General features: G+C 46.8%; 1 protein-coding gene across 1 annotated transcript; it reads left to right on the plus strand.

Annotated features, from left to right (window-relative positions):
* Positions 1 to 34,875: 34,875 nt before the first annotated feature.
* LOC120937454 (actin, alpha cardiac muscle 2) lies at positions 34,876 to 101,989 on the plus strand. Its single transcript, XM_040350707.1, has 7 exons — positions 34,876 to 34,979; positions 75,437 to 75,577; positions 77,039 to 77,363; positions 77,970 to 78,131; positions 84,429 to 84,620; positions 84,712 to 84,893; positions 101,623 to 101,989. Exons 2-7 carry the CDS (start codon positions 75,449 to 75,451, stop codon positions 101,764 to 101,766), a joined length of 1,134 nt encoding a protein of 377 aa, XP_040206641.1. The 5' UTR covers positions 34,876 to 34,979; positions 75,437 to 75,448; the 3' UTR covers positions 101,767 to 101,989.
* Positions 101,990 to 144,179: the final 42,190 nt, after the last annotated feature.

Below are 144,179 nucleotides of genomic sequence, written 5' to 3' on the forward strand. Positions count from 1 at the left end.
AATAAATGGAAGATCTACTAGATGACATTTTTAAACTTGAAGAAGTCAGATATAAACAACTCTCGACCTCAAATACGCCCATAAGCTAGAAACTGAGAATGAAGCTGGCACAGGCCCTTGATCAAAAGACCAAAGATAGGTATAGATATTTTGCCCATTGTGTTTATGAACAGGGGCCAGTTGTTGGCAAGACAATTAAAGAAACAGCAAGAAGCGTGCCACATACATTCCCTGATGGTAAACAAAAACAAATAGGAGATACTCAATTAATAGCGGCTGAATGCCATTGGTTTTATACTTCTTTATCCCTTTCATGACTAAGCTTATTTCTGACATTTGGTGTTTACAAGTTAAAATCAGTATTTTTTGCTAGAAAATTACTTGGAACCCCCAAACATAATGTATAATCTTTTAGCTGAGAATCTAGTGAATAAAATGGAGATGGTTGCAATATTTTATGTCACATGATATTTGTGTTGCAGTGTTTTAAATTGTTTGGGAAAAGGACACTTTCATGAATTAAAAAAACATATATAAAAATAAAAAAATAAAATGAAAAAGTAAAGTTAGCCCATTTTTTTTTGTATAATGTGAAAGATGATGTTACACAGAGTAAATAGATACCAAACATGTCATGCTTTATAATTGCACGCACTTGTGGAATAGCGACAAACTATGGTACCTAAAAATCCCCATAGGCGACACTTTAATTTTTTTTTACGGTTACCAGGTTGGAGTTACAGAGGAGGGTGCGGCATTATCTATCGGTAACATTTGGTATTTGTCCCAGTTTAGCTTGAGTCCTGAGCAGCTAGAGAAATTGGATAGAATGGCCAGCGTCTCCTGTCCACTTGTCTGAGGGCCGAGGCAAGTGGCTCCATCACCAGAGCAAAAAGAGCCGGTGACAGAGGGCAACCTTGCCTTGTACCTCTTCCAACACAAAAGGGTTCCGATAGAGCACCTTAAGTTTTATCTGTGCTGTCAGGTCTTTATATAAAATGTTGATCCGCCTGCGGAATCCTTCTCTGAAACCCATGACCTCTAGAACCGAAGACATAAAAGGCCACGCCACCGAATCAAACACCGTTTCAATGTCTAGTGTAACCATTACCCTACTGGAGGACTCAGTGATAGGAAGCTGAAGATGTGTAAACACTAAATTTATATCTGTTGATTTCCCTGCCATGAAACCAGTCTGGTCTATATTAACCAGAGATGGGAGAATTGTCCGCAGCCTTGTTGCCAATATTTTTTTCAAGATCTTTTTTTAATTCAATAGTTTTTATTTATTTCAGCAAATTGAAAAAAGACAATCAATACAACAGTGCATTAAGTCATAGGAGGAACAGTGTCCCATTGTGGAACATGTTCTCTCGATATATCAAGATACAGCAGTAGTTGGTATATTAATAAATCATGTAAGTAAGTACTGTAATGGTAGCAGATAAGGAATAATTGAACTTAACCGTCAACAGGAACAAGAGTTGGTATTCGCTAAACAGAGCATGGCGCCCTCACCAGGGGGTGACGGCTCGCTAGGGTTCGGTAGATTAGAGATCCCGTACTCCACCCGCGCCCCTCACGGGAACTAACTGCGCAGAGTGGGGCACTGGCTCTCCTCCATAGGAACAGGGATAATCAATACTGTACATACATGCTCATACCACTGGAAATTCCTTACTATTGGTGAACCAAACCGACCAGGGAGACCACAGCGCTGTAACCCTTGCTAGGCATCCTAGTGAGGATGCCAGTAGCTGTTCATGAGAGCAGTGTAAGTTGGTCAGGTCAATCACTTCAGTGATCGTCGGGGGAAGGTTGTCCTTCCATTTCCTCGTTATTGACAGGCGAGCTGCCATAAGGAGGTTGAGCACTACGTGGCGTAGTGCAGTCGGGATCAGTTCTATCCCTAGGGAAAGTATTGCCAGTGCTGGATCTGGTGCCCGTTATTGCGGAAATTACGTTGAACACATGACCCCAGTATTGTCGAAGCTTGGGACATCCCCAGAGTATGTGGAACAGGTCCCCGCTCCAGCCACAGTTTCGCCAGCAGGAGTCGGGGGTTTGGGCCTTGAATTTGGATAAAACTGCTGGTGTGTAGTACCACCGGAGTGTGATTTTTACAGATAATTCCCATAGGTTGGTGCAGTTGGAGGCCCTTTGTGTTAGTTTGCATGCCGTGTGCCATTGAAGGGGTGAGTAGGATCTATGTAGATCTTTTTCCCATTGGTCATGGGATGGAGTTTTAACAAAACTACGTTTGTCTTGAAGGATGTTGTAGAAGAGGGAGATGCCCTTTTTTGGCTGGGATTTAGCTGTGAGATAAACCCAAACACATGGGTTAATGGTGTGTGGATGTGCCTGTGTCTTCCCTAGACAGTGTTGGACTTGTAGGTATTGGAAGTAAGAGTTCTGGGGAATGTCAAACTCCCTCTGTAACTGTTGGAACGATTTGATGGTGTTGGTAGGAGAATATAGGTCTTGGAGGGATTGGATGCCCCTCTCTCGCCACGTTTTAATTGCTAGCGGGGTAATCAGCAGGGATAGAGTATCTATTGGTATTTTCAAAGTGATCGTCGGGTCCGAGTGGTCCCGTCGTGCTAGAAGCTGGAGCCACGTTCTTATGGTCACTTTCATGGGCGGTGCCAGGTGGGTCGGGGCTCTATGTTCTAGAAGGGCGGCAAATAGCCACAGGTTCGGTGGGCCCACCGAGCTGTAGACTCGCTCGATCTCGCCCCAGGTGGTCGAAGGGTCTTGCAGAAACCATTCTCTCGCCTGAGCCATGACCGAGGCCGAGAAATAGTCGCGAAAGTCGATGTAGCCGACCCCACCGGCTAGTCTGTGTTTAATCAGCTTTGTGTGGGAACATCTGGATTTTTTCCCCTGCCAGACGAAGCTTGCTAGCATCGCCTGCAGGGATCTAAAGTAGCTGGCTGGGACCGGGATCGTTACGTTTCGAAATAGATAGAGCAGTTGTGGGAGGTGAATCATCTTGAAGGCGGCAAGTCTGCCCCACCAAGATAACTCAACCTTGCCCAATCTCCCCAGGTCTTGTTGCATCTTATTTCTCAGGGGGATATAGTTATATGGGAAAAGGTCGCGTGTGTTTTTGGTGAGGTAGATTCCTAAATACGGTAGGCACGAGTCTGCCCAGGTGTAAGGGAATTGCTGCTGCAATACATTGCTCGTCACAGGATCTACTCCTAGGTTGAGGATTTGAGACTTAGTGGCATTGGCTTTGTATAATGAGACCTCCCCGTACCAATGTAGTACTTTTTGGATCTCTGACAGGGATCGGGAAGGGTCGGTGATCATCAGGATCACGTCATCCGTGAACATGCTTATCTTATGGGTGTGGGGTCCTATAGTGATTCCGGATATGGCCGGGTTGCTGCGGATGTGTTCCGCTAGAGGTTCCATCATAAGGTTGAACACTAGTGGCGACAAGGGGCACCCTTGCCTTGTGCCATTTGATATGTGGAATGGCTTGGAAAGTAGGTTAGCGGAGTAAACTCGCGCTGAGGGGTTGGTGTTGTTGCTTTTGATATAATAATTATTATTATATTGTATATTTATGATTTAATATCTCGCATATACGATATATGGTTAAAATAAGGGTTCTGTGATTAGAGTGAAAAGCTTTAACATAACACACATTTATTTAGAGAAAAGATATTAGCTATCTAACATACTGCATACATTTACAGTTTTAAAGTAAGGGAAATAAAAGTTAGTTTCAAATACAAGATAAGCACATCACACTAAAAGTATTAAGAAAACAAATTATGACAAGTAAATAAGTGCAGGGGAGAAGATAGATTCTGATGTTACCTTGACATCCCGGGCCCGGGAAGTTCTCATCATCTCTCTCCAATTCTATTGATGAGACCCCCTGACTTTATAATCCTGATGTCACTTCTGATTGGCTGAAATAGCCTTTCCTTTTATGGTCACAGCTTCCTTCCACCTTAACTTTGTCCCTGAGGCCCACTCTGATTGGACATTACTATCCTTTCCAAATATGGGCAACATCCTAGTTCTATCTATTAGCTATGTATAGGTTTGAAGTTTAAACTAATTACCTCTAGCTAGTTAGACCTCCTGTCTATTCATGGAAGAGTACAGTCGTTTCCAGGTGACACCATAAAGTGCAAACCTTTCCCACTGTGATTTCTTCCTGACTTGCTTTGTATGTCAAAAGATGTAGTAGATTGGTCGTCTCCGGCCACCTTCATACAAAGCAATCATGCATATCAAATACAGAGAGTGCTAATTAGATATATTCAATCCCTAACTGTAACTTCTTCCCCACCACACGTCTACTGTTATCGTAATATATATTTATACCTATGTACAATTACGGCGATTAGACATAAACAATTCACCCAGGGCAACAGATGACCCCTTGTGGCCAGTTGAGACAGATGAGACTAGGCCACATTTTAAGTGAGTAATTGTTTATGTCTGATATCCATTAGAATGTTAAGTTTCTCCCTCTGCCATTTTTTTTTTTTTTTTTTTTTTTAGAAGTCAGCCAAGATATATCACCATGCCCGTCATAAAAATCAATACCCCACATTGCAATATGAGAAAACCTTTTCATCCCATTTCCCTCCAGGTTCTAGTGGTGACTAAGCTAAAATCCCCATCATGTAAAAGTTCATTTAACCTTTCCTCGGTTTTCACCATATCATTACTAATTTGATTGTGGAGGTTTACTGACAAAGTATACATTTTTACATCAACATGGGGTATGTATGTGCTAGGATCTGGGACCTCAGGGGTACTCTCAATGATGTCAACACTGGTATGGGGTTTCTATAGTTTGCCCAATAGTACTGTACTCATGTGGAATGAAGCAAAAATTTGGATAGGGTATTTGGACACGACTGACCCCCATAGAGGAATGTCTGGTGATTGGTAACGACACAGTACAGTCCATCCATGTGGTAGGTGACCCTTGTGCTTGGTGTTCTCCATTTTGACCACTTCACTGGGCAGTTAGCCTCCATTTCACGTGGAATGGTTTCTTGAGGTGGTTGGTGTGGACTTTCCAGTTGGGGGTCCCTTGCTACGTTGGCTGTGGGAACCGGGTCATGGTTTAGACCACAGACTGGAGTGTCAGTTTCAAACACATCACAACGGCATACGTATCTATTGTCTTTGACAGTGCAGCAGGCAGTGTGCGGTGCTTTCCATCGCCCTTGAACTTGAATGAGCATTTCGGGGAGGTGCAGCCTTTCCTTGTACACGTCATTCTCGAGGTATCCGAGGGAGTGTATGGACGCCATTGTGTAAAAAGTAGTCCTCTTGTGGATGGAACACGGGCAGCGACATTGTGAAGGATATGTACATTAGGTCACGGTAGGTGCACAGTGACTGGCTTTTCTTGCAAGAAAATGGCCCTCTATTTGGGTGTGGTGTCACTATCCCTATGCTTCAAATTGTGGAAACTGGCAAAGGTTTGCACGTGTCTCCAAAATGTACATTCATTCCACCACTAGTATTAGTGTGAGTACAATACCATTGTGTAAGATCTGTGTCTTTTAAGATAAAATTTCCATACGCGGTGCATATTACCTCTTGGCCCATACCATCCTCTCTAGCTTTATGTTATAAACCGTAAAAAAAATATAATAACAAAAACCTTTTCTCCCCTGCAAGCCCCTCAACACCCTGCAGAACTGGTTTCAGCACTTGCCGAACCTTTTTCCTATTCACCATTTCCGATATGCCGGCGAATCGCTGTCAAATCGGCTTGGTTCCAAATTGACATGTCAGTTTCACAAAGTTATGGGTTGGATGCTAGTATGCTGTCCGTGCCCTTTACCTTTCTGGATCTGAAAATGCCCCTGTGGTTCTGCCAATGGATCCTGAGTTTGCTTGCCTGGGAGGTAATAAAAATCTACTAGCAAGGAAGAGTAAAACAAAGATACATTTGTCTGGGCACATGAGCCGAATTCGGCCATGTTCCACTGGGACAAATTAAGTACCACCTGCACATGAATAAACTTAACGTTATTAAACAATATTCCAGGGATTGAGTTTTCCGTTAGGCTACTTGGTGGTTCCTCTTGCAGTGTTGGGCATTCCAAGGAGGTTGGTTTGTAATAGGGGATTGCAGCTGTATTTTTGGACAAAGTTGTAGGAGTAGGGGTGTTAGTCTTTGGGGACACCTGCAAGGTAATTTTCCCTGGGACGTACTGAAGAGTGGATGCATGAGTGTTGCTGGACAAGAGGATGGAGATAACGAAAGAATATTTCCACTCTCCGGCATCCCTCAACCGTGTCTCTTGAATCAATAAACAATAAAGATCCGTTGTGAAAGCTCATGGCTCTGTTCTGGTAGTCCGTGATCTCCCCAGCAACGCCATTCATCCAAACTAGATGATTATCAATGGAACTCCACCAATAAACTTGCTTCCCTACAGTCCCTACAATGGCCACAGGCAATAAGACGGATTCCCCCTCTAGACAGTAGACCGTATTCTGGTCAACGATCACGCTGATGAACGGTCCAGTCTTCTCTCCCTTGGTATGTCTGACCAGAGCAGGATCACAATCCACATCGACTTCATGGCTCTAAAAGGGAAGAAAGCAAAACATTTTAGTTGCAGAATTTTGTGAAGGCACAAACAATGGGGCACAAAACTGGTATTTGCCCTTGAAAGCCAAATCTTTCCAATACTGAGGAGAGATAGGACCAGTTGACCCTGTCGAACGCCTTCTCTGCGTCCAATGACAGGAGCAGAGAAGGCGTTCCGGATGATGTTGTGTGGTGAATCACGTCGATAAGACGTCTTGTGGCGTCGGACGTTTGACGCCCTTTGGTGAAACCTGTTTGGTCCGCATGGATCAAGGAGGGGAGGACATCTACTAGTCTGTTTGCTATTAATTTGGCATAAATTTTCAAATCAATATTTAAGAGGGATATTGGCCGGAAGTTTTGAGGAACCGTGGGTTCTTTACCTGGTTTGGGCAGGGTGATAAGGGCATCTAACATTTCGTCAGGAAATTGAGATGAAGTGGCAGCGTGGTTGAACATGTCGCAGAGGTAGGGAGTTAATGTGGTAGCGAAGGTTTTGAAGTATTCCCCTGTGTATCCGTCGGGCCCCGGGGATTTCGCTGAGGGGAGTTTATCAATTACAGTTCGTATTTCTGATGGTGTAAAGGGCTTGTTAAGGTCCGATAGTCGTTCCGGAGTAAGGGAGGGGAGGTGTACTTGGTCTAGAAAAGATTCTATGTCGCTTGTCGTGGGGTGAGGTGCGCCCTCACTATCCTTTAAGTTGTACAGTTCACTATAGTATGAACTGAATGCGTCTGCTATCGCTTGCGGATTGATATGTTTATCTCGGTCTGTCGGGTAGTTGATGTATGCTATTTTAGCTTTAAGCCTATGTCCCTTGATGCGTTGGGACATAACCTTACCAGCTTTGTTATTTGAAGCAAAGGAGGTAGCTTTCAGCTTCCTGAGCTTCTTTTCGTATCCCTCTAGTAGCAACGTCCTTAGGTCGGTGCAAAGTTTAAACAGTTTGGCATGAAGGGTCGGGCTTGGGTTAGTTTTGTTCAGTGTATCTGTGGACATTATCTGGGCTGTCAGGTCGTCCAGTGTTTGCATTCTCCTCCTCTTCCACCTAGCTCCTAACTGAATAAAATAACCCCTCATAAATGATTTGTGAGCACACCACAATACCGCCGGGTCGGACACTGAGTTAGAATTGGTGCTAAAGAATTCTTCCAAGCGTTCAGATAGGAACGATTGGCTGTCAGTGCGCTGGAGCAGCGAATTATTCACTCTCCACACGAAGGACTTGGGAGTAGATTGTTTGTTTGTGATTTGAATGCTCACTGGAGCGTGGTCCGACCAGGTGGCTTCATGGATCTGAGATATACATACATTTTGCAATAGCCATTTATCAGATAAGAAAAGGTCGATGAGCGAGTAGGTGTTGTGACGCGAGGAGAGGAACGTGTAGTCCCTCTCTGTCGCGTGACAACACCTCCACACGTCATATAGGTCATGCGCGTTCAAAAAGGCAGCCAGCGGTGAAACAAATCGTTTGGGCCCCGCTGAGGAGTCCATGTCATAGTCAGGTACAAGGTTAAAATCGCCACATATAAGATGTCCTTGCTGTATTTTCAGGGTTGCCTTCAGTACTTTTTTCAGGAAGCTGATCTGTCTAGTGTTCGGGGCGTATATATTCACTATGGTGTATTGAACGTGCTCCACAGTGCATACTAATACTATGTAGCGTCCCTCAGGATCCAGGATACTGTCGTGGAGTTGAAATGCCACTGAGTCTCTAATTGCAATTAAGACCCCCCGTTGTTTTTTCGTGTAGCATGCCGAAAAGACATGAGGAAAGGACTTGTGTTGGCATTTGGGGGCAGCGGTCAGGGCGAAGTGCGTTTCCTGGATGTCGCTATCGTGGGACAGCGCTGTTTTCCATAATGAAGCCCGTTTTACCGGGTGGTTGAGACCGTTCGTGTTCAGGGAGAGAACATGGATGGCCATCTTGGAGTGGAGGTGTGTGCAGGATGGGAAAGACTCACAGTTCTGAAGGTATCACAGGCGGTGTATGGTACTGGGCAGTCGGTTACTGGTAACTTGGTAGCACTGGGAATCTCGGTTGGTCTGGATGCTGTAGAGATTCTGGCGAAGAGAAAATTCAAGCGGTTCTGTTGGGAAAGAGACAGTTAGTGAAATATGAACGCTGTGCACAGTTGCAGAGGTCCTGGCCTCTGTGCGATTGAGGGCCTAGATGACTCTAGAGCCTGATGCTTCGTTCCCACCACCGTGGGCACCCGACTTGAGACGGGCAGCTATCGGCCAGTGAGTGAAATTAGATAGTCACGTGAAAGGATTAACGAAGAACTGGTAAACTCAAACAAAAAAGGTCAGCAGCAATAAACAGGTGTACTGACTCAAAACAGGGGAATGTTCCAACAGCTAGTTGTCAGTAGGACAGAGAACAGGGGATCGTCGTCGCCTTACAAAGTTAGGTTTGAGGGCTCATTTCCTGCCAGGCAGTGGTTGGTTTGGGCGGCGTTTGCCTCTTGGTCGATGGTCTGAGAAGGCTTGTTGGTCTGCAGGAGATAGCTCCAAGATGATGCCCCAGGAGTGGAGGAGCTGTAGGCCATCCCGTGGATGAGATACAACATTGGTCGAGCCATTGTGGGTGATCACCAGCGTGGCTGGGTGCCTCCACTTGTAGGATATCTTGTGATTATTAAGAGCCTTTGTCACTAATTTCATCTGCCTCCTCATGGATAGTGTAAATTGAGATAGGTCTGCATATAAGTGAACGCCATTGAATGGGGCTGGGAGTTCGGGGGTTAATCTGGCTTTCGCTAGGAGTTTCTCTTTGGTTGGAAAGAAATGGATCTTCATAAGCACATCCCTAGGGATGGAGGCCTCCAGGTGCTTAGGTTTGGGGATCCTATGTATGCGGTCAATGATGCTTTCAATTTGCGATACTTCAGGCAGCAATTTTGCAATCATTTCCCGGGCATAATTGTGCAGGTCAGCAGGCATAACAGACTCGGGGACCCCCCTCATTTTAACGTTATTTCTCCTCGAACGGTCCTCGAGGTCTGCGAGCTTTGCTCTTATCCAATCTGTTTCCTCAGCCTGGTCCCTGCATGCATCTATGAGCTCATTAACAGTGCTAGCACAGTCATCCATTTTACATTCCACTTGTTGTACCCTATCTCCTAGGGTATTCAGTTCTGCTGTGAATCCCCTCACCATCGTGGAGATATTTAGCATGAGGGAGGATTGCAGGGACAGTAACATGTCCTTTAGAGTGGTGTCCAGGACAGGTTGTCCGGACGTAGGGAAGAGGGCAATGGAGGAAGCAGCATCGAGGCCTACCTTCTCCTGCGGCGTTAGTGAAGCCTCCTCTCCCGGGGCCTGTAGTGTGGCGTCCATCCGCATCCGTGTTTTCGCCGGGCTCTGTGTCGATGGTGTGTGAGGCGATCTATCACGGGCTCCGTGCGGCTCGGTGTCTTCCTCCCACGGGACCGGATTCGAATCCGGGAGGTCTGTGTATGGCGATGAGGTAAACTGCAGGCGCGCGCCGGCGCCATCTTGGCTCCTCCGTCCCCCTGACGGCATGGTGAAGAAATCCGTCAATTTCCTCGGCTCAAGATCCTCCTGCGAAAGAGTGGGTAGATGCAAGGACTAACAATTCCCTGCATTGGTCTTCAGGCCAGGCAGGGGTTGCCCTGTATAAATTTTCATAGAAGGATTTGAATTTGTTTAGAATTAGCTCGGGAGCCTTACGCTTCCTAGCCTGCATCGGGTCGATGTCCCGAGGATGGGCTTGCTGGATGGGGCTCTGAGCGGTCCAAAGTGCGCTGGGCAGTCGCTGTTCCCCCGGTTCTCTGTCAGAGCTGCAGGCTTAAGCGTCCATCTTCTCCGCTCGCAAGCCACGCCCCCTTTTTCAAGATCTTGAGGTCATAGTTTAGCAAGGAGATCTGCCTATAGGAAGTACTTAGGGATGAGGACTATATGTGACTGATACATAGAAGGGGGCAAGGACATTTTCCCTTTACATTCAGAAAAGACCTTCAACAGTTCCGATGCAATTAATGAGGCATACATTCTGTACCATTCACCAGGTAAGCAGTCTGGTCCCGGTGTTTTACCGCTGGGAAATTAGCATACCTCCTCTGCGGTAAAATCTTTGTCCAAAAGCTCAAGATCCTCCTGCGAAAGAGTGGGTAGATGCAAGGACTAACAATTCCCTGCATTGGTCTTCAGGCCAGGCAGGGGTTGCCCTGTATAAATTTTCATAGAAGGATTTGAATTTGTTTAGAATTAGCTCGGGAGCAGAGATTACCTGACCATCTGCTTCATGATGTCCTTCAGGAAGAACAAGAACCCTCTTGCCCAGTACGAATCTATCCAACTATTTGCAGACCTTTCCCAATATACAATGCAGAGACGCAGGGCCCTTCTGCCGGTCACTAAGGCACTGCGCAACCATGACATTGTGTATAGGTGGGGCTATCCGGCCAAACTCACGATCTCGAGAGACAACCACTCTTCTGTGGTTAACAACCTCGCAGAGGGCCTGGCCCTCCTTCGGTCCTGGGACATTGTTCCGGCGCAGGTAGAAAGTGACCAGCCCACAGCCTCTAAGGTTTCTACTCAGGATTCGTGGCACACAGTTTCCCACAAGAAAAAGGGCAAAAAACGACCCTCCTAAGTGCCTTGGTTTCAACTACAACATAGCACTACCTGACACCCTACTGACATTGATGTTTCCCCCCGTGTTAAATGAGCAGACCCCCTGCTCCCAGATTCTTCACAGGATCTCCCTTTTTACTACTAGAGTTGGTTTTGATCGAACTGTTTTGTTGCTCGAAGACCACTAACCCTAGTGGCGTTGTTTTGTTTTTCTGTTCTTTTTTTCTTTTTTCCCTCTTTGTTTCTCCCTACCCCTTGACAAGAGATGGACTTCGCCCCATGGACCAGGATATGTCGAGACCTACGCTTCCGGAAACGACACCTTGGATTTCATCTTTGCTACGCCAGCTTTTTCAACCCGAGGTACTGTTACATCACCACACCACACTACCATGGTGCTTAACGTAGTTTCCTTTAATGTGCACGGGTTAAATCACCCGGCTAAGAGAGCGGCACTCTGGAAGGAGGCTCGGAAACTACAGGCGGACATCCTGTGTCTACAGGAATCCCACTTTCTCTCCTCCAAACCCCCTTGCTTCAACCATAAGAACTTTCCTCATGTGTTTTGTGCCTCTGCCCCACACAAGAAGCATAGGGGGGTTATCACGATCATTAGAGACTCCATCTCGTTTAAACTGGGGGAGGTGATTTCTGATCCGGCGGGTAGATATGTGATTCTTGTGGGGGAATTTAACAACCGTACTTATACAATTGTGAATCTCTATGCCCCAAACGCTAATCAGGTCAGGTTTGTCAATAAGGTCTTTAAGAAACTGCTTGCTGTTAAGAAAGGTAATGTTATTATATGTGGTGACTATAACATGACGGTAGACTACAGTGTTGACACTACCTCCAAATCCAAACGCCCGCTCCCTTCCCTACACCCTGCTCTCATCAGAGAGGATTACTATGATGTTTGGAGATGTCAGCACTCCAGTGAAAGGGACTACTCCTTCCACTCGACCAGGCACAATACATACTCCCGTATTGACATGGTACTTGTCGACAAGGCTCTGCTTCGGGCGGTCACCTCCTCCGCCATCCACGACATCTCGTGGTCAGATCACGCACCTGTCTCCATTTCGCTGGCGGAGGAGATGGCCCCCAGCCCTGCCTACATTTGGAGGGCCAATGCCGGGGTATTTCAAACACAGGCTCAGGTGAACATTATCACCAAACATTTAAAAGAATTCTTTGAATTGAATCAGGGTTCGGTAGCTGACCCGACGGTCTTGTGGTGTGCCCATAAGGCCTTTATTAGAGGCATCTTACTCCAAATTAGCTCACGACTAAAACGCCAGAGAACCCTGAAAATAGATCTTCTCCTAAAAGAAATCAGATCTCTGGAAGTGCAAAATAAGGCCTCGCCAGCTCTAGATCTGTCAAACAAATTGGTCACTCTTAGATGTGATCTTCATCTGAAACTAACGTACTACTCCTCTGGAAACAAGGCTGGCAAATTTTTGGCATGTTGCCTGAAAGACCAGAGAACTCGTACGAAAATTCCCTTCATCCGCGACACTACGAACAATAGCAAGTTGTATGACCCGAGAGACATTGCCAATTCTTTCGCAGATTACTATTCTGCCCTATACAACATTAAAGACGATAGCAACACCCCACAGCCCTCAGATCAAGACATACAAAATTTTTTGGATAATATATCCCTCCCTGCCCTGTCACCTACGCAACTAAATGCCTTAAATGCCCCTATCACAGCTGCGGAGATCCTGAAAATGATATCTAAGATGCCCCTGGGTAAATCCCCTGGCCCTGATGGCCTGCCTAACGACTATTATAGAGCGTTTGGTGAGAGCCTTGCCCCTTCACTGTGCTCAGTTTTTTCTCAGGCCATGGACTCTGCAAGTTTCCCCCCTGAGATGCTGTCCGCCTATATTGTCACAATTCCCAAACCTGGTAAACCTCCGGATATCCCCTCTAACTTCCGCCCCATATCACTTTTAAATACAGACGTAAAGCTATATGCCAAAATTCTGGCCCAAAGACTCTTGACTGTTATACCATCCTTAGTAAACCCTGACCAGTCCGGTTTTACTGCGGGCAGACAGGCATCAGACGCCACCCGCAGGATTATTGGAGTAGTGCAACACGCTTGGGCCTCTCGGACGCCTTCTCTGCTCCTCTCATTGGACGCGGAGAAGGCGTTTGACAGGGTCCACTGGACCTACATGTCTCATGCCCTTACCAAATTCGGGTTCCATGGCCCTATTAGGTCAGCTATTCTAGCCCTCTACTCACACCCCTCGGCCCAGGTCTTTACATCCAACTGCCTCTCCCGACCCTTTCTTATATCAAACGGGACGCGTCAGGGGTGCCCTCTCTCCCCCTCCATATTCAACCTCCTGATCGAACCTCTAGCTGAAAAAATCAGAGCCCACCCCCACGTCACTGGTTTCTCTATCCAAGGCACATCTCATAAAATTAATTTGTTTGCTGATGATATCATCTTGTCCATAACATTCCCGACCACGTCTCTTCCCCATATCCAGGAGGTCTTACACTCCTTTAGTAATATTTCCTACTATAAAGTTAACTCCTCCAAGTCAACTATTCTGCCTATGCACCTCCCTATCCCAACCCAGGTCTATCTAGAAAGAGCATTCCCCTACTCGTGGGCTAAGAAAAGTATATCATACCTAGGTCTCCAGATCACAACAGACCCTTATGGATTGGCCGACGCCAACTACCCAGCGCTAATAGCGAAACTCGCTAAGGAGTCGTCGCGCCTATCCAAAGTAGAACTTTCCTGGGCTGGTCGTCTAGCCTCTTTCAAGATGCTACTACTTCCCCAGATCCTGTATGTTTTCCGCACACTACCCATCCCTCTGAAACCCCCTCATCTCCGGTCACTAAACTCCATCCTTAGGTCCCATGTCTGGAGCGCACGTAGGCCCAGGTGTTCAAAAACACTGCTGACTAAACATAGAGCTGTAGGTGGTATGGGTCTCACAGACATAAAGGATTACTATCGCGCTTCCCTCCTGAACCAACTTAAGATGTGGATTGCAGATTCCCCAGTGACCCCCTGGTGTTGTATTGAGAGATCTCTGAGCCCCACCAAGGACCTGATCTCCTTGCTCTACCTGGACAGGATAAAACCTTTTCCTTTGCACCAACTGCCCTTGTCTCTTAGGGCCTCCCTGGAGGCCTGGAGGGACCTTGGCAACATTTCCGATTCCCGTGACGTGTTGGTAGAAATACCAGTCCCTATTGAGACCTTGGAGAGTGCGATTCCCAATGTCAGCCTTAGGGGCTGGAGAGACATGGGTATTACTCATCTCTCCCACCTTTTTAGAGCAAATCATGTTTCCACTTTCCAATCCCTGCAAGATACATACAACCTTACTCAGGCAGACATGTACAAGTTCCGCCAAGTTTCACATTTCCTTAAATCTGTCAGCGAATATAGGGTATTACTCCCTGACCAGGTCTGGAAGTTCTACAAGTCCACTACCCCCTCCGCCAAGGGGATTCCCCTCTTTTACAATCTTCTCCAGCACAGACGTTCCTTTGTCAAGTCCCCCCCATTCCTGAAATGGGAAGAGGATTTGGGCACCACCTTCACAGAGCCTCAGTGGCGAGTTGCTCTTAACTCTGCCTATAAGGCTTCCAAATGTATTAACCACTGGGAACTCGCCCAGAAGATCACCCTGAGATGGTACCTTACGCCATACAGGATGTCGAAGTTCTCTCTAGACAACTCCCCTCTGTGCTGGAGGGACTGTGGCGAGGTGGGAAACATTATGCATGTCTTTTGGAAGTGCAAACACTTAACAAGCTTCTGGAATAGTGTGTTCAGGTGTATATCCTCTATTACTGGAGTTCTCACTCGACCAGATCCTGCATTGGCCCTGCTAGGTTTGACCATCGACAAATTCCCTCCCCAGCTCCGCACCGTGGTGACTCATCTGCTGCTAGCGGCGAGGTCACTCATCACTCGGAACTGGAAGTCCAACTCAGTCCCAAATCTTTCAGATGTAATTACTTTCACTCGTAATAATTACATATATGAATCCCAGATTGCCTCAAGAACTGGTCAGAGGAGAAGCTTTGATAATAAATGGCAAGTCTGGACCGAATGGGATAGAAAGTGAACTAACCTTTGGTACACTGTTCTCTTGATGATAGCGTATAGCTAGCGGAGGTCCTCACCATGCCCTGGTATGACTACTACTTTGTATCTTACTTAATACTCACAGTCCATCTCACCCTTGTCATGTTCCCATCCCTTTTATTTTGATCCAGTTTATTTTATCCAGTTTTATTTTATCCAGTTTTATTTTGTTTATCTTCATATTACTTCTTGCTAATTCCTTCCTGTTGCAAGTCGTTTATTGGTATTATGTTCCTTTTCATACCTATTGGTGACGGAGTCTACAGGGCTGTTTATTAGAAGTGGCTGCATTTCTCCAGTATATATAGTAGGTCTCATTTTGTAACCTGTTGTTTTTTATTTTTATGCTGTAGCAGAACTGTGGTCCCTCTCTCGTGTCAAACACTCTTGTCATGTTCCTGTTTTCTCTGTGAATTATTGACTTACGACTTCTTTTTCTTATGCTCTTAAAAATGAAAACTTTTCAATAAAAACTTAATTGAAAAAAAAAAACACGTATGATGGCAGTACACGTCTCCGGTATGATGACCCCAAGCGACTGGGGAGAGATGCCTGTCGAGAACTTGAGGTCCTGCAGGCTCCTCCCAGTTGCCAGGTACCGCAACGTGGCAATAAGCCTCTGCTCGGCCATGATGGCTTGGCGCATCACAGTGTCCTGCCTCGTGATATAGGGGGACAGAAGATCCAGCAGACGGTTGAATACGGGGTCCGTCATGCGGAGAAAATTCCTAAAATCATCAGGATTATTCTCCTGGAGTTCCCTAAGCAGAGGCATATGAGAAAACTGGTCACGCTGGCGCAACCAATTCTTGGCCCAGAAACGCCTCCTCCCACTGTTGCTGGCCAATAAACAGGTTCGCTGGACATGGCCAGAAGCAATCCCATAACCAGCACCAATTCGCGAGAATCGACGCTGCTGCTCCATCATGGCTTCAAACCGGCCGGCTGGTCAGTCAAGAACACACTCCAACAGAAAGCACCCCCAAATCCAGCACAACCTGCTAAGCCCGCACGACAAACAGATACGAGCGCACAGTACGCAGAAACGTGCTGAAAGCCTGTGCCCGAATGCCAACTGCGAACCCGCAAGCAAACGCACTGAACCCGAGAATACCTACTGTCAAAACGCGGAGACTGAAATGCACGAATCGGCTCTAACCAAACCTTGACTAGCACGCGGTAACACGGAACTAGCAAAAGCGGAACAGAGGGCGGCGCCGTTGACTTTGGTCTTCCCCTTTATAGTGACGTCTTACGTGGTTTACGTTGCATACGTTCTGGTTCGCGGGGATTTTTTGGCGCTAGTGTGTACGTTCCAGCGGACCAACAGATAAATCCGCCGATCCGCTGAAACCGATCCGGGGATACATTTCAGCGGATGGATTCTATCGTGTGTATGGGGCCTAAGGGTAAACTAACAGGCAAAGTTCCATAAGAGTTCAATACAGTTACTCCCTGATAACACTGTTATGTTTAGATAATAATACTTGCGGTATTGTTGATTATCTGATGAGATATTGCAAGCTTGGATTGGTACTTCAATACAGTTACAGCTTGTTAACACTGTTCTGTTTAGATAATGATACTTGCGGTTCTGTTGTTTATATGATGCAGAAACTACATGCTAGGTTGGTCTGGTCCTGGAATGCCAGTGAGTGCAGGGTGCTAGGAATCCTTCCTGTTGTCAGCTGTCAGGCTGGACGAGAGATCCCTGGAGAGTTGGAGCCTGGAGGAAGGTGCAGCTCTCAAAGTTGGATGAGGGGTTGGTGCTCCGGACTGTCGCTGGTCAGGGGGCTTGTGAGCGGATCCCAGGTGACGGCAGGGGTCCAACAAAATAGCTGAACACCCTGCCGTCATTGCTGTCAGTTTAAATAGCCCGCGGGGCGCGGGAAAAGACGAAGCACGCTGGGGCGCGCTTCCGCGTTCCAGCGTGGAACGCAAGCCACGGCGCAGCGAAAATGACGCGGCAAATTCAGGGAGACGAGCGCAGCTGAAGGAATCAGGTAAGGCTGCGCTCGTGTTACAAAGAATAACGCCAGTGGCGTTACAAAAGGGTTTTCCAATGCTTTATTTCCTGGCCAACATCAACTTCAAATGGGAAGAAAAGGTTGATGAGAAAATATCAGTCCTGGATATAAACCGAGCAGTCCTGCTCTCAGTAGTATCAAATTATCATTCGTCCACACTCTTTCTGAGTGGGTGAAGTGCCCCCGGACAGACCCCTCTCACAAGCCTGGCAGCCGAGGTGTCACTTTGGATTTGCTGGCAGGAACAGATGTCTCTGACAGACCTGGCTCTAGGGCCTCTGCCACAGGCCAATTACTTTAGGTGAGTTAAATGGATGAATGGAGCGAATCCTCCCAGTAGGTTTTAGCATAGGTCACCAGATAACAGCAAAGCGTACCTGTCAGCATTCCGGTCACCAGATCCCCGATTGGTTCGTTCAAGCCCTGTTGGACAACCTGCCTCCGGGTTCCCCTCAAGCCGACCCCCCAATCGAACGGCACCCAGCCTGGGATCCTCTCAATCGAACCGGGGGCCAAGTAAGTTACTGGAGTCCCCTTTTACCTCCGGATGAGGTTTTGTGTAGCCTGCAATTCTGGCCTGGTGGGCCGTGCTGGCGGGGTCCATGGATGCGCGCACCCTGAAGGTGGATGCCACACCTGGAACTGGGACCCCGCGAAAGCTTGCTTAGCACATGACACCTGTCACAGATATACCCTCCCCCAGCATGCCCCATGAGAAAAACAACTCCTCTAATTGGCTGCTGGGGAAAACTTACTCTGCCAGAAACCCTCTGGCGCCAACTGCTGGCCAGGGATGGTATCGCATCCCTGGAGCACAGACTGACCCAGTGGAATTTTTCTGGAATGACAGAAGTCCCAATTTAGCAAATTGTGAATGGGAGCAAAATAACTCTCCCATTCCCCACTAACTTTAGCGTAGTGCCCATACTGAAAGTAAGGGGGCGCTACACATAAATTACACATCTCATTTCTCAACCACCTATTACACGTTTGAAGGCCCTGGAGCACCAGGACAATGAAAACGCCCACAAAATTACCCCATTTTGGAAAGCAGACACCCCAATGTATAATCTATGAGACATAATGAGTCTTTTGAACAATTCGTTTTTTTCCAGACGTTTTTGGAAAATGTGGAGAAAAAATTAAAACACATTTTTTTTTACACAAAGTTGTACATTTTTAAGATATTTCCAACAAATAGCATGTACATAGCAAAAATGTCAAAATACGTTCTGCTCTCCTCCTGAGTATGACAATACCACATGTATTAGACTTTTACACAGCCTGACCACATACAGAGGCCCAACATCAAAGTAGCACCATCGGGAATTCTAGGAGCATACATTACATATATAATTTCCTGGCAACCAGGGCCAGATTAAGAACATCATGGGCCTGGTGCTGAGGATTTTGGTGGGGCCTTTTATAAATAATAAATAAATGCGTGGGAATGACATGAACGCAGCCCGGCCATGGCAAGTGACCAAAGGCACAGAACCTAGAAGGAAGACCGGGTGAAGATGGAAGTGCCCGGGCCCCGCCTGATTCATCACAGCGCAGCACTGGAGTGCTCAGTCTGAAAATGTAAGTGTACCCTAATGTGCTAATATTCTGTGCATACTTGTACATTGTGGCATAACCTACCCCAGGGTCTCTAAAAAGTAGTAATGTCAGGAAAATTTACTATCACTTTAATATCACAGGATCCCAGGAGCCTCTCATGGGGCCCCTACTGACCCAGTGGCCCTTGGGCAGTGCCTAAGTGCACAGTTGCCAACATTTAAAAAATATTTTCAGGGACACTTTTTTATATAACTGCTATATTTAGAGTAGATGATATCCCCAATGTTTCTCTATACATCATAGTAGTAATCACAAAATTAAATGAGTACTAATAATGGGGCAGAACAAATATGAAAATTGAGATTTCCTTTAGTTGAACTAACAAAAGTGTCCATTCTAGAGCTGGTAACATTGAGGATATTTAGTATAATTTTAAAGAACTGTTTTGTGGGTAAGCGACATAGGGGAGGTGTATGGACGGTATATAAGTGGGAAGTATGTGCAGGTGAGGTAGAGGAATGTGGAGGGTCTAACAGTGGGCACTATGTACAGGAGAGGAGTGCAAAGGGTATGGCAAAAGGCACTATGTACAGGAGAGGAGTGTGAAGGGTATGACAATGGGCAGTATGTACAGGAAGAGTGTGGGGGTATGACAGAGGGTAGTACGTACCAGAGAGAAGTGTGGAGGGTATTATGGGGCAGTATGTACAGGAGAGGAGTGTGGAGGGTATGACAGTGGGCAGTATGTACAGGAGAGGAATGTGGACGGTATGATAGTGGGCACTATGTATAGGAGAGGAGTGTGGAGGGTATGACAGTGAGCAGTATGTACAGGAGAGGCGTGTGGAGGGTGCGACAGTGGGCACTATGTACAGGAGAGAAGTGTATGACAGCAGGCACTATGTACAGGAGAGGAGTGTGAAGGGTATGACAGTGGGCACTCTGTATAGGAGAAGAGTGTGGAGGGTATGATTGTGGGCACTATGTACAGGAGAGGAGTGTGGAGAGTATGACAGTGAGCACTATGTACAGGAGTGGAAGGATATTTAGGGACTGCTTAGTGGTTAAGCGGGTCATACATGGATTGAAATTACGCTAATTATGCAGAGACCAGCCATAGTCGATCTATGTATGGGCTAGCTGGTTTTACACAAGTCAATCTATTAATCGACTTGAGTACAACCAGCCTGTTAGGTTTTTCCCAAAACAATCAGTGCTGCCAGCTATAGTTGGCAACACTGATCATTGAACTCACTGGCAGAACACAATAACACTGCAGGAGTGATTCCCCCATCCACAGGTCAGCAGGTGAGAGGGTGTGTGGGGACAGGCTGGGGAGAGATACTAGTCAGTGGCTGGGTAGGCACTGGTAGTATCAGAGGCAGATACACACAGGTTACATACGCCACGATCGTTAGAGCAAGAACAATAATTCTAGCACTAGACCTCCTCTGTAACTCTAAACATGTAACCTAAACATTTTTTAAAGCATCGCTTAGGATACTAAAAAAATCGTGCTAACTTAACTAACTAGTGTTTTTTTTAATGAATGAAAAAACATGTTTGAAAAATTGGTGCGCAAATACCATGCTAGAGCTGCACAATTAATCGTTAAAAAAATTGTGATCTCGATTCAACCCCCCTGACGATCTCCAATGCAGAGTTTGCAGATTCTTTCAGTGGAAAGACTTTCAGCTATCAAAAGAAAATATCTGGGCAGTCTGCCATGTTTTTATCAGGAAACATTGTAACTAACGCTTCCTTCTTAGATCAAAGGGATACACTTCTGTGTGTAAAGAAAAAATCTGGGCAGTCTGCCAAGTTTGTAAACAACATGAAACATTGTAACTAACTTCCTTCTTAGATCAAACTTCTGTGTGTAAATGCAGGAAATTTAACCACTTAAAGTCCAACACTTGTTTCTTAAGTTAAAAAGCAATATTATTTGCTAGAAAATTACTTGGAACCGCCAAACATTATATATATTTTAGCAGAGACTCTAGGGAATACAATGGCCATTGCTGCAATATTTTATGTCACACTGCATTTGCCCACTTCAATGAATAATAAAAGATGTGAAAGATGATTGTAAGCCGCAAGAATCGTGATCTATCTTCTAAGCAAAAAAATTGCAATTCTCATTTTAGCCAGAATCGTGCAGGTCTATACCGTGCAACATAAAAAGTGCAAAGACCACCATAGAGTAATTTTCTAGCAAAAAACAAATGATGATTTTTACATGTAGTAGAGAAGTGTCAGAATTGGCCTGGGTGGCAAGGGGTTCATTACCATGAGTAATATACAAATAATTATTATAAGCACTGTGATCCTATCAGTCTGCTGCAGTGTGTCAGCTTGTATTTATATTGGCCGCTCTGAATATAGCTTCTGACAGGCTGTGCAAGCAGGCCCGTATCTCCGGAACCATAAATGATAGCCATCCCATATTTTGACCAGTTGTGGGGTAGGTCTTCAACTGCCTACTCCCCAAATGTGGGGTTTCTGTGACCTCTGGTCGTCGAGCTACAACCACCCAAATTCGATCTTTTTTTTTTTTGGCAAATGGGCCTATCTTGAGAAAGGGGCCTGGAGCTGCAGCTCCATCAGCCCCCTTGTTAATCTGGCCCTGCTGGCAACCTATCATTTTTGAAGGCCTTCATATTTCTAACACATAGCATTTACATACCAAAAATTACACTCCAAAATAAATTCTATTGAGGAAAGTAGTGTCCCCAGAGGAGAGAACTGGTCCAGGCAGCAGGCAGCAGGCAGGGATGTGCTTAGCAACAACAAAAGTAATTATCCAGGCAGCAGGCAGGAATATTGTCTATAGTCAGAACAAGCATATCATCGGCACAGCCAAAGCATTTGTCCATAGAAATTGTCCAGGCAGAGACAGCCAGCACAGCCATAATATTGGTCCTGGCACACTGTTACCTGCCTGCACTCATTATTGTACCGCTCTCCAGCCCTTCATAAACATAGTGGGGCAGATTCAGATAGATCAGCTGATCTTTAGATCCACGTAATCTATCTTATTTACGATCCGCCAGCGCAAGTTTTTGAGGCAAGTGCTGTATTCAGAAAGCACTTGCCTCGAAAGTTGCGCCGGCGGATCGTAAATCCCCCGGCAGAATTCAAATTCCGTGGCTAGGGGGAGTGTAGTATTTAAATTAGGCGCGTCCCCGCGTCGATTTAACTGCGCATGCGCCGCCGGCTAAATTTCCCAGCGTGCATTGCTCCAAATGACGTCGCTAGGACGTCATTGGTTTCGGCGTGAACGTAAATTACGTTCATCCGTATTCGCGAACGACTTACGCAAACGACGTAAAAATTCAAAACTCGGCGCGGGAACGACGGCCATACTAAACATAGGATACGCCGCATATAGGGTGATCTGTACGCCGCGTATAGACACTCCCCCTTGCTTGGGATTGGACGGGTGACCTGTCTATCAATGTGCAGATCACCCGGCCGTCCAATCCCGAGCAAGGGGAGTGTCTATACGGGGCGGGGAACAGACAGCTATTCAAATTCAAGCTGTAATGTTCCCCGCACGGTGATTAATTAGGCGGTGGCGGCGGGCCGTAATCTCGGTAACGCCGCCAATGTAGTGGGAACGGCGTTGCCGAGAGGGTAAAAGTAATCAGGTAGATTACTAGTTACCCGCAGAAGGGCAATCGTTACGTAACAGCGTTTATTTAAACGCCGTTACTTACAACACTGTTGATATTACACATCATTCTGCAGAAACTGTCAGTCTGTCTTTTCTGAAATTCTGCACTGCAAATTGCTAGTTATGGTCTGTTGTGGAGAAAGTTATTGAATCTAAAGCCATTAAAGCTGTGGAAAAGCACCAAAAATGTATACAAACATCAAATACATATACTCATTAGCTGTGTCAATCATTTTTTGCAGTACAAAATACATGTTTAGTGTGGAAATTTTTCTTGTTAGAATTGTTGAAATATTTATAAAAGAAAGGACATAGCTGTCTTTATAAATTCTGATGTCCCTTACAATAAAATCCACAGTAATCTGCAAATCTGTCAAATTATCTGCAATCATACCACCCACTGCCAGAAAAAAACTTGTATAAGGGGTGGTTTGTCCTGGGGGGCAGCAGTGTGTGGGGCTGCCGCTGCGGGCGGCATCTGAAGGACGAGTCCACGCCGCGCTCACCACATAGGCCAGACACACGCCCGCAGAACCGCCGCCGCGACTTGCAAGGCTTCAGAAACAGGTAAGGGGGACCTGTTTTAAAGTTGCCTGTCTAAAAAAACACCAAATCCCTGCAATAATATATTAAGCAGCCTGTATAATGTATTATTGCTGGGATTTGTAGTCCTCTGTAACTGCTGGTATTCTGCATTGCATTTTAAATAATATATTGCTGGGATTTGTTGTTCCTCTCTAGCTGCTGGTATTCTCCATTGCGCTGTATAATGTATTATTGCTGGGATTTGTAGTTCCTCTATAACTGGTCAGTGGTAATCTGCATTGCACAGTATAATCATTATACAGCGCAATGGAGAATACCACCAGCTATAGAGGACTACAAATCCCAGCAACAGTACATTATATACAACGCAATGCAGAATACCAGCAGTTACAGAGGAACAACAAATCCCAGCAATAGTACATTATACAGCACAATGCAGAATAACGCCATCTATGCTATCTTTCTTGTAAAAGATAAATAAGTTAAACGATCACTTTAAGCATCATAGCCATTAAAGCTTAATGGAGCAAATATATAATGTATGGTGTGTGCCGGGGGGGAGGGGCGGCAAAATGCAACCTTCGCCTTAGTTGTCAAAAATCCTTGCACCGGCCCTGCAATCAGGTAAGACCTGTGCACGGGGGCACAGGGGTAGAAGCTTCACCCACCCAAATCTTTATGAAGCCTCCGGACTCCAGACCCTAATCCGGAAATTACAAAACCTGTATACAACAAAAAAAATAGCATTCTCCATCCGGAAAAACAATTCAGGCGCCCCTCACATGTGAGACCCCTGTGTACTACAATAGCAGGGCAACAGATCAGTCCATGCGGTAGTCAAAAGCATAGTCCATAAAACAGGCCAGGGTCAGTTCACGTGCAAGCAGTCCAAGCGGTAGTCAGAAGTGTAGTTGATAAAACAGGCCAAGGTCAGTTTACATGAAAGCAGTTTAAGCAGTAGGCAGAAGCGTAGTTGATAAAACAGGCCAGGGCCAGTTCACATGGAAGCAGTCCTAATGTTAGGCAGAGGCATAGTCAAAAACAGGCCAGGGTCAGTTCACGTGGAAGGCAGTGGCATGGTTATTTGAGGAAGCATGGGAAATGGTCAGCACAGATGATGAAAATGGGGAAATGTTAAGAATATGGGCAAATATTTTAGGGATGTGTGATACAGTTTGAAACATTTACCAATGCAAAGACCGGGTTTGGAGGGACACTGGGGACAATGGTAGCAGGTATCTCTTTGAAATCCTCTTTTGCTCCATACTCAACATCTTTTTTTGGTATCTTCGGCCTGCTTCAGATGGTGTACTGTTGTCTGGGAAGTGTACCAGGGACTCATCTACAGATACTGTATATGCTGATCGGGGACATAGTTCTGCAAATTGTTGGGAAAATAAATGAATGAGTCTGCAAATTTTATATAACTTATCGTAATTTGGATCATTGCGGGGAGGGCACTGGGTGTTGTCGCTGAAATGAAGAAAGCGCATAATCATCTCGTATGAGGACCTGGACATTACGGAAGTATAAACGGGCATGTGGTGGATGGGTTTAATAGACCAATAGGCATGTCCTTCATTTTTTTTGTAAGCCCCATGTTTATGGTGAGGCCCATAAACACTTTGAACTCCTCCAGAGTCAAATCCTTCCACTCAAACAGACAGGCTTATGATGATTGGGGGTTGTTGACAATATGCTGCTGGGCATATAAATTGGTCTGGTCCATGATGAATTGCAGCAAAGTGTCGATTTCAGTAAAATTTGGGGTATTGGCCTGCACACCAGGCTGTGCGGTGAAAGGGGGAATTCTTGCTGATCCTGAGTCGGAAGGCAGCCATGATGGATTGGCAAGACCATCTGGGAGATATGTAGCGGCCCTGGCTCTTGGGGGACGTGGCACTCCAGTGCTGGTAGTTGGGGCATTTGAAGTTCCTGTGCTGCCATTTGGGCGTGATGCTGCAGCAGTTCTGCTACTGGGCCTGGGCATTTCTTGTGGTCTTTCGCTGGCAGCAGAGTTGGTAGTGGGCCTTTGATTTTGGGGTCTATCGCTGACGGCAGCACTGGTACTGGGAATTTGATCCTGGGGTATATTGCTGGCGGCTGCCTGGTTTCCAGAGCGCCGTGCCCTTTTAGGAGGGATCCATTCTTCATCTGATTCATTTGCCGATCCACTACAATAGCTGGGCAACAGATCAGTCCATGCGGTAGTCAAAAGCATAGTCCATAAAATAGGCCAGGGTCAGTTCACGTGCAAGCAGTCCAAGCGGTAGTCAGAAGTGTAGTTGATAAAACAGGCCAAGGTCCGTTCACATGAAAGCAGTTTAAGCAGTAGGCAGAAGCGTAGTTGATAAAACAGGCCAGGGCCAGTTCACATGGAAGCAGTCCAAATGTTAGGCAGAGGCATAGTCAAAAAACAGGCCAGGGTCAGTTCACGTGGAAGGCAGTGGCATGGTTATTTGAGGAAGCATGGGAAATGGTCAGCACAGATGATGAAAATGGGGAAATGTTAAGAATATGGGCAAATATTTTAGGGATGTGTGATACAGTTTGAAACATTTACCAATGCAAAGGCCGGGTTCGGAGGGACACTGGGGACAATGGTAGCAGGTATCTCTTTGAAATCCTGCTTTTGCTCCATACTCAACATCTTTTTTTGGTATCTTCGGCCTGCTTCAGATGGTGTACTGTTGTCTGGGAAGTGTACCAGGGACTCATCTACACATACTGGCCCAGATTCAAAGAGATCTGCGCTATATTTGCGGAGGCGCAGGGCAACGATTTTGCCCTGCGCCCACGCAAATATTTTGCGCTGCCCTCGATTCACAGAGCAGTAGCTCCGTAAATTGCGAGGGCGCGCCGGCAAAATTGCCCGGCGTAAGCGCGCGCAATGTAAATGATCCCGCCAGGGGCGGGAATCATTTAAATTAGGCGCGCTCCCGTGCCGAGCGTAGAGCGCATGCTCCGTCGGGAAACTTTCCCGACGTGCATTGCGGCAAATGACGTCGCAAGGACGTCATTTGCTTCAAAGTGAACGTGAATGGCGTCCAGCGCCATTCACGAATCACTTACGCAAACGACGTGAAATTCAAATTTCACGTCGCGGGAACGGCGGCTATACTTTAGCATTGGCTGCCCCTACTATTAGAAGGGGCAGCCTTACGCTAAAGATGCCGTACGGAAACTCCGTACCTTGCGTACGCAGGGCCCGCGCAACATTGTGAATCGGCGTAAGTATGCAATTTGCATACTATACGCTGACCACAAAGGGAGCACCCCCTAGCGGTCAATGCAAGAATGCAGCCTAAAATCTGCGTGGCATAAGAGCCTTATGCCACGCAGATTTTAGGCTGCAGTCGGCGTAACGAGTTCTCTGAATCAGGAGAACTCGTTACGCCGGCGCAAGTCAGCAATTGCGCTGCGTAACCTATGGTTACGCAGGCGCAATTGCTTACTGAATCTGGGCCACTGTATATGCTGATCGGGGAAATAGTTCTGCAAATTGTTGGGAAAATAAATGAATGAGTCGGCGAATTTTATATAACTTATCGTAATTTGGATCATTGCGGGGAGGGCACTGGGTGTTGTCGCTGAAATGAAGAAAGCACATAATCATCTCGTATGAGGACCTGGACATAACGGAAACCCATCCACCACATGCCCGTATAAACGGGCATGTGGTGGATGGGTTTAATAGACCAATAGGCATGTCCTTCATTTTTTTTGTAAGCCCCATGTTTATGGTGAGGCCCATAAACACTTTAAACTCCTCCAGAGTCAAATCCTTCCACTCAAACGGACAGGCTTATGATGATTGGGGGTTGTTGACAATATGCTGCTGGGCATATAAATTGGTCTGGTTCACGATGAATTGCAGCAAAGTGTCGATTTCAGTAAAATTTGGGGTATTGGCCTGCACACCAGGCTGTGTGGTGAAAGGGGGAATTATTGCTGATCCTGAGTCGGAAGGCAGCCATGTTGGATTGGCAAGACCATCTGGGAGATATGTAGTGGCCCTGGCTCTTGGGGGACGTGGCACTCCAGTGCTGGTAGTTGGGGGATTTTAAGTTCCTGTGCTGCCATTTGGGCGTGATGCTGCAGCAGTTCTGCTACTGGGCCTGGGCATTTCTTGTGGTCTTTCATTGGCAGCAGAGTTGGTAGTGGGCCTTTGTTTTTGGGGTCTATTGCTGACGGCAGCACTGGTACTGGGAATTTGATCCTGGGGTATATTGCTGGCGGCTGCCTGTTTTCCAGAGCGCCCTGCCCTTTTAGGAGGGATCCATTCTTCCTCTGATTCATTTGCCGATCCACTACTATCGATCGGTTCAAATGTTGAATCTGATTCACAATCGGACTTGGCATTTGAATCTGATGAGAACTCCCCGTTGCTCTCATCAGTCATGGAGAGGATCTGGAATGCCTGCTTACTGGTATATACTCTTTTGGACATTTGTCTGTGCGACAGGTGGCAGGTGACGGTCACTTATGTGTGACAGGTGACGTTCACTGATAGTTGACAGGTGATGGGTGACAGGTGATGGTCACTGATGGGCGACAGGTGATGGTCATTAATGGGCAACAGGTGACGGTCACTGATGGGTGACAGGCAGTGGTGTCTCCAGCTTTCATATTTAGGGGGGGCACATGGGGGGACAGGGACAAAAGTAGGGGGGCAACTATAAAATGCAATTAAATATATATATATATCCTGGGGCCCTTTACTACGATCCCACTATGGGCCCTTTCACATGTTCTGCAGTGAGCTCCCTTCCTACTATACTGGGGCCCCCCAGGGTGGCAGAAAACACCAGCACACCAAGAAAATATAAGGGTCCAAAGCAGTGGGAGAACTATCATTGTTGCAAAGGTTGCCTTGCCACCGGGCCCTGGTGTTCTGCCACAGTGGGGATCCCCAGCTGTCCTGTCCCTGCTATTTACAGCGCTGGTCTGGCATCTGTCTCCTTGGCAGCGGCGGCAGTCTATTAGGAACTAGTGCTGGTGACATTATGGGTCACCAGCACTAGATCTGCTCCCAGTCAGATCTAATAAACACAGTATTTATTAGCATCAAGAGTACAACCACATAAATATAATCAACTGTATGATCAGCAGCCATGTGGGCTCTATGCCTGTCAAGTGTGGGCTTTGATCAATAAAATCACTGATATTTATGACTAGGATTTGACTAAGAGCATCACCTGGATTGCATCCCGATCAGCATGTCAGAGAAGGGTCCACTGCAGCTAAGCAACCTGCAGGGAGCTCAACTGTCTACAACCAATAGAGATGGGCTCGGGTGTGTTTGAAATCCCACATGCCCGATCACGCCAGGAAGCCGACACTCCACAGTGCTAATCAATGTATGGGCTGCCTAAGAGCTAAGACCAGCCATAGACAATTTAAATCTCAGCTGGTTCAGCAGAAACTGGCTGAGATTTGAACCATTAAAGAGCAGATTCTCTTATAATTATCACTAGTGGTTGCTGTATAGCCACTGTTGATAATCACTGTTTGTCGGGAGAATATAATTGCTGGGCAGGAGGGATGTTCCCCTGTCACCACTGTCTGTTGATGGGGGAATCATGCAAGTTTCTTTCCTGCAATCTGTGGATGCAGGAAAGAAATTTGCACCGTATATTATCTGCCTAAGTGAAAGTAAATTGTGAATGTTTTGAAAGAACAGGAGAGGGGGAGGGAGACAGATGGGGGGGAGAAGGGATGGAGATAATGTAGTTCAGTGATTACAGTGTACTGCAGTCTGCAGTGCACACACTTAAACACGGTCCAGGCTAGAATATCTGGTTGTGTGAGCGCTCGCATTATGCAGTGTCGGCGAGCAGAGGGAGGGGGAGGAATCCCCCGCAGAGCTGACTGGGGACGCTCTCCCTCTCGGGGAGCAAAATACAAAAATGTGGGGGGGCACATGGTGGGGCACAGCATGATGTTGGGGGGGTCAACGCCTCTGGTGACAGGTGACGGTCAATGATGGTGACTGGTGCACTTTATGGGACTGATAGGAGACAGATGAGGGTCACGGATGGGTCATTGATGACAGTCACTGGCGATGGTCACTGATGGGTGACAGGTGACAGTCACTGATGTGTGACAGTTGACGGGTAACAGTCACTGATGGGTGACAGGTGACGGTCACTGATGGTGACTGGTAGGAGACAGATGAGGGTCATGGTCACTGATGGGTGACAAGTGCACCGCTGATGGCAGTCTCTGACGATGACAGGTGCACTTTATGGGCACTGATGGGTGACAGGTGCACTTTATGGGCACTGATGGGTGACAGGTGCAGTTTTATAAGCACTGATGGGCACTTATGTGGTGACTGTTTGGTGACAGTTGCAATGGAGGGGGGCGATGTGACAGGTTCTCTTTTTTTGTGTGGTGTTGGTGCAGACACTGACACTACACAAATCGGTAACTCACTGCTCCTGGCTCTAATCTCCTCACACTGGAAACGGTGTGTGAGGAGAGAAGAGCCGGTAACAGCTAGTAACCGGTCTGTGTTTACATTTAGTTATCGGCTATGAATGGATCACAGCAGATCACGTGGTAAACAGCCACCAGCCATTGGCTATTTACCCTTGTCGGTGACGAGCAGTGTTCCTGGGAACACGCTGCGACAGACATGACGGTGCTGCGCGCTCCCGATCGCACGCATATGCGGTCTTAATAGGGGGATCCCCATTTATGATCCCCTTGTTAGTGATGCGCCACCGACAGTGCAGGGCTACGCGCCCGCACACATGCCCTGTGTGAATGGGCCGACGTCATATGACGTCCACCCAGAACGAGAGCCGCACCGCTCCGCCATCACATGACGGTGGGCGGGCGGCAACAGGTTAATCCACCACAAGCAATCCACAGCACAGTGAGCGGTGGAAACCGAAAGTAATGACGTAGTGCAGCAAAAAGCACCGCCTACCACCCTCCGGTCCTCGCCAATCAAAAACAGCACAGGAGCCAAAGGGACAAATCATTGTAGAGTGGGGGTGTTTGCAGGCACATTGCTTGCACCTCGAACACTCCCTAGAGAATCTATGTATTGTCGCTGCTGCCCACTATTCAGATGGGGGCCCCCTGGTGAGCGCCGGCCATCTGAATAATGGCAGCTGGTTGGCTTTGGAAGTGTCTATCAGAGCCAGGCTTCCAAATAGTTAATAGGGTGTGCGTTCCCTGGTTAACACTGACAGGTGTCTCAGCCAATCCGGTTCACCGGTTCTGGTTACCGGTAACCAGATTGGTTAAAGCGACATCAAGGGTGGGACTACTTCGAGGGATCGTGGAGGAGGATCCGAGGATAGCTGACCGAGAAAGGTAAGTGCCAGCAGGGGGGGATCAATCTGGTGGGAATTGATGGGCACAGTGGTGACAATGGCATGGCACAGTGGCTGCATTTGGCATGGCACAGTGGCGACAATTGATGGGCACAGTGGCGACAATGGCATGGCACAGTGGCGACAATTGATGGGCACAGTGGCTGCGTTTGGTATGGCACAGTGATGCGTTTGGCATGGCACAGTGGCGACAATTGATGGGCACAGTGGTGACAATTAATGGGCACAGTGGCGACAATGCATGGCACAGTGGCTGTGTTTTGGCATGGCACAGTGGCGACAATGGCATGGCACAGTGGCGACAATGGCATGGCACAGTGGCGACAATGGCATGGCACAGTGGCTGTGTTTGGCATGGCACAGTGGCGACAATTGATGGCACAGTGGCTGCGTTTGGCATGGCACAATGGCTGCGTTTGGCATGGCACAGTGGCGACAATTGATGGGCACAGTGGCGACAATGGCATGGCACAGTGGCGACAATTGATGGGTACAGTGGCTGCGTTTGGCATGGCATAGTGGCGACAATTGATGGGCACAGTGGTGACAATTGATGGGCACAGTGGCGACAATGCATGGCACAGTGGCTGTGCTTGGCATGGCACAGTGGCGACAATGGCATGGCACAGTGGCGACAATTGATGGCACAGTGGCTGCGTTTGGCATGGCACAGTGGCTGCGTTTGGCATGGCACAGTGGCGACAATTGATGGGCACAGTGGCGACAATGGCATGGCACAGTGATGACAATTGATGGCACAGTGGCTGTGTTTGGCATGGCACAGTGGCGACAATTGATGGGCACAGTGGCGACAATGGCATGGCACAGTGGCGACAATTAATGGGCACAGTGGCGACAATGGCATGGCACAGTGGCTGTGTTTGGCATGACACAGTGGCGGCAATTGATGGCACATTGGCTGCATTTGGCATGGCACAGTGGCGACAATTGATGGGCACAGTGGTGACAATAGCATGACAAAGTGGCAACAACTGATGGGCACAGTGGCAACAGTTGATGACACAGTGGCGACAATTTTATGGCATAGTGGCTGCGTTTAATGGGCACAGTGGCTGTGTTTGGCATGGCACAGTGGCGACAATGACATGGCACAGTGGCGACAATGGCATAGCACAGTGGCGACAATTGATGGGCACAGTGCCGACAATGGCATGGCACAGTGGCTGCGTTTGGCATGGCACAGTGGCGACAATTGATGGCACAGTGGCTGCGTTTGGCATGGCACAGGGGCTGTGTTTGGCATGGCACAGTGGCGACAATTGATGGGCACAGTGGCGAAAATGGCATGGCACAGTGGTGACAATTGATGGCACAGTGGCTGCGTTTGGCATGGCACAGTGGCGACAATGGCATAGCACAGTGGCGACAATGGCATGGCACAGTGGCGACAATTGATGGGCACAGTGGCGACAATTGATGGCACAGTGGCTGCATTTGGCATGGCACAGAAGCGACAATTTATGGGCACAGTGGTTACAATGGCATGACACAGTGGCGACAACTGATGGGCACAGTGGCAACAATTGATGGCACAGTGGCTGTGTTTGATGGCATGGCACAGTGGTGACAATTGATGGGCACAGTGGCTGCGTTTGATGACATGGCACAGTGGCGACAAATTTATGGCACAGTGGTGACAATTTTATGGTACAGTGGCTGCGTTTGATGGGCACAGTGGCTGCGTTTGATGGGCACAGTGGCGGCAATTGATGGGCACAGTGGCGGCAATTGATGGGCACAGTGAGGCTGCAATTGATGTTTTTTTTCAGTTTCTTTGCGCCCCCCCAAAAATTTGGAGCACCAGCCGGCACTGGCACTTATCATCACCGACTGTCAACCAGTGACGAATCATCCATTGGTGCAAGGTGGGGCAGACCACAGTGACCCCCGGGCCCATGATGTGCAATGGACACCCAGTGAGCACAGTGGCGACAATTGATGGGCACAGTGGCGACAATGGCATGGCACAGTGGCGACAATTGATGGGCACAGTGGCTGCGTTTGGCATGGCACAGTGATGCGTTTGGCATGGCACAGTGGCGACAATTGATGGGCACAGTGGCGACAATTGATGGGCACAGTGGCTGTGCTTGGCATGGCACAGTGGCGACAATGGCATGGCACAGTGGTGACAATGGCATGGCACAGTGGCTGCGTTTGGCATGGCGCAGTGGCGACAATTGATGGGCACAGTGGCTGCGTTTGGCATGGCACAGTGGCGACAATTGATGGGCACAGTGGCGACAATTGATGGGCACAGTGGCGACAATGGCATGGCACAGTAATGACAATTAATGGCACAGTGGCTGCGTTTGGCATGGCACAGTGGGGACAATGGCATGGCACAGTGGCGACAATTGATGGGCACAGTGGCGACAATGGCATGGCACAGTGGCTGCGTTTGGCATGACACAGTAGCAACAATTGATGGCACATTGGCTGCATTTGGCATGGCACAGTGGCGACAATTGATGGGCACAGTGGGGACAATGGCATGACAAAGTGGCGACAACTGATGGGCACAGTGGCAACAGTTGATGACACAGTGTCTGCGTTTGATGGCATGGCACAGTGGCGACAATTGATGGGCACAGTGGCTGCGTTTGATGGCATGGCACAGTGGCGACAATTTTATGGCACAGTGGCTGTGTTTAATGGGCACAGTGGCTGTGTTTGGCATGGCACAGTGGCGACAATGACATGGCACAGTGGCGACAATGGCATAGCACAGTGGCAACAATTGATGGGCACAGTGCCGACAATGGCATGGCAAAGTGGCTGTGTTTGGCATGGCACAGTGGCGACAATTTATGGCACAGTGGCTGTGTTTGGCATGGCACAGGGGCTGTGTTTGGCATGGCACAGTGGCTGCGTTTGGCATGGCACAGTGGTGACAATTGATGGGCACAGTGGCGACAATGGCATGGCACAGTGGTGACAATTGATGGGCACAGTGGCTGCGTTTGGCATGGCACAGTGGCGACAATTGATGGGCACAATGGCGACAATGGCATGGCACAGTGGCGACAATTGATGGGCACAGTGGCGACAATTGATGGGCACAGTGGCGACAATTGCATGGCACAGTGGCTGCATTTGGCATGGCACAGTGGCAACAATTGATGGCACAGTGGCTGCATTTGGCATGGCACAGTAGCGACAATTGATGGGCACAGTGGTGACAATGGCATGGCACAGTGGCGACAACTGATGGGCACAGTGGCAACAATTGATGGCACAGTGGCTGTGTTTGATGGCATAGCACAGTGGCGACAATTGATGGGCACAGTGGCTGCGTTTGATGACATGGCACAGTGGCGACAATTTTATGGCACAGTGGCGACAATTTGATGGGCACAGTGGCTGCGTTTGATGGGCACAGTGGCTGCGTTTGATGGGCACAGTGGCGGCAATTGATGGGCACAGTGGCGGCAATTGATGGGCACAGTGAGGCTGCAATTGATGTTTTTTTTTTTTTTCGTTTGTTTGCGCCCCCCAAAAATTTGGAGCACCAGTTGGCACTGGCACTGATCATTCCTGACTGTCAACCAGTGACGAATCATCCATTGGTGCAGGGTGGGGCAGACCACAGTGACCCCCGGGCCCATGATGTGCAGTGAACACCCTGCACCCGCATGGATGATAGCCACTGGTTATTTGTTTGAAAAATCTGTTTAGTATGTCCCCTGTAAAAACCTAGGGCTGTCAAGCAACACACATTGTGGAGTTGTTGAACAGTGGTGTATTTCTGTGGATGAAATCGTTAATTCTCACAAAACAACACACAAAGTGAAGAATATATTTATCTTTTTTTTTTGTGTGATTTTCTATGAACAAGTAATAATAAAAATTCGGCAGTTATTTAATAGCAACTTGTTGTTTTCATGTTATCGAGCATGTAATGTTCTCAACATTGGGATTTAACATTTGTAATATACAGGCGGACGTTTAATGAGGTATTTCACCTACTCCTATTTTGTGTTGGGTCCGATACTGTAATACTTGTGTGTGATTAGTCAATGATATTTGTACCGTTTTAAATCTTTGTCACTACAATCTCCTGCACCGTGCTAGTGCAGGGGGATTATCGGGACATACTTTGCGTGCCACAAATCCGCCCTCTTTCCTTGCTCTTTCAGCTGTAGCACTGGCAGGAAGAACTGGCATTCTAGAGCCCCGAAGTGAATCCTTTTACGGTTCCAGCCTCTTTTCACCTGGTGCCCGGCCAGACTGACCTTGTATGGGCACCCTGCGGACAGTAAAGGCGCCCAAGGGGGGCAAGGTCGGTGCCCAAGAACCTAATATGGCTAGACAGAAAGTAAGAGATCATGAGGAGGAAGGGTGGGCAGCAAAGGGCCATGGGTTATATATATACACACATACCCTTTATACTGGACCGTAACCTGAGCGAGCTGGAGAGTTAGCTAAAAAGCCCCCCAGCACTGCCTGAGACAGACCGGAGACCAAGGTAAGAACACGGCTCAGAGACTTTCAGGGAGATAAAGCAAGAGGGAAACTTGTAGGAATAAAAAGAAAGAAAAAAACAGTAAGGGTGGCAGTGAGAGCCGCACCTGGAGGGGCGGTGCTGCATAAATTATTTTACATTAAACGCACAATGGAAGAAAGCTGTGGTGAAAGATGAATCAGAATAAAAAGTTAAACAAACTTTACTAACGGAAAATATTGTCTAAACATAAAATACTATTCGAAATTATAAAACAGTTTTAGGAGTTTAGCAGAATAAACTTGCATGCTAAATCGATTGATTGTAAATATGATTACAGCACCAAAATACAATAGTTAAATATGCAATAATTATGGATAATTAATCAACATAAAAAAATTCCCCAACATATAAACAGGGAATAACAATTGTATACGTTCTTTGCAGTTTAGGACTTCCTTCATAGTACCGAGAAAACTGTATTTGCACGTCACCGGAAAATAAATGAATGACTGTGCTTGTGAAGGACTCAACATAATCAGTTAAGAGTAGTAGGCACTGCAGGACCACATATTGGGCGACATCCTTGACAGACAAAGCATGCTGCAGCCAGCTAGATTAATTTATATTGCCTTTTTGTTTACTCTTATAAAGAGTCATACATTGAGTTAAATATTAGGCTGTGAGAAGTATAGTAACATTTATATGTTAAACGGTAGAACAGGCGAGAATTGCATTAATAATTAAAAAGACAGCTGACTTAATTTTTGCACATCCTTAATGTGATAAAGCAAACAAATACTTGAAAAAGGGTATGTGTATATATATATATATATATCATAGGCGTGCGCAGCCTATTGCATTAGGGTGTGCACCCCAGAGCTAAAACACACATGCGCGTGCGCGTGTATATATACATATATATATACATATATATATACACATATACACACACACACACTATAATGTCAAAAGTACACGCACATGAACTTTAATGACATCCCAGTCTTAGTCCGTAGGGTTCAATATTGAGTTGGTCCGCCCTTTGCAGATATAACAGCTTCACCTCTTCTGGGAAGGCCATCCGCAAGGTTTAGGAGGGTGTCAATGGGAATGTATGACCATTCTTCTAGAAGAGCATTTGTGAGGTCAGGCACTGATTTTGGATGAAAAGGCCTGGCTCACAGTCTCCACTTTAATTCATCCCAAAGGTGTTCTATCAGGTTGAGGTCAGGACTCAGTGCAGGACAATCAAGTTCCTCCACCCCAAACTCGCTCATCCATGTCTTTATGGACTTTGCTTTGTGCACTGGTCCAAATCATTTTGTGGAGGTGGATTATGGGTGTTATGGTGTTTTTTTTTTTTTTCAGGGGTTGGGCTTGGCCTTTTAGTTGAATGAAACTCTTAAGGCGTCAGCATAACAAGACATTTTGGACAATTTCATGCTCCCAACTTTGTGGGAGGAGTTTGGGGATGACCCCTTCCTGTTCCAACATGACTTCGCACCAGTGCACAAAGCGAGGTCCATAAAGACATGGAGGAGCGAGTTTGGGGTGGAGGAAAATTAAACTTCAAGTGCAATAATTTACATTATAATAGTAACTAAAACATAAAAAGTGTAACACTCTAAAAAATTAAACCTCCCAACTAAAAAGTTGTTGCACTCGAACTTAATTTGTATTGCAATTATCCGTAGAGGGGTTTCCACCATCCCTGCAAAGTTAAAAAAAAAAAAAAAACGTATGTCTTATTCTCATTTATTTTGATGTGTATTACATGTGCAACCACATATAACTGGAATTGTTGCAGTTGGAGTCAATCTGTATGGCAAATATCTATAGGAGGGGTTTCCATCATCCCCACTAAGTTTAATTTTTATGTATTTTTTCAGTTTGATGTGACGTTACACATTTCAGAGACCGGTATTGTGGGAATATTGACGTTTATTGAGATTTCTATACATTAGAGGGTTCCACCATTATTGTTAAGTTATTGATCAGTAAGTTAGGGCTGCACCTTTTTTTTGTGGTGTGGGAACACATAACAGTGCTTAGCGGCAGGCCTTTTACTGACACTTTTTTATTTTACCTCCAGTAGTTTATTGTTAATAGTAATGTGGTGATTACCTATTATATTAAAGGTGGCACTGATTGGCACTGATGGGCAGCACTGATTGGCAGCATTGATGGGCAGTAATTGGCAGCACTGATAGGTGGCACTAATAGGCGTCACTGATTGGCACTAATGGACACTAATAGGTGGCACTGATAGGCAGCACTGACTGTCAGCACTGAGCAACACTGATAGGCAACACTAAGCGGCACTGATTTGCAGCACTCATGGGCACTGATAGGCAGCATTGATTGGCACTGATGGTCAGCACTGATAGCGGCACTGATAGGCAGCACTAATGGGCACTGATAGGCAGCACTCATGGGCACTGATTGGCAGCATTGATTGGCACTGATGGGCACTGATTGGCAGCATTGATTGGCACTGATGGGGAGCGCTGATTGGCACTGATAGCGGTACTGATAGCGGCACTGATAGGTAGCACTGATAGACAGCACTGATTGGCAGCATTGATTGGCACTGATGGGCAGCGCTGATTGGCACTGATTGGCAGCACTGATTGGCACTGATTAGCAGCACTGATTGGCACTGATGGTGGCACTGATAGACAGCACTGATTGGCAGCACTGACTGGTGGCACTGATTGGCACTGACTGGCAGCACTGATTGGCAGCATTGATTGGCACTGATGGGCAGCAGTAATTGCAACTAATGGGCACCAGCATTCATTGACACTGACAGAGGAGAGAAGTTTTATATGCAGTAGATCATGACAAGAGCTGCTCGGTGTGTGAAACTTTCATGATGTAATGTATCTGCATGCAGTCACATGTGGAACTGTCACATCAGACAGTCAGGTGACTTCTTCCACCAATCAGGTGCCCTCAGCCCTATGACCCCCAGTACAGAGCCCTGATACTTCTCTCCTCTGCTCTCATCACCTCCCCTCCAGCCTTCTCCCCAGACAGGTCCCACTCACTTTCTGTGGAGGAGGCTGGATCCTGGATCAACTTTTCCAGCACAGCCCAGAACTCAGATCACCTCTACCAGCTCACCGAACCCCGCAGACAGCCCGCACCCAGCAGCCCTTCCTTCACAACTCACTGGGTGATGTCGGGGGAGGGGTGGGACTGAGCAGCTATCAAACAACCAATGATCGGGCTGCCTAAGAAAGGGGGCGTGGCCACATACATGTAGCGGCCCGCCCAGTCCACATCCCATTGGCTGGTGTTTGATGGCTGTTCAGGCCCGCCCACCTCCAAAATCACTTTGACTTTTCGTCAGCTCCCGCAAGAAGTTTTACACACAGTGAGCGGCTCTCTCCTCATGATCGGATCCGCTGTATGTGAAAGTGATTCACAGGCAGCGCGAGCCACACACTGCTTGGATTGAACATTTGACAGTGAATGAGAGGCAACATGGGATGAGGGTGTGCCCAGGCACACCCGGCACACCCTGTGTGCACGCCTATGATATATATATATATATATATATATATATATATATATATATATATATATATATATATACATACATACATACACTCATCAGCCACTTTATTGGGTACACCTGTTAAATTGCTTGGTAACACAAATTGCTAAACGGCCAATTACATGGCAGCAACTCAATGTATTTAAGCATCTAGAGTGGTCAAGATGAAGATTATTTAAGTGACTTTAAACATAGCATGGTTGTTGGTGCCAGATGGGCTGGTCTGATTATTTCAAAAACTGCTGATCTCCTGGGATTTTCACACGCAACCATCTCTAGGGTTTACATACATACATGGTTCCAAAAAAGAGAAAAATATCCAGTGAGCGGCAGTTGTGTGGAAGAAAATGCCTTGTTGATGTCAGAGGAGAATGGGCAGACTTGTTTGAGATGATAGAAAGGCAACAGCAACTCAAATAACCACTCGACAGAATTTGCCGTAAACAACATGAAATCCATCCTGCCTTGGTTCAGGCTGGTGGTAGTGGTGTAATGTTGTGGGGGATATTTTCGTGGTACACTTTGGACCGCTTAGTACAAATTGAGCATTGTTTAATGTTTAACCACTTCAATACCAGGCTTTTATACCCACCTCAATACCGGGCCTATTCTGGCACTTCTCTCCTACATGTACAAATCATCATTCTTTTGCTAGAAAATTATACAGAACCCCCAAACATTATATATGCTTTTTTAGCAGACACCCTAGGGAATTAAACGACGGTCATTGCAACGTTTTATCTTGCATGGTATTTGCGCAATAATTTTTCAAACGCCTTTTTTTTGGAAAAAAATTGTTTCATGAATTAAAAAAATAACAAAACAGTAAAGTTAGCCCAATTTTTTTGTAAAGTATGAAAGATTATGTTACACCGAGTAAATAGATACCTAACATTTTACGCTTTAAAATTGCACACACTTATGGAATGGCGCCAAACTTCGGTACTTAAAAATCTCCATTGGCAACGCTTTGAATTTTTTTACAGGTTACCAGTTTAGATTTACAGAGGAGATCTAGTGCTAGAATTGTTGCAGGCACTCTAACGCACGCAGCGATACCTCACATATTTGTAACAAGTGAAATATTTGCGCTGTAAAGTGTTATACAAATTAATGTGTGTGTGCATATAACCACATACATATACAAGTACAAAAAATGGGTGGGGAAAGTCCAAAAAAGGGGGAGTGACACTAATATACCAGTAAACAATATTGTTGAATAGTCATTAATCGAGGGCACAGTGCTGAAGAGGTCCAGGTACAACAAAATCCAACCATGTAGGGGTGCAGTTCATCAATACTTTATCCAATCAATAACGTTGTGAAGTGAAAAATGTTGAAAAACACAACAATAAAAATAAAATATAAAAATAGAAATAAAAATAAATATAAAAATAAAAATAAGAATAAGGGTCAAAGTATTTCAGAAGAAGGAGGCCTTGTATCCAAAAAGGGTGAAAGATAGAGAGTGAGCCGTAACCAAGATCTCATATATGCACCTCTAGTGATCCCAGCAGCTCACCTCTAATCTGGCAAGCTGGATTAAATCAGCCTGATCCTGATGGGTGTGGTCCGTTGTTGAATATCACATACGGGTCTCCATAAAGTGTATTACATGAAAAAGTAAAAGGAGTAGAAACCAAATGGTGTGATAACGTCACAGAGAGGGATAGCAATGTCTTCTGATTTAAACCAGTGGAGATGCACTCACATGTGGGTGAAAAAACTGGGGCTCTTATCCACGAACGCCGAGCTCGTCAGTCCCTCCTTCCTCTCCCTTACTGATTCTCCAGGGTTAGGAGTCCCGTGTCCCCAATGGTTCACGAGTCGGCTCTTGTTATGTATGAGGATCTCGGTGGTGTATGTGGGGTAAGAGAGAAGGACAAGCCTGATCGTGTGATATCATCAACTCCCCTGATGAAGTCACATGTTGACGATACGCGTCGGGATTGGAGGGCTTGACACACTCCAGCATCCGACCACTGGATATACGAGTTCGCCACTCGTCGGATTGATGCAGCAATTTCGATTTTAAATGTGAGTTTTTAAGTGCTTTTAAAATAAACTTTTCACGTCTGACTGGGCTACGCTGTGGTTGTTTATTCCACTTCCCCCCATGTATGACTGCCACATCTGAGTGTCCGGACTGAGCCACAGATAGAGGGGAAGTGTTGGAGGCACAGATTTATTGCGAGTCCACACTCGTGGAGGAAGGTCTTTTATGTTATATTGTTCATGTGAGTGCATTACTACCTGGGCATTCCTGGGGGTTTTTTTGTTTATTGTTGATGATATCACACGATCAGGCTTGTCCTTCTCTCTTACCCCACATACACCACCGAGATCCTCATACATAACAAGAGCCGACTCGTGAACCATTGGGGACACGGGACTCCTAACCCTGGAGAATCAGTAAGGGAGAGGAAGGAGGGACTGACGAGCTTGGCGTTCGTGGATAAGAGCCCCAGTTTTTTCACCCACATGTGAGTGCATCTCCACTGGTTTAAATCAGAAGACATTGCTATCCCTCTCTGTGACGTTATCACACCATTTGGTTTCTACTCCTTTTACTTTTTCATGTAATACACTTTATGGAGACCCGTATGTGATATTCAACAACGGACCACACCCATCAGGATCAGGCTGATTTAATCCAGCTTGCCAGATTAGAGGTGAGCTGCTGGGATCACTAGAGGTGCATATATGAGATCTTGGTTACGGCTCACTCTCTATCTTTCACCCTTTTTGGATACAAGGCCTCCTTCTTCTGAAATACTTTGACCCTTATTCTTATTTTTATTTTTATATTTATATTTATTTTTATTTCTATTTTTATATTTTATTTTTATTGTTGTGTTTTTCAACATTTTTCACTTCACAACGTTATTGATTGGATAAAGTATTGATGAACTGCACCCCTACATGGTTGGATTTTGTTGTACCTAGACCTCTTCAGCACTGTGCCCTCGATTAATGACTATTCAACAATATTGTTTACTGGTATATTAGTGTCACTCCCCCTTTTTTGGACTTTCCCCACCCATTTTTTGTACTTGTATATGTATGTGGTTATATGCACACACACATTAATTTGTATAACACTTTACAGCGCAAATATTTCACTTGTTACAATTATCACTTTTTGTCTATCGAGGTAGACCTCTTTTTTATTTGCAGCAGTATCCCCACTTTTCACTTGTCCCCTCACTCTAGACAGCGCAGGAGTTCACTTCACTTATATATCACTGATACCTCACATATGTGGTTTAAACGGCATTTACATATGACGGTGGGACTTACGTGTGCGTTCGCTTCTGCGCGCGAGCTACCGGGGACAGGGGCGTTTTAAGTTTTTTATTTTTTTACTTATTTTTTTTTACACTTTTATTCCTATTACAAGGAATGTAAACATCCCTTGTAATAGGAAATGTGTGTGACAGGTCCTCTTTATGGAGAGATGCAGGGTCAATAAGACCCCACATCTCTCCTCCGGGGGGTGGAAAGCATGAGATCGGTGAAAAAAATGTCACCGATCTCATTATTAGTGTTGCTTACTAGCCACAATCGTGGCTTTGTTTACTTACGGGTACCCGGGTGTGACGTCATCACATCGCGCCCAGGCCTCCGACGGTCATAAAGATGACTGGTGACCATCTGGTCACCAGTCATCTCTATGCTTCCTGCCTGCGCCGGACGATTCTTTCTCCGGGCCCCCGATGGCACTGGAGAGCCCGCAGAAGCACCGGATGGCGGCGGGAGGGGGGATGTCCCCTCCCGCCGCCTATAAGAACGATCAAGCGGCAGAACCACCGCTATGATCGTTCTTATGTTGCACAGAATCGCCGGCAGAAGAGAAAAATATCTGAATGATGCCTCTAGCTGCAGGCATCACTCAGATATCCCCCCACAAAGCCCAGGACGTCATATGACGTCCACCCAGGATGGGAAATCCCATCTGTGGACGTCAAATGACTATGGGCCGGTATTGAAGTAGTTAAATGCCACAGCCTACCCAAGTATTGCTGCTGACCATGTCCATCAATTTATGACTACAGTGTACCCATATTCTGATGTCTACTTCCAGCAAGATAATGCACAAATATCACAAAGCTCAAATCATCTCAAACTACTCAAACTAGTTTCTGGAACATGAAGTACACTGTACTTTAATTGCCTCCAGTCACCAGATCTCAATCCAATACAGTACCTTTGGGGTGTGGTGGAACGGGAGATACGTATGATGGATGTACATCCGACAAATCTGCAGCAACTGTGTGATGCTATCATGTCAATATGGACCAAAATCTCTAAAGAATGTTTCCTAAATCTATGCCACAAAGAATTAAGGCAGTTCTAAAGGCAAAGGGGGGTCCAAATTGGTACTAGCAAGGTGTACCTAATAAAGTGGCCGGTGACAATATCATTGTCTGTAATGCATTGGGATTTATGCTGTCTACATATTAAAGTCCAGTTTATTCTTGCTTTAATATTACTGTAATTCAGTCAGACTGCATACACTTTTTTTTTTTTTTTAAACTGTACTGTTTGCTGTGTCAAGGGTTATAACAAGGTGTGCTAGCAACAAGCTAGAAAACCAGACCTCTGCTCAACACACAGCTCAGCAGATGTTGAGAGAGTCCCCACATAGATCTGTAATAGAGACCTTAGAGGCCAACTCTTTCTTGGTAAAAAGCCCAACAGTAAAGATGATGGTAAGAATATGGCAAGCAGGAAAATTAGCTTTGGGCTATAAAGGACTAACAGAATATTCTCCATTATGGGAAAACAATAACTTAAAAGAAATTTTGGCCATGGGGAAATTAAAAGAATGGGATAAACGTGGGATAACCAGAGTGGCACAACTGTACACAGGTTGCACATTAAAACTCTTCTCAGAGCTAAGTAGTGAATATAGCATTCCAAACTCCATGTTTTTTTACCTATTTGCAGGTCAGACACGCACTACAAGCCCAATTTAAGCTACAGTCGGTAAGATGGCAAAAGCTCACGCATCTCCAAAGACTAATCAAGGCGGGGGTCCTGAAAGGTCTTATCTCAGAATTGTATGAACGGATCAGTTAATAGGAAAAGAGAAGTTGAGTAGGAACAAACAGAGGTGGGAGGAGGATATTGGCCTTATAACAAACGACCAATGGGACAGGATATTGGAACTGGGGACAGTGGTTTCACTAGCCCCGTCACAACGGGTCTCCCACTTATTCCTCCTCAACAGGGTTTATTATACCCCCAAGAAATTATATGGATTTGGATGGAAGGCAGATGATAAATGTCCCAGATGTCAAAATACAGGGGACCTCATCCATATGATGTGGAAATGCCCAAAATTGTATAGATACTGGGTTAAGATTCTGGACATTATAAATGCAACCTTTAGAATCACTCTGGAACTTGAAGCCAGGGTTTGCCTACTAGGATGCATTGAGGAGAGAATGGGGCAGAGGGATATATTGGAAGCAGCTATAAGATGCCTGTTCCAGGCGAGGAAATTGATAGCACTAAAATGGCAAGCACAAAATCCACCCACAGTAGCGGAATGGCTTAATGTAATGAACAGCACAATACGGAAGGAGAGGGGGACATGGATAAGACGGGGTAACCTCAAAAAATGTTATGCAATATGGGAGCACTGGTTAAGTAAAATAGGACGCTCACTTTAGGTAAGGAAAGACGGGTAAAAAATAATTTAAGGAAAGCAACAGGATCAAAAACGTGTATGCACTTTAAAAGCAAGATAGGAGGAAGGGAGGGAGGGGAGGATTGGGAATGGGATTTATGGATATTTTTAGCTTATGTAAGTAATTTTTTGTATGCACACAAAATGCACTGAGTGTAAAATATGGATTTGTATTTTTTCTTTTGTATTTGTATGGAAACAATAAAAAAAAGTATTGAATTAAAAAAAAAGTATGGCCGTCGTTCCCGCGTCGAAATGTGAAAATTTTACGTTGTTTGCGTAAGTCGTCCGTGAATGGGGCAAGACGTAATTTACATTCACATCGAAACCAATACGTCCTTGCGGCGTACTTTGGAGCAATGCACACTGGGATATGTACACGGACGGCGCATGCGCCGTTCGTAAAAAACGTCAATCACGTCGGGTCACCAATAATTTACATAAAACACGCCCCCTCATCCTCATGCCGCCGTAAAAATGCACGGATCTACGTGAATCCGGGCCGGAATCTTTTATTTCTCCCATCAGTTCTTTCCCCAGTTATTACTTTTTTATCTACTTACCCCTCCCTATTAGATTGTGGGCTCTCAATAGCTAGGCCCTCCTAACCCTCTTGAATAGAAAATTATATAAATATGGTCCAAAATGTATAGATTCACCCTAGAAAAAGGCACCTAATCCCAAATAGGTAGATAAAGTTTTTTCCAATAGGAAGGGAAAGGGGATAATTTGCGGTGCGTGTTTTTACAAAATAATAGTGATGAGAAAGCACAAATTCTTTGTTACAAAATTTACAAAAATACTTTATTCATAAATACAAGATATACAAAATATTCAATTGATTAATTTAAAAGGAAGTGGATAACCAGTAGTTGATTTGATTCAGTGGATAACAGAAAGCATTAATCAGTTGGAAATACAGATGCAACTGGAAAAGGAAATTGCATGGACACTACATGTTTCGCGGACTTCCGCTTCTTCAGGGGAGGGAGCGATATCCAGTCAGAATAAACAACTGAAAAGGTATATACAAAAACATTAACCAATGAGATATGATACACAATCAAAAATATTGGGTAGCATAAATCTGGTATGGCATATAATGATAAATGATAAAATGGTTCCAGAGCTTAAAAGACAACAAATTCTTACCCACGAGTTGCCCACAGTTGGTGACAAACACAGAGTCCCGCCGAGAATGAACTGGTCATGTGCGTATTCCTGCAAATTAGCAGGACAAGTTTTACATTGGTCGCAAAAGGACAGTCAGAGAAGGGTTAATATGTGAGTGAGACAAAAGAAATTAAATAGAGATATGGATAAAAGGCAAAAATAGCCAATCCAAAGGGATTGCTAAATGTTATAATAATTATTGAAAAAATATATTTGAAAAAATAATGGCCATAGTGTTAATTAACACATAAAAGGCCATTGGCAATAGTTGCTCTAAGACAATAAGACAAATGTTGCTCACATAAATAGCGATTTGAGGAGTTAATTAACCAGGAACATCAGTGAGTAATTAGGCTGCAGTGCTAGTTCAATAGAAGAACCATGTATATTTCACAGAATGACTGTTAAGAAAATAACAACAATTGGCTACAATTATAAAGGTGTCCCAGCCTCCAAACGGGACAACCATAAAAAGAAACAAAGAATAATAAACAAATCGTATACAATGTATCAAAGCAGACAGATGGTTCATTGAAAAGGAATTGCTACATAGAAATTCACATACCTGCATAAGATCTGTATAAAGATCAGAGGCAGTGTGGCAAAGTCATATACCACAGTATACTTGGTGTATATAAAGCCAGAAGAAAATCAGGTGCTTAGTCCGAAAAGGAACTAATCTCATCTAACTGCACTCTTTCTTGTTGTGTATTTTCTTTAGTTCCTTTTCTGCGGCCGGCCAGGTTAACGTGCTCGGATAAGGGTCTGGTGTGGATTTTTGGGGGGACTCCACGCCATTTTTTTTTAAATTTGGGGTGGAGTTCCCCTTAAAATCCATACCAGACCTGAAGGGCTTGGTATGGATATTTGGGGGGACCCCCACGTCATTTTTTTTTGGACGGCGGGGTTCCCCTTAATATCCATACCAGACCTGAAGGGCCTGGTAATTGAATTTGGGGGGACCCCCACGTTTTTTTTGTTTTAATGAGCAATGACTGTATTCTTTATAGCCATGAGTACTTTTAAATTACTTTTTTTTTCACTTCAGAAATTACATCTTGTACAGGGACAGTTCTAAGCACGGGAAACATGCACTACTTCACAGGCATGTTATACCCCCCTCCCCCCCTGTATGAAATTTAAAGGAATATTTCACTTTTATTGTTTCACTTTAACCACTTCCATACTGCGCCTATACTGACACTTCTCTCCTTCATGTAAAAATTATATTTTGTTCCTGGGAAATTACTCAGGACCCCCAAACATTATATATATTTTTTTAGCAGACACCCTAGGGAATAAAGTGGCGGTCATTTTTTATTTTATTTCCAACGGTATTTGCTAGATTATTTTTCTAACGCCTTTTTTTTTGGCCTAAAAAAAAAACGGTTTCATGAATTAAAAAATAACAAAAGCAGTAAAGTTAGCCCAATTTTTAGGGATAATGTGAAAGATGATGTTACACCGAGTAAATAGATACCTAACTTGTCATGCTTTAATATTGCACACACTCATGGAATGGCGCCAAACTTCGGGACTTAAAAATCTCCATAGGCGATGCTTGTTTTTTTTTACAGGTTACCAGTTCAGAGTTACAGAGGAGGTCTAGGGCTAGAATTATTGCTCTTGCTCTAACGCACACGTCAATACCTCACATGTGTGGTTTGAACGGTGTTTACATATGTGGGTGGGACTTACATGCATGTTCGCTTCTGAGTGCAAGCTACTAGTGTCCCTAGCGTTTAAATTTTTTTTTTACATAATATTTATCTTTTTGCACTTTTTTGTCCCTTTTTTTTGGATCACTTTTATTCCTATTACAAGGAATGTAAACATCCCTTGTAATAGGAGTAGTGTGTGACAGGTCCTCTTTATGGAGAGAGGCAGGGTCAATAAGACCCCACATCTATCCTCCAGACTGGAAACCATGAGATCGGAAAAAAAACACTGATCTCATCCTTTCAGCCGCGATCATGTTCGTTCAGCACAGTGGTGTAGTGGATAGTACTTTCACCTAGCAGCAAAAAGGGTCGCTGGTTTGAATCCTGCCTGTGACACCATCTGCCTGGAGTTTGCATGTTCTCCCTGTGCCTGCGTGGGTTTCCTCCCACAATATAAAAACATGCTGTAAATCGGATCCTGTCTAAATAAGCCCTAATATGCAGTAGTATATTTAGGTTTTGTGCTGCCCTAGGCCTAACTAAACTTCTGCATCTCCTAATAGAAAAATGACGCACCCCTTCCTGTCAAGGCCACACCCTGTTTTTTAGGACACGCCTAGAAATTTTCAGGGGGACACACACACACACTAGTTCTGGGGGGGGGCACTGGATTCCCTTAATTTGCATAGTTTTTCTCTCACTTCCTGTTTGGCTATGGGGCAGGAAGTGAAGGCAAATCTTCCCAATTGGACAGGGATGGTACAAAATAAACTGACAGGGGCTATAACCCTCCCTCCCTCACTCTATCCAAAATGAAAGAAAAAAAGTGTTGATTATAGTTCTACTTTATGCACAAATTTGTGATAATTTTATTGAGAGGACTAAGCAAATATAACCATGCCAATAGGCCAGGATACAGCGTTGCTAATATGTATGAATGTGTGTTAGGGCCCCCCCACAAACACCACCCAATGTTAAATAAAAAATTATTAATTTGCAAATAAGTATCATCTGCTCATTTTTTGGGATGTCTGCACCCCTGATAGGGTGAAGACACCTCACAAATGTTGTCACTTTCTAATTCAAATTCATTCACTTCCTGTCACATAGCCAAACAGGAAGTGATGGTAAAACCTTACTAATCTTTTCTTGGGGACACAGAGATCAATCTAAATAGTTTCCCATTATGTAAATTGCACTCTAGCATTTTGCGGTGTACACCCCAAATTATTAGGGATCTTGGACTTTGGGGTCCATTTACTAAAGGCAAATCCAATTTGCACTACAAGTGGACAAGCAAGGAAGAAAACAAACAAAAAAAAACTTTGCTTCTACAGGATTGGATGTTAAAACCATCAGCTTCCCCTCTGATTTTCAGCAGAGTGGCTTTGCCTTTACTAAACCCCAAACTAACTAATCATTAGGGGTGTACACAGCAGTGCTGGAGTGCAATTTGCTTAATGGGGACACTAGTTAGATTGACCTGTGTCCCCAAGAAAAGACATTGGTAGGGTTTTAACCTCACTTCCTGTTCAGCTGTGTGACAGGAAGTGAAGCCAATTTTAGGAAAAGGGACAAAAAGCTCAACCCAAAAAAATACAAGCAGGGGTTCTAACACTCACTTGGCTTCCCTCAAACACCCACAATTAGAATAGGATTGCCTTGCGCTAGATTTAAGCACAGTGCTGTAAATCAGCACTTCAAGCCTGTCTGCCAACACACCCCCCACCCCCCAACAGGCCATGTTTGCAGGTTTTCCTTCATCTTGCACATGTGCTTTAAAAGACAGTCTGGACAGCAATTCTTGATAAGATAAATCCACAAAACATGTCCTGTTGGGGGTACTTGAGGACCACTGCAGTAAAAAGGAACCAATACTTACCGCTCTGTCTTTTTCATTTCCTGGTGATTAAACATGGCAGCAAACATTTCATGCATACACACCAGGAAAGAAGCTTACAGACAAAAATCACACCTGATTGTTTAGGCCAAAACGATTTCAGCTGCAGCTGTCAAAATCTGTAGCATGAAAAAGTAACAAAAAACAAACAAACTTCAAAATTTGAAAGTAATTTTATTGGTCAACAAAACAAGGAAAGCAAAAAAAAAATTAAACATAAAAACACAAACAAACATAAATATAAAAACTAAAAATATACATTTAAGACAGTAAACAGCATATGGTTTATGCTTTGGAAAACACAGGATAGACCCACAGACAGGATTGAAACTTTAGTCAAAACATCTTGAGAAAAAATTAGCAAAATAATGCAGCATAGACAAATAAATCAAAGTGAACATCATTAAAAAAACATACATTGCCAAAAAAAACCTTGCTCAAAAACATATCTGTTTAGAAAAGACATTCTTGCCCACCCAACCTGCCCTCTCTCAGGGCAGCTGACAACTGCTGTATACACGCTTTATATAACATGTGTGCTAATGAAGCAATTGAAAACACATGGACAAAGTTCCGTCTCTCTCTCCATTGGGTGCATGCTCAGAGACATCCAAGTGATTTTCACCCACAAAAAGCAACATCTAAATTTCTAAGTCCCTGGGCATGCTCAGTTCAGCAGAAATACAGAAACATAAACAAAGCTGCAATCGTGGCTGAAAGGATGAGATCTGTGTTTTTTCCCCTGAACTCATGCTTTCCAGCCTGAAGGGGAGGTCTTATTGAATTATTACGTAAAAAAATAAATAATAATAATTAAAAGGCCCCTGTCCCTAGTAGCTCGCACTTAGGCCGGGTACTCACGACCAAACATGTATGGTGAAAGCGGTCCGTCGGACCGTTTTCACCATACATGTCTGCCAGAGGGCTTCTGTACGATGGTTGTACACACCATCGTACAGAAGTCCGCGCGTAAACAATACGCGGGGCGTGTCCGCGGTGTCGCCGCGTCGATGACGCGGTGTCGCCGCGACAATGACGCGGCGACGTGGGCGGCCCGCCTTTAAAATGCTTCCACGCATGCGTCGAAGTCATTCGACGCATGCGAGGGACGGCGGGCGCCTGGACATGTACGGTAGGTCTGTACTGACGACCGTACATGTCCGAGCGGGCAGAATTCCAGCGGACTGTTTTAAAACAAGTCCAGGAATATTTGTCTGCTGGGAAAAGGCCCGGCGGGCAAATGTTTGCTGGAATTCGGCCCGCTCGCGCCCACACACGACCAAACATGTCTGCTGAAACTGGCCTGCGGGCCAGTTTCAGCAGACATGTTTGCTCGTGAGTATGGGGCCTTAGAAGTGAACAAGCATTTAAGTCCCGCCCACATATATAAACACCGTTCAAACCACACATGTGAGGTATTGACGCGTGCGTTAGAGCAAGAGCAATACTTTTAGCACTAGACCTCCTCTGTAACTCTAAAGTGGTAACTTTAAAAAAAAAAAAAAGTGTCGCCTATGGAGATTTTAAAGTCCCGAAGTTTGGCGCCAATCCATGAGTGTGTGCAATATTAAAGCGTGACAAGTTAGGTTTCTATTTACTCGGTGTAACATTATCTTTCACATTATCACAACAAATTGGGCTAACTTTACCGTTTTGTTATTTTTTAACCACTGAGCCCCGGACCATATTGCTGGGCCGGACCGGGCCAGTTTTTGCGATTTGGCACTGTGTCGCTTTAACTGACAATTGCGCGGTCGTGCGACGTGGCTCCCAAACAAAATTGGCGACCTTTTTTTCCCACAAAGAGAGCTTTCTTTTGGTGGTATTTGATCACCTCTGCGTTTTTTTTCGCTATAAACAAAATTAGAGCGACAATTTTAAAAAATAAAGAATATTTTTGACTTTTTGCTATAATAAATATCCCCAAAAATATATATAAAAAAACGTTTTTTTTCCCCTCAGTTTAGGCCGATACGTATTCTTCTACATCTTTTTGGTACCAAAAAATCGCAATAAGCGTTTATTGATTGGTTTGCGCAAAAGTTATAACGTCTACAAAATAGGGGTTATTTTTATGGCATTTTTATTAATATTTTTTTTTACTAGTAATGGCGGCGATCAGCGATTTTTATCGGTACTGCGACATTATGGCGGACACATCGGACACTTTTGACACATTTTTGGGACCATTGGCATTTTTATAGCGATCAGTGCTATAAAAATGCATTGCTTACTATAAAAATGCCACTGGCAGGAAAGAGGTTAACACTAGGGGGGAGGGAGGGGTTAATTATGTTCCCTGGGTGTGTTCTAACTGAAGGGTGGTGGGACTGACATGGGTAAATGACAGATCGCTGTTCATGAAGGTGACGGTGAGCATGAAGGGGAACTCCAGACCAAATTGGTTCCAGCTCCTCCCACTTTGGTCATTCCACTTCCTGCTGGAGTAGAGAGAAGACCTGTCTTCCAGAGCTCCTGTGTTCCAGAGACCAGCCACCAGGACCAGCCTCCAGCCCCCAGCCCCGGAAGAGGGGAGGGATGGCCTCCCTCAGCCCAGGTGAAGGACCAGCATCCGGCCTCCGGAGTAACCAGCAGCACCTGCCCTCCTCCAGCCAGACGAAGATCAGCAGGGATGACCGCCTCTTCCTGGGCACCCAGCAGGGTCTCTCGGACTGGACCACCATTCAACCAGGTGAGACTGAGGCCAAAGCCAGGAAGAGGTGTGATAAGATCAAGTCCCTGCTGGTTAGGATAGCCCAGGCCTGCGTGGAAAAAATGTCAGCTCTCGCAGGCCTGAGGGACAAGAGGGACAGGTGCTCCAGCAGTAAGAGGTCGGAGTACAGGGAGGCCATTAACACCCACCGGCTGCAGGTGAAAGAAATTTGGGACTATCTTGGGGGATTTTGTGAACGTGGGGCTGGAGAAGTTGCTTTCCTTGAGGAGCTCAGGAAGACCCTCCAGCAGGCCAGCCAGGAAGGAAGTCAGGCGGCAAGGAGGAGCAGCGGGCGGTTGGGGTCCCAAACCTCCAAGCAGCCGGGGAAGTCAGGAGAGCCTGGGTGTAGTGGGGGGGGTGGAAGCTCTGGTGGTGCAGGGCCCAGTAAGGCCATAAAACCTGGGGAGGGCTCCCGAGAGCCGATCCCTCGGTCCGTGAAAAAAGGGGCTGGGGGGTTGGCTATGACAGGGGAGCCCAGTGATCCAGGAGGCCGCAGGGCCCAAGCGCCGCCGGGGGTACCCCCCCTGCGTCTACGGGCCACGCTGCAATTGTGGAAGCCCGCTGTGTGCCTGTCTCCAGGACCCCTCAGCCTGCAGTAGAGCGGGAGGACCTGGCAGAGGCAGCGCCAGTGACTGCTCCTGCGGCTGGTAGTGAACAGGGTGAGAGGCAGGTGCATGGCGGTGAAGTACCAGTAAGAACATTAAAAGTACTTGTCTGCAGCGTGGCCAAGATGGCGCCGGCTGCTGGGGGAGGAGCAGCCAGCATCAGGGACCAGGAAGTACCCCCCCCCCGCGCGAACCGGAAGTGCTCCCCCCGCGAACCGGAAGTGCTCCCCCCGCGAACGGAAGTGACTTCCGGTGAATTTTCGGCTGGTGTCACCAGCACGGGAATGGACCTGGGGGTGATGGGCCGGGGGTGCAGGGGTGCCCAGTCCCGGTTATTGCAGCAAGCACCTCTGGGCACCCCCGGCAGGACGGTATGGACGGTAAGCTGCCTACCCCCCAGGTCCCTATGGACACCAGCCCTGAAGGGCTTCCAGCGGCACAGGCAGGGTGGGGGGATTGTCAGGTGGGGCCCCTCCCGGAGGACAGTGCTGCATATGATTTTATCCGTCAGCTGGAGGGGTTCCAGGGGGGCATCCCCCCAGAGACAAGTGTGCGGGTTGAGTCCCAAGGGGCTGGTGAGGTCGCAGAGGGGTCTGGTTGGGGGAGTTTGGTGGGGGAGGTACCCCCCTCTGCTGTGGCCCCAGGGGGGGGAGGCGCCTGTAGTCAGGCCAAGGGTGGTGGGTCAGGGGGGTCAGGGTAGTTCAGTGGGGGTGGGTGCAACACCACCGGCAGGGATGGGGGCCCCCCGTCCCCCCCCACTTCTGGGGGTGCTGAGGGGGGTGCCCTGCTTCCGGAGAACATCTTTCGGGGGTCTCCGGAGGCCAACTTATTATCTGCCCTAAGGGGGGGTCGCTCTTTCGCCCAGGTGACGGGCTCTCGTGCCCCTCTGGACCACCTGTACAGCCGGTTTGGCGCCCAGAATTTCCGCGCCCCCCCTGCTGACCAGGAGAGGACGCAGGGGTCGGCGTGGACGAGGGGTAGAGGTGGCCCAGAGAGGAGGCGTAGGAATGTCATTCAGTTGCGCTACGAGGGTCCAGACCCCTGCCCCGCTCGAGGTCCTCTCCATGGGTTTTGGGGTGGACTCCCTCTTTGCGGTCATCCACCCCACCAACACCCGGGAGTTCGATGTCAGCTTCGTGACTCCTGTAAATATGGAGCTGTTTATCACCAACTTCGCACTCCTGCGGTGTGTGGACCCATGAAAGAGGTACCGGCTCATTCCCATCTCCAGGCAGGAAGAGGTTAAAGCGGGGGTTCACCCTTAGAGGGCACTTTTCCCCCTTCGCTTCCTGCTCGTTATTACTAGGGGAATCGGCAATTTATTTAAAAATATGTGCAGTACTTACCCGTTTACGAGACGCATCCTCTCCGTCGCTTCCGGGTATGGGCTTCGGGAATGGGCGGTCCTTCTTGATTGACAGGTTTCCGAGAGGCTTCCGACGGTCGCATCCATCGCGTCACGATTTTCCGAAAGAAGCCGAACGTCGGTGCGCAGGCGCAGTATAGAGCCGCACCGACGTTCGGCTTCTTTCGGCTACGAGTGACGCGATGGATGCGACCGTCGGAAGCCTCTCGGAAGGCTGTCACTCAAGAAGGAACGCCGGCTCCCGAAGACCCATACCCGGAAGCGACGGAAGAAGATGCAGCTCGAAAACGGGTAAGTACTGCACCTATTTTAATATAAATAGCCGATTCCCCTAGACCGAACGAGCAGGAATCTAAGGGGAGATTTTTTTTTTTTTTTTTAAATGGGTGAACTCCCGCTTTAAGAACGTTACTATCCTGGTGGGGAATGAGTCTCTCCCTCCGGAGGACATCGCCACCTGACTTGGGAGGTATGGGCAATTGCAGGCCCCCCTGAGGAAAAACCTCGATGAGCGCGGGGTCTGGACCGGGGCCTGGTTGACCAGGATCAGGCTCAAGAGGGAGGGCAATAGTGTTGCCCACCTCCCCGGCAGCGCTTTCATCGGCCGAGACCGGATCCTGGCCTTCTACCCGGGCCAGCCCCGTCGCTGCTTCAAATGCAGCAGTCCTACCCACATGAGTTCGGACTGCACGGTGGTCCGTTGTGGGCGCTGCCATGAATTCGGGCGATTCAGTCCGAATCATGTGGGAGGATCTGCTGCAATCTCTGTGGAGAGATGGGGCACCATTTCAGCATGTGCCCCAAAGCATATCGGGGTCCTTCCTCAGGGGGGGGAACCTCCCAGGTCGGGAACGGCCGAAGCCCCCCGGCGAGTGATGGCCGGGGGGGCTGGGGATCCTGGGGCCCCTGATGCTGCTCCGGAGGGACCAACTTGTCCATTGCCTCAAAGATGGCGGAGCAGGCGTGGGCGAGGGGCCCCCCGGGGGACATGGGCCCAGTCAACCAGGAGGCCCCTGTTTTTCCAGAAGGTAGTGCCGGTGGGGGGGAGTCAGGGGGGCTTGTGGATCCCGGGTCCCCTCCTCCTGCTGTAGGGTCCCACCCCTCCCCCTTTCCTCTTCCCACCCTCCTTCCTCTTCCTCCGGTACCCCCTCCTCGCCCCCCCTCCATCTACCCCTCCGCGTCCCCCTCCTCATCTTCCTCTCCTCGTGCCCCCCCATCCCCCCTCCTGTTTCCCATCCCCCCTTCCTCTTCTTAGTCCAGTCTCTGGTTCCACTTCCGTCCCCCCCCCCGGTTTCTGGCCCCCCCTCCTGCCTCTCTTCCCCGCCCCCTTCTCCTGGCCCTGGTGCCTCTTCTGCCATGGAAACATCTGAGGCAGCCAGGGGCTCACAGAAGAGGTCCAAGGACCTCTCTAGTAGTGGATCTGAGGAGGGGGTGGAGTGATCACCTCAGAGAAATGGCAGGAGTGGGAGCAAGTGAAATATAAAAAGAAGAAGGGGAAGATTCTCAGACCTGGGGACGGGAAGTCCCCTAGGAAGGGTAAGGTTCCCCTAGGGGCACAACAAAAAGGGGTGTCCCTGGGGAACCCATTTGGGATCCTCTCCTCCTCAGATTCTGAGGAGGAGGAGGAAATGTAAATAAGTTTGTGTTGTGTATTTTGTATGAAGAAGAACGTAACCCATTCAATCACTAAGGATGGCGGTACCCTCTCCAATACGGCTTGTGACCATTAATGTCGCAAGTATTCGTTCTACAGGAGCTCGCTTTATGGCCTTTGATTTTCTCAGCCGTGTTGAAGCTGACATTTTGTTTTTACAAGAGACCTGGCTGGCATCTGTGGCAGAGATGCATCTAGCAAAGAGGGAGTGGAGGTGTGGGCCCTCCCTCTGGTCTCTTGCGGCTGAGCCTTGTAGTGGAGTTGCAGTGCTTTTTAAAACTGGTCCGGTGGCTTGCCGACGAGTGATTGAAGTGGAGATTGGTAGATGTCTGGTGGCGGACGCCGTCGTGAGGGGGCAATTCCTCCGGCTCATTAATTTTTATGGGCCTCAAACTAAGAGGGAGAGGAAGAGCCTCCTTACGGCAGTGAAGCCTTATCTTTTTACGTCCCAGCAGGTGATCTTTGGTGGTGATTTCAATATGATCACTAGGCCCAAAGACTGGGCAGGTGCCACCAACCCTCTGGGATATGATAGTACTTTTTTGAATAGTGTAGTGAGGGAGGCCGGGTTGGTGGATGTGCACGGTCGTCACCTCCCCAACCTCAATGAGCCATGACTAAGCACTGACGCCAGTGCGAAACGTTGGCCATACTGATTTTTGTGGGCTTGCAGTGACTGTATGCACAGTTGAAAATAAAGACATCTCTTTTAAAGAAAATTTTGGAGTGCGGCTGTCCAGCTTTTGTTCTTTTGTTTTTTGCCATTACCGCATTGCCAGCACCCTGGTGGTTCAACAACCCCTGATCATCATGAGGCTCACCTGGAGCGGTGAGAATTCTGTCTGTGTCCCCAACCTCACTGGTTTCACATTTGCCCGAGGTAGTTCTCAGGCCGTGTACAGACGACCAAACATGTACGATGAAACCGGTCCGTTTTCACCGTACATGTCTGCCCGGGGATTTCTGTATGGTGGCTGTACTCACCATCATACAGAAATCCGCGCGTAAACAATACGCGGGGCGTGGCCGCCCCATCGCCGCGCCGATGACGCGGCGACGTGGGCGGCCCTGCCAGTTCAATGCTTCCACGCATGCGTCAAAGTCATTCGACGCATGCTAGGGATGGCGGGCGCTCAGACATGTACGGTAGGTCTGTACAGACGACCGAACATGTCCAAACGGACAGGATTCCAGCGGGCTGTTTTAAAACAAGTCCAGAAATATTTGCCCGCTGGAAAAAGGCCCGGCGGGCAAATGTATGCTGGAATCCTGTCCGCTCGGGCCTACACACGACCGAACATGTCTGCTGAAACTGGTCCGCGGACCAGTTTCAGCAGACATGTTCGGTCGTGTGTACGGCCCATAAGAGTAGATTAGATAGTTTTTTTTTAAAGGACTCTGCCGCCGACACTCCTCAGAAAGGGAGGGGTTTGTGATGCCTGAATGGGTCGCTACTGGAGGATCCTGAGGTTAGGGACGCCTATGAGGTTTTCTTCCTGGACCAGACCTCGCTCCTTGAGGGCAATTGCTCCCGCCTTGAGTGGTGGGAAGTAGTTAAAAAGAGGTCTGGCGACTTTTCCTGGGAAATCTCTGGGTGCAGGGCAGCTTCCAAGTACCAGGCCTACCAGAGACTACGCAGGCAGCTTGACCACCTGGTGTCCTCTGGGGGCTTTCGGGAACAGATATCCGGTCTGAAGGCGCAGATGAAGGAGTGTCAGTACGACCGTCTCCCCTCCCTGGTTTTTGTGAGGGATTACGGGAAGTTTATCTCTCCGGATCCCTACAAGAGCTGTGGTGAGGCGGCGAGTTCGAAGGTCATACACGGCCTGAAGTACGCCTCGGGATCCCTGGTCCGGTCCAGATCGGGGATCCTGGGTGTCGTCAGAGACCACTTTTCGGACCTCCTGAAGAAGCGGCCTCTAGACATGGAGAAAGTCAGGGTATTCCTTGATGAGATCCCGCTGGAAGTGGGGTCTGACCTTCCTGACTCTCTGACAGAAGAGATCTCGGTAGCTGAAGTCGAGCAGGCTATCAGCTCTTTAGCTTCTAAAAAGTCGCCTGGGCCCGATGGGCTCACGGCCGAGTTCTACAAAACCTTTAAGAGCCTCTTGGCTCCTCATTTGAGGGACGTGTTTAGTGAATGTTTGGCCTATGGCCTGCTGCCTCCCTCAATGAGAAGGTCAGCTCTGATCCTTCTGTCAAAGGGGAAAGATCCGTCTGTGGTGGAGAATTGGCGTCCGATCGCCCTTCTTACCACATATAGGAAGATACTGGCAAAGATCTTGTTTACACGTCTGTCTGCTTTGGCGGGCAGGATGCTTTCTCCCTCTCAGCACTGCACAATTCCTGGCCGGGGCACTTTTAGTGCCGTCCTGAATGTCCGGGAGGCTGTGGAAAGGTGCAGGGCTGATGGCAGCGAGCGGCATCTGCTTGCACTGGATCAGGCTAAGGCGTTTGGTTGGATTGGTGAACCATGAGTATCTTTGGCTGCTTCTGAGGAGATATGGTCTGTCTGATCAATTCGTTGATTGGATACAGGTATTGTATAGGGGAGCTGAGAGCTTCCCTCTTGTCAACGGTTGGGTGGGTCGGGCCTTTGCTGTAGACTCTGGCGTCCGGCAGGGGTGCCCGTTGATCCCCCTCCTGTACGTCTTTGCGGTCGACCCCTTCGTAAGGAGGCTAGACTGCGAGCGTCTGGGGGAGGGTTCCGGTGGGACCTGTCGGGGGTCCGGTTTCGGCAGTGAGGGTCGTGGCCTACGCGGATGACGTCTCGGTGGTGGTATCTGGTCGTGAGGAGGCCCATTATGTGGAATCCCAGATCGGGTGCTACTCTGAGGTGTCAGGTTCGCTGGTCAATTGGGACAAGAGTGAAGTTTTCTGGATGGGGAAGGAGGGGGAGCAGTTCCCCCTTCCGGACGTGTTCCCCACGCCCGTACCAGAGATTTGAGTCCTTGGCATTCATTTCGGCCCGGGTGATTATCCCAAGCTAAATTGGGAGCGCAGGCTGGTGAGTGCCACTCGGAAGGTGAAGGCCTGGAGAGGTTGGAAACTTTCCCTGAGGGAAAGGGTATGCTTGGTACTTATTGCCTGAGTTTCTCTTTGTGAGCTACGTGTGTCTTTTGCCAGCATCTCTCTATGCTCTGGTCTATGGTCTGTTCTTCCTGCTGTTGTGGGGAAACAGACTGAACCTGATCAAGAGGGAGGTCACATACCGCCAGCGAAGGCAAGGAGGGTTGGACATGGTCAACCCGCTGGTGTTCTTCATCATCATTTTTGTAAAGTACAACTTGCAGTCCATTCCTGGTGGGAATGTTCATGCAAGGACTGGCTCTTGCTGTTCTTGAGCGAGTGGGGGGAGGCCCGGCGATCTGAGGAGATCGCATGGGTATCTCCCGTCCTACGTCCCCCTGGCATTGAAGGTACTGAGGCAGTGGCGGATAACTGCCTTTGAGGTGGGCTCTCTGGGTCGGCATGAGCTGTACCTGAGGGTCATGGCCTCGGACATTTTGAAGCCCCTGTCTTTAAGGGACTGTCCTGAGAGGGTCCTCATGGAGGGGTTAGCCCTCTTGAATTCGTTCCAGAATTCCGAACAAAGTTTTGGGATCTTGCATGGAGGTCGTTCCATGGACGGCTGTATGTCCGTGCAAATCTCAAGTACCGGAATCTAGGGGACAGGGACTGTCCCCGACGGGAATGTGGAGGGACATTGGAGACCATGGACCATTTTCTGGTCCAATGTCCCTCCATACGGGGGTAGGGGGTGCCACTGCATACCCCGACAACCAACGGCTAGGGTTGTCGGGAAGAGGCTCTTGTCCCTATCGACATGGGGACAAGAGTGCTTTGGGGTGGGGGGGCAGTGCCAGTTTTTGGTTTGAAATTTGGCGCAGAGATCCCCTTCATGGTCAGCGTAAGCTGAAAACAGTTTGGGATTCACGTGCATCTTGTCAACCCGCGCAATTACAGCTACGCTGCTTGTAATTGTCTTAAGATTTTCCCGGCGTACTGACAAGGCGTGCGTGAATCTCAGAAATTGTCAGACTGGGTAAAAAAATTTTTTTAAGTCAGCAGCTACAAATTCTGCAGCTGCTGACTTTTGATATATGGACACTTACCTGTCCATGAAGCCCACGATGTTGGCACCCGAAGCCGTCCCGTATCCTCGGCTCTGGGTGCAGGTGCTAAGGGAAACAGGAAGTGAGGCCTTACGGCTTCACAGCCTGGTTCCTACTGAGTATGCGCGAGTTGCAATGTGCTTTCTGAATGGTCCTAGCTGTCTTCTGTGTGTCTCCCAAAAGACAGCGGGGGTGGAAGGAGGAGGGGCCGGACATTTTGTAGTTCGCCGCACAAGATCTTTACTCGGAAGTGGGAGCAGATACCTGGATTTGACAGGTATCCGCTCCCCCCTGATAGGGGGGAGGAATCTGATCCGCAGATGTTCAATTTATGGGTGGAACTCTGCTTTAAAACTTTGAATTTTATTTTTTATTTTCCTTTTTTTGCTCTAGCATGATTACATTTACAGAGTTCAGATAAAGAAAAATTTCACAGTATATGTATTTTTCTCCCCTTTTTATTTTATCATCAATAGGAAGTAAATTAGGGGCTAATAATCTTGAACATTTTACATTTTATTGTATTTAAAAGAGGATACCAATTGTAGTGGAAGGTCTGGGTTTGCCCTATCTTTAGCTCCCGCATCTATAGGTAAAATAGATGACTTTCTTCAGTTGACTTTCAATCCTGAGAATAAAGCAAATTGATCAAGAATAGCTAGTGCGGCCTGTAGTGAGGCGCCTGGGTCCTTAAGAAACAGGAGCAAGTCATCAGCACAGTGTTTCTCAACTCCAGTCCTCAAGGCGCACCAACAGGTCTTGTTTTCAGGCTTTCCATTATTTTGCACAGGTGATTTTTTCAGTTTCTCTGCCTTAGTAATTACCACAGCAGTTTCATCTGAGGGAAATCCTGAAAACATGACCTGTTGGTGCGCCCTGAGGACTGGAGTTGAGAAACACTGCATCAGCATATGCTGATCAGCATCAGCATATAGCACAAGAGACTCATCGACTGTGCCCACCCTAATGGCCCGACCTCCCCTGACAACCGAAGGGCAACTGTTATGGGTTCCATGGCGATAGCAAAGAGGAAAGGGGATAGTGGACACCCCTGTCCCGTGCCTCTACCAACCTCAAAACATTCTGACTGACAACCCCAATCGCATTGCTACCCTAGGATTTTTATAAAGCGTGGATATCCACTTCCTGTAAATTGACCCAAAGCCCATTCGTTCAAGGATCTTGTGCATATAACACCAATCAACTGAATTGAACGCCTTTTTCTATGTCTATTAATAACACTATCATAGTTTGGGACTCCATAGGTGGAAGTTGCAAATGGGTAAAAAGTCCCCTAAGATTTGTATCTGTGGATTTACCCGGCATGAACCCCATTTGATCTATATTAATGATAGAGGTAATAACCTTTTCTAGCCTGGTTGCCAATACTTTAGTTAAAAAATTCAGGTCCATATTTAACAGAGCAATAGGTCGGTATGATGCCCACTTCAACGGGTCCTTCCCTGGTTTTAAAAAGAGGATTATCTAGGCATCCAGCATGGAGCCCTGGTAAAGTGTCATTTGCAAGGCATTAATCCAGTAGTAATCCAAGTCTGGGGGCTAACTGTGGTCTGATAAAAATCAGCCGGAACGCTGTCCAGGCCAGGGGCTTTATGTGGGGGGGGAAAGCAAAGATTGAAGCTTCAATTCAATTTCTTTTGTGGTAATCTTGGCATCTAAAGCATTGCTATCCTCCTCTGACAACCTTGGGAGTGATAGGCCTACCAATAAGGAATCTAGAGCTGACCCCTCATCAGGGCAGGACTTGGGTGGTGGGGGCCCCTGTGCTTGAGTGTTGAAGGGGCCCCCTGGAGCCGAGAATTGGGGGGGATCGAAGATGTAGAGCGAGGGGGGGATCATAGTTGTTGAGCGGGGGGGGTGCGCATTAAAGTTGTTGAGCGGGGGGGCGAATTTTAGTTGTTGAGCGGGGGGGGGCGCATTAAAGTTGTTGAGGGGGGGGGTACCTCTCACCTGTGCCGCCGACTGTTGGCTTTCTTCCCTTCAGCAGCCACAGTCCTCCACACACCGCTCCGGTTGGGGGGGGGAGTGCCTCTCACCTGTGCCGACAGCCGGGGCCACAGACTGTCATTAGCCCGGCTGTTGGCTTTCTTCCCTTCAGCAGCCACAGTCCTCCACACACCGCAGGACTGCGGGAAGAAGCTGTCTGTCCGGGAAAGTCCCGCATAATCCGTGCGTGTTGGGAGGTATGCGCATGGCCGCCATCAAGAATTTTGCGGCCCCTTACACAGCATGGGCCCCCTGGAGCAGAGAATCGGGGGGGTGCTGCCGCCTGAAATTGAGAAGCGGGGGGCTGCCGCAAATTGAGGAGCGGGGGTGGGGCATCCGGGGCCCTGGGGACCTCTGGGCCCTTTAATAAAAAGAAAAAAGAAACCTCTGGGCCCCTTAATAAAAAAAAAAAAAACATTTATAAAAAATACATAAAAAAAGTGAGGTTGCCATCCAAGGGCCCTGGGGACCACTGGGCCCCTTGGGACCTCCTGGGCCTTTTAATAAAAAATAAAAAAATATAAACAAAAATAAAAAAATAAACATTTATAAAAAAAAGGGGGGGGGGTTGCCACATGGGACACCTGGAGACCTCTGGGCCCTTTAATAATAATAATAATATTATATATATATATATATATATATATATATATATATATATATATATATATATATATATATATATATTTATATATATATATAATATATAAATTTTTTATTTTTTATAAAAAATAAATAAAAAAGGGGGGGTTGCCGTCCGGGGGCCTCCGGGCCCCTGGGGACCTCCGGACCCCTAAAAAAAAAAAAAAAAAATTTTTTTTTCAAAGGGGGCCCCTTATTGGGCGGGCCCATGGGCTTGAGCCCAGTCAAGCCCAATGGTAAGTCCGGCCCTGCCCCTCATACAGTGTTATTGGGGAGTAAAGAGCTGATAAGAAGTCAATAATTTCCTTCAGTATGGTCTGTGGCTCAGAAACTCAGAAAGTCGCCCCCCCCTATTTCTGATAACTGGGATATTTGTGATTGAGTGATAGTCAGCAACTACCATAGCTGGTCATTTCCTATTTTTATCCCCCTGGACAAATATTGTATGAGCCTTCTTTCATGCTTCTGAATGTGCCAGGTCAGTAAAATGTAGGAGCAGGAGATGTCTTGCCTCCAATAGAGACTCAAAGAAGGTCCTCGTGGGGGAACCCACGTGGACCTCAACAGACAATCCCTCTCCCTAACCTGTAGATTTTGAAGTTCCTCATTATCATTGACTCTGACCGTCTTAATGACAGAGATGAATTTCCTAGCCACAGCCTTGAAAGCATCCCACACTATTGGCGGATCTGCTGATTCAGCATTAGACGTCCAGTAGGATTTAATCCATTCCTCTAGTTGGGCAGATATCTGCTAATTTTGTAGCCAGCTGGGTGACCTTTGAAAAGGTCAGGGTAAAAGAAAGAGGGTTATGGTCAGATAAACCCCCCGCCAGATATTCTATATCAGTTAGAAACGGCAACAAAAGCTCATTGCCAAACACACTAGGTCTAGCCTGGCTGAGGATCTATGGGCTGTGGATACGTGGGAGAAGCACTTAGCAGCTAGATGTTTCCAATATCATAGCTCTGAGACCCCGGCTACATTCGCCCAACTGACCATATCAGAGTTACCCATTCTGTTCAGATTGGAAGAGTCCAATACCATGTCTAACACAGCATTACAATCCCCCATCCAGACAATAGGAAGGCTAGCAAACTGGACCACCTTAGCCAATATATCAAAGTAGCTGAACCTGAAAGGGAGAAGACAGATAAACATTTACCAACATTAATTTGAGATAACAAACATCTAGAACCACTGCCACATATGCCCCCCCTGGGTCTGAGATCACCTGGTGGGTTGTGCATGGGATAGCCTTGCTGATTAGTATGGGGGCCACCCCTACCTAACATATAATAAGTAGACTGCAGGGCTCTCTGTACCCATGGTTTACACAAAGCAAGGATTGTATTGCCATCCAGGTAAGTCTCCTGCAGGAAAACAATATGCAGCTTGGTCTGTTTCAAATATTGGAAAATACAACCCCAGATATTTGTTATGCAACCCCCTATTATTCCAGGACAGAAATGTAACCTTATCAGCCATGATTTCTAGAGTACATTAATGCATCCCAGTAAGATAATAACAATACTTCTATGTCTATGTAGTGACAACGAGCAACCGCGTAACCAGTCCAGTGTGGAATGGTAACAAAAAGCATGGTACATTGGAGAACTGTGTCAAACCAATTTGCCCCCCCCCGCCAGCAAACCAACTGACAAAACTAAGAAAAAACCCTCCGGTATATAGCTAATGCCACGCGTCTGTATGCAATTCTGACGCGCAAAAAAACATGCATGCTCAGAATCAAGCAGAAGAGCCGAACTTCATTGATCTCGGCTCGTCGTACGTTTTTGACGGTCAGAATTTCCGTCAAGATTTGTGTGACCGTGTGTATGCAACACAAGTTTGAGCCAACATTCCGTCACAAAAAATCCACGGTTTTCTTGTCGGAATTTCCAATCGTGTGTACACGGCATTAGTGACAAAAACCAACAAAAAAACAACGATGAGGTCCATCTGAAGCAAATAAAAGTTTGGCAGTTCCAATGATGATTCTGCATTTCCTCTGGATGCAATAGGATCACGAAGTAAAAAAGGAACAAAGTAAGGCGCAATAACCAGAGCTTGGAACAACACACAACAATATTGGAACTGGGCACCCACTATTGGCTTATGAAATTACATTCCCAGAACAATGTAACAGCATTAAGCCTCAAGTCCTGCGGGAACGCGTGGCAACGGAGTTCCTGCACTTTTTTCACAGCAGGAACTCGGGGCCTAATCCACAAAGCAGATGCGCCGACTTAACTCGAGATACGCGGCGTAATTAAAATTTACACGGCGCGTATCTTTGCGCCTGATCCTCAAAACGAGATACGCCTTAAAATCATGTTTTTCCGTCCTACCTAAAATAATTACACCGGCGCTTTTTCGTGCGCAAATTACGCTAGACACGCCGCTGTTTTGATAGGCAAAGATGCAAATGAGGGAGATAGGGCGATCCACAAAATTAAGTGTGTGCGCCGTAGATTACGCCCTGTGCGCTTCTGTTAGTTTCAATGTGTAAATTTACACTTTATAAAAGCAGCCCTAATTTTACACATGCCGTGTAAAGGTCTGCTAAAGCAACACCATTAAGGAAGAGCTGAGCACACACACTTGCTGGACTACAATCTGTATGCCAACATGCCAGGGGCATCCATGCGCATAGCTAGACTAGTGACTTCAGTGACCGAGGGTACCCCCTCTTCTGAGGGAACAGCAGTCAGGAGACGCCTCGCAGAATGCATCTTTGCACAGTAAACACACACATTAATTATGTCACAATGAGAATGCATGGATGCACACCACTGTGGTCCCTAGCACAGACATATCACATGCACATCTAATTGGATTAGATCCAAGTCCCCCCCCCCCCCATTGGTACTTGGGAGCAGTAACGCCACACCACGGCTCCAATTCTGTTACTGTGCATTCATACACCATTCAGGGACCTGGGATCACTTCTCCCTGGTCCTGGGGATCCCTTCTCCACCAAAACTGAGGGTGACACCCTTATTTAATCAGGAATGCCACCCCCCCACATTCACACATCATTCACACACATAAACCAAATCATAAGTACAGTATAATAAACAAAATCATAAAAATATAAAAAAAATCACAAAAATCAAAAGTACCCCTGAAAATTAATTGCGGCGGCGATTGCTCCGTCTGGGCTGCCCACGGTCACGGACACGGGCACGGCCAACTGGAGGATCTTCATGGGGGGGAGTGTTAGCAGGGGAGGGAGTATCTTCGTGGGGGGGGTGTTAGCAGGGGAGGGAGTATCTTCATGGGGGGGGGGTGTGAGCAGGGGAAGGAGGAGCCTCCCCTGGTGACTGTCCTCTTGCTGGTCTGCCCTCCAAGGCCACTGCTATCCTTGTCAGACAGAGAGTGAGGGCAGCCGTATTGGCCTGGCCAGCCCTGGTATTGTCCTGCACAGCCTGGTTCAGGGCAGTCACCTCCTGGGCCATGCCTGTTGTGGCGGTCTGCAGCTCACACAAACATGTGATGACCGCCAATGAGTTGGTGGCCACATCACTGAGTGACTCCTTCATTGCAACCAGGCTGTGCTCCATCTGGGTCAGAGTCTCTTTTATCTGACCCAGATGGCGGGTCTGCCAGGCATTGTCCTTCTGCAGATTGGCCGGCAGACGCTCGGCCACCCCCCTGGTCTCCTGGGTCGCCATCCTGCCTGCCCCTGAGGCTTGTGGCCTGGGAGGAGGGGGGAGAGTGACCCTTGTGGGTTGCGGCCTGTTGGGGGTGGAAGTGGGAGGGGCTACCCCTGATGGTGGCCTGACTGCTGCCAGCCTCTGGGGTAGGCTCTGGGGTAGCCTCAGGGGTAGCCTCAAGGGTAGCCTCAAGGGTCATCATATCCGAGGCCGAAAGGACTTCCCGGTCAATCTGAAGATCTTCTTCCTCCACCCCCTCATCCTCCTCCCCCTCAACCTCCTCCCCCTCATCCTCCTCCCCCTCAACCTCCTCATGAGGGGAGGTTTGGCCACTCCCCTCCCCTGGGGACTCCTCAGCAGCCTCTTGTCCTTGGGGTGGTGCAGCAGCCTGGCCTGATGGCCCAGCAACCTCCTGGTCATCTGTGGAGGACACAAAACAATCACATTTTTGAGGATCCACACACTTGGCACATCTTCCCTTCCCCCACCCACACATGCTAATCACCAGATAGAAAAAACAAAAACTTACCTGGCCTCACAGCAACATCTGACTGATATCCACGCAGGCCCACCACCTGCTCTGGCTGGAAACACCGGGCCACTGCCCATTCCTCCTCACTCAGACGGATGGGACAGGGTCCCCCTCCTCCAGTGCCCGTGGTATGTGCATTGATCTTTGCCACCTTATTACGGACCACGCTCTTTAGATCGTTGATCTTTTTTTGGATGCCAGCGGGGGTCCTCGTCTCCCCCCCCCCCGCCGCATTGATCTGATCCGTAACCTTTTTTATTATTGCCTTCCTTTGGGCCGGGAAGGTGTTTCGGCTATCAGGGCCATGTAAATATCGGCCATATAGGACGATGGCCCGAGCAAGAATTTGCTTCTCTACCTGATTAAAATTGAGCTTCCTGCGCTTGGGTGCCATCACAGACACCACTCAGCAACAAGAAGAAACTCACAGGACAAACAAACAAAAATACACACACAACAAACAAACAAAAAAACTCACAGAAGAAACACACAAAAAGCAAAACACACAAGCAGACAGCTACTACAAATTCAAAAACAAACACGCAAAAAACAAACACAAAATACAATCAGCATAAAACAAACAGAAAATACAATCAGAAAAAAACAAACACAAAATACACTTAGCAGAAACAAACACCAACTACTATCTAATACTCCTCCAAAACTTCTCTATCACACACAACTCACCAACAAACACCGACAAACGTTCAGAGCAGAAGCAACTTGCTCTAGGAAAGGTAACATAGGGAAATACTTTTGCAAGGGAAGTGTGTTTGTGTGGGGCTATTTATACACAGGGCGATCCTCAAACTAAGTACGCTTGGCCTTTTTCCTATATCACTGATTGCGCCAAGCCAAGTTCTGCACATGCCCAGTGAGAAGCAGATTCGTGCGCGCATGCGCAGTACGGCGAGCCCTTCATTTGCATGGGGTCACGGCTCATTACAATGAAGCACGCCCACTTCCTTCCCACTTGCAACAACCCCGCCTTACGCCTCGGGATTTAAGTTACGCTTGCGCAATTTTGTGCGCAAATGCGCTGTGGATACGGCACTTACGACACCAAATTAGGGCGCCGTAACTTAAATGACATAAGTTTTGAGTAACTTAATTTGCGCCGCTGGCTGTGGATTAGGCCCTCAGTTCCCTTTGCAGGACTAGAGCAGCCGAGCCGCCCGAGCCAATCCTTCACTAAGCGGCGATGCCCAACTCGAGTCACTGTCAGGGGCAGGCGAACCTTAGTAATCCTTTATGTTACTGGCTGCTTCCTGTATATGTGTATACATCGGGTAGTGTGCGGGTATTCCTTCACTTCCTCGATGCCGCAGTGTCTCCTGGGCGCTATTGTCATTGTTCCCAGGGGACATTGCGGAGGTCTGCTGCAAGTTATCGTGGGATTTAGAAAGAACTTCTTTCTTAAGCGGCCAGTCACATAAAGGATTACTAAGGTACAGTGGATCGAAAATAAAAAAAAAACATGTGGGTTAGTAATTATGCATATGAGCGTATCATTTTTTTTTTTTTTGGTGGGGGAGTGGATCTTGGGTGGGAGTTCCCACACTTTTTTCCCCAGGACTTGACCCCTGAACAGCATAATAAGTTATATAAAGGAGTACAAAAATAAAAGGAGAAAGAACTATATAAGGAGACTGGCTCCATCTAGTGGTACAATGAGGAACGTTCCCATAATAAAGCCAGTGCAGATTGTAACTTTTTTAGCTGGATTCAGGTACGGCGGCGTATTGGTGAGTCGGCGTAGCGTATCGTATTTACGCTACGCTGCCGTAAGTCAGAGAGGCAAGTTGCTGTATTCACAAAGCACTTGCCTCCTAAGTTACGGCGGCGTAGCGTAAATGGGTCGGCCTAAGCGCGCCTAATTCAAATGTGGAACAGGGGGGGTGTGTTTTATGTTAATGACTGGTGACCCGACGTGATTGACGTTTTTAACGAACTGCGCATTCGCCGTCCGTGGACATATCCCAGTGTGCATTGCTCCAAAGTACGCCGCAAGGACGTATTGGTTTCGACGTGAACGTAAATTACGTCCAGCCCCATTCACGGACGACTTACGCAAACGACGTAAAATTTTCAAATTTTGATGCGGGAACGACGGCCATACTTAACATTGGCTAGGCCAGCTATTTGTTCGTCTAACTTTACGCCGGAAAAAGCCTTACGTAAACGACGTAAAAAAATGCGCCGGGCGCACGAACGTTTCTGAATCGGTGTATCTAGCTCATTTGCATATTCTACGCCAAACTCAACGGAAGCACCACCTAGCGGCCAGCGTAAATATGCACCCTAAGATACGACGGTGTAGGAGACTTACGCCGCTTGTATCTTAGCCTAATTTAAGCGTATCTGGTTTCCAGAAAACGCTTAAATTTACGACGGCGTAGATTCAGAGTTACGACGCTGTATGTACTGATACGCCGGCGTAACTGTCTCTGAATCCAGCTAATAGTGTGAAGGAAATAGAGCAGGTGTAACAGGGCACCTTGGGTGCAACAGTGTGCTTTTGCATATTGATAGGCAGTCTGGCTCAATCCAACAGAAAAAAGGGGAACAAGTAATGTAGTAGCAGCAACTTATAGGGGGTTATTTACAAAAGGCAAATCAACTTTGCACTACAAGTGCACTTGGAAGTGCAGTCGCTGTAAATCTGAGGGGAAGATCTGAAATGAGGGGAAGCTCTGCTGATTTTATCATCCAATCATGTGTAAGCTAAAATGCTGTTTTTTATTTTCCTGGCATGTCTCCCTCAGATCTAAAGTGACTGCACTTCCAAGTGCACTTGTAGTGCAAACTGCAATTGCCTTTCGTAAATAACCCCCATAGTTCTTTATCCAGCCTATCGCTGACCTCCACTGAATTATCAAAGAACTTTACAGTCCTTTTATATTGAATTCAAGGCTTGCTAGGATAAAGCATACTACATTGTATCTCCTTTTCTCTGAGCCTTCTATGAACTTCATTAAATTAGCAGCGTTTTCTCTGTGTTTCAGACCAAAAATCGGGGAAAAAAATCACTCGGGTATTCTCATAGCGCAGATCCTGATGCTTCCTAGATTGGGCTGGAATCATGTCTCGATCCCTGTAATTCAGTAATCTTACCAGGAAGGGCCTTGAGAAAGCACCAGGGGGATGGATGCGTCTTTCCACCACATAGGTGGGGGGGTAGATCTTACAGGGAGAGTAACTGCTTGAAGAACTGTTCAGCAAAAGTAACAGGTATGGCCCCCTATGAACCCTCAGGCAACCCCAATGTACAGGTGTATTATTATCCTTCCTGTCCTTCTCTGTCTGTCCTCAGCATCATCTGCCCTGTGTTGGAGGGATCTTACTAGACAGGTGTGTGTCATGGAAGTGCGAGGTATCTTCCACCTCAGAGTCTCTGTCCTCCACCTTTGTCAGCATCCCCCGGATCTTATGCAGGGCGTGTCTGATTAGAGTGCGTTCTGAGGCCTCGTACACACGACAGAGTTTCTCGGCAGAATTCACCGAGAAACTCGGTCAAAACCCGGATTCTGCCGAGAAACTCTGTCGTCTGTACAGTTTTGGCTCGATGGAGCCGCCGAGGAGCTCGACGAGAAAATAGAGAACATGTTCTCTATTTTCTCGTTGTCCGCGTTGTTCTATGGGAGAAGGCGGCCCGCCAAGCTCCTCGGCGGCTTCATCCCAAAACTCGACGAGGAACTCGACGTGCCAAGCACGTCGAGTTCCTCTGTCGTGTGTACGGGGCCTGAGGAGAGATGGTCTATCCTTCCCATGATTTCTGTGCCTTCCGGGCCCTCTTAGTGGCCAAAGAGGGCATCCCCAGGATAAGTGTACCGAGTCCTGCCTGGATTCATGTGCTAAACACAGGCAAAACAGCTCATAAGAATGATTGCAGGATAGACAGAGCGCCAGAGAAACGCTTGCTGTCTACATCCGGCCACGCCCCCTCATTCTCAATTGTTCTCAATGAAACATCTGCCATTCTATTAGGTTAAGGGAGGTCATAGATTTTGCAATTTTCTTTTCTTCTTCCATTGATGGAAGGAAAGAAAATTGCTCAATTCCCCTATTAACACAGGTAATGTTGAGGAGAGAATCCCTCCAGCAGCACTACTGTGTTCTGCTGGCATCTCCTGCATCTACATTTAAAACTATGTATGGCCGGCTTAGGCGTAGACTATTGTTTTACAGTATTAGCTATTTGAGATATCTTAATTCTTGATAAAACACAGAACCTAGCAACCCAGCCATATATGGTTCAAAATTCCTTTCATGAGAAATTGATCCCTCGATAAACTTCTCAAGAATGGTCCTGCTGGAAAATGTTGCTTCGAAAATGGGCTGAAGCACTGACCAGTGTCAAAATACAATGAAACAGGGAGGATTCCCACACCCACCTCAAATGTGTGGATGGGGGAATCGGTACAGCCGCTTGTATGGCCAGATTACCAATAAACTTTTCTTATTTGTTCCCTTTTGGTTTGTAAAATATACAGTGGAAACCTTTTAATGAATTCTGTTTGATAAGCGTAAAAAAACACCTGTATATCCTGACAAATATTGGTATAGTGTGACTTCCGTTGCTTTCTGCTTTTGCAGAACCTATTGCATTGTTCTCAGTTCTTTTGGAGGGCTACAAAACCCCTGCCCTATGCACTTAACCGCTTAAGCCCCGGACCATTTTGCAGCTAAATGCCCAGGCCAGGTTTTGCGATTCGGGACTGCGTCGCTTTAACAGACAATTGCACGGTCGTGCGACGTGGCTCCCAAACAAAATTGGCGTCCTTTTTTCCCCACAAATAGAGCTTTCTTTTGGTGGTATTTGATCACCTCTGCGGTTTTTATTTTTTGCGCTATAAACAAAAATAGAGCGACAATTTTGAAAAAAAATCAATATTTTTAACTTTTTGCTATAATAAAAATCCCCCAAAAACATATATAAAATTTTTTTTTTCCTCAGTTTAGGCCGATACGTATTCTTCTACCTATTTTTGGTAAAAAAAATCGCAATAAGCGTTTATCGATTGGTTTGCGCAAGATTTATAGTGTTTACAAAATAGGGGATAGTTTTATTGCATTTTTATGAATTTTTTTTTTTTACTACTATTGGCGGCGATCAGTGATTTTTTTCGTAACTGCGACATTATGGTGGACACTTCGGACAATTTTGACACATTTTTGGGACCATTGTCATTTTCACAGCAAAAAATGCATTTAAATTGCATTGTTTGTTGTGAAAATGACAGTTGCAGTTTGGGAGTTAACCACAGGGGGCGCTGTAGGAGTTAAGGATCACTGTGTGTGTGTTTACAACTGTAGGGGGGTGTGGCTGTAGGATGGACGTCATCGATCGAGTCTCCCTATATAAGGGATCACTCGATCGATGCGCCGCCACAGTGAAGCACGGGGAAGCCGTGTTTACATACGGCTCTCCCCGTTCTTCAGCTCCGGGGAGCGATCGCGACGGAGCGGCTATAAACGAATAGCCGCGCCGTCGTCCCGGATCGCTCCCCGAGGGATCCCACCCGCCGCACGCAGCGGAGGGGGTCCCGATCGGACCCCCCACCCGCTAGAAGGCAAGGGCGTATATATACGCCCTTCTGCCTGTCCGTGCCATTGTGCGGACGTATATAGGCGTGCGGCGGGCGTTAAGTGGTTAAAGCAGAGTGTCAGTTGTTTATTAAAAGTCAGCAGCTACAAAAAGTGTAGCTGCTGAATTTTATTAAACACACACTCACCTGTTCCACAATCTAGTGATGTGGCCACCCGAAGCCTTGATTCTCTCCCTCGCCTCAAAGGGCTTACGACGGCTCAACGCCATGTACGCCGTTTTAAGTCCTAATCTGGGCCGTCGTATCTATGCGACTGATTCTTAGAATCAGTTACGCATGGATATCCATTAGATCCGACAGGCGTAAGGTTCATACGCCGTCAGATCTTAAATGCATTTCTTTTTTTTGTCCGCTAGGTGTCCCCTCCGTCGTTTTCCCTGTTGAGTATGCAAATTAGCTATTTACGCGAATTCCCGAACGTACGCGCGGCCGACACAGTAAAGTTACGACATTTACGTTAGGCTTGTCCCGGCGTAAAGTTGCCCCTGGGTATATGAGGCGCAATCAATGTTAAGTATGGCCGTCGTTCCCGCGTCGAAATTTATAAATTTACGTTGTTTGTGTAAGTCGTCCGTGAATGGGGCTGGATGCCATTTACGTTCACGTCGAAACCAATGACGTCCTTGCGACGTCATTTGGAGCAATGCACCCTGGGATATTTTACGTACAGCGCATGCGCAGTACGTTCGGCGTGGGAACACGCTTAATTTAAATGCTACACGCCCCCTACCCGCGTAATTTGAATTAGGCGGGCTTGCGCCGGGTGATTTACGCTACGCCGCCGCAACTTTACAGGCAAGTTCTTTGTGAATAAATCACTTGCCTGAAAAACTTGCGGCGGCGTAACGTAAATGAGATACGTTACGCCCGCCCTAAGTTACACAATTCTCTGAGAATCTGGCCCATAGTGTCTGTAGTGTATAATGTCTGTACTTATAGAGGTACTATTAGATTAACAGCAGTTATTTGTTATACATTATTGCATGTACAGTATCTAAAAAGTGAGTACACCCCTTACATTTTTGTAGTAGTGAGTATACAGTTTGTATTACAGTGCAAATTTGCTGTCCCCTCAAAATAACTCAACACACAGCCATTAATGTCTTAACCACTGGAAACAAAAGTGAGTACACCCCTAAGTAAAAATTTCCAAATTGGCCCTCCCATTTAGCCATTTTCCCTCCCTGGTGTCATGTGACTCGTCAGTGTTACAAGGTCTCAGGTGTGAATGGGAAGCAGGTGTGTTTAATTTGGTGTTATCGCTCTCACTCTCTCATACTGGTCGCTAGAAGTTCAACATGGCACCTCATGGCAGAGAACTTTCTGTGGATTTAAAAAAAATAATTGTTGCTCTACATAAAGATGGCATAGGCATTAAGAAGATTCCCAAGACCCTGAAACTGCATGTTGGCCAAGACCAAACAGCGGTATAACAAGACAGGTTTCACTCAGAACAGGCCTTACCATGGTTGACCAAAGAAATTAAATGCTTGTGCTCAGCATCATATCCAGAGGTTGTCTTTGAGAAGTATATGTATGAGTGCTGCCAGCATTGCTGCAGAGGTTGAAGGGGTGGAGGGGGGGTCAGCCTGTCAGTGCTCAGACCATACACCGCACACTGCATCAAATTGATCTGCATGGCTGTCATCCCAGAAGGAAGCCTCTTTTAAAGATGATGCACAAGAAAACCTGCAAACAGCTTGCTGAACACAAGCAAACTAAGGACATGGATTACTGGAACCATGTCCTGGACCATCTGAACCAAATAAGTTTAAGTGTGTGGTGGCAACCAGGTGAGGAGTACAAAGACAAGTGTGTCTTGCCTTCAGTCAAGCATGGTGGTGGAAGTGTCATGGTCTGGGGCTGCATGAGTGCTGCCAGCACTGGGGAGCTACAGTTCATTGAGGGAACCATAAATACCAACATGTATTGTGACATACTGAAGCAGGGCATGATCCGCAGGGCAGTATTTCAACATAATGACCCCAAATACACCTCCAAGACGACCACTGCCTTGCTAAAGAAGCTGAGGTTAAAGGTGATGGACTGGCCAAGCATGTCTCCAGACCTAAATCATATTGAGCATCTGTGGGGCATCCTCAAACGGAAGGTAGAGGAGCACACGGTCTCTAACACCCACCAGCTTTGTGATGTCGTCATGGAGAAGTGGAAGAGGACTCCAGTGGCAACTTGTGAAGCTCTAGTGAACTCCATGCCCAAAGGGGTTAAAGTGGAGGTTCACCCTAAAAACTATTTTTTTACATTAAAAAGTACAATAGTAAGGACATTACATTTTGGCATTTTTTTTTTTTTGCTCTGTACTTACCTTTATATCCGGATTTTGTCCAGGGCTTCCGCGTTTTGACGACTCCGGGACTGGGCGTTCCTATCCTTTCGTTGGATGATTGACAGCTTGTGAAACAGGTGACCTGTCGCACAACGCACGTCACCAGATTTCTGGAAATACCCGAGCTAAGAGTCGGCACTATACGGCGCCTGCGCCCGCCGTGTAGAGCTGACTGCGCAGGCGCCGTATAGTGCCGACTCGCAGCTCGGCTCTTTCCCGACGTCTGATGACGCGCGTTGTGCGACAGGTCACCTGTTTCACAAGACGTCAATCTTTGAATGGAAGGATAGGAACGCCCAGTCACGCAGTCATCGGAACCCGGAAGCCCTGGACAACATCAGGATATAAAGGTATGTACCGAGAAAAAAAAAAATGCCGAAATGTAATGTCCTTAGTATGCTGGCTCTGCCAGATGCAATTAAAAATGTTTTTTTGGGTGAACCCCCTCTTTAAAGGATCACTAAAGGAATTTTAGCTAAATAGCTTCTTTTACCTTACTGCAGTACTGGTTTCATGTCCTTATTGTTCGTTTTTGCTTTGAAGTAGCTGTAATTCTGCTGTGATCTCCACACTTCCTGCTTGTCTGGCTCCTTATAACCACAGTACTGGGAGCTTTTCACTGTGGTCTAAGCTGTCATTACTGTGTGTCTAAAACTCCTCAGAACCAATCGGATGAATTTTAAAAACAAAACACTGCCCTGGATTTGTTTTTTTTTGTTCTGTGTGTCTCTCTAGTTGACAGGAACATGAAACCAGTTTAAAAGTGAAACTAACCTGCAGGCAAATTATATGATTGATTTTTATCTATTTATAATAATTTTTAAAAGGAATCAGTTAACTTTTATGTCTCTATACCCTGTAAACAGTCATTTCAGCAAAAAAAATGTTTTCCTTTAGTGACCCTTTAAGGCAGTGCTGGAAAATAATAGTGGCCACACAAAATATTGACACTTTGGGCCCAATTTGAAAATTTTCACTTAGGGGTGTACTCACTTTTGCTGCCAGCAGTTTAGACATTAATGTCTGTGTGTTAAGTTATTTTGCGGGGACAGCAAATGTACACTGTTATATAAGTTGTACACTCACTACTTTACTATACATCATAGCAAAGTGTAATTTCTTCAGAGTTGTCACATGAAAAGATGTAATAAAATATTTTCAAAAATGTGAGGGATGTACTCACTTTTGTGAGCTGCTGTATCTATAATGTTGGTAATGTTTGTCCTTTACTCTTAAAGAAAGCTACCATCATGTGTGACGATGAAGAGACTACTGCCCTTGTTTGTGACAATGGCTCCGGGCTTGTAAAAGCTGGATTTGCTGGAGATGATGCCCCAAGAGCAGTATTTCCATCTATTGTTGGGCGTCCCCGTCACCAGGTATGTAGAGAATTAATTTAAGGTAGCGATACATTTAAGATGGATTGTGCAATCAGATTGTAAAAAAGTGTAATGAAATTTTTAGAACACTCAAAAGAAAACTTCACTTTTGCTTAAAAAATTTAAAAACATATAATTGCTAAACAAAATTGTTATATTTTATTGTTATTAAAAATGAACTGTCCGTAGGCCCTGTCATTTTCTAAAACAAAGAATTGGAATGTTGCTTGCCTGAAATATAGTAAACCTAGGGTATGTCTACAAAAATCTTATGTTATGCTTTTTTGATCAGCTCATTTCTTTTCTCAGAAGATCACACTTGGATATAAACTACATTTCGGTCATCTTAAGCAAAGTTTAATTTTTAGTAGGATCCTGGCTAAAGAGTATACCCTACTAAAAGGGATATGATCCCAGGAGATTTTTGTTACAATGAAGGTAGCCCCTCCCATTCAGAAATCAGTTTGAGAAAGAGCATGGATCTGCAGATAAATTTGCTAAAGTCTTTGCAATGTTTTTTTTGCTAAACAAAACTTTCATTCTTCTTTTAACCTTTTGTAATACTTTCATAAGATTTACAAAAAGAAGATTATATAATATATTTCTATGGGCTTAAATATATGGGCCTATTTAACTAGCAGTGGACCTCAACCTAATTGTATTTACAAATGAACATACAGTACACTTCTACCCAGAGAACAAAATGTCTGGGTCTAACTAGTTCAATCTGGCTAGCTAATCAAAAGCAAAGTATTTGCTTGGGTCCCATTCTCAAACAAATGGCCCCATTTTCAAACAAATGGCCCCAATCTGAGATACATGGGGTTTTTAGGACTTTTCAATCTTGAGAATGCTCAGCATTGAGAGGGTAGTTGTTTCCAGAAGCAGAATTGGTTAACCAATTAAAGGAAGCCAATAATGGCTATAGAATGTCCTAGAAAAAGCACAGGTATATAACCAAGACCCTTGTAGGATGAGGAATGTGTGCCCAGAATCAAGAGCTTCAGAAACTCCATACAGGCTACCTGTATCCTCAAAGTGCAAGAGGCATATCAAGCATCAAAATAGAAGAGGTGATTATCACCTGTTTAAGTCATTAGGGTCAGTTGCTACACATTAAATTTATTGGATGTGTTCATACAAATTGGGGTTGATTTACTAAAGGCAAATAGGCTGTTCACGTTGCTAACGAATGCGTTGCTTAGCGAATAAGGTAAAATGCTGCTGACCATCATTTTTTTTTACCTGTCATAGTAAAAAATCATAGTAGTCAATGTCTTCAGCTGCTTTTTTTTAAGGATTGAACCGTCTTATTCCAACCAGACTAGCTATGTAATTATTCAGCAAGAAAATATTAAATTATAAAAATCTGACTTTTGGGGGTAAAATATCCACATAATTTATGCTATGGATAAAATCTGTTCAGCTGTGCTGATCTTATTGTTCCTGGTCCTTTTTCAGGGTGTCATGGTTGGTATGGGTCAAAAAGACTCCTATGTAGGTGATGAGGCCCAGAGCAAGAGGGGCATCCTGACTCTGAAATATCCAATTGAACATGGGATTATCACCAACTGGGATGATATGGAGAAGATATGGCATCACACCTTCTACAATGAGTTGCGTGTTGCCCCAGAAGAACATCCCACCTTACTTACTGAGGCACCACTGAACCCCAAGGCCAACCGGGAAAAGATGACCCAAATCATGTTTGAGACCTTCAATGTTCCAGCTATGTATGTTGCAATCCAGGCAGTGCTTTCTCTCTATGCTTCTGGTCGTACCACTGGTGAGTAAAAAGATAAACTGCTTTAGCAAAGAGTAATGCTTTTGCTAATGCTAAAACTGATTTATGTTTCAGTACATAGCATTGTAAACATTGATAACACATATCTATAACACATATCTGCACAGTAAGCATACATTTATAGCCAGTAATATAGCAACTTCTGGCATTCCTGCCCTTTTTTAGATACCGACCTGCACCATGCAGTAGAAATTGAGATATGAGTATTTAGCTCCTAAATAGGCTTATAAATACATCATTTGAGATACTAAGGAGGTGTTGCCACTTACTAACCCTTACCCATTGCATGCGATCTAACAGATTGGGTATCTTATTTAGCAAATTATGAAATACTTGTTCAAGCTGGCCACCTACTGTACATCAAAATGACCGCTTTGAACACAGCAAAATTTCAGGCATCCCTGCCCTTTGTCAAGGCCTGAATGACTTCTAAAAAGCTCTGTGTTGCATCCCTTTCTGCTTCTTTGTTTGACAGTTACATGTACATAGTATACACACACACATTTAGTCAAACATAATTTGCATAATTTTAAGGTTTTTGTAAACATTTTGTTATTGAGTGCACATTTTTTATAATTTTTACTCTAGGTATTGTGCTAGACTCCGGAGATGGTGTAACCCACAATGTCCCCATTTATGAGGGTTATGCTTTGCCACATGCAATTATGCGCCTTGACTTGGCTGGTCGTGACTTAACTGACTATCTGATGAAGATCCTTACAGAGCGTGGTTATTCTTTTGTTACAACTGGTAATGCTTTTTAACTGAACTATAATGGTACAATAAAAAACAGTTTTAGTTCTCAGTTAGTAGCCAAGTAAAGGGGGTTATTTATGAAAGGCAAATCCACTTTGCACTACAAGTGCACTTGAAATTGCACTGAGAGTGCACTTGGAAGTGCAGTCGCTGTAAATCTGAGGGGTAGATCTGAAATGAGGATAAACTCTGCTGATTTTATCATCCAACAGCAATGCTGTTTTTTATTTTCTTTGCATGTCTGCCTCAGACAGGGCCGTTTGAAGGAATTTGGGGGCCCCAAGCAAAATGGACATGGAGGCCCCCAAACCCCAGAAACAACGAACCCCCCCCCCCCGCCCCGCACGCACGCAAAGCCTACAGGAACCACAGCATAGGGATACAGTTTATGTTCACCCGTACGTTATATAAATAAAAAATGTTTACAGTGCAAATACTGCTGTTGCATATACTGTGCATAAAATTTGAACAATTTCAACAATTGAACATTTGCAAAAAACACCACTATACCATAAAATCAATTAATATACATAAAAAAGTGCACAATAACTAAATCCAACATATTTCTTACTCCCCCCTCCCACCCCACAGCAGGTGTCCCCATCAGAGTCCCCCCACAGCAGGTGTCCCCATCAGAGTCCCCCCACAGCAGGTGTCCCCATCAGAGTCCCCCCACAGCAGGTGTCCCCATCAGAGTCCCCCCACAGCAGGTGTCCCCATCAGAGTCCCCCCACAGCAGGTGTCCCCATCAGAGTCCCCCCACAGTAGGTGTCCCCATCTAGGGTGCCCACATTTCCAAACTGCCATTCAGGGACAATTTTGCCAAGGACCAGGGGGGTTGTGTTGAATGTAGTTTCAGGGTTGGCGGGATTTCGGTGCAGTGTTTTGTCAGGTGAATACCATGCTTGGAATATAATTCCATTATTACATTGTAATAATAGACCCCCCCCTCCACTAAGTATAGGCCCCCTCCCTCAGTACGGACCCCCCCCTCCACTAAGTATAGGCCCCCTACCTCAGTACGGACCCCCTCCCTCAGTACGGACCCCCTTCTCCACTAAGTATAGGCCCCCTACCTCAGTACGGACCCCCTCCCTCAGTACGGACCCCCCTCTCCACTAAGTATAGGCCCCCTACCTCAGTACGGACCCCCTCCCTCAGTACGGACCCCCCTCTCCACTAAGTATAGTCCCCCTACCTCAGTACGGACCCCCTCCCTCAGTACGGACCCCCCTCTCCACTAAGTATAGGCCCCCTACCTCAGTACGGACCCCCTCCCTCAGTACGGACCCCCTTCTCCACTAAGTATAGGCCCCCTACCTCAGTACGGACCCCCTCCCTCAGTACGGACCCCCCTCTCCACTAAGTATAGGCCCCCTACCTCAGTACGGACCCCCTCCCTCAGTACGGACCCCCCCCTCCACTAAGTATAGGCCCCCTACCTCAGTACGGACCCCCTCCCTCAGTACGGACCCCCCTCTCCACTAAGTATAGGCCCCCTACCTCAGTACGGACCCCCTCCCTCAGTACGGACCCCCCTCTCCACTAAGTATAGGCCCCCTACCTCAGTACGGACCCCCTCCCTCAGTACGGACCCCCTTCTCCACTAAGTATAGGCCCCTACCTCAGTACGGACCCCCTCCCTCAGTACGGACCCCCCTCTCCACTAAGTATAGGCCCCCTACCTCAGTACGGACCCCCCCTCCAATAAGTATATACCCCCGCAGATATCATACAAGAGGTGGTCAGAGACTGCAGACATGATACAGAAAATGCTCAGAGACCAGTGTGCCACTTTCCACCTGTAGCCTGCCTCCAAATGTCAGGGGTCCATGCTGGGACATGTAGTCCTTCAATATGGGGGGGATAACATTCCTAGATGTCAGGGGTTCATGCTTGGACCTGTAGTTCTTTACTTTTGGGGGGTCACATCCCAAAGGTGAAGGACTACAAGTCCCAGCATGAACCCCTGACATCTAGGAATGTGATCCCCCCATATTGAAGGACTACAAGTCCCAGCATGAACCCCTGACATCTAGGAATGTGATCCCCCTCATATTGAAGGACTACAAGTCCCAGGATGAACCCCTGACATCTAGGAATGTGATCCCCCCCATATTGAAGGACTACAAGTCCCAGCATGAACCCCTGACATCTAGGAATGTGATCCCCCCCATATTGAAGGACTACAGGTCCCAGCATGGACCCCTGAGAATTAAGTGTGTGTAAGCTCATAGATTTCACATGCTAATACTGGGACCTGTAGTTCTTCAACGATTGAGGGGGGCATCTTCAGTTCTGGGGGGTTCATGCTGGGACCTGTAGTCCTTCCTTTTGGGGGGGGGGGGGTCACATCCCAGCATGAACCTTGCCCTGATATTTAAGGATCTGTCCTCCTTCCATCCCTCGAGGGTGTAATCTCATCTGTTGGTGTCCTCTCCTGCCGACCCTGTCCTCTTATCAGTGTTTGCTCCAGGCTGACACACACTCGGAGCTCCTGTGAAGTGCTGACAGTTCAGCACAGCACGCTGGCTGCTGGGGGAGATCTAACTGAGCATTTTACCCCCAAACTGCCATGGTGAGTGCATCGGTTTGTACTTGCCTTTTATTATCCTTTCCTTCATGAATTTATGCATTCTGCTGTTTGGACGCAGGGAAGAGGTGGGTGGAGCAAATCAGTAGGTACTGAGGAGGAAGTAACACATTGGGGGGAAAGGAGGTGGGACAGCCTACCTCCTCCTCGTACATGCAGAATACACAACAGCCGCCAGGCGCGAGGGGGGGGGGCCCCTGCACAATCAGGACTTAAACGATCAGGATACCCTGGCGCTCTGCGGCGCCGCAGCCAGAGTGGACAGGCATGCGGGCTGCTGCTTGGGGGCCCCTGACCAGCTCGGGGCCCCAAGCAGTTGCTTGTATTGCCTGTCCTGTTCCGACGGGCCTGGCCTCAGATCTACAGCAACTGCACTTCCAAGTGCACTTTGCACTTGTAGTTTGCACTTGTAGTGCAAAGTGGATTTTCCTTTAGTAAATAACCCCCAAAGTTTGTTTTTAGGGAGCACATGTTTTGAAATATTAATGTAGTATTTTGGATATGTATAGTTTTAAATGCTTGTTCTGTTGTGTTTTTTTTTTTTTTTTTTGTATAATATAAAATTATTAAATTTAAATATTTATAGGATTAGCCACTAGAGAAAGGGTAAAATAGAAATAGTACATGCAGAAATGCTTAATTGCTGAGATGAGATATCATCCACACATAAGACTGTCTTAGGCCCCGTACACACGACCAGTTTCCTCGGCAGAATTCAGCTTCCGACCGAGTTTCTGGCTGAATTCTGCCGAGAAACCCGGCCGTGTGTACACTTTCGGCCGAGGAAGCCGACAAGGACCTCGGCGAGGAAATAGAGAACATGTTCTCTATTTCCTCGTTGTTCTATGGGAGCTCTCGGCCCGCCGAGGTCCTCGGCGGCTTCAGGGCTGAACTGGCCCGAGGAACTCGATGTGTTTGGCACGTCGAGTTCCTCGGCCGTGTGTACGGGGCCTGAGGCTTTATGCAAAATACTGCAACATTGCGGCAAAACCATTTACGAGATGCTAGTGCATCTCGTAAACGGTTTTGCCGCAATGTTGCAGTATTTCGCGTTTTTTGAAGCAACGGTAACTGAAGGCCAAGTGTACATGAAGCCTTATGTAGTGGTTGCTTTGGAAGTGTTTACTTAAGTTAGCCATACATGCCTGAATTTCTCTCATTCTGTCAATGGGAGATCAAATAGATTCCTCAGTCCACACTAAACAGCACGAACAAAGGAATCTGCCTCCGACTGATTGAATACCCAGAGCAGTGATAGCATTTGACAGTTGCTGTTTGGCCAACTTATTATGACCAAATCATGTGCAGGGGAAATTATAACAAAAATAGGATTTTTCATTACTAAAAATCAACGAATGAGGTGAAAGGAGCCTAACCTATTAAGGTTAGGCTCCTTTCACCTCATGCATTGTTATACTTTGTAAATTCTGTATGTGGAGCTTAGTCAGGCATAGGGAAATAGGTAAACATGCTGAAAATACGCTCAAGTATTAACTTGAGCGTATTTTCAGCATGTTTACCTATTTCCCTATGCCTGACTAAGCTCCACATACAGAATTTATGTTTTCAGGCCCCATAGACTTTAATAAGAGTGCTTGTATATCCACTTGCTGACCACATAATGCCATTATACAGCGGCAAAGTGACTCTCCTGTGCTGGATCACCTACCGCGCTGCTTGCACAAGCTGATCAGTGGGTGCCGACCAATGGATGTCTGCCAGAACCCGCTGATAGGACGAGGAGAACAACAGAATAGAACTCTGCCTATGTAACCATGTTAGCAGGGATGTGCTTAATTTTGTTTCTGACACATCCCTTTACTATGTGGTGCTTTTGCACCACATAGTAAACCAGGGGCGGCCTGTCCATTAAGGGCACAATCATGCATCCGGCCCCTTGCAAGACGCCGGATGCATGAATTACAATGGCGAGGGTGTTTTTGAAGCACCTTATTAGAGCCAGAGGCTCTGATAGGCTTCAAAATAGGGTGGGCTCGGGGTGCAGAGAATGTGAACAGAGCCCAACCCAGGTGTGTTACAACAGCGAATGTATATTCGGATCATTTGTAAATTTTAAATAAGGTTAGGGATATGAATAAGCTTTGCTTGGTAAGGGTTAAGTGTTAGGATCAGATGAAAGATTAGGATGGGTTATAAGCCTGGGCCATTTTTTGCAGAGTTTAATATTCACTTTTGTTAGGCATTAAAACACTCACACTGAGAATACCCCCAATAACATCATTCTATCCGAATTAGTTACCCAATAACACTGCAGACCCATCATTGGCATACAGAGTTCTTCTTGCTATTGTTAGAATCATCAAAATACTCCTTTAAAATGTATGTAAACGCTCACCTTGTAGAAGAACCAATTCAGTTTTTTTGTATACAGTCAATATAAATGCATTGGGAAACACATGTCAAGGACAGGTCAAAGACATTACAAAAATATTACTGATGCATTACACATGCATCAAAATGTATCTCAAACATTTGTGTGCACTAGCCAAGATAGTGAAATCATGGCAGAAAATAGTTCCTTTAGAAGTCACCTTTAAAGCATGTCCCAGACCTCCTTGAATCACTTCACACTGTCATCCTAAAAACACTACACATTTCTCACTAAATGCAGCCTATAAATTGGTTAGAAATATACCTATTGTGTGTCTGGTATGATCATTCCATCACCAAACCCAAGGGGGCAGATCCACAGAGATCTGCACCCGCGCAGCGTATCAGAGATACACTACGCCGCCATACCTTACCTGGATTTAAATCGAATCCTGAAAGAATTTGCGCTGTAAGTTACGGCGGCGTAGTGTATCTCTGGCGGCGGAATTCAAATCGGCGATTAGGGGGCGTGTTTCATTTAAATGAAGCGCGTCCCCACGCCGAATGAACTGCGCATGCTCCGTTTCTACATTTCCCGCCGTGCATTGCGCTAAATGACGTCGCAACAACGTCATTTTTTTTAACTTAGACGTGAATTACGTCCATCCCGATTCACGGACGACTTGCGCAAAAAAAAACGCGGGAACGACGGCCATACAGGTCTAGCTATACGCAACGAAATACCAGCTTTAACTATACGACGGAAAAAGCTGACTAGAGACGCCGTAAAAAAATGTGCCGGCCGCTCGTACGTTCGTGGATCGACGGAAATAGCTAATTTGCATACCCGACGCGGAAAACGACGTGAACGCAAACCCAGCGGACGCCAAAGTATTGCATCTTAGATCCGAAAGGCGTACAAGGACGTACACCTGTCGGATCTAACCCAGATGCCGTTGTATCTTGGTTTGAGGATTAAAACCAAAGATACGACGCGGGTAATTTGAAAGTACGCCGGCGTATCAGTAGATACGCCGGCGTACTCGCTCTGTGGATCTGCCCCAAGATCTTTTGACTGTGCAGGAGCTACAATTTTGCTTTAGACTAATTTAATCAGTACAGTAATCAAAGAAGCATGCTTTCAAAACATCTGCATACACAACAACAACAAAAAACGAAGAGAGGTCTTGAGCTAGATTTGTCTGGTCTGAGCTTTGGGATTCTCTTGATAAGCAACCTGCTTTTAAAGTAACTAAAGCACTTACATTTATGCCAGGACAGATAAGTTTGAAAGTGTGTAACGTACAATCTCATGATGTTTAGATGAAAAAGTAATTGAAATCTTAAATTTTTTCACCACTTTACAGCTGAGCGTGAAATTGTCCGTGACATAAAGGAAAAACTGTGCTATGTGGCTCTAGACTTTGAGAATGAGATGGCCACTGCTGCCTCCTCTTCCTCCTTGGAGAAGAGCTATGAGCTGCCCGATGGGCAAGTCATCACAATTGGTAATGAGCGTTTCCGTTGCCCAGAGACTCTCTTTCAACCATCCTTTATTGGTAAATAGTAATGCGTGTTTTCTGGTACCAATTTTAAAACCAAAATGGTACAGTTCAGTCAAACTAATGCTATATTCCCTAAATTTATTAGGTATGGAGTCTGCTGGTATTCATGAGACAACCTACAACAGCATCATGAAGTGTGATATTGATATTAGGAAGGACTTGTATGCTAACAATGTCATGTCTGGTGGAACCACCATGTACCCAGGTATTGCTGACCGTATGCAGAAAGAAATCACTGCACTGGCTCCAAGCACAATGAAGATTAAGGTAAATAATCTTAAAAAGTTTTTGCCCCAAAAACAAAAAATGTTTCTTTCCTTCCCTATGGTCAATGGACCATAACACTTTTACTACATTACTACATTTTAAATATGTAGTTTTTACAACATTACTACATGTTAATGTAGTAAATAATAATATGTTTTTTTTTTAAATCAGAAAAGACGTTTATTGCAAAATCATACAGTTACAAATATTCACATTTCTTTGTACAGCAGAAAGAATACAAAGTACCGGCTTTATCCTAACACATTTCTTTTCTCATACAAAGGATTACCGAGCAGGATAACCTATACCCATACAAAAATATAGACAGTATCATAAATAGTGCTGTACTATATCTCAACAATGTTTTAAATCAAAGAAAATGATTAAGAGAAAAAAGAACAAAATAACATACAAAACAAAAAGTTGGAACATAAAAACTGAAAATTGTATACTCACCTTCCCGTAATTTTCCTTTTCTGATGCATCTTCATGGCAGTATACACCTTTGGGTTGTGGCTCCGCCCCCACAACCTGATAGGACCGTTTAACTATTAAGCCCAGAAAGGGCCCCCGCCCAGGTATTCTCAGTATATATATATATATATATACACCTCACCTCAGATGGGTGGCATCTGTATGCTGCCATGACCAAAAGGGAAGGACTGCTATTATCGTGGATGATGACCTCTTGAGTCTGAAAATAAATCTCGGTATGAGAGGTGTCGGGGGGAAAGATGTACCCCAGACGGAAGTTCAAATCGTGCTGCAGGCAATCCATCCCCTCCACTAAGGGGCAGGGGAATCTCGTCAGGTACCTCCGGCACTTCGCAATGTCTGGAGTTGCTGTCAGGTCTACATCCAGCATGCCCCAAGTTTTTGTTATGAAGGAGAAAGCTTGGTAACTCAGAGCCTACTCGTTGTGGGAAACGAAGCTCCTGCTTAGGGTGTCGGCCAGCTGATTCTGGGGCCCTGGTACATATACATCACTCTTAGATTCACTTGCGCCCATTTGAGAACTGGGCGGACTTCCTACATCATGGAACGACTTCTGGTGCCTCCTTGCCTGTTGATATAGGCAACTGCCACCCTGTTGTCCATCTTCAGCAGGACTTCTTTCCCTTTCAGGAGAGGACTGAAAGCCAAGGGAGCTTGGAACGCTGCTTTCATTTCTAGGACATTTGATACTATGTCCAGTGTCTCAAAAGACCAAACGACCTTGGACTGCAAGTTGATGGTAGTGTGCTCCCCAGCCCTCCTTACTGGCGTCCAAAGTGATCACCTCCTGAGGAGGGGTGACTATACGTTTGTACCTCTTTAGGTTGTACAACCGTGTCCACCACTATAGAGACTGTTTGACCTCCTTTCAGATGATGATTCGTTGAGACATCGATACGCCGTTCCATTGTTCCAAGATTGATGTCTGGAGAGGTCTTGTGTTCCACTGGGCCCATTAACCTCCCTGGCGGTATGATTCTGTCTGGAATTACGTACCAAAAGCGGTACAATTATTTTGCAAGGAAATTTGGCGTTTTATACTGTAGGCCTGTAATTCTTAGGAATAACTCATTTAAATCTGACCAAACAAGAGTCTAGTAGGCATCCCGGGTATGAATTTGTTTTAAAAACAAAATTATAAATTATAATATAATAAATAATTATAAATAATTATAACAAATAATAATATAATTATAATAAAAATTATTCACTAATGTAATCAACTCAAAATCCACTGAAATTTGCTCAGTTGCAGAATTGTCGCTGTCATTACTTTTATTTTTTCATGACGAATTTCCCCACAAATCGCTATCGCACAATTCTGCAAGTGATTATAATTTATTATCGCTGTTTTCTAGCTGCTCCAAAACCATTTTTGACATAAAGGGACACTTTTGGTTGCTATGGACAATCTACAGTTTGCAGGCAGAAAGAACAGTTTTTATTATATAAAAGAACATGTAGGGCACTGGGCAGACCACTAGGGACAAGGGGGGTGTGTATTTTTTACATACAGTACTGTAATCTATAAGATTACAGTATACTGTATGTAATGTGTTTGTTTACTTTTTTGAATTTGGCGCAGTTCTCCGCCCCCGTGCGTCGTAACGTTGCAGGGAACGAAGATCGGCGGCACACGGGGACACTGTGAATCGAGCGAGGACCCGCTCGCTCACACAGCGGGATGCATCGCAGGATCCAGGGACAAGGTAAGTAACTTTGTCTGTGGATGCTGCGAGGTAAGCCGCGCCGCTGCACGCTCTGCACATCTACCCCGAGTGTGACTCGGGGATACCGATCCTATCATTGAAAAACCACCCCGAATCACGCTCGGGGATACCGCTAAGGAGGTTAAACCATAGGGATGGTTGCTGATAGCGACCCCAGAATGCTGAGAGATTCTCTGGCTGAAAGCGTGGTGGATAAGAGTAACCTCTTTGCCTTTTGGACTATGACGGGAATCTTCTCTTGAGGAAGCTCTATGGTATTAAGCTGGGTATCTAGTTCTGCTCCCAGGAAAACCATTCTTTGGGAAGGTTGGAGATTGCTTTTCCTCCAGTTTATTAGCCACCCAAATATTTGAAGGGTGGATGTTAGGGTATCTCGATGGAGTAGAAGAGACTCTTGGTTGTCTGCGAGCAGTAGAATGTCGTCCAGATAATGGTGGACTCTCAACCCTTGCTGCCTTAGTAAAGCTATTACTGGTAGCAGGACCTTGGTGAAGGTTCTGGGAGTGATGGAAATCCCTAACGTAATGCCGCGTACACACGATCATTTTTCGGCATGAAAGAAAACGTTGTTTTTCAGCATGTCCAAAAAACTAAGTTTTTCCAACTTCATAATTAAAAACGACATTGCCCACACACCATCGTTTAAAAAAAATGATGAACAAATCGCGGTGATGTACAACATGTACAACGGCACTCTAAAGGGGAAGTTCTATTCGCCTTTGGGCTGCTTTAGCTGATTCCTTGTTAGTAAAAGACGATTTGCGCTTTTTTGTCTGTTACAGTGTGATGAATGTGCGTACTCCATTATAAACGGTAGTTTAACCAGAACGAGCGCTCATAACTTACTTCTGAGCATGCGTGTGTTTAAAACGTTGTTTTAGCCCACACACGATCATTTTTTACTACTCAAAAAAACGAAATTTTTTAAAACAACGTTAAAAAATGCAGCATGTTCGAATTTTTTTTGTCGTTTTTCAGAAGCCGAAAAATAATGTGAAGCCCACACATCATTTTTAAAAGACGTTTTTAAAAACGTCGTTTTTTTTCATGCATTAGGCTTTGAAATTTAGTGTTGATGATTCACAGAGAAGCCGAGAAACTTCTGGAATGCGGTGTGAATAGGAACGTGCAGGTAAGCGTCCTTCAAATCCACGGAGAGAATCCAGTTGCCAAATATGGCATAGAGGATTGATTGTAGGCTTTCCATCTTGAATGTCTCTACTAGGATTGAGCGATTGAGATTTTTCAGATCTAGGACGGGGTGCAAATCCTCAGTCTTTTTCTTTACCAGGAACTGAGGCGAGTAGAAGCCTTTTCCCCTTTGTGGAGGTGGTACTTCCACTATGGCCTGTTTTTGGATTAAGTCTTGAACATATTCCATCAGCACCAGCTTCTTTTCCCGAGAAGTTGGGATTCTGGTTAAAACAAACTGATCTCTGGGAGCAAGATTCTTGAACCTCCGTTTGTGTCCTTCTTGAACGGTAGCTACTGTCAGGGCCGTCTTTACCGCAGGGCAAATGGGGCAGGTGCCCTGGGCCCTGTCACTGTTGGGGGCCCAAAGCAACCCCCTTTGAAAAAAAAAAAATATATATATATATATATATATATTTTTTTTTTTTTAGGGGTCCGGAGGCCCCCAGGGCCCCAGATGGCAACCCCCCCCTTTTTTTTATTTATTTTTAAATAAAAATAAAAATTATATATTTTTATTAAAAGGGACAATTTTTTTTTAGGGGTCCCCAGTGGCCCGGAGGCCCACAGGGCCCCAGATGGCAACCCCCCTTTTTTTATTTATTTTTTATTTTTTTTACATTTTTTAATATATTTTTATTTTATTTTTTATTAAAGGGCCAATTTTATTTAGAGGTCTGGGGGTCCCCAGGGGCCCGTAGTTCCCCAGGGCCCGGATGACAACCCCCCTTTTTTTAAAAAAAAAATATTTTTTTATATATTTCTTTATTTCTTTTATTTTTTTTATATATATATATATATATATATATATATATATATATATATATATATATATATATATATATATATATAAATAAATGTTATTATTATTATTAAAGGACCCAGAGGTCCCCAGGGCCCCGGATGGCAACCCCCCTTTTTTTTATAAAATTTTTTTTATATATATTATTTTATTTCTTTTTTTTTCTTTTTATTTCTTTTATATATATATATATATATATATATATTTTTTTTATTAAAGGGCTCAGAGGCCCCCAGGGCCCCATGTGGCAAACACCCTTTATTTTTTTTATAAATGTTTATTTTTTTATTTTTGTTTATATATTTTTTTATTTATTTTTTATTAAAGGGCCCAGAGGTCCCCAGGGCCCTGGATGGCAACCCCCCCTTTTTTTTTTATAAATGTTTCTTTTTTATATATATTTTTTTTATTTTTTATTAAAGGGCCCAGAGGTCCCGGAAGGCAACCCCCTTTTATTTGTAATTTATTTTTATTAAAAAAAAAATATTAAAGGGCCCAGAGGTCCCCAGATGGCAACCCCCTTTTTAAAATATATTTTTTATTGATATTTTTTATTTCTTTTTTTTCTTTTTATTAAAGGGCCCAGGGCCCCGGATGGCTACACCCCTTTTTTATATATATTTTTCTTTATTTCTTTCTTTATTTCTTTTTTTGTAAAGGGCCCCCCGCTTCTAAATTCGCGGCAGCCCCCCCCCTGCTTCTCAATTTCAGGCGGCAGCACCCCCCATCCCGGTTCTCTGCTCCAGGGGGCCCATGCCTGAAGCTGTGTAAGTGGCCCCATAATTCCTGATGGCGGCCCTGCCTCCCGTTAGGCCCCTGTGCTGCCCACAAATCAGGCTGAAAATCATCAGCGGCACGCAGCCAGTGACGGTACTGCTTCCCTTCCCAGTGTTTTAAAATGTACAGCACCCCTGGCTTCCCTTTAGACGTGCACTTCTCCCTTCCTGCCACTGGGTGCTGCTTGTATATAAAAGTGAATTAGAATGTGATTTTATAACATCCCCAGTTTGCTCTTTGCTCCGAGGCTGACTTCTTCATGTCCTGCTCCTCAAGGTATGTCACTGTTTGCTAATCTATATTGTAAATAGAAGTTTTCTGTAGAGTGTGCCCAAAGTCTTTATAATATTTGATGATTCACTGCAGGTCTGGTCAGTGTTTTAAAAAGTTCCTCTATTTTACACATGGCATGGCATGGGGTCACAGCACCGTCTGTCCATTCTGCTTTAGCACCATGGGACCCCATGCCATGCCATGTGTAAAATAGAGGAACTCTTTAAATCACAGACCAGACCTGCAGTCCAGGCTGAGTAAAGCCTCGGAGCACATGACATTACTGTCTGTATTTAACTGCTTGATGGGCTTATTTTGGGCCTGGCTGGTTCACATGTATGTGTTTTGGCGGCCCACATTTGCGCAGGCACAGCAGCCCATTCATTTGAATGGGCCGCCATGCCTGCGTTTCCTGCAAAGAAAAGCGCATGCCTCATGTAATAGGCTGTGCACACGGCACGCCTATGCCCATCAAGCACTGAAATACAGTACTGTCTGTCCATTCTGCTGTCTGCTGTGACTTATCTGCAGTTCCCGCACTGTCAAACTTGCTGCATTTTTAGATGTTTAGGTCACGCTTTTAAAAACACAGTGCGTTTGTGTGTGCAAGAACTGCAGGTAAGTAGCATGGTGCAAAAGCAGAATGGATTTCAAGGCAACTGTATTTTTAAAATGCTGAATGCACCTTTTTTTCTGCAGGAAGCAAAGGCATGGCAGCCCATTCAAATCAATGGGCTGCTGTACCTGCACAAATGAGGAGCGCCAAAACATACATGTGAACCAGCCAGGCCCAAAATAAGCTGGAGGGGGGGCCAAAAAAAATGTTTGCCCTGGGCCCAAAACATATTAAAGACGGCCCTGGCTACTGTCCATGGATCTTTTATTAACTCTGCCCAAACCTGCCTGAAGTCCTTCAGTCTGGCTCCTGGGCGGGCATACCTTCGAAAGGACATCTGGTCCCGTGGCAGGGGTCTTAGATTTTTGGAGTTTTAGGAAGGATGATTGTGGATTCTTCCAATTCTTCCTGTACTCTCTGCCGGGCCTGTATGACTTAGCCTCCCTATACCTGTCTGGGAGGATTTGTCTGGTGGCAGGTGGTCTTTGTTGCTTCGGCCTTCTGTCTGAAGGGATGAGACCTGACTTCCCGCCGGTGACCTTTGAAATGGCCGAGTGCCCGACTTGCCATGACTGAGCTTAACATTGCTCTTGATGTTGATTTTATCATGTCTACAGAGGCTTCTGCGACAAAATCGCCTGCAAGGCTAAGCTCCTGGAGAGCTGCGATTTACTCTCTCTTGATCTGTTACCTCGGATACCAATTTTTCTGCGTTGGAGGACCAGCTTGAAATGGCTCTTCCCACTGCTGCTAGTGTTATTGCTGGTTTGCAGGCACCCGCCTGCAAATAGGTAGGCACTTTTAAGATCTAGATCGATCTTTCTGTCCAGCACGTCTTTAAATGTAACCGCATCATCTATTGAAAGTGTTACATGCCTGGCGAGGCGCATCAGGCAAGAATCTACCACTGCCGGTGTTACTAGTGGGTTGACACTAGATTCCTTCAGCGGATACAGTTTGGCAAGCCTATTGCTGAGACTGGTCTTTTTCTCATGTTTCTGCCATTCATCCTTGATTAGGTCTTCCAGTTCATCGATAAATGGGAAGGTCTCTGGCTCTCTTTTCAGATCCGGAAAATATTTTCTTGCTTTTTGCGAAGTTTCTTTTTCCTCTTCCCACAATCGATGGCTTCCTTCACTGATTTAACCACTTCCCGACGGCCGTACGACTATATACGGCCGCAGGGTGGTTCTACTTCTCTGGGGCGCCGTCATTTGACGTCCGCCCCTTTCCGCGTTCCCCGCGCGCGCTCCCGAGTGCGCAGCGGGGAACTGCTGTGCTGCCCGTGTCCCTTGGACACAGCCAATCACAGATCGCCGTGAACGGCCAATCGGAGTGGCCGTTTGCTAGGCGATCTGTGCGGCCAATGAGAGATGATCTCATATGTTTACATATGAGATCATTTCTCATTGCCGGCTCTCACAGACAGCGGTGCTGTCAGGGAGAGAGGAGACCGATCTGTGTCTCTTGTACATAGAGACACAGATCGGTCACCTCCCCCAGTCACCCCCCTTCCCCACAGTTAGAACACTATATAGGGAATACATTTAACCCCTTCCTCACCCCCTAGTGACTGTCAGGGAAGGCCCTGACAGTCACATTTATACAGTAATTAGTGCATATTTATAGCACTGATTGCAGTATAAATGTGAATGGTGCCAAAAATGTGTCAAAAGTGTCCGATGTGTCCGCCATAATGTCGCAGTGGCATAAAAATCGCAGATCGCTGACATTACTAGTAAAAAAATAAAATAATAAAAAATAATAATTGTGTCCCTTATTTTGTAGGCGCTATAACTTTTGCGCAAACCAGTCGCTTACTGCGATTTCTAGACTGAGGATAAAAAAAAAAAAAAAAAAAAAAATTGAGCTATTTATTATAGCAACAAGTAAAAATAATTTTTTTTTTTCAAAATTGTCGCTCTATTTTTGTTTATAGCGCAAAAAATAAAAAACGCAGAGGTGATCAAATACCACCAAAAGAAAGCTCTATTTGTGGGAAAAAAGGACGTCAATTTTGTTTGGGAGCCACATCGCACGACCGCGCAATTGTCAGTTAAAGCGACGCAGTGCCGAATCGCAAAAAGTCCTCTGGGCAGGAAGGGGGTTTAAGTGCCCAGTAAGGAAGTGGTTAAAGAAGGGTTCTATTAGTGCAAAGTCGAAACCAGTGGAGACCTCTAATTCCTCATTGTCAGATAAGGGATCTGAATTTTTTGATGTGGAAGGAGTCGCAGGGAAAGTGCCTTGTGCAGACCTGCTTGTTTCAGACTCTGTGATTTGCAGGGGTGTGTCTCTGGCCAGATCTCTGTGCGTCTCTCTTTCTCTGGTCGCTTTGTCTAGGCACGTGCGACAAGCCAGCTTGTCTGGAAGTGCTATGGCACTGCAGACCCAGCATGAATTCCCTGATGGGCGGATATGCTGAGAGGGAGGAGATCGTCTGCTTGAAGGAGACCTCCTATTATAGGAGTGTCTGTGCCTTGAATAGGATTTTGAGTGATTTTGAGTGATCCTCCTGTGATTTGAGTGACTTCTGCCGCGGTCCAAGTGGCTTTGCCGGTGGTTTGAGCGGCTTCTTCTAGATGGCTCTTTTCGCCTTAAAACTGGTGATCTGGCCGACCTGATAGGGCTTGAAATAATTAAACAAATGTATCATAAGTTAACACAGAGTGACACTGTGGATACATCCAAATATAACACGTGCCGCATCCTCAAAGGAAGTTATAGAAAGAGAACAAAATAGGGGCTATTTTAGGACTTTGTAGGCACAGTAACAGACCATATTTTTGGAAGAATAGAAAAGTTTATTTAGAATCGTTCTAAAAAATCCTATGCATATCACAGTTATGTAAACATCCAAATACATTCGAAAAACATTGCATTAGCTGGTGGAGAAACCATACTGATATGACTTCCAGGGAAATAGATACATTCATTCCATAATGACAGAGATATCCTGGAAGTGTGGTTCACCACTTTTAGCAGTGTATATTTGATTGGAAACAATGGAGGCTTGACATGTTTCACGTTTGGACAACGCTTCTTCAAAAGCCTTGTTATGTGAACTATGCAGAGGAATTTTTTTTTTTAGAAAACAGATATAATCAAAAAATTATACAAGATAATAATAACATATACAGTGCCTTGCGAAAGTATTCGCCCCCCTTGAACTTTGCGACCTTTTGCCACATTTCGGGCTTCAAACATAAAGATATAAAACTGTAAAAAAAATTTGAAGAATCAACAATAAGTGGGACACAATCATGAAGTGGAACGAAATTTATTGGATATTTAAAACTTTTTTAACAAATAAAAAACGTAAAAATTGGGCGTGCAAAATTATTCAGCCCCTTTACTTTCAGTGCAGCAAACTTTCCCCAGTGAGGATCTCTGAATGATCCAATGTTGACCTAAATGACTAATGATGATAAAATCCACCTGTGTGTAATCAAGTCTCCGTAGTGTGATAGTCTCAGAGGTCCGTTTAAAGTGCAGAGAGCATCATGAAGAACAAGGAACACACCAGGCAGGTCCGAGATACTGTTGTGGAGAAGTTTAAAGCCGGATTTAGATACAAAAAGATTTCCCAAGCTTTAAACATCCCAAGGAGCACTGTGCAAGCGATAATATTGAAATGGGAGTATCAGACCACTGCAAATCTACGAAGACCTGGCTGTCCCTCTAAACTTTCAGCTCATACAAGGAGAAGACTGATCAGAGATGCAGCTAAGAGGCCCATGATCACTCTGGATGAACTGCAGAGATCTACAGCTGAGGTGGGAGACTCTGTCCATAGGACAACAATCCGTCGTATACTGCACAAATCTGGCCTTTATGGAAGAGTGGCAAGAAGAAAGCCATTTCTTAAAGATATCCATAAAACGTGTTTAAAGTTTGCCACAAGCCACCTGGGAGACACACCAAACATGTGGAAGAAGGTGCTCTGGTCAGATGAAACCAAAATCGAACTTTTTGGCAACAATGCAAAACGTTATGTTTGGCGTAAAAGCAACACAGCTCATCACCCTGAACACACCATCCCCACTGTCAAACATGGTGGTGGCAGCATCATGGTTTGGGCCTGCTTTTCTTCAGCAGGGACAGGGAAGATGGTTAAAATTGATGGGAAGATGGATGGAGCCAAATACAGGACCATTCTGGAAGAAAACCTGATGGAGTCTGCAAAAGACCTGAAACTGGGACGGAGATTTGTCTTCCAACAAGACAATGTTCCAAAACATAAAGCAAAATCTACAATGGAATGGTTCACAAATAAACATATCCTGGTGTTAGAATGGCCAAGTCAAAGTCCAGACCTGAATCCAATCGAGGATCTGTGGAAAGAACTGAAAACTGCTGTTTACAAACGCTCTCCATCCAACCTCACTGAGCTTGAGCGGTTTTGCAAGGAGGAATGGGCAAAAATTTCAGTCTCTCGATGTGCAAAACTGATAGAGACATACCTCAAGCGACTTACAGCTGTAATCGCAGCAAAAGGTGGCGCTACAAAGTATTAACTTAAGGGGGCTGAATAATTTTGCACGCGCAATTTTTCAGTTTTTTATTTGTTAAAAAAGTTTGAAATATCCAATAAATTTCATTCCACTTCATGATTGTGTCCCACTTGTTGTTGATTTTTCCCAAAAAATTACAGTTTTATATCTTTATGTTTGAAGCATGAAATGTGGCAAAAGGTTGCAAAGTTCAAGGGGGCCGAATACTTTCGCAAGGCACTGTATGTGGGCAAGTCATGCACAAATACTGAACCACCAATTGGGGAATGCCAAGCCAGGGATAAAACTATGCCCTGAGTGCCAAAAATGGGACAATACTGAGCATTATGGGGGCGTGAATAATATTATAGCAGAGGGTACCAGTAATAATGGGCCTTATTGAATGCACTTGTGACTCAAACAGGGATATATATGAAACCACATTGACCGAGGAAATGGAAAACCCTTTAAAAGGAAAGAAGATATCAAGGCCCCAATAATATAGTAAAAGTGATACTTACTAAAATACAAGGACTGAAGTAAAAAGAAAGTTTTTCCTCTAGAAAAAACACAAAAAAAACCTGATAGGGCTGTTCAATTTAGACAGCATTAGTGACAGTCTCTCTTTTTCGATCTTCACTGCTTACCAACTTCCCCCCTCTTACCTATTATGCTGGTGATGGTCTACCGGGGCAGCGACCTCCATAAGGAGTGATAGGTTTTCCCCCCTACAGAGAGAGTGGGAAGTGAGCATGTAAGCAGCAGTAAGGTGGGTTTAGAAAGGAAGAGAAAACCCCAGGGGCTTACCTGAAGGAGGAACAGCAGTGCAAACTATCCCACTGAAAAACGCTGGCAGAAACAGTGTTTTTTTGCAGAGAAAAAACAGCAGAGAAAGCTGGGATTTTTAAATTTGGCGCTCGGTGATTACGTCACGGCCACACATGCTCAGTAGTGTTGTGAGCAGACGGGCGCCATCTTGGAAGCTGGAATCCCCATAGAAGTCAGCATTGTGAGCCTGTAGGGGATGTTTTCAGCCTGTCTGCACATGCATGAATGTCACTGGACGCTCAGCGTCATGCCTGCAGCCTGCCGAGGAACTACAAGGCGAAGAAAGCCATTTTTTTGTGAAAAGGTTTCTTTTATACTGGAAAGCTGGAGGTCACTGTAGAGACCTATTTAAGGTCTGTGAGGAGCTGGCACGTATGTCTGGAGACCAGATCGCTGGAGGACTACAAGGCTCAGTAAGTGTTATTTAAAGGAGATGCTCCAAAGAGCTGGAGGTCGCTGCAGTATAAAGGCTGGTATCAGAGTGGGGTTCCTTCTATATAGTTCATTTAGAGGCTGTACAGGAGAGGACTTCCACCCAGGAGAGGCTAGAACCTGGCCGGGGCAAAAGCAGTAAGGGGTTCTTCATCTTGTCCTTCTCAGGTGAGGAAAAAAAGGAGAATATCTGGGCTGGGGCCCTCTCTAGGCTTAATAGTTAAACGGTCCTATCAGGTCGTGGGGGCGGAGTCACAACCCAAAGGTGTATGCTGCCATGATGCGACAGGAAAGAGAAATACACAGCAGGGCAAAAAAAGGGAAAATTTCACAGCTCCCATACAGGGCACACAGTTAGTCACACAACGCTATCTGCATTGCAAGAGGGATACAACGGCAGTACTCCTAACACCTGCTACCATGCAGAAAACAAAAATTCAGGCCATACTTACACCGGGACTGATCATCTCAAAAGCCTGCCCCATGATAAGACACTTATACCATAAGTAAGTCACATTCTCCACTCTCCTGGTGTACACCTCACTCACCCACCCTCTACCTCATTTGGGCAACGTTGCATCCTGGCCTAGGCCTAGGGCAGCACTTTGCAGGGGGGCAGGATGGAAAGAGTCCCCGCCGACTTGTGCTACACTGTTAGTGTAATGCAAGCTGCTTCTAATTTTGAATGTCCTATCATGCTGGACCACAAACCTATATGCTATATGTTTTCTGCTGCACCATTGGCATGGTTATATCTTCTTAGTCCTCTCCATAAAATTACCAGAAATTTGTTCCTGAAGTAGAACTATAGGCAACACTTTTTTTTTCATTTTGGATAGAGTGATAGCCGATGTTAGTTTATTTTTTACCGCCACTGCCGCTGACACTATCTTCTGTCCTGCTGATTTCCTATGAGGATAGGATGCCCCCCTACCATTTTTTACTAACCCCCACAGAAAGGGTAGATTTGGTGTTGAGTTGGACTCCTCGAGCTGCCTACTCTTATTTTAAACTGATAATTAACCAGCTATTGGCAACTACTAATTTACAGGTGCTGGATTTGGGACTGATCTGAGGTATGAAGGTGCATGAATTTGGGTGACCTGAGGTTTGAAGGTGCAGGAACTGAGGTGATCTGAGGTGTGAAGGTGCAGGAATTGGGGTAATCTGTGGTGTGAAGGTACAGGATTTCATGCAGTAATTTCAGATTAATATGAGGTGCAGAAATGAGGGCTGATCTGAGGTATGAAGGTGCAGGATTTGAGGTGATGCCCAAAAATTTTAGTTCTTTTATTTTCATATGATATTGTTATTCAAATTTGCTAGTTGCTTAACACTAGGGATGAGCCGAACAAACCCCCCCCCCCCCCCCCCCTTTCGGTTTGCACCGGAACCTTCGAACGGACCGAACGTCGACATTTAGAACCCCATTGAAGTCTATGGGACTCGAAAGTTAGAATTCAAAAGTGCTCATTTTAAAGCCTAATATGCAAGTTATTGTCGTAAAACAGGTTTGAGAACCCGGGTCTTGCCCCAGGGAACATGTATCAATGGAAAAAAAAGTTTTAAAAACGGTTGTTTTTTCTGGAGCAGTGATTTTAATGATGCTTAAAATGAAAAAAAAAATTGAAAAATCCCTTTAACCACTTCCATACCAGGCACTTAAGCACCTTGAATTCCAAGCCAATTTTCAGCTTTCAGCGCTGTCGCACTTTGAATGGCAATTGCGCGGTCATGCTATACTGTACCCAAACAAAATAGGCGTCCTTTTTCCCCACAAATAGAGCTTTTTTTTGGTGGTACTCGATCACCTCTGCGATTTTTTTTTTTTTGCGCAACTAAAAAAAGACTGCCAATTTTGAAAAAAATCATGTTTTTATTTTTTTCTGTTAATTTTTTTAAGTAAGTTTTTCTCTTTCAATTACGGGCACTGATATGGCAGCACTGATGGGCACCTATGAGATGGCACCGATGGACATCGATGAGGTAGTACTGATGGGCACCGATGAGGTGGCACTGATTGGCGGCGCTGGTATGGGGCACTGATGGGCACTCATAGGCAGCACTCATGGGCGGCACTTATGGGTGGCACAGATGGGCACTGATAGGTGGGCACTGGGCATGGATGGGAACTGTGGGGTGGCACTGATGGACACTGTGGGGTGGCACTGATGGACACTGTGGGGTATCCATGTTGCCAGTCAGTGCCCATTTGTGGGCACTGATTGGCATCTTTTTTTTTACTGCCTTTTTTTTATTTTTATTGCCCCCTTTTTTTTGCCCTTCCCTGGTGGTCCAGTGTGGCGATCCGAGGGGGGGCTGCTGCGATTGGACACGGCTGATCACGTGGTAAAGAGCCTCCGCCGGAGGCTCTTTACCGAGATTGGAGATGCATGGTGTCAGACTGAAAGTGATTAAATATCGTACCTGCCTGTTAAGTGGCACGTGTTTAGAACTGTCCCTGCACAAAATGAGATTACTATAAGAAAAAAGTCATTTGAAACTGCTTGCGGCTTTAATGTAATTTCTGGTCCCTGCAATATGGATGAAAATCATTGAGAAAAATAGCATGGGTTTCCCCGCCCCCTCCCCCCAGGTCATTACCAGCCCCTTTGGCCCTATATACTTTGAACAGCAGTATACAGGCGGTGCAAACAAGACAGGGACTGTAGGTTTGTTGTTAAGTAGAATATGTTTGTAATTTTGAACTCCAGCCATAAAAGCCACCCTGGCTTTGGCCAATTATGGCTCTCAGTTTTTTGCAAGCTGTCATAGTGCATGCTTGGCCAATCATCAGCCAGCAATGCACTGCGATGCCGCAGTGAATTATGGGCCGTGACACGCCACGCGAATTTGGCGCGAATTTGGCGCGAATGGCCCGTAACGTTCATATTTCGTCAAACATACGATGTTCGAGTCGAATGTGAGTTTGACTTGAACACGAAGCTCATCCCTACTTAACACCATGTTTTACCGCATCAGGTAACACCAACCCTAGTGATGCCACTGGATTGGAGACTTTTCTTGTAACGGCAATAAATCTATGTTTGAAAATGTAAATATGTTTAAAAATAGTAGAATATAATGAAAAAAATAAAAATAAAGCCCAACACTGCTCAACCCCCATACATGAACACACAAACATATGCACACCTAGGCCCAGATTCTCAAAGGGCTTATGACGGCGCAACGCCATGTACGCCGTCTTAAGTCCTAATCTGGGCCGTCGTATCTATGCGACTGATTCTTAGAATCAGTTACGCATAGATATCCATTAGATCCAACAGGCATAAGTCTCTTACGCCGTCGGATCTTAAGTGCAATTTTTTTTGGCCGCTAGGTGGCACTTCCGTCCTTTTCCCCGTCGAGTATGCAAATTAGCTAGATACGCGAATTCCCGAACGTACGCGCGGCCGACGCAGTAAAGTTACAACGTTTACGTTAGGCTTTTCCCGGCGAAAAGTTGCCCCTGCTATATGAGGCGCATCCAATGTTAAGTATGGCCGTCGTTCCCGCATTGAAATTTATAAATGTACGTTGTTTGCATAAGTCGTCCGTGAATGGGGCTGGACGCCATTTACGTTCATGTCGAAACCAATGACGTCCTTGCGACGTCATTTGGAGCAATGCACCTGGGATATTTTACGGACGGCGCATGCGCAGTACGTTCGGCGCGGGAACGCGCTTCATTTAAATGCTACACGCCCTCTACCCGCCAAATTTGAATTAGGCGGGCTTACGCCGGGTGATTTACGCTACGCTGCCGCAACTTTACACGCAAGTGCTTTGTGAATAAAGCACTTGCATGAAAAACTTGCGGCGGCTTAACGTAAATGACATGCGTTACGCTGCCGCGGAGATACGCCAGATGTACCAGAATTTGGCCCCTAGTATGCATGTTCATACATAAATTCCAACCCAAATATCACTGTGCATACTGAAGTCAAAGGTAAGTATAATTCTGGGCCAAATGTATGGTTAGATTCAAACTAATGAGCTTTAAAGGGGTTGTAAAGGTAAAAAATGTTTTCCCTAAATAGCTTCCTTTACCTTAGTGCAGTCCTCCTTCACTTACCTCATCCTTTGATTTTGCTTTTAAATGTCCTTATTTCTTCTGAGAAATCCTCACTTCCTGTTCTTCTGTCTGTAACTACACACAGTAATGCGACACTTTCTCCCTGGTGTGGAGAAAGCCTCTTGAGGGGGGGAGGGGGCGAGCAGGAGTGTCAGGACGCCCACTAACACACAGCTACTTTCTCTATCTGCAAAAGTAGATAGCATCCTGACCCACCTGCTCGCCCCCTCCCCCCTCAAGAGGCTTTCTCCACACCAGGGAGAAAGTGTCGCATTACTGTGTGTAGTTACAGACAGAAGAACAGGAAGTGAGGATTTCTCAGAAGAAATAAGTACATTTAAAAGCAAAATCGAAGGATGAGGTAAGTGAAGGAGGACTGCACTAAGGTAAAGGAAGCTATTTAGGGATTTTTTTTTTTACCTTTACAACCCTTTTAAGAATTGAAGAAAAAGCTGCACAGTCACACTCCGTTATAACATCTTTATTGAAGACAGTAAAATCCAACGGTTACAAAGACATCAGAGGCACAGGGACACAAAAAAGGCTTGTTACATCGGTTAATTGCCTAAAGCGGTGTTTACTTGTTTTTAATGAGCTTTAAGGTTGACATTTTTAACATTTTAAAACATAAAATTCATGTTATTTAGAGCAGTAGGATATAAATAACTCCCACATCCCTACTGTTCCAATATTGGAACAAAAGGTATTAATAGGTTAAAATGTTGCCTATGATCAGTTTAAGGCTGATGTTATTTTCTTTTATTATTTTTTTGCACTTTTGCAGGCACACTCAATTTTCAGATTTGTCATATTTGGTATCTATTTACTCAAACCATTCTTACCTTATATATGTTACAAAAATAGGAATTATATTGTGTTTTAGTGTACTTTTGTGAATATCACATGATGAAATAATGTTGCAACAACCATTTTTTTATCCACGTTTTGCTTTCAGAAAATATGCATGTGGGTGTAAAATTCAATAGCAAAATGGATAAACATCTTTGTTTTGTCTCACAGATCATTGCTCCACCTGAGCGCAAGTACTCTGTTTGGATTGGGGGCTCCATCTTGGCTTCTCTGTCCACCTTTCAGCAAATGTGGATCACAAAACAGGAATATGATGAAGCTGGTCCATCCATCGTTCACCGCAAATGCTTCTAAATGCATTTTCTGTCTCAGATCAAAGGGATTTATAAAATGTACAATATGTCTAAACAGCCATGTAACTATACAGATAGCAATACCTGTAATTTTTTGCCACATTATGACTCTAAAATATAACGTGTACATAAATTATAATTTATTTTAAGATGTTTTGCAATTTGGAAATCACTGAACTAAAGCAAAAGAATGTCACAATGCAATAAATGAGTCATGTATGTCACTTGTGTACTTATTAGCTACAGGGCCTCATTCACGCAGGGTGTATGAATCTGTGTCCCTTGCAGGGGCGTACCTAGAGCATTTGGCACCCGGGGTGGATCCTATATCTGCACGCCCCCACATTAAAATATAAAAACACCCCACTGTGCCCCCTGCATACAGTGTCATCTTAAGAGCATTATAGGCCCCCGGGCAATACAGTGCACTGGGGCCCTGTCTACACAATCACGCACAAGAATTTACTGAGAAAAATCATACAATTTACTGGCAGAACCACATTTTGTACTGCCACTGCAAAAAAAGTACCTAAAATTACAGTTTTCAGTGCCGAACAATGCAAATGTCAGTATTTAAACTATAAACATATAGCTAGTGCTATTAGCAATGTGTTTAAGTTAAACAAAAGTAAAAAAAAAAAAAAAATGTCTTCATTGACATGAAGGTCACGTTACTATAACCCAGCCAGCACAGAGTTTCCTCTTACATCAGAGTCTGCAGGATTCCCCCTTACAGTGAAAGGTAACTTTATGTAAAGGGGAACGCTGCAGATCATGATCTAAGGGGGGGAACTCTGATGTGGAGGGGGGCTATGGTGACCAGAGACCACCTTATATCAGAGTCCACTGCTTTCTCTTTCCCACTTACATCAGGGTCCGCAGACTGAGTTCCCCCTTGCATTGTAAGGGGGAATCCTGCAGACTCTGATGTAAAGGGGAACTCTGATGTGGGGGGCACTCTGGTGACCAGAGACCACCTTCCTTAGAGTAAATACACTAAGGTAAGGGGGGTCACTAATATAGGAGGGGGAACCTTTATATCAGTGCCCCCTTACATTTTTGCATTCACTCCCCCCTTACATCAGCAACCCCCCGCACTCGTGAAGGACCGGATCTTCTCTGTGATTTCCGCAAACTGGGCATGGGCAGTTCTAAACCGTCACTCTCCACAATTTTTTACTGGGGTTGCTGGGCAGCCGGTGGGGCCCCCCAGGCAAATGGGGCCCCCGGGCAACTTCCCAGCATGCCCAATGGAAAAGATGGCCCTGCCTGCATACCTCTGCATCCTTTGTCACTACTGTGTACCCTCTTCTCCAACTGCATCTCTGGACCCCTTTACATTACACAGCACCCTGCGTCTCTGGACCCCTTTGAGTTACACAGCATCCTGCATCACAGCACCCCGCACCACTGGACCCCTTTACACTACACAGCACCCTGTATCTCTGGACCACTTTACATTTCACAGCCCAGTGCACCACTAGACCCCTTCACACTACATAGCACCCAGCATCTCTGGACCTCTTTAAATTACACATCACCCTGCATCTCTGGACCCCTTTACATTACACAGCACCTTGCATCGTTGGACCTCTTTACATTACACAGCCCACTGCACCCCTTTACATTACACAGCCCCCTGCCTCCCTGGACCCCTTTTACATTACACATCACCATGCACCTCTGGACCCCTTTACATTACACAGCACCATGCATCTCTGGACCCCTTTACATTACACAGCACCCTGCATCTCTGGACCCCTTTGAATTACACAGCACCCTGCATCACTGGACCACTTTACATTACACAGAACCCTGCATCTCTGGACACCTTTACATTACACAGCACCCTGCACATCTGGACCCCTTTACATTACACAGCACCCTGCACCTCTTGACCCCTTTACATTACACAGCCCCCTGCACCCCTTTACATTACACAGCACCCTGCACCTATAGACCCATTTACATTACACAGCACCATGCATCTCTGGACCCCTTTACATTTTACAGCACCCTGCATCACTGGACCCCTTTACATTGCACAGCACCCTGCATCTCTGAACTGCTTTACATTACACAGCCTCCTGCACATGACACAGCCCCCTGCATCCCTGGACCCCTTTACAGTACACAGCACCCTGCATCTCCCCACAGACTTCCCTAACAGTTCTAGACCCCCTGCATGTTACATTACAGTGCAGACCCCCCATTCAGTGCAGAATGCAGATCGCCTCTTCCTGCTCTAACCTACACGGTTAAGGAGATATTTACCCAAAAACTGGCACGATGTCTAAGGCGCATGCGAGCCGTAGACAACGGCGCTGGCACACTAGCGGGCCGGCTCCATGAATGGAATTATGCCAGGATTATGCTGGTCTCACGCGCATGTGCGGGAGTGATGTCATCGCCGCTCCAGCCAGTAACAGCGCTGGAGCACCGATACACGGAAGGGACATCGAGGTAAGATGGCGGCAGCAGCGGAGGGGAACGAGGAGCAGTTCGGGGGCTTCGATCTCAGGTAAGTCATTCATAATGAGCTAGTATGCTATGCGTACTAGCTCATGATGCCTTTCTCTTGCAGGGTTATTTTTTTTAAATACCAGGTTTACTTCCGCTTTAACACAGCCATCACATTGGGCACAAATGCATACACCCTGTGTGAACAAGGCCTTCGTTTAGGGTGACCAGACATCCCCGGTTTCCGGGGACAGTCCCCAGATTGAGGACAATGTCCCTGGACCAAATCTGTCCCTGGTTTTGTTTCCTGGATTGAACAGGGGCTGGGGCAATTTCAAAGACAGTCAGTGCAGGATATATATATATTTTTTTTTTAGAATTACCTCCGCTTCGTCACTCCTACTAGCTTAGGGGGGGTATATTTTTTTTCCATGATCTGTCCCTCTTTCTGATGATCATGAGCTGGTCGGAGTGGAGGGAATATTTCTTCAGTTTCAGGCAGATGCTCATTCAGCTCCGCTCGCATGTTCTTCTGCCTTGGCTCAAGTCCCGGCCAGTCACCTGCCTGCTTATCTCCTTGACCTGGCAAAGTGATCTTTCTCTGCTCCCCACCCAGTAGTAGCCGGGGCCCGGATAGTAGGACTTGACAGGCTGTGGTGCGGGCGACGGGCAGAGAGTCGCTGATTGGCGCCATTACCAGTGAAAAAAAAATATGTCCCCAGATTTCATTTTTAAAAATCTGGTCACCTTACCTTAGTTCTGATTTGTAAATATTGTTATAAAGATCTGTGTACTTGAGTCTGATTCTGCATCACACCCCTGGTGCCCAACCCACTACAGCTGGAGCTCAATATTTTGTCTTATGGCACCAGCAGACAGTGGTCAGTGTTTTTCCTGCCTGCATGCTTACTTTTACCTGCATCAGTATGAGAAGTGTTTCTGTACTTACTCTTGCTCTGCATCATGTGACCTATTACACAAGGAAAGCCTAGGAACACCCCTTAAGCTGGGTATACACTGAGCGAAAATCAGTTGGTTCAGCAGGAATCGGCTGACTTTCAGTTCGCGTGTACCTCTGACTGAAGCCAGTCTAACTAGTTGTCAGTTTTTAACCTCCCTGGCGGTATGATTATTTCAGAAAAAAGGTGCTGAAAGCGGTACCATTATTTGCAAGGAAATTTGGTGTTTTATACTGTAGGCCTGTAATTCTAGTAGGCATTCCGGGTATGACATTTTTTTAAAAACAAAATTATAAATTATAATATAATAAATAATTATAACAAGTAATAATATAATTATAATAAAAATTATTCAATAATGTAATCAACTCAAAATCACTGAAATGTGCTCAGTTGCAGAATTGTCGCTGTCATTACTTTTATTTTTTTATGACGAATTTCCCCACAAATCGCTATCGCACAATTCTGCAAGTGATTATAATTTATTATGAATATGGTTAAATGATGAGCGCAAAAATTGGTGAATGGTAAATGAACAAACAATAATATATATAGATAAGATCCCCAATGAAGGGGAATAAGCCAATAGGTGAATGAATTAAGTTCTAAATAAAGATACCATAATCACTCAAATCACTGTGACAGTGATGAACAAACAATAAATCAAAGTGTCCTGTGTTGTAAAAATACAGGAAGAAAATGAATGTCCCAAAGTGATCAACCATAAACTTGTGCATCCAAATAAAAGTGTTTAACCACTTGCCGTCGCCGCACCGTCATAATACGTCCACAAGGTGGCTCTCCTAGGCGAGAGCACGTATTATGACGTCCTGCCTTTTAGCCGCCACTCCCGTGCGTGTGCCCGGCGGGCGCGATCGCCGCCGGGCACACGCGATCGCTCGGTACAGAGCGGGGAACGGGAGCTGTGTGTGTAAACACACAGCTCTCGTTCCTGTCAGCAGGGGAAATGCTGATTTTCTGTTCATACAATGTATGAACAGAAGATCAGTGTTTCCCCTAGTGAGGCCACCCCCCCCCCCCACCACAGTAAGAACACACCCAGGCATACTTAACCCCTTCCCCGCCCCCTAGTGTTAACCCCTTCACTGCCAGTGGCATTTTTATAGTAATCTAATGCATTTTTATAGCACTGATCGCTATAAAAATGCCAATGGTCCCAAAAATGTGTCAAAAATGTCCGAAGTGTCCGCCATAATGTCGCAATACCGAAAAAAAAATCGCTGATCGCCGCCATTACTAGTAAAAAAAAATATTAATAAAAATGCCATAAAAATACCCCCTATTTTGCAAACGCTATAACTTTTGCGCAAACCAATCAATAAACGCTTATTGCGATTTTTTTTAACGAAAAATATGTAGAAGAATACGTATCGGCCTAAACTGAGGAAAAAAAATGTTTTTTTATATATTTTTGGGGGATATTTATTACAGCAAAAAGTAAAAAATATTCATTTTTTTCAAAATTGTCGTTCTATTTTTGTTTATAGCGCAAAAAATAAAAAACGCAGAGGTGATCAAATACCACCAAAAGAAAGCTCTATTTGTGGGAAAAAAAGGACGCCAATTTTGTTTGGGAGCCACGTCGCACGACCGCGCAATTGTCTGTTAAAGCGACGCAGTCCCGAATCGCAAAAAGTACTCTGGTCTTTGGGCAGCAATATGGTCCGGGGGGTAAGTGGTTAAACACGATCCCACCGGCAGCTGGGCTCACGGAGCGCTTACCTTCCTGATGTGTAAAAACAGCGTGTGGATACTCAGATGGAGACTTAAAGGTTAAAGGTAAGCGCTCTGTGAGCCCAGCTGCCGGTGGGATCGTGTTTAAACACTTTTATTTGGATGCACAAGTTTATGGTTGATCACTTTGGGACATTCATTTTCTTCCTGTATTTTTACAACACAGGACACTTTGATTTATTGTTTGTTCATCACTGTCACAGTGATTTGAGTGATTATGGTATCTTTATTTAGAACTTAATTCATTCACCTATTGGCTTATTCCCCTTCATTGGGGATCTTATCTATATATATTATTGTTTGTTCATTTACCATTCACCAATTTTTGCGCTCATCATTTAACCATATTAATTTTACATTTTTTGTCGTTAGTACATTTTAGATTTGAGCTGCATTTATTAATTTACTCACACCATTGTTTCTACAATTTTATTCCTCACATTGAGAGTATTGGCCAGCGCTTTAGTTTCCCCTTTTATACACGATTATAATTTATTATCGCTGTTTTCTAGCTCTATGTCTGGACACTTTTGGTTGCTATGGACAATCTACAGTTTGCAGGCAGAAAGAACAGTTTTTATTATATAAAAGTACATGTAGGACACTGGGCAGACCACAAGGGTGGTGTGTATTTTTTACATACAGTACTGTAATCTATAAGATTACAGTATACTGTATGTAATGTGTTTGTTTACGTTTTTGAATTTGGCACCGTTCTCTGCTCCCGTGCATCGTAACGTCGCAGGGAACGGAGATCGGCGGCACAGGAGGACACTGTGTGAATTGAGCGAGGTCCCGCTCGCTCACACAGCTGGGTCCAGGGACAAGGTAAGTAACTTTGTCTGTGGCTGCAGCGAGGCAAGCCCGAGTCTGACAGAACACATGTCAGTGAAGAATTTTATTTAATTTTTTTCAAATATAAATGTTATTGTTTTCAAAATGAAAAAGGAACAGAAGAAAGAACAGCGAAAGTACAGTACAGTACAAAAATTAAAAAAATTGACATATAAAGGTACATGCGTGGCACAACATCAACCTCAACAATAGTGCGGTGGGTAGCTACCAGACAAGTCGCAAGCGCATGTCCTGACTACTCACTAAGGTCCCGTCTGGCGGGTCGAAATGATTCTACATCCAAGCAGCTTCTGGCCTGGCCAAGCAACCAGGCCCATACCGCCAATAAGGTACTTATTAATTATCCCTTGAGACCCCATACCTGACACTTGTGTGCGTATAAGATTAAGAAGGAGGAATATGGTAAGACAGAGAGGGAAAGAGAAGGGAAGAGAGAGAGAAAAAAGGAAGAATAAATTAGCCGAGGGAAAAGGGAAAGAGAGGGGAGGGCATAGCCCCTTCTCTAATTGTCATACGTCGTCGCTCAGGTTGCCAACATGGCCACCCCTTCATCAGAATATATGAACATGGTCCAAAGACGCCATCTTTGGGAGTGTTGTTCCTGTTTATTTTGAGCCGAATGGACCAGGTCCTCCAGTCTCCTGATCTCCTTCACTCTACGCAGCCACATCGCCACAGACGGAGGACCAGTGTTTTTCCACAAAAGCGGAATGCAAGCCTTGGCCGCATTCAGGAGGTGTCTCACAATCGACTTTTTATAGCTCCGAGCCGAGAGTGTGGTGGCATGGAGCAAGATAACAGCTGGGTCGTCCGTATTGGGGTGGTCAGTGAATTTTTGAGTGACGGTGCGGACTGTCGTCCAAAAGTGCTGCAGTAGAGGGCAAGACCAGAAGAGGTGGAGGAGGGTCCCCTCCCCAGTCTGGCATCTCCAGCATCTGTCCGAAGTATTCGGAAAGAACTTATGAAGGCGGCTGGGAGTGTAATACCATCGGGTCAAGATCTTATAATTTAGTTCTTGGATCTTTGTACAGACAGAGGTTTTTAGAGAGAATCCGATAATTAATTGCTTCTGGGCGTCGGAAAACGAGCCGTGTAGGTCTGTTTCCCATCTTTGCAGAAAGTGCAGCTCGGGTTGTTCCGCCGGGGAGTTAAGTATATCATAGGTTTTGGACAGGACATTAGGCCCCACCCCCTCACCACTACAGTACTCCTCAAACGTTGTCAAGTCACGATTGTGCTGTGCCGGGTTGGGTATGGAATGGAGGAAATGATGTAGCCTCATTGCATCCCAGAAGGGAAGCCAAAACTGGCCCCCATCGTCGGTCAACGTGGTCACTGAGGGCCAATGGTTGTCAGTCAGAAAATGGCGGGCCTGGTCCCTGTCCGATGACCGAAGTTTCAATTCTGGGGCCAGTCTATCATAACAGCAGACAGCCTTGCCCACCGCTGCCGTGGACTGCGCCTGTTCCAGCTGTGCCCACCTTTTATTTTTGCCATGGCGGTTCCAATCTATTATGCGTCCCAGATGTACTGCCGAGTAGTAGTGTCCCACATCCGGGAGGGCCAGCCCTCCGCGACTCTTGGGCAGAGTAAGATAGCGCCTCATCTGTCTAGGCCTAGATTTCGCCCAGACAAACCTGGTAAAAAGGGAGTTCACCTGTTTAAAATAATGCGACGGGATCCGAATTGGTAATGCCTGGAACTAATATAGAAACTTCGGGAGAATGGAAAATCTTCAAGAGGTTACACCTGCCAAACCAAGAATGCAGGCCCCCGACCCATTCCTCCAAAAGCAATCTGGTTCTGGTCAACAGAGGCGGAAAATTTAACTCAAACGTGCGTCTCAAATCTTTGGGGATCAGGGTGCCCAGGTAAGAAAGGGAGGTGTCAGACCATTTAAATCCAAATTGCGCTTGCAATGCTTGCAGCCTACCTGTGGGTATATTGAGCCCCATAGCCGCTGACTTGTCGAAATAGATTTTCAGGTTGGAGAGCTTCCCATACCTGTCAAATTCCTTAAGCAAATTCGGGAGAGACACAGTCGGGCTAGTCAATGAAAAGAAGATTTTTTTTTATTAGACTAGCTTCCTCTAGTTAAATGGATTGGTTTATTTCTTTCATGCTTTCTTACCTTTTCTGAGTGTTTTCTTTAGAAGAGAAGTGCAGTTTAAAAAAAATAATTATTATACAGGATTTATATAGCGCCAACAGTTAATCATACTCACGAGGTAGATACAGCATCTATCCCCTGCCACATTTACACCAAGAACTGAGCTATCAAATATCTTCAATGAGCAGAGAGCAGTGACTGCACCATTAGACCCCTTTCACACTGAGGGCGTTTTGCAGGCGCTATATGATTAAAAATAGCGCCTGCAACCTGCCCTTAAACAGCTTCTCCTCACACCCAAGGGCTTTCACACTGGATCGGTGTGCTGGCAGGGTGTCAGAAAAAGTCCTGCCAGCAGCTTCTTTGGAGCGCATTAGCAGCGGTGAACTCACTGCTGCTAATGCGCTCCTGCCCATTGAATTCAATGGGCAGCACTGCTGTACCGCCGGCAATACGCTGCAGTAGTGGTGCAATGCGGGAGGTTTTAACCCTTTCTCTACCGCTAGTGGGGGGTTAAAAGCGCCCCGCTAGTGGCCAAAATGCGACTCAAATCCGACGGTAAAATAGCAAAGTTTTACTGCTATTTTACCACCGACGAAGTGTGAAAGGGGTCTTAGGGCAGTAAGGAACTCTCTTCCACAGTTGGTGGTATCAGTAGAGACTATAGATAAGATCAAAAAACTTTTCGATGTGTTCCCTAGGGAACACAATGGGGGTATTTATAAAAGGCAAATCCACTTTTCACTACAAGTGCAAACTGCACTTCAGCGACTGCACTTCCAAGTGCACTTTCAGTGCAATTTCAAGTGCACTTTACACTTGTAGTTTGCACTTGTAATGCAAAAAGGATTTGCCTTTCGGAAATAACCCCCAATCTACAGGGATATGGAATACAGTAGTCTGTAGCTCATCTCCCACTGTTTATTTGCCCCATATTGGCACTGTAGGGTTGATTTACTAATGACAAGTAGACTGTGCATTTTGCAAGTGCATCTGCATTTATTTTCCCCAGAGCTTAGTGAATGTGGTAAAGTTTTACTTTGTAAAGAATAGCAAATCAGGTGCAAGGAAAAAAAAAATAATTTTTGCTTGCACATGATTGGATGATGAAAAGCAGCAGAGCATCACGATATTAACTAAGCTCTGAGTAAAATGAGCAAGACTGCACATTGCAGTTTATTTGTCTTTAGTAAATGAACCCCTATAAGCAAATATTTTTCATTTTGGGCTATTGCATGTGAAGATAAAATTCATGTTTTTTTATGCAAAAGTGTGCTAGAAAGATGTAGTGCAAAGGGTTAAATTATAATTATCAATATTAATAGAGCTAGTTCTGCCAAAATATTAATGAGGCTTCCTAGTATGTCCTAGTGAAAATGTCACGGAACAAATATGTCTAAAGTCATAGGCGTGCGCAAGGGATGTGCCTGGGCACACCCTAATCACCCTATGCAGTGCAGATTCCCCTTGCTGCCTCTCGTGTTCCCCCCCAAAATGCTTCTGGCTTCCCTCCTATCCTCTCTCGCCTGCTGATGTGGACAGGTTTCAGGGTGGAGCCCAAAAATATGTAATTTACCAACCCTTCCTTTTCTGAATGAACACAGTGAGTGATCAGTGTTTACTATGCTTCAGTTTGTTAATAAACAGGAAGTCGCTCAGCACAGAGCACCTCCCATTCATTCACTGTGCAGGGTAGGTTGAAGCTGCAGAATCTCTATCCCACCAACAGGGCTCCTAAGAAAATTGTAAACAAATAATAAAATTTTTTATTAATAAAATAAAAAACTACTGACACCATCCACTGCCCCCTTGACACCAATGTCTACTCTCATGACACCATCCACTGATCTACTGACACCATCTTCTGCCATATGATAAAGTCCACCAGCCTACTGACAAAGTCCACTGCCCTACTGACACTGGCCATGTTTTAATACATTTTAAAATGTTTGTTTACATTTATCTATAAGGGTGCATGTACAGTATATATATATATATATATATATATATATATATATTAATATATATATTGTCAGAACCATTGACGTATCTCGGCATAGAGCCTACATATACCGTCAGAATGTTTATACTGAACTATAAAATATTATTGTATTTATGGAAATATGTAAATCTGTGCTTTGGGAGATATACAATTTTCCTACAATACAAGATATCAAAATTCTTTTATCCGTGCTATTTTGAGGACAAGCAACGCGACTGAATATTTAAAATATATATATTTATTAACTAAAGATATAGTGCAAAAATTAAAATCAGGTACAATTCGTGATAAAACAATTAATTGATATGCTTCTACAATCAGAGATAAGCGATGGTTGAATGCTCAGATAATATTTACATTATATGACAAGGTATATTCATAGCTCTTATTTAAATCATCCTGGTGACTTGAAATATAACCTTCCCATGCTTTCCGCGGACTGTAGTAATTAGCTGGGGATGATTTACCAAGCCTTTGCTCCATGACTCATGGAGCAAAGCCAGGCGTAGCAGCCGTTTTGACATTTACTAAAGAAATACGCTGCCAGTGCAGTGTATTTCCTCATTTACTAAAATGCCTAGTACGTCCAGGAGAGGGCGCATGTATAGACCTGGCGTACGGCATTTAGAAATGTAAATAGACGGGGTTTAGGCGAGAGTTTATTAGGGGGAGATGTGAGGTGAAGTGGGGAGGTGTAGTGACATGTGTTTTTTTAAGTTTCCCGGGCCGAATTGAAAGTGAAAGTGTTTTTAGTGTAATCGAGCGCTGTACGCCGCAAGTAGGAATAAACCTCCGGGAGGTTTGTTTGCATACTGCGCATGTGTGCGGGGCAAATACCTCCTTTCACGCACGCCAACTCACTACGCTGGGAAAATCTTGGTAAATACCAAGCAGCGTAGCAGCCTTTGCGCGGCTAGAGTCGGCGCACATGAAAGGCCGACCTGTTTTCAGCTTGCGCTGACCATGAAGGGGAACTCTGCGCCAAATTTCAAAGCAAAAACCGGCGCGAGTTCCCCTCCAGGTGCATACCAGGCTCTTAGGCTTGGTCTGGAACGTAAGGGGTTAAACCCATGCCGAAAACCAGCATGGGGTTCCCCCCAGATCCAGACCAAGCCCTTATCCCAAGCACGCAGTCTGGCCGGACAGGAATGGGGGTGGGGACGAGCGAGCACCCCCCACTCCTGAGCCGTACCAGACCGCATGCCCTCAACATGGGGGAGTGTGTGCTTTTGGGGAGGGGGAAGTGTGTGCTTTGGGGGAGGGGGGCACTGCCCCCCCACCCCAAAGCACTCTTGTCCCCGTGTCGATAGGGACAAGAGCCTCTTCCCGACAACCCTTGCCATTGGTTGTCGGGGTATTGGTTGTCGGAATCTGCGTTCCCAGATGCCGGCCCCCCACCCTATGTGAATGAGTATGGGGTCTTCTTCCTCGTTTTCTGCCGGGGGTGCGCCAACTCCCCCGGTCTTTTCTCTGCTGTCTTGTCATTCCCTCTTCTGCGGAGACATCCTCCGTGGAGCCCAGGGCTTTCTTTCCGCTTTCTTCTCTGTTCCCTCTTCTGCCTGTCTCCTCCGGGGGGGCAGGGCTTTCTTCTCTGTTCCCTCTTCTGCCTGTCTCCTCCACGGGACAGGGCTTCTCTCGGTGCCTTCTTCCTTCTAGCGATGTTGACACAACGAGCTCTGCCGCTGTAATGCCGTCTGAGTGGTGCGCATCGACTTATATAGGCATAGGGCGTGGTCACCGGGTGATGTCACCTCAACCTTTGTGACATCACATTCCCGGGGCATGATGGGAATGTGATGTCACAAAGGTTGAGGTGGCATCACCCGGTGACCACGCCCTATGCCTATATAATTTGACGCGGTCCACTCAGACGCCATAACAGCGGCAGAGCTCTTCATGTCAACATCGCTGGAAGAGAAGAAGGAAGATAGGCCGAAGAGGGAACGACAAGACAGCAGAGAAAAGACCGGAGAGTTGGCGCACCCCTGGCAGAAAACGAGGAAGACCGGGGCCCCGGCGGAAGGCACCGGAAAGACCGGGGGAAGGCGTCCTCCCCCGGCAGAAATCGGCGAAGCCTGGATGCCCCCCCTAATGTAAAAGAGCTTAAAGGGGTTGGGGGGCACCGGAGAAGACCGAGGGATGGCGCCCTCCCCCGGCAGAAATCGGCAAAGGCCAGGGCTCCGGCGGAAGAGAGAAGACACCCCCCTTCTAAAAGAGCTTAAAGAAGAAAGCCGGAGCTGACTAATAAATTATTTTTAAAATCTGTGTGGTGTGTTTTTTTACTTTACATTTTCCCCCCAGGTGAATGGGTAGGGGTACGATGTTCACATAGCCCCCGCCCGTATACCCCGACAACCAACGGCTAGGGTTGTCGGGAAGAGGCTCTTGTCCCTATCGGCCGAAGCCCCCCCGGCGAGTGATGGCCGGGGGGGTGGGGATCCTGGGGCCCCTAATGCCCCTCCGGAGGGACCAACAGGCCCACAGCCTCAAAGAAGGCGGAGCAAGCGTGGGCGAGGGGCTCCCCCCGGGAGATACGGGCTCAGTTGGCCAGGAGGCTCCCGATCCTCCGGAAGGCGAAGGAGTCGGGGAGGCCTGGGGGTCCCGGGCCTGAGGGTCCGGGGCCCCGGCTCTCCCCTCCTTTTGTTGCAGGGCCGATCCCCATCCCCCTTCCCGATCCCCCTTCATAAACCTGTTCCATCTTCCCTACCTTGTACCCCCCCCCTCGTCCCCCCCTCCCAAGTCCCATCCCCCCTCCCCCTTCTAATTCTCCCAAGTCCGATCCCCTTCCTGTCCCCCCCTGTCTCTGGCCCCCCTCCTACCTCTCCCACCCCCCCCTTCTGGACCCAGGGTCTCCTCTGGCCTTGTGGCCATGGAGACAGAGGCTGCTCGGGCCTCCTCTAAAAGGGAGATCGAGCAGCGGGTCTGAGGAGGGGGGTGGCGTAGTCACCTCGGAGAGATAGCAGGAGTGCGAGCAGGTGAGACGCATGAAGAGGGGGAAGGCTGTAAAACCTGGGGGCGGAAGGTCCCCTGTGAAGGGTGGGGTTCCCCCAGGGGCACGAAGTGGGGTGTCCCTGGGGAACCCGTTTGGTGTCCTCTCCTCCTCCTCGGACTTTGATGGCGGTACCCTCTCCAATACGGCTTGCGACCATTAATGTCGCAAGTATTCATTCTACAGGAGCTCGCTTTATGGCCTTTGATTTTCTCAGCCGTGTTGAAGCTGACATTTTGTTTTTGCAAGAGACCTGGCTGGCATCTGTGGCAGAGATGCATCTAGCAAAGAGGGAGTGGAGGTGTGGGCCCTCCCTCTGGTCTCTTGCGGCCGAGCCTTGTAGTGGAGTTGCAGTGCTTTTTAAAACTGGTTCGGTGGCTTGCCGGCGAGTGATTGAAGTGGAGATTGGTAGATGTCTGGTGGTGGACGCCGTCGTGAGGGGGCAATTCCTCCGCCTCATTCATTTTTATGGGCCTCAAACTAAGAGGGAGAGGAAGAGCCTCCTTATGGCGGTTAAGCCTTATCTTTTTACATCCCAGCAGGTGATCTTTGGTGGTGACTTCAATATGATCACTAGGCCCAAAGACCGGGCAGGTGCCGCCAACCCTCTGGGATATGATAGTACTTTTTTGAATAGCGTAGTGAGGGAGGCCGGGTTGGTGGATGTGCACGTTCGTCACCTCCCCAACCTCACTGGTTTCACATTTGCCCGAGGTAATAGTAAGAGTAGATTAGATAGTTTTTTTTTAAAGGGGGACTCTGCTTGCTCGGCTCCAGAGCTGCAGTCGGTGGAGTTCTCCGATCACTGTATGGTATCTGTGGCCCTGAATGTCGCCTGAATGGGTCGCTACTGGAGGATCCTGAGGTTAGGGAAGCCTATGAGGGTTTCTTCCTGGACCAGACCTCGCTCCTTGAGGGCAACTGCTCCCGCCTTGAGTGGTGGGAAGTAGTTAAAAAGAGGTCTGGCGACTTTTTCCGGGAAATCTCTGGGTACAGGGCAGCTTCCAAGTACCAGGCCTACCAGAGACTACGCAGGCAGCTTGACCGCCTGGTGTCCTCTGGGGGCTCTCGGTAACAGATATCCGGTCTGAAGGCGTGTCAGTATGACCGTCTCGCCTCCCTGGTTTTTGAGAGGGATTATGGGAAATGTATCTCTCCTGATCCCTACAAGAGCTGTGGTGAGGCGGCGAGTTCGAAGGTCGTACACGGCCTGAAGGATGCCTCGGGATCTCTGGTCCGGTCCAGATCGGGGATCCTGGGTGTCGTCAGAGACCACTTTTCGGATCTCCTGAAGAAGCGGCCTCTAGACATGGAGAAGGTCAGGGGTTCCTTGATGAGACCCCACTGGAAGTGAGGTCTGACCTTCCTGACTCTCTGACTCTCTGAGAGTGGCTGAAGTCGAGCAGGCTATCAGCTCTTTAGTATCTAAAAAGTCGCCTGGGCCCGATGGGCTCACGGCAGAGTTTTACAAAACCTTTAAGAGCCTCTTGGCTCCTCATTTGAGGGACGTGTACCATGAATGTTTGGCCTATGGCCTGCTGCCTCCCTCAATGAGAAGGTCAGCTCTGATCCTTCTTTCAAAGGGGAAAAGACCCGTCTGTGGTGGAGAATTGGCGTCCGATCGCCCTTCTTACCACAGATAGGAAGATACTGGCAAAGATCTTGTTTACACGTCTGTCTGCTTTGGCGGGCAGGATGCTGTCTCCCTCTCAGCACTGCACAATTCCTGGCCGGGGCACTTTTGGTGCCGTCCTGAACGTCCGGGAGGCTGTGGAAAGGTGCAGGGCTGATGGCAGCGAGCGGTATCTGCTTGCACTGGATCAGGCTAAGGCGTTTGATCGGGTGAACCATGAGCACCTTTGGCTGCTTCTGAGGAGATACGGTCTGCCTGATCAATTTGTTGATTGGCTACAGGTATTGTATAGGGGAGCTGAGAGCTTCCCTCTTGTCAACGGTTGGGTGGGTCGGGCCTTTGCTGTGGACTCTGGCGTCCGGCAGGGCTGCCCGTTGAGCCCCCTCCTGTACGTCTTTGCGGTTGACCCCTTCGTAAGGAGGCTAGACTGCGAGCGTCTTGGGGGGTTCCGGTGGGACCTGTCGGGGGTCCGGTTTCGGCAGTGAAGGTTGTGGCCTACGCGGATGACGTCTCGGTGGTGGTATCTGGTCGAGAGGAGGCCCATTATGTGGAATCCCAGATCGGGTGCTACTCTGAGGCGTCAGGTTCGCTGGTGAATTGGGACAAGAGTGAAGTTTTCTGGATGGGGAAGGAGGGGGAGCAGTTCCCCCTTCCGGACGTGTTCCCCACGCCCGTACCAGAGATTCGAGTACTTGGCATTCATTTCGGCCCGGGTGATTATCCCAAGCTAAATTGGGAGCGCAGGCTGGTGAGTGCCACTCGGAAGGTGAAGGCCTGGAGAGGTTGGAAACTTTCCCTGAGGGAAAGGGTATGCTTGGTCAAGACGTACTTATTGCCTGAGTTTCTCTTTGTGAGCTACGTGTGTCTTTTGCCAGCATCTCTCTATGCTCGGGTCTATGGTCTGTTCTTCCTGCTGTTGTGGGGAAACAGACTGAACCTGATCAAGAGGGAGGTCACATACCGCCAGCGAAGGCAAGGAGGGTTGGACATGGTCAACCCGGTGGTGTTCTTCATCATCATTTTTGTAAAGTACAACTTGCAGTCCATCTTTGTGGACGCGCCTTCCTGGTAAGAATGTTCATGCAAGGACTGGCTCTTGCTGTTCTTGAGGGAGTGGGGGGAGGGGGGGAGGCTCGGCGATCTGAGGAGATCGCATGGGTATCTCCCATCTTACGTCCCCCTGGCATTGAAGGTACTGAGGCAGTGGCGGATAACTGCCCTTGAGGTGGGCTCTCTGGGTCGGCGTGAGCTGTACCTGAGGGTTATGGCCTCGGACATTTTGAAGCCCCTGTCTTTAAGGGACTGTCCTGAGAGGGTCCTCACGGAGGGGTTAGCCCTCTTGAATTCTTCCAGAATTCGGAATAAATTTTGGGATCTTGCATGGAGGTCATTCCATGGACGACTGTACGTCCGTGCAAATCTCAAGTTTCTGAACCTAGGGGACAGGGGCTGTCCCCGACGGGAATGTGGAGGGACATTGGAGACCATGGACCATTTTCTGGTCCAATGTCCCTTCAACATGGAGGTTCTTACGGGGGTAGGGGGTGCCATTGGCTACCCCCGCCTTCCGGCCCTGACCTATGCTGAGCGAGTGTATGGTGACTTCGGGGTCCGCAGGGGTTTTCAGTTATCGTCACTTTATTTAGTCAGCGTAGTTGTGCTTTACTACACTTGGCACTCTCGGTGTTTGGTGTCCACTAGGGACAAAATCCTGTCGGTGCATGAGGTGGTGGGCGATATCTTTCGGGAGTTGGTGAAGGTGCGGGATCTGGAAAGGAGCAGGGTCGGGCCTGAGAGGTGTGCCCATTTATGGAGGGGGTTCCTCTTCCAGCCCCCTTAGGCCACGGCTCTGCCCCTCTCCACGGGTAGGAACAGCTATCCTTTTTCACCCCCTTAGATTTTGTTTATGGTATTTTTTTTTTTAAATAAGGCTACAGACATGTCTGATTATCATGTTCTCGCTCATACGTGGGTTGTAGGTATTTGTTGTCATGGTGGTGGGGTGTGTTGTGGGTTGGCGATGATCTGGACAGTAGTGGTTTTTATGGACTTTAATATTTCCCTACTGTACCAGTGAGCCGTTTTAAGTGGGTTTTGTTATTTTTTGTTGGCAATGATCTGGACAAACTTTTCTGATGGACTATAAAGACTTTCTCTTGTACCAGTGAGCCTGTTGTAAATACCCGTTCTGATGTTATTTTTCTTTCTTTGCAGTTATTTTCTTGGAGGGTGGAGGTCGGTGGTATGATGGTTTGTGTGTGTTGTTTGTTTTGTGTTATTTTGTTTATTTTGTATATTTGTTAACTTTTATGGTCGTAGTTTTAAAAATAAAAATTTCCAGACCAAACCGGTTCCAGCTCCTCCTACTTTGATCATTCTGCTTCCTGCTGGAGCAGTGAGAAGACCTGTCTTCCAGAGCTCCTGTGTTCCAGAGATCAGCCACCAGGACCAGCCTCCAGCCCCGGAAGAGGGGAGGGATGGCCTCCCTCAGCCCAGGAGAAGGACCAGCATCCGGCCTCCGGAGGAGCCAGCAGCACCTGCCCTCCAGCCAGAGCACCACCACCATCAGCAGGGAGGACCTTCTCTTCCTAGGGACCCAGGAAGGACTATCGGATTGGACCGCTCCCCAACCAGGTGAGACGGAGGCTAAAACTAGGAAGAGGCGGGATAAGATCAAATCCCTGCTGGTGAGGATATCCCAGGCCTGCTTGGAAAAAATGTCAACTCTCGCAGGCCTGAGGGACAGGTGCTCTAGCAATAAGAGGTCGGAGTTTAGGGGGGCCATCAATACCCACAGACTTGAAGTAAAGGAGATTTGGGATTACCTGGGGGGCTTTTTTGAGCGTAAGGCTGGAGAGGTGAGCGGAAGCAAGGAATTGAGGAGCTCCGGAAGACCCTACAGAAGGCCAATGAGGAAGGAAGCCAGGCGGTGAGGAGGAGCGGTGGGCGGTCGGGGTCCCAACCCTCCAAGCAGCCAGGGAAGGCAGGAGAGCCTGGGTGCAGGGGGGGGGGGGGGGGTGAGTGCCCGTGGTGCAGGCCATAAAACCTGGGGAGGGTTCCCGTGAGCCGATCCCTCGGTCCGTGAAAGGGACTGGGGGGTTGGCCAAGTCTGGGGAGCCCAATGATCCAGGAGGCCGCCGGGCCCAAGTGCCGCCAGAGGTCCCCCCCCCCCCGGCGTCTTCAGGTCAGCGTGCCCAGGCTCCCTCAAGATGGTCACGCTGCCACAGCTGGGGCCCACCATGTGCCCCAGCTGGTGGGCTGGGGCACATGGTGCAGATCAGCGTGCAGTAGAGCGGGATGATCTGGCAGTGAAAGCGCCAGGGACTGCTCCTGCAGCTGCTATGTCACCGGGAGAGAGGCAGGTGCATGGTGGAGGCGTAATAGTAAAGTCAGCTTCAGGTAAACAGCATGTGTGCAGTGTGGCCAAGATGGCGCCGGCTGCTGGAGGAGGAGCAGCTGAGAGCTCTCGGGACCCGGAAGTGACCGCCCACGAACCGGAAGTGACCCTGCCCCGACCGGAAGTGACCCTGCCGCGAACCGGAAGTCCAGACCCCCCGCGGCCGGAAGTGGCCGGGACAGAATTTTCAGCTGGTGTCACCAGCTCGGCGGACCTGGGGGATGAGAGGCCGGGGATGCGGGGGTGCCTAGTCCCAGACATTGCTGTGGGTACCTCCGGGCACCCTCGGTCCATGGACGGTAAAAAGGACGGTATTAAGGACGGTAAAATCTATGTTGCTGAGGACGGTATATCATCACCCCCCCCAGGTCCCCATGGACACCACCGACCCTGATGGGATTCCAGCGGGACAGGCGGGGTGGGGGGAGTGTCAGGTGGGACCCCTCCCCGAGGACTGTGCTGCGTACAATTTCATCCGTCAGCTGTAGGGGTCCCAGGGGGGCTCCCCCCCGGTACAGGTTGAGTCCCAAGGGGCTGGTGAGGTCGCAGAGGGGTCTGGGTGGGGGAGTTTGGTGGGGGAGGTACCCCCCTCTGCTGTGGCCCCGGGGGGAGGAGCCTGTAGTCAGGCCAAGGGTGGTGGGTCAGGGTAGATCAGCGGGGGTGGGTGCAACACCACCGGCAGGGATGGGGGCCCCCCGTCCCCCCCACTTCTGGGGGTGCTGAGGGGGGTGCCCCGCTTCCGGAGAACATCTTTCGGGGGTCTCCGGAGGCCAACTTGTTGTCTGCCCTAAGGGGGGGTCGCTCTTTCACCCAGGTGGCAGGCTCTCGTGCCCCTCTGGACCACCTGTACAGCCGGTGTGGCGCCCAGAATTTCCGCGCCCCCCCCGCTAACCAGGAAAGGACGCAGGGGTCGGCGTGGATGAGGGGTACAGGTGGTCCAGAGAGGAGGCGTAGGAATGTTATCCAGCTCAGGTACGAGGGTCCGGACCCCTGCCCCGCCCGAGGTGAGGTGGTGGGCCTGGTGCTCTCCTTGGGTTTTGGGGTGGGTGACCTCTTTGCGGTCATCCGCCCCACCAACACACGGGAGTTTGACATCAGTTTTGTCACTCCCGTGTGTATGGAACGCTTCATCACCAGCTTTGGGCTGGTGAGGGGCGTTGACCCTTGGAAGAAGTACCGGCTCATTCCCATCTCCAGGCAGGAGGAGGTAAAGAACATCACCATCCTGCTGTGGAATGAGTCGCTCTCTCTGGAGGACATTGCCACCTGGCTCGGGAGGTACGGGCAATTGCAAGCCCCCCTGAGGAAGAACCTTGATGAGCGCAGGGTTTGGACCGGGGCTTGGTTGACCAGGATCCGGCTCAAGAGGGAGGGCAACAGTGTTGCCCACCTCCCTGGCAGTGCCTTCCTGGGCAGAGACCGGATCCTGGTTTCCTACCCGGGCCAGCCCCGCCGATGCTTCAACCCACATGAGCTCGGACTGTACGGTGGTCAGATGTGGCCGGTGCCTCGAGTTTGGCCACCTGTCCCACTCATGTGGGAAAATATGTTGCAATTTGTTTGGTGAGATGGGGTACCCTTTTAGTAGTTGCCCCAAAGCATATCAGGGTCCTTCCTCAGGGGGGAGACCTCCCGGGACGGGAGCGGCCAAAGCTCCCCCGGCAAATGATGACCGGGGGGGTGGGGATCCTGGGGCCCCTAATGCCCCTCTGGAGGGACCAACAGGCCCACAGCCTCAAAGAAGGCGGAGCAGGCGTGGGCGGGGGGCTCCCCCCCTGGAGACACGGGCTTAGTTGGCCAGGAGGCTCTCGATCCTCCGGAAGGCGAAGCCGGTGGGGAGGAGTCGGGGAGGCCTGGGGGTCCCGGGCCTGAGGGTCCGGGGGCCCGGCCTTCCCCTCCTTTTGTTGCAGGGCCGATTCCCATCCCCCTTCCCCTCCTCGCCATTGCCCTCCCCCTCCACCTGTTCTATCTGCCTCATCGTGCAACCCCCCTCATCTTCCCGTCCCCCCCCTCCCCCTTCTTCTCCCAAGTCTGATCCCCTTCCTGTCCCCTCCCCTGTCTCTGGCCCCCCTCCTGCCTCTCCCATCCCCCCCCCTTCTGGACCCAGGGTCTCCTCTGGCATTGTGGCCATGGAGACGGAGGCTGCTCGGGCTTTCTCTAAAAGGGAGGTCTGAGGAGGGGGGTGGCGTAGTCACCTCGGAGAGATGGCAGGAGTGGGAGCAGGTGAGACGTAAAAGCAAAAAGAAGAAGGGGAAGGTTGCTAAATCTGCGGGCGGGAAGTCCCCTGTGAAGGGTGGGGTTCCCCCAGGGGCACGAAGTGGGGTGTCCCTGGGGAACCCGTTTGGTATCCTCTCCTCCTCCCTCCTCCTCGGGGAGGAGGGAGTGTAAATATGTAAATATGTTTTGGTGTTTGTAGTATGAAGGATAACGTGACCCTTTCAATCATTTTGATGGCGGTACCCTCTCCAATACGGCTTGCGACCATTAATGTCGCAAGTATTCGTTCTACAGGAGCTCGCTTTATGGCCTTTGATTTTCTCAGCCGTGTTGAAGCTGACATTTTGTTTTTGCAAGAGACCTGGCTGGCATCTGTGGCAGAGATGCATCTAGCAAAGAGGGAGTGGAGGTGTGGGCACTCCCTCTGGTCTCTTGCGGCCGAGCCTTGTAGTGGAGTTGCAGTGCTTTTTAAAACTGGTTTGGTGGCTTGCCGGCGAGTGATTGAAGTGGAGATTGGTAGATGTCTGGTGGTGGACGCCGTCGTGAGGGGGCAATTCCTCCGGCTCATTAATTTTTATGGGCCCCAAACTAAGAGGGAGAGGAAGAGCCTCCTTACGGCGGTTAAGCCTTATCTTTTTACATCCCAGCAGGTGATCTTTGGTGGTGACTTCAATATGATCACTAGGCCCAAAGACCGGGCAGGTGCCTCCAACCCTCTGGGAAATGATAGTACTTTTTTGAATAGTGTAGTGAGGGAGGCCGGGTTGGTGGATGTGCACGTTCGTCACCTCCCCAACCTCACTGGTTTCACATTTGCCCGAGGTAGTTCTAAGAGTAGATTAGATTTTTTTAAAGGAGGACTCTGCAAATCTCAAGTATCTGAACCTAGGGGACAGGGGCTGTCCCCGACGGGAATGTGGAGGGACATTGGAGACCATGGACCATTTTCTGGTCCAATGTCCCTTCAACATGGAGGTTCTTACGGGGGTAGGGGGTGCCATTGGCTACCCCCGCCTTCCGGCCCTGACCTATGCTGAGCGAGTGTATGGTGACTTCGGGGTCCGCCGGGGTTTTCAGTTATCGTCACTTTATTTAGTCAGCGTAGTTGTGCTTTACTACACTTGGCACGCTCGGTGTTTGGTGTCCACTAGGGACAAAATCCTGTCTATGCATGAGGTGGTGGGCGATATCTTTCGGGAGTTGAAGGTGCGGGATCTGGAAAGGAGCAGGGTCGGGCCTGAGAGGTGTGCCCATTTATGGAGGGGGTTCCTCTTCCAGCCCCCTTAGGCCACGGCTCTGCCCCTCTCCAGCTGTCCAGCTATCCTTTTTCACCCCCTTAGATTTTGTTTATGGTATTTTTTTAAAATAAGGCTACAGACATGTCTGACTATCATGTTCTCGCTCATACGTGGGTTGTAGGTATTTGTTGTTATGGTGGTGGGGTGTGTTGTGGGTTGGCGATGATCTGGACAGTAGTGGTTTTTATGGTCTTTAATATTTCCCTACTGTACCAGTGAGCCGTTTTAAGTTGGGTTTTGTTCTTTTTGTTGGCAATGATCTGGACAAGCTTTTCTGATGGACTATAAAGACTTTCTCTTGTACCAGTGAGCCTGTTGTAAATACCCGTTCTGATGTTATTTTTATTTCTTTGTAGTTATTTTCTTGGAGGGAGGAGGTCGGTGGTATGATGGTTTGTGTGTGTTTGTTTTGTGTTATTTTGTTTATTTTGTATATTTGTTAACTTTTATGGTCGTAGTTTTAAAAATAAAAATTTCCAGACCAAATGAAAAAAAAAACGTGGGTTCCCCTCCAGGCAGGGCTGGATTTCCTCCCCCTGCCACCCCAAGGCCAGGTTCCACAATGCACCCCCTCCCCATCAACCGACCCCCCCCCCAAATTAAAGGAGAATGTGCGGCACGGTTAGTTCAAATATGTTTTGTTTGTTTTTTTACTTTTTTATCACTTTTTTATTTTTATTTATTTGTAGCTTGTTGCTTACTTTTTTTAATTTTTGTATAATTTTCTTATTTTTCTTATTCTTTACTTTATTTTATTAATTTAATTATTATTTCTTATTATTTATTTATTTTTATCAATTTTTTTTCACTTAACTTTTTTGCTATCACACAGGAGAAAACAATTTCCTGTGTGATAGCAATTGGAGGTGACATGTTCTCTTTATTGACCCTGTCACCTCCAAAACAGGAGTCCTAGCACTGTGCTAGAACTCCTGCCACAGCTGAGATGGGAAGAGCACAGCTCTCCCCTCTCACTGTGTACATCGGCAGCAGGGACAGGAGACAGACTCGGTGGCCGGGGGGAGGACGGAGTCCCGGAGACAGAGCAAGCAGAGAGAGGTATGTGGGGTGGTGGGGGAGAGGGGAGGACGGCCGGGAGCACATATTTTACAAGTGATTTTGGTGACATCGCCGCAATCACTTGTTAACGAGTGAGTGGATTCTCCCACAACTTACTGCCCTTAACTGTATGTTTTGGGCGTCGGGGGACTCCATGCCCTTGGAGTCCTGCCGCCCCAAGGCCTGGCCTCAGGCACTGCCCCCACACCCCAAAGCACTCTTGTCCATGGGGACTTGGGAGGGGGGGACGAGAGGGGGGGTACGAGGAAGGGAAGATGGAACAGGTTTAGGAGGGGGATCGGGAAGGGGGATGGGGATCGGCCCTGCAACAAAAGGAGGGGAAAGCCGGGGCCCCGGACCCTCAGGCCCGGGACCCCCAGGCCTCCCCGTCTCCTCCCCACCGGCTTCGCCTTCCGGAGGATCGGGAGCCTCCTGGCCAACTGAGCCCGTATCTCCCGGGGGGAGCCCCTCGCCCACGCTTGCTCCGCCTTCTTTGAGGCTGTGGGCCTGTTGGTCCCTCCGGAGGGGCATTAGGGGCCCCAGGATCCCCACCCCCCCGGCCATCACTCGCTGGGGGGGCTTTGGCCGCTCCCGGCCCGGGAGGTCCCCCCCTGAGAAAGAACCCTGATATGCTTTGGGGCACCTACTAAATGGGTCCCCCATCTCACCACAAAGATTGCAACAGATCTTCCCACATGAGTCGGATTGGTGGCCAAACTCAAGGCACCGGCTACATCTGACCACCGTACAGTCCGAACTCATGTGGGTCGGGCTGCCACACTTAAAGCAGCGGCGGGGCTGGCCCGGGTAGAAGGCCAGGATCCGGTCTCTGCCAAGGAAGGCGCTGCCAGGGAGGTGGGCAACACTGTTGCCCTCCCTCTTGAGCTGGATCCTGGTCAACCAAGCCCCGGTCCAAACCCCGCGCTCATCAAGGTTCTTTCTCAGGGGGGTTTGCAACTGCCCGTACCTCCCGAGCCAGGTGGCGACTCATTCCTCACCAGGATGGTGATGTTCTTTACCTCCTCCTGCCTGGAGATGGGAATGAGCCGATACTTTTTCCAAGGGTCAACGCCCCTCACCAGCCCAAAGCTGGTGATGAATCGTTCCATACACACGGGAGTGACAAAACTGATGTCAAACTGATGGTGGGGTGGATGACCGCAAAGAGGTCACCCAACCCAAGGAAAGAACCAGGCCCACCACCTCACCTCGGGCGGGGCAGGGGTCCGGACCCTCGTACCTGAGCTGGATAACATTCCTACGCCTCCTCTCTGGACCACCTGTACCCCTCGTCCACGCCGACCCCTGCGTCCTCTCCTGGTCAGCAGGGGGGACGTGGAAATTCTGGGCGCCAAACCGGCTGTACAGGTGGTCCAGAGGGGCACGAGAGCCCACCACCTGGGCGAAAGAGCGACCCCCCCCCTTAGGGCAGATAATAAGTTGGCCTCCGGAGACCCCCAAAAGATGTTCTCCGGAAGCGGGGCAACCCCCTCAGCACCCCCAGAAGTGGGGGGGGACGGGGGGGCCCCCATCCCTGCCGGTGGCGTTGCACCCACCCCCAGTGAACTACCCTGACCCCCCTGACCCACCACCCTTGGCCTGACTACAGGCTCCTCCCCCCTGGGGTCTCAGCAGAGGGGGGTACCTCCCCCACCAAACTCCCCCACCCAGACCCCTCTGCGACCTCACCAGCCCCTTGGGACTCAACCTGTACTGGGGGGGAGCCCCCCTGGGACCCCTCCAACTGCCGGATAAAATCATAGGCTGCACAGTCCACCAGGAGGGGTCCCACCTGACATTCCCCCCACCCCACCTGTGCTGCAGGGAGCCCCTCGGGGGTTGTGGTAGTGTCCATGGGGACCTGGGGGGCAGGCGGCTTACCGTCCATAACACCGTCCTGTTTACCGTCCATACCCTGCCGGGGGTGCCCGCTGCAGCATCCGGGACTGGGCACCCCCGCACCCCAGGTCCTCCAAGCCAGTGACACCAGCCTCAGCTGCTCCTCCCCCAGCAGCCGGCGCCATCTTGGCCACGCTGCAGACAAGCACTTTTAAAGTTTTTGTTGGTACTTCACCGCCATGCACCTGCCTCTCACCCTGTTCTTTACCAGCCGCAGGAACGGTCACTGGCACTGCCTCTGCCAGGTCCTCCCGCTCTACTGCAGGCTGAGGGGTCCTGGAGACAGGCACACAGCGGGCTTCCACAACTGCAGCGTGGCCCTCCTGTGGGAGCCCGGGCGTGCTGACCCGTAGACGCAGGGGTGGTACCTCCGGCGGCGCTTGGGCCCTGTGACCTCCTGGATCACTGGGCTCCCCTGTCCTTGCCAACCCCCCAGTCCCCTTTTTCACGGACCGAGGGATCGGCTCCCGGGAGCCCTCCCCGGGTTTTATGGCCTTACTGGGCCCTGCACCACCAGAGCTTCCACCCCCCACACTACACCCAGGCTCTCCTGACTTCCCCGGCTGCTTGAGGGTTTGGGACCCCGACCGCCCGCTGCTCCTCCTTGCCGTCTGACTTCCTGATTGGTTGGCCTGCTGGAGGGTCTTCCGGAGCTCCTCAAGAAAGCTCACCTCTCCAGCCCCACGTTCAAAAAAGCCTCCCAGGTAACCCCAGATCTCATTGACCTCAAGCCTAAGGGTATTGATGGCCCCCCTATATTCCAACCTCTTACTACTAGAGCACCTGTCCCTCTTGTCCCTCAGGCCTGCGAGAGCTGTCTTTTTTTCCATGCAGGCCTGGGCTATCCTAACCAGCAGGGACTTGATCTTATCACACCTCTTCCTGTCTTTGGCCTCAGTCTCACCTGGCAGAATGGTGGTCCAGTCGGAGAGACCCTCCTGGGTGCCCAGGAAGAGGCGGTCATCCCTGCTGATCATTCTCTGGCTGGAGGAGGGCAGGTGCTGCTGAATCCTCCGGAGGCCGGATGCTGGTCCTTCACCTGGGCTGAGGGAGGCCATCCCTCCCCTCTTCCAGGGCCAGGGGCTGGGGGCTGGGGCTGGAGGCTGGTACAGGTGGCTGGATCCTCTGGAACTCAGGAGCTCTGGAAGACAGGTCTTCTCTCTACTCCAGCAGGAAGCAGAATGATCTCAAAGTGGGAGGAGCTGGAACCGGTTGTGTCTGGAGATTTTTATTTTAAAGCTACGACAAAATTTAACACATAAACAAAATAACATTAAACAAACGACAATCACAATACCACCACAAACTATTACCACCGACCTCCACCCTCCAAGAAAATAACTGCAAAGAAAGAAAAATAACATTAGAACGGGTATTTACAACAGGCTCACTGGTACAAGAAAAAGTCTTTAAAGTCCATCAGAAAAGCTTGTCCAGATCATTGCCAATAAAAAGAACAAAACCAACTTAAAACGGCTCACTGGTACAGTAGGGAAATATTAAAGTCCATAAAAACCACTACTGTCCAGATCATCGCCAATCCACAACACACCCCACCACCATGACAACAAATACCTACAACCCACGTATGAGCGAGAACATGATAATCAGACATGTCTGTAGCCTTATTTAAAAAAAATACCATAAACAATGGGGAGGGGGAAGGGGGATGGGGATCGGCCCTGCAACAAAAAGAGGGGAAAGCCGGGGCCCCGGACCCTCAGGCCCGGGACCCCCAGGCCTCCCCGACTCCTCCCCACCGGCTTCACCTTCCGGAGGATCGGGAGCCTCCTGGCCAACTGAGCCCGTATCTCCCGGGGGGAGCCCCTCGCCCACGCCTGCTCCGCCTTCTTTGAGGCTGTGGGCCTGTTGGTCCCTCCGGAGGGGCATTAGGGGCCCCAGGATCCCCACCCCCCCGGCCATCACTCGCCGGGGGGCTTCGGCCGCTCCCGGCCCGGGAGGCCCCCCCCGAGAAAGAACCCAGATATGCTTTGGGGCACCTACTGAATGGGTGCCCCATCTCACCACAAAGGTTGTAACAGATCTTCCCACATGAGTCGGACTGGTGGCCAAACTCAAGGCACCGGCTACATCTGACCACCGTACAGTCCGAACTCATTATTCCTCCTCACACATATCGCCCTCCCCAAATCACCATTACATTTGCCAACACAGCCATGAAGAGGTGTGCTGTGTTTTGTTCTCCCCTCCTGTCAGAAGAGTGCTGGTCTTTATAGTACATGAGACCGGATCACTCTTACTGTAGATTGCATTGCACTGTACACACACACAGCGCCCCTATCTCCTCCAAAGGCTGCTCAGTGCTCACCTCCCAGCAGCAACTAATGTGTATAGGGGGCGGTGTGTGTACCAGGGGCGGATCCAGAGTCTAGTTTCGGTAGGGGCACCCCCGGAAAATAAGGTGTTGCTTACAGAACTTTAACATATTTAACGTATCATACAGTCTCCTAACTTTGTTTACAACAGTGACACTGTTTTAAAGTGTTACATGCATCTGATCACAATGCCGGTATCATATTTATTCCTACTGAGACACACAACCACTTTATCCCAATATGACATGCTGGTGCAGGTCCCTGAACGCACCCTGCATGCATTCTGGGACCCGCACGCATGACATATTGGGATATAGTGGCTGTGTGTCTCAGTAGAAATAAATGGGATGCCGGTATTGGGATGCATGTAACACTTTAAACATCCCCAAGCCAGTAAAAGACAGCTCTGCGTGCTAGACGCATGTCTACAGCATGCCCTGTGTGAATAAAACCTAAAGATGAATTTTTCTGTCATTCTATATAATCATTATTATCATGATAATCACACAATACAGGTGCTGTGGCTCAATGCACCTGTACTGTGTGATGATCATAATGATAAAGATTGGTAATTGTAATATGGCACATGGAGGGGGTTAATGTACTCTCTGACCAGTGATAAATAATTAACCCCTTTGTGCTGCATTAGTGGCAATGTTTATAAACCCCTTCATGCTGTAGCTTAAAAGGGGTTAATTAACACTGATGGTGCCAATGACTGTCATTAATACAGCACACAAAGGGGTTAATTGCCACAGGTCAATAATACTTAGGTTAGTACATTAAGCCCCTCCAGGCTCCATGTGCTATATTACAATTTGCATTGTAAATTGCTTAACCCCCCCTCCCCCAAAGCATTAACCAGTCCACTTCACATATCTAAGACGGAGGTGTTAAAAACGGCATTGTTATGCAAATGAGCTACGTGATTACTCACTTGCAGACACTGAGACACTGAGCTCTGGCTACAGGTCCTGACTCTTGCCAGCATCTTCTCTTCAATCCCGCGCTCCCAGCCTCTGAATCATGACGTCAGACCAGCCGGGACTAGGAAGCTCCTGTCGGGTGGAGATCACTCCGCCTGACAGGGAAGTGAAGCATCACTCGCACCGTTCTGCTGCTACTCTGCAGGTGTGTAGCAGCGGTCTTGGTGTCACCGAAATCCCCACCCCTATAGTGACACTACTGGGCCCCTCTAAATAAACTGATGGGGCCCAGGGAATATATCTTAGGCCGCCGGGGGAAGCAGAAAAATAGTCCTTCAGATGCTGCCTCGTAACGTGACGTGACGTGCCCTTCAGGCTGGAAAGCATGAGTTCAGGGGGAAAAAAAACACAGATCTCATCCTTTCAGCCGCGATTGCAGCTTTGCTTATGTTTCTGCATGTCTGCTGATCTGAGCATGCTCAGGGACTTAGAAATTTTGATGTTGCTTTTTGTGGCTTTGTTGCTTGGATGTCTCTGAGCAATCACCCAATGAAGAGAGAGACTGAACTTTCTCCATGTGTTTTCAATTGCTTGATCAGCACACATGTTATATAAAGCGTGTTTATAGCAGTTGTCAGCTGCCCTGAAAGAGGGCAGGTTGTGTGTGTGGGGACGGCTGGCAAGAATGTCTTTGCTAAACAGATATGTTTTTGATCAAGTTTTTTTTTGGCAATGTATGTTTTTTTAATGATGTTCACTTTGATTTATTTGTCTATGGTGCCTTATTTTGCTAAAGTTTTCTCAAGATGTTTTGACTAATGTTCCAATCCTGTCTGTAGGTCTATCCTGTTATTTCCAAAGCATAAACCATATGCTGTTTAAATGTATATTTTTAGTTTTTATATTTGTTTGTTTGTGTTTTTATGTTTAATTTTTTGGTTTTGCTTTCCTTGTTTTGTTAACCAATAAAATTACTTTCAAATTTAGAAGTTTAGAACTGCGCCATAGCACCCGGACTCAGTGTGATCTATAGTCCATATATATATAATATTGATCCTCAATAGGAACTATGATGGTAAGAAAAAAAGTCTATATTCCTTCCAACTTGGGCATGAATCTGCTATACACAGGATATTTCAGTCACCAGCGTGATTCCACAGCACACTTCTTTCAGTGAGAGCCAACCACCACTAATTTCAAGCAGCTTACCAGATGGACTGTAATAGACAGCAGTCGGCTGTAACCCAGCCGCGGCCTTTGGGGAGAGATCCCACTCCCTGGATCAGAATCTACACTTTGGCTCCCGCAGACGTGACAGAAACACCACCGCACGATCATGTACAAAGGATAGCAAATATAGTGTAATTCCGCAAAGGATATTTATTTAAAAAAGTAATAGAAAATTACTCACATTGTTAAAAGAGTAAACGAGCATTGAAAGTTTGTTGCCGGCCGGCGAACGCATAGAGCGGAGCCCTTCCTCCTGAACGCGATGACGTCACCGCACGTCCTCCCAGACGCGTTTCGTCATTGGACGCTGTCCATGGGATAGGGCGTTGCGGTGAATCATCCATTATATGGGCTCAGACCTCGCCGTGAGGTATGAACAAAGTACTGCAGACGCCATCTTGGTCGAGGGCAAAAATGCCAATACTCGACTATGATTAGATATCTAAACCTATCTGAATCGATGTTTAGGATTACATTAAAAAAGCACTCTTACTGTATAGCGGACAGGCACTATCGCTTATACTGAGTGGATGTGTAAACAACTGAAAGAAAAAATGTTTAATTAGAAAAGGGGAGAAATATATTTAAATTTCAATTAGATGAAAAACGTCCGAAAGACGGGTCATCAGCAATAAATGCCTAGACCTGGCTAGTACCTCTCTAGGGTGACATCTAGAGGATTATTAGAAAACTTCACCAAAGGAACATCCTTAGGAGAAATTAGATTAAATTGTGTGTAAATAATAATAGATCCTTTGCGGAATTACACTATATTTGCTATCTGTCACGGTCTGGGGTCAGGCTCAGAGGCCAGTAGCTATAGCAGCAGAGCAGGTCACCCTGGCTGATGACACGGGGTCACCTGAGGTGCGGAATCTAAGCGCTAACCGGTGTTCACCAGAGATTCTGAAGGTGAAGATGGATTTTGCTGCGTGTTAGCGCCAGGTCGCGGTCCTCAGGATTGCCCCACCAGGAGGTGAGAAAGCCGGGGTACAATAGCAGATAAGCAGGTAAGGATCAAACAGAAGCGTAGTCGATAACAAGCCAAGGGGTCGGTAATGAGCATTTGTAGGTTGGGATCAGGCAGAAGCGTAGTTGATAACAAGCCAAGGGGTCGGTAATGAGTATTAGCAAATATGGACGGCAGCAGGGAAGACAGGAGCAAGATACAGGCTGGAGATTGCACTTCCTCCTTGCCAGAATATTGTGCTGAGACATGGCTTATATCAGGAAGTTCGTGGGAGGAGCAAGGGGTTCAAGGTTCAAGACAATCAAGACACAAGGCAGGAATGTTCAATGGATCAGATGGGTTTGTCCAGCAGATAAGACAGGGAGCTGTCCAGCATCCCAGATAGCTCAGTGAGAAGGTTCACTGCCAGACACAGCTGAGGTCCCAGGTTCAAATCCAGGTCCTGACAGTACTCCCCTCCTCACAGGACGTCCACTGGACGTCTTAGGGCCTGGTTTGTGAGGAAACCTCTGGTGGAATTCTCTTTTTAATCTAGGAGCATGAACGTTCTGCTCAGGCTCCCAAGAATTTTCTTCTGTCCCGTATCCTTCCCATTGAACCAGATATTGCAATTTGTTCCTATAGATCCTGGAATCAAGAATTTTCTCCACCACGTATTCTTCTTCACCCTGTACCTCAACAGGTGGAGGGGGTGGAAGTGTTCTTCCAGAAAAAGTATTTTCGTGAAAAGGTTTAAGTAGCGAAATGTGAAACACAGGGTGAATCTTCATACTTGCTGGAAGTTTTAGGCGAAAGGCAACTGGGTTGATCTGGGCCAAGATCTGGAAAGGTCCCACAAACTTTTGTCCCAACTTTGCAGATGGAACATGAACCTTCAGATTTTTAGTAGATAACCAAACTTGATCACCCACATGAAAGGTAGGAAGTGCTCTGCGATGTCTATCTGCAGCCTTCTTGTAACTTTCCTGAGCTTCCCTCAAAGTCTCGATCAATTTTCCCTGGATTTCCTGTAAAGCAGTTAATCTGTTGGTAACAGCAGGAATTGGAGTTGAGATAGGGAGATCAGGGATAAAAGCTGGATGAAGCCCGGTATTTAGGAAAAAAGGGGTCTGAGAGGTGGAGCTATGTTTAGAATTGTTATAAGCAAACTCTGCTGTAGGAAGATAGTCCACCCAGTCATCCTGAAGATAACTAACAAAACATCGGAGGTACTGCTCTAACGTTTGATTGGTCCTCTCGGTCTGACCATTAGACTGAGCATGAAAAGCAGAAGATAGATTAATTGTTACTCCTAAAGCTGAGCAAAAGCTTTTCCAAAATTTTGAAGTGAACTGTACTCCTCGGTCAGAAACTACATCTTCTGGAATTCCATGTAGTCTAAAGACTTCTCAAACCATCAACTCTGCAGTTTGTTCTGCAGAGGGTACCCCCTTCACTGGTATGAAGTGAGCCATCTTAGTGAAGCGGTCAATAACAACCAAGATAGTGGTCATTTCTTTAGAGGGGGGTAAATCAACCACAAAGTCCATAGAAATTGATCCCCATGGTCTTGATGGGACAGGGAGTGGCTGGAGCAACCCCAAATGAGAAGCTCGGGGTGTCTTATTGCGAGCACAGACCAGGCACGAGGCTACATAACTTTTGACATCTCTTTTGTACCCAGGCCACCAAAAGGAACGGGATAAAAGTTCCTCCGTCTTAGAAACTCCAAAATGTCCAGCAAGTTTGGAGTCATGAACCAACTTGAGGACTTCAACCCGAGCAACTTTAGGTACATAGAGGCGATGTGCTTGAGTCCAGAAGCCATTCTTGTAATCAAGGATGATGTTCATAGGAGGATATTTGAGGAGTGGGTCATTCTCGTACCCTTCCTTGAGAAGACTCAAGAATGCTTTAGAACTTGTGACACCTAGAAAGTTATTTTGAGGCAGGACTGTGTATTCAGAGTTGTCTTCCTGGAGAGGCCCAGACAACATTCGTGATAAGGCATCAGCCTTACCATTCCTTGACCCAGGTCGATATGAGATAATAAAATTGAACCTGGAAAAGAACAATGACCAACGTGCTTGTCTAGAAGACAATCTCTTGGCATAACGAATGAATTCCAGATTCTTATGATCTGTGAGAACGGTTACAGGATGCTTAGCGCCTTCCAGCAAATGCCTCCATTCAGAAAATGCTTCTTTAATTGCTAGCAACTCCTTATTCCCAATGTCATAATTTCTTTCGGCTGAAGACATTAAAACGAGAAAAGTAAGCACAAGGATGTAGCTGAATTTTTCACCATGTCGTTGGGAGAGGATAGCTCCCACGGCAGAGTTTGAAGCATCCACTTCCACTATAAAAGGTAATTCAGGATTGGGATGTACTGAATTACCTTTTATAGTGGAAGTGGATGCTTCAAACTCTGCCGTGGGAGCTATCCTCTCCTGGTGCAGAAGTAAAAAGAGTTTTTAACTTTCCAAAAGCAGCCTCTGCCTCAGATGACCACACAAAGGGCACCCCTTTCTTTGTTAGCTGGGTAATTGGAGCTATCACCTTAAAGAAGTTCCTTATAAATTTTCTGTAAAAGTTGGCAAACCCGACAAATCGTTGGATTTCCTTAATGTTTCCGGGGGCAGGCCAATCTACCACTGCTTTAATCTTCTCAGGATCCATGCCCACTCCATCTGGAGAAATAATATACCCTAAGAACTGGATCTGGGTTTGTTCAAACTCACATTTCTCCAATTTGATGTAAAGTCGATTCTGCCTTAATCTTTCAAAGACAATGCAAACATGCTTGCGGTGCTCTTCCAGGTTATCAGAAAAGATAAGGATGTCATCCAGATAAGCAATGACAAATTGGTCCAACAGATCTCGAAAAACATCATTTATGAAGTGCTGAAAGGTCGCAGGGGCATTGCAGAGGCCAAAAGGCATGACCAAGGACTCAAAATGCCCATATCTGGTTCTAAAGGCGGTTTTCCATTCATCTCCTGAACGAATACGGACCAGGTTATTTGCCCCCCGTAGGTCAAGTTTTGTAAACACTTTGGCAGAACGAAGTCTTTCCAACATTTCCGAGATCAAGGGGAGTGGATAACGTTTTTTAATTGTGACCTTATTCATGTGCCTGTAATCAATGCATGGACGCAAGGTGGAGTCTTTCTTTTCAACAAAGAATAGAGCTGCTCCTGCAGGAGATGTTGAGTGTCTAATAAAACCCTTTTCTAAATTTTCATCAAGCCACTCCCTGAGCACTTTTAATTCAGGTTCTGAGAGATTAAAAAGGCGGCCAAAAGGTATTTCGGCCCCATTGGGCAGTCGTATGGGCGATGAGGAGGTAATTGATCTGCATTTTTCTTATCACAGACATCCCGGAATGCATGGTATTGTGGAGGCAAGTCGTCATATGGCTGGGTAGTTACCACACCAACTTGCAATTCCTTGACCAGCGGAGAACTTGTTTGATAAGATTCCCTACAGTGTTCCTTGCAGTGGGAGGATGTGAAATCTATGGTCCGTGCTCCCCAGTTGATAGAGGGATTGTGAGTGGAGAACCAAGGAATGCCCAAAATGATGGGAAATTTGGGTGATGTGATCAACTAAAAGCTGATGGTCTCACGATGATCCGCCTCAAACTGGATTACCAAAGGAACGGTTTTATGGGTAACAGGTCCTGAGGATAAGGGTGAACCATCAACTGTCTCCATTTCAATAGGAGAAGATGTATTTATGGCTTGAATGTTATTGTGGTGGGCAAACTCTATATCCATAAAGTTTCCTCCAGCCCCAGAGTCCAGCATAGCAGAGCAGGGGATTTCACGGCCCTCAGAAATTAGCTTAATGGGGATGACAAAATGAGTTGATAAAGAATTAACCTTATTTGCTTCCTGAATCAAAGGAGAGACGGACTGAGAAATTGAGTTTATTTGTTCAGATACTGTAATATCTGTTGCTGCAATTGTTCTTTTAAATTTATTGGGACAATTAACTGCATAATGTCCGGAGTCTCCACAATAAAGACATAAGTTCTCTGAACGTCGTCTTTCTTTCTCCTGAGTAGTAATAGATCTCTTAAGAGCATCCACCTGCATAGGTTCAGGAGTGTCAGAATCAGGAGTAAATCTTGAAACCTTAGGAGGATACTGAGTAGTAGAAAAACGCATGCCACCATTACTGCCTAAGATTCCCAGTCTCTCCTTTCTCCTTTCAGTAAGTCTTTGATCAATTCGAATACACAATTTAATAAAAGCCTCAAGGTCGTCAGGACTTTCTACTCTGGCAAGCTCATCTTTTACTTGTTCCGAGAGTCCTTGACGGAACTGACTCTTTTGTGCTGCTGGATTCCAATTGGTATCTGAGATCCAGCGTCGAAATTCAGTTGTGTACTCTGCAACAATTTTGCCTCAGCAGTAGCGCAGCGGTTAGGATCATCGAAAACTTGGTTCATCGTAGTCACAAAAGAATCTAAATATCCAGGACGACATCATCTTTCTCCACATAAGGGGAGGCCCAGGCTAAAGCTTCCTCAGTCAGGAGGTTGATAATAAACAGCACCTTTTTCCTGTCCGAAGTAAATGCAGCAGGTTGCATCTGAAAGTATATGCGACATTGATTAAGGAACCCTCTATAATGGCGGCGGTCTCCGTTAAACTTAAGTGGTAGGGGCATTCGTGTATTAGTATCTACGGCAGCAGTGTCTCGAGCACGAAAGTCACGCAATTGTTTATTCATATCAAGGATTTCCTCTTGTAGTGCTTTCACTTCAATTTGTAACTCAGAACATTTTTCCTGGTAGTTAACAGCAAACGTCTGCAACTCAGCGATTTGCACCCTGAGAGGAGCTACAGCAGCTGCTACAACGGCCTCCATGTTTTGGGCCAGAATATTCTGTCACGGTCTGGGGTCAGGCTCAGAGGCCAGTAGCTATAGCAGCAGAGCAGGTCTCCCTGGCTGATGACACGGGGTCACCTGAGGTGCGGAATCTAAGCGCTAACCGGTGTTCACCAGAGCTTCTGAAGGTGAAGATGGATTTTGCTGCGTGTTAGCGCCAGGTCGCGGTCCTCAGGATTGCCCCACCAGGAGGTGAGAAAGCCGGGGTACAATAGCAGATAAGCAGGTAAGGATCAAACAGAAGCGTAGTCGATAACAAGCCAAGGGGTCGGTAATGAGCATTTGTAGGTTGGGATCAGGCAGAAGCGTAGTCGATAACAAGCCAAGGGTCGGTAATGAGTATTAGCAAATATGGACGGCAGCAGGGAAGACAGGAGCAAGATACAGGCTGGAGATAGCACAATATTCTGGCAAGGAGGAAGTGCAGAGACATGGCTTATATCAGGAAGTTCGTGGGAGGAGCAAGGGGTTCAAGGTTCAAGACAATCAAGACACAAGGCAGGAATGTTCAATGGATCAGATGGGTTTGTCCAGCAGATAAGACAGGGAGCTGTCCAGCATCCCAGATAGCTCAGTGAGAAGGTTCACTGCCAGACACAGCTGAGGTCCCAGGTTCAAATCCAGGTCCTGACACTATCTTTTGTACATGATCATGCGGTGGTGTTTCTGTCACGTCTGCGGGAGCCAAAGTGTAGATTCTGATCCAGGGAGTGGGATCTCTCCCCAAAGGCCGCGGCTGGGTTACAGCCGACTGCGGTCTATTACAGTCCATCTGGTAAGCTGCTTGAAATTAGTGGTGGTGGGCTCTAACTGAAAGAAGTGTGCTGTGGAATCACGCTGGTGACTGAAATATCCTGTGTATAGCAGATTCATTCCCAAGTTAGAAGGAATATATACTTTTTTTCTTACCATCATAGTTCCTATTGAGGATCAATATTATTTATATGGACTATAGATCACACTGAGTCCGGGTGCTATGGCGCAGTTCTAAACCCCCCTTCCTATATTTTGTAGTGCATCTGCACAAGAGCTGCTGCCTCCCTATTCATTTGTGTTTAAGCGATATGTTATTTAATTGCTATTGACCACTATTTTTGTGATAAGTGCAATTTTTATATTTATACATTTTGAAGTTTGTTTTTTTGTTACTTTTTCATGCTATAGATTTTGTCAGCTGCAGCTGCAATAGTTTGGGCCTAAATAATCAGGTGTTTTTGTCTGTAAGCTTCTTTCCTGGTGTGTACGCATGGAATGTTTGCTTCCATGCTTATTCACCAGGAAACGAAAGACAGAGCGGTAAGTATTTCCTTTTTACTGCAGTGGTCGTCAAGTACCCCCAACAGGACATGTTTTGTGGATTTATCTTATCAAGAATTGCTGTCCAGACTGTCTTTTAAAGCGCATGCAAGATGAAGGAAAACCTGCAAACATGGCCTGTTGGGGGGGGGGGGGGGGGTGTTGGCGGACAGGTTTGAAGTGCTGATTTACAGCACTGTGCTTAAATCTAGTGCAAGGCAATCCTATTCGAATTGTGGGTGTTTGAGGGAAGTCAAGTGAGTGTTAGAACCCCTGCTTGTGTTTTTTTGGGGTTGAGCTTTGTGTCCCTTTTCTTAAAATTGGCTTCACTTCCTGTCACACAGCTGAACAGGAAGTGAGGTTAAAACCCTACCAGTGTCTTTTCTTGGGGACACAGGTCAATCTAACTAGTGTCCCCATTAAGCAAATTGCACTCCAGCACTGCTGTGTACACCCTGTAATGGACCTATGAACTATTCTGCCTGGACATCGATGATAATCCTACAGTGAGGCCTACAAAGGGTTAATTGTGACTCTTTAACTGCTAAATTCTAATGTCCCTTCTTAGTTAATTGACTCTTTTGTGTATTGTTCAAGTTAGCAGTCTTCTGTCAGGTGTATGCTGATGAGATGATCTGTGAGTGTTTATTGTTCTAAAGGTTAATTGAATTCTATTGAGAAAGGAAGGTGTCTGATCAGATTATGTTAAGTGGATCTCGGTGCCGGAGTGGCTAGATCCTGACTAAGTGAGTAATTCAAGGAGATGTCATTATTTCAAAGTGTCTGTATTGAAGCCCCCCCCCCACTGTGTGAGGGGGGGGCGGAGATTGTCATTGTTCCTGTAACAGTGTAACCACATATAAGCTAGATGTATGTACCATTAAATCAGCCTTGTTTGACCCTTCAAACGCAGCCTCGTCTCGTTCTGGAAAGGGGACTCTCTCTCTCTGGATCTTGGGGATGGAATGATACCGGTTTTACTTGCATATCGCACTTTGCCAGGGAAAAGGACGTCTCCAACGGCTGATACCCTCTCACTAGCCCGGGTAGCCGTTACATACCCCAAATGATTAGTTAGTTTGGGGTTTAGTAAAGGCAAAGCCACTCTGCAGTACAAGCGTAGTCGCTGAAAATCGGAGAGGAAGCACTGATGGTTTTAACATCCAATCCTGTAGAAGCAAAGTTCTTTTGTTTTCTTCCTTGCTTGTCCACTTGTAGTGCAAAGTGGATTTGCCCTTAGTAAATGGACCCCAAAGTCCAAGATCCCTAATAATTTGGGGTGTACACAGCAAAATGCTAGAGTGCAATTTACATAATGGGAAACTATTTAGATTGATCTGTGTCCCCAAGAAAAGGTATTAGTAAGGTTTTACCCTCACTTCCTGTTTGGCTATGTGACAGGAAGTGAATGAATTTGAATTAGAAAGGGTGAAGACACCTCACAAATGTTGTCACTATCAGGGGTGCAGACATCCCCAAAAAATGAGCAGATGATACTTATTTGCAAATTAATAATTTTTTCTTTAACATTGGGTGGTGTTTGTGGGGGGCCCTAACACACACATTCATACATATTAGCAACACTGTATTCTGGCCTATTGGCATGGTTATATTTTCCTAGTCCTCTTAATAAAATTATCAGAAATTTGTGCTTAAAGTAAGAGTTCTTTCTGTTTGAGAAGTGAGAGTCCTAATGAATGACTCTCTTTGAACCATTGCTACATGTTTGCGTTCAATCTCTGCCTTCCAGCTTCCTTCAGAGATCAGAGATCAGATCAGGCTTCAGACATCCAGCTCCAGCCATAACCCCTCCAGAGATCAGCTCCCATCAGCCTCGAGATCCCATCCACCTAGCGATCTTTGCTGTCCTGTGTAATCACTTTTTATCTCCCCAAAGAAGTGGGTGCTTATTTCACTATCACGTGACTGGCGATGTCACATGATGCTATGTTAGGTCAGCTGCCCTTAGCAACCAAGGATATGGCTATCTTGAACCATGCCAATATTAACCTGTAGGGGGCAGTGGTGTATAAGGAATTATTCCTAATGATAGGGTCGACCAGAGTTGATCATGATTTATGACTCACTGTGACCCGAATCTTGGTATATCACCATAAATTGTTTTATATGTCAAACAATTGTCAGACATCCTGGCACTTCGGCAACTTCTAATTTATGATTGAGATAAGGTTTATGGTCAGCACAAATGCTTTGGGAAGTTCCTTTGAACTAATGCCGGAATGTGATCAAAGCAGTCTAATATTTTTAAGCTATTATAGGATCTTATACTTGGGACCCTAGTTATGTCTATTTAATGAACGGGTTTATATATGGATATTGTGACAGGAAGTCAGATAAATCTGGTGGTGTTGTCACAGACGGGAGATACATTTCTGCCTTGTTTAGAAAATTCACCAATTACTATCAGGTGTCGGCTGCAGAGGTAGCCAGAAAGGTTTAAGGACGTTGGATAGCTTCAGCTGTTCAGAATGAGAAAATTAAGGCCTCTATAAGTTGTCCAGAGGATTACTACTGAATGCTGCATCCTGAGGCTTGTTGAGTTAAGGCAGTGTTTCTCAATTCCAGTCCTCAGGCCCCCCCAACAGGTCAGGTTTTCAGGATTTCCCTCAGATGAAAAGGCTGTGGTGATTACTAAGGCAGTGAAACTGATCAAATCACCTGTGCAAAATAATGGAAATCCTGAAAACCTGACCTGTTGGGGGGGGCCTGAGGACTGGAATTGAGAAACACTGAGTTAAGGAGAGCAGTGAGCTGAGGAAGACTTCTGAAGGTGAAGTGGTTGTTGATATTTTTGCTGTGTGATAAGAAAATCAAAAAGACTATTGTTTTCTGCTGGAAGACCGGCAGTGTCTGCCCAGCAGTAGGCTGTGCCAGACTCCATAGGTAGGTTCCTGTGTTGTGAAGGTAGACGGTCCAAGTGGCCAGGGTTTATTGTATGTTTTGTTTATGCTGTTTGGATGCTTGCACTTGTTTCTAGCAATATGGAAGAATAAACCATAACCCTTGTTTTTTCAACCACCCACGGCTGCCTCTCTGTATAATTCAGGGTGTAGTGAACCCACTCAGGAGGTCACACCCCCCCGCTACCGAGCTAACCCCTTACAATATATAATTAGTACATAGATGTATTTGTGAAGGTATTATAAAGAAACAATTAAGATATAGATATATAATCCCACCGGCACTGTGAATGCCTTTGGTCTTATTGTACAAAGACGATGCCAGTTGTTTTGTGTCATGCCGTGCAAGGCCTTTTTATCTTGTTTATCTTTCTGGGAGTCCTAAACCTGTGATTTACAACCTGGGAGATGGCACAGATAGGCATCCAGGGTCAAATCCTCAAAAGGGATACACAGGCGGAACTGCTGTTCAGCCTGCGTATCCCTGTGCCTATCTTTGGAACTGATCCTCAGAAGCAGTTTTCCAAAGATAGGCAGAAGATCTGACATCTGTAAGACACTTACACTGTCAGATCTTAGGATGCAGTACCGCATCCGCCGCTGGGGGCATTTCTCATTGAAATGCCGCTTTGCGTATGCAAATGAGGACTTACGGAGATCCACAAAGCTTTTCAGCTTTGTGTTTTCTGCGTAAGTTTACGTTTGCATACGTAAAATTAGTTCTGCTTTTACAAAGTGTAAACTAGTAACACCTTGTAAAAACAGATCTTTTTTTCGATCGCCGCGTTTTTTTTAAAATTTTGAATTTTTTTTCCCGGCGCGTAACTTTTTTTTTACCCGATGCAACTTTATTGTCCCGTCGCAATCCACAAAGCCCGACGTAACGTAATTTCGCGCACTGCCTGTCGGGAAAATGACGTCACGAGCATGCGCAGTACGGCCGGCGCGGGAGCACGCCTCATTTAAATTGTTATCGCCCCCTGCAGAAGAGGACCGCCTTGCGCCGGAGACATTTAAGTTACACGGCCTGAAATTTCTAGGTAAGTGCTTTGTGGATCGGGCACTTAGGTAGAAATTTTAAGTCAGTGTAACTTAAATGAGAAAAGATAAGTTAGTTAGGCATGATTTTTGAGGATTTGGCCCCCAGTCTCTTGTAAAGACATAAGTCATTCTGGTAAAAAGGCCTTTTTCACAGGTTTTGAACTGTGACTCAACCTAAGACACAAAATGGTGCTAGATTCAGCAACAACATACGGCGGCGTATCTCCAGATACGCCGCCGTAATTTCAAATCTGCGCCGTCGTATCTTTACGCCGATTCTCAAAGGCAGATACGTTTAAAAAATAGGCTTCCTCCGCCGACGTAACTTGAATACGCCGGCGTATAATTGTGTGCAAGTTTACGCTGGCCGCTAGGGACGCTTCCGTAGATTTCAGCGTAGAATATGCAAGTGACCTAGATACGCCAATTCACAAACGTACGTGCGCCCGGCGGAATTTTTTTACGTTGTTTGCGTAAGGCTTTTACGGCGTAACGTTGCTCCTGCTTCTATGAGGCGTACGCAATGTTAAGTATGGATGTCGTTCCCGTGTCAAATTTTTTACGTTGTTTACGTAAGTCGTTCGCGAATAGGGCTGGGCGTAATTTAAGTTCACGTCAAAACCAATACATCCTTGCGGCGTACTTTGGAGCAATGCACACTGGGATATGTACACGGACGACCCATTTACATAAAACAAGCCCCCCTCATACTTACGCCGGCCCCATTTATGCTACGCCGCCGTAACTTAGGAGGCAAGTGCTTTGTGAATACAGCACTTGCCTCTCTGATTTATAGATATTAGGATTTTTTAATACAGTTTACCTGTAAAATCCTTTTCTTGGAAATACATCACGGGACACAGGGCCAGATTCACGTAGCCCGGGCGCAGCGTAACGTAACCGATTTAGGTTACACCGCCGCAAATTTTCTGTCTAAGTGCCCGATCCACAAAGCACTTACCTGCAAATTTGCGGCGGTGTATCCTAAATCCGTCCGGCGCAAGGCGGGTCAATTCAAATGGGGCGGGTACCATTTAAATTAGGCGCGGTACCGCGCCGGACGTACTGCGCATGCTCCCGACGCAAATTTCCTGACGTGCTTTGCGCGAAATTACGACGTGCCGACGTTTTGTGAATCGCGACGTGAAAAAAAAAAATTTAAAAAAATTCAGAAGCGACGCGGGAAAGACGGGTATACTTTTACATGGTGTAGTAATTTTACACTTTGTAAAAGGTGCCCTATCTTTGCGACGGCAAACTAACACTTGCGGCGACGTAACAACGGGAAAAAGTTTCGTGGATCGCCGTAACTGCTAATTTGCATACCCGACGCTGGTTTACGACGCAAACTCTCCCCCAGCGGCGGCCGCGGTACTGCATCCTAAGATCCGACAGTGTAAAACTATTACACCTGTCGGATCTTAGGGATATCTATGCGTAACTGATTCTATCAATCAGTCGCATAGATAGAAACAGGGATACAACGGCGTATCAGCAGATACGCCGTCGTATCCCTTTTGTGAATCTGGCCCACAGAGCCTTAATTACTTAATGGGTTATGTAGTCACCACAGGTGATTGGACACTGGCAAACCAAATTAAAATTGCGTTTCTCCCCTATATAACCCCTCCCAAATGGAGAGCACCTCAGTTTTGTAGCAAAGCAATAAGTGTTCCACTTTTAACTCTGAAGAGGGGCGGGAGCTCTGTGTCCCCTGATGTATTTCCAAGAAAAGGATTTTACAGAAAAGCTGTATTAAAAAAATTCAATTTTTTTTGATCATACATCACGGGACACAGAGCCTTAATTACTTAATGGGATTTCCCATAGCAATGCTAAAATTTGAGGGGAGTGACACACAGATCAGAATAAGACCGCCATAGAGCCAGAGGATCTATACTGCTGCCTGCAGAACACTACGCCCGAAGGCAGCATTCTTGTAACCTCTCACATCTACCTGGAAGAATTTAGTAAATGTATGGACCGAAGACCAAGTAGCTTACAGATCTGAGCCATGGAGGCTTGGCGATGCACTGCCCATGAAGCACCAACTGCTCTTGTCGAGTGCGCTTTCACCTGAAAAGGAGGGATCTTCTTTTCTAAATCATATGCCTGAATAATGACTTAATAAACAAATAGTGAAAAAAGGAAATATGCGCCCTTCAACCTCCTTCCACCCACTG

The sequence above is a fragment of the Rana temporaria genome, chromosome 4 (genome assembly GCF_905171775.1).
Source record: "Rana temporaria chromosome 4, aRanTem1.1, whole genome shotgun sequence".
Classification (NCBI taxonomy): Eukaryota; Metazoa; Chordata; class Amphibia; order Anura; family Ranidae; genus Rana; species Rana temporaria.

Coding starts and splice junctions, on each gene's coding strand:
- LOC120937454 (XM_040350707.1), top strand. CDS start 75,449: ATGTGTGACGATGAAGAGACTACTGCCCTTGTTTGTGACAATGGCTCC. Junction 77,364..77,969: donor TGCTTCTGGTCGTACCACTG/GTGAGTAAAAAG, acceptor TTTTTACTCTAG/GTATTGTGCTAGACTCCGGA. Junction 84,894..101,622: donor CAAGCACAATGAAGATTAAG/GTAAATAATCTT, acceptor TTTGTCTCACAG/ATCATTGCTCCACCTGAGCG.